Genomic DNA, 134,424 nt, shown 5'->3' on the forward strand with positions numbered 1-134,424 from the left:
TGTGGTAAATTGATCTAATTTGTTGACATTTTGAAAAAGTTGTTGGTGTATATATATATATATACACAAGTAGGAAAGCCTTAAGAGAAATAATCCAGTTGTTTATGGATGAGTGTGTTGTGGGCAATTCGGCAATTCCCCTCCCCCTCCCCTCTTTTATGCACATTTCAAGCGAAGCATTGTCAACAGGAGGCATTTATGTAGTCCATGTATCTGATGCTGTCTGGACAGAAATAATATGACATGTCATTTAAAGAAAAATCCAAACACCATCAGAGGGGCGCTGTTTCGCTTGCTTTATCTGAGATTGATGCATCTTTCTGTCGGGGCGCGTCTCAGTCAAATAAATGATTAATATTTCAATATTTTATTTGGACAAGGTAAGCTACTGACCTATGTGACTGCAGATGTTTTGTGAGCCACAATTTCCTGTCAGTGAGAGGAAACCCCATGCAGGAAACCGGAAAAATGGATCCACTCCCCAACACACGCACACAAGCCTACTTCTTGCACACTCATTGATACACAACAACACTCATGCACACAAACATAATCACATCACTTTATTCCAGTAAAGCCAGGATTCAATCCGATCCGTGTAAGATCCACGTTATAGTGCGCTTGACATTTAATGGTAATTTCCGATTGAGCCGACATCAGCAGCGTTTACCATGAACTTCTGGGGAAATGCCTTTAAAACCGCTGTGAATGGAATCTTGGACTAAAACATGTTGAAGGATTAAAGAGCTCCTCTACTCCCATTTTGACCTCAAGTGAAGCCTGTGAGAATGAAAGTGTGTGTGCACGCGTGTGTCTGTGTGTAGTGCGGCTGATGCAGAATTTTAAGAATAGCCTACTTTTTTACAACTAGCCCAATGCCCTTCCATTATTTGATGTCAAGGAGATGTCACACCCCACACCCCCCACCCAGAGAGAGAGAGAGCGAGAGAGAGAGCAGTCAGTGTGTGTGTGTGTGTGTGTGTGTGTGGAGAAAGGAACACGAACGCCTCCAGGTGTGTGTGTGTGTGTGGAGGAAGGAACACGAACGCCTCCAGGTGCTGGCCAAGAAGAAGTTGACATCAGTTGGGCCCGCAAGTAGTCAGAATTACAATATTACTGTGCGTGCGCAGAGAGGAGGAAAAGCGTGTTTACACAGACGGCCGAGAGCCTGGGGAATAATGCGCGAGAGGAAGTGAGCCGGCTCTCTGTCTGCGCGCTCGGACTTCCTGCTCTGAAGAAGGAGAAAAAAAACTCCGGATCCCCTTACAGTCTCGAGCCCCGCAGCCCAGACGGCATCAGCATGGAAAACCAGCGCATTATACGGAATTCTCTTTAAAAACATATACGGAAGGAAAGCAGACGTCTAACACCAGGGTATGTGGAGGAATGCTTCTCTATGATATTCCTATTCACTTTATTAACACAGTATATTCACTGAGTTTGAGTGATGATGGCTTAGAAGTAAACGGTACCAGAAAATATAGTTTGGATATATGATATAACTCCGTCATCACAATGAACTTGAAATTTAGGGGACGACAGTCGACAGATGCTGGTAGTATATCCCCGATTTGTTATGCTATCTTGGCACACATGTATACATTTGAGTAAAAGGTATGTGTTTCGCTATAAAAAAAAGTTACATTTATTTTCGTTTTGATGTTTGATAACATTTGGCTACTCCGTTATTCACACATTGGACTCAAATCGCTCCGGTCTGTCACGGTTCTCTAGTATGCTTTTCACGCGCAATTTCTTGTTGGTTGTGATGCATTTTGCAACTCAAAGTAGCGATTGGTGTGAAAATGAGCTCATGGCCCTTTAAAAACTCTAGTAGACTTTCTGGTTTGTCTGGACTCTGCAGACTAATTGCCGTGCGCTTCCGGATTGAAACTGGCAGCATACAACATCTTGAAAATGAGTCATGTGGCAAACAAAGAGCCGTTTGAGTGTTCCAGGCTCTCCAACACGGATGGCTCTGCCCAGACCCGAGTCCGGCGGTCCACCAGTGATAACCCATACTTTTTTAGACTTTAGCGCGTCTATATACGACGTTTGGTACGATACAGACACAGAGGCATTATATAGCCTATGACGTCTCATGACATCCCTGTTGGTAGCGCAGTGGCTAGTTGATTTTTCCATTGGCAGTGCGCAGGAAGAGTGCGCATTTAGTCATGCCCCCCCACCCCACACACACAGAGAGAGAGAGAGAGAGCTCATAACGGGTTTCCGTTTGGTCCACACTGTATCATTTCTGGCTCTGTGTCATAACACTGTTATAAGATACTATAAACTCCCCATCAACAAAATAAATTATCCCTACCAGAAGCTAAATGTAGTGTGTGTGGTGTGTGTGTGTGTGTGTGTACCTGTCCAGGTGGAGAGACGCTGTGGCCTATCATCCCATACAGTACAAATAAATAACATGAGGACATATTCAATGCTGCAATAAAACAGATGTAAATCTATGGTAACAGTATTTTCAGTTGCACCAATCCAGTGTTTATCAGGCAATGCGGAGTTGCAGGTTTCCCTACTATTCCTAAGGATATCCGAAAATAAACAGATCCTGCTGCTTTGTCTCTGAGCTCGGCTAGTTACCCCTTGTCACTATGGAATATCAAAGACTAAATCCATCATACATCATGCCAGAGGATGTCCTGGGGGAGACCCAGAGTACATGTATGCAATGCATTCTCCATATGTTGTTGTGGAATAGGAAATGGGTGGTGTGTGTGTGTTGCCGTACCAGAGCGAGGCGAGGAGGAAACCCGTCCATTTGTCCCATCTGTGAGGTCCCTGTGTTTCCGATGGTTCCCGGTGACAGGAATTCCTACCTTTGAGTTGGGACTGGCCTTTCCCTGGGAAGACGCCCTGTAGCAGAATGAGAGGAAGTCCTCATTTAAACAGCTTTATGGTCTCCCATCACACACACACACACACCATACACAAAAACATGCATACACACAGGAGACCTCCTCAGGAAACAGAGACAGAGGGGGTATTCACCTTTTTCCTCTCCTGGATGGTCTCTCTTCACTGAGAGGAATGGAGGTGAAGAGGGGTATGGAGGAGGAGGGAAAGCAGGATTCTGTGTTCAGTATTTTCAAACAGACCAGCTTGTGGCTGGAGAAAATGTGTGTATGGGTGTGAGAGAGAGTTAGAGGGAGGTAGAGACAGAGAGCGAGAGAGAGAGGTGCACAGAAGGTTGTGTGTGTGGAGTGTGAGACAGACAGACAGACAGTGAAGTCAAGGTAAATAGTGTCGTTGGGGTGTGGCCTGTCTTTGGCAGAGGGGCACTGACCACATCCTCTTTTATCACCACAGAAACATCCGTAGCTCCACCCCTGTCTGGCTATAGTTGGCAGCACCAAGTCCCTGAACTCTGACACAAGCACACACTTGAATTCTTTATTTTGACCTATAATGAAACATAATTACTACTAAGAAGCACACAGTCACAAAGCACAGCGAATGAGTGAGAGAGTGCAAGTGACTGAGTGTGCATGCGTGTTAGTGGAGTGGCATAGAGCCCAGAGAGGACAAGCTTCTCTGACTTGTCTGATGTAGTAAAGCTGCCAGGCAGCGCTCATTCACAAAGAGCTGCTGTGTTGACCCGTGTTCTTATCATTTAGGCAGCCAGCCAAGCTCTCCAGTAAGTAGAAGTTTTACATAGCCACTGGTGTGTCTCGTTACATATGCAGTAATGGGCTTTATTCCCCACTTCAACATATTGTAATATGAGATGTATGATGTCGCTGGTTGGCACTTGGCCCCATAGACATACATACAGTATGTTTATATACAGTGGGGAGAACAAGTATTTGATACACTGCTGATTTTGCAGGTTTTCCTACTTACAAAGCATGTAGAGGTCTGTAATTTTTATCATATGTACACTTCAACTGTGAGAGACGTAATCTAAAACAAAAATCCAGAAAATCACATTGTATGATTTTTAAGTAATTAATTTGCATTTTATTGCATGACATAAGTATTTGATCACCTACCAACCAGTAAGAATTCCGGCTCTCACAGACCTGTTAGTTTTTCTTTAAGAAGCCCTCCTGTTCTCCACTCATTACCTGTATTAACTGCACCTGTTTGAACTCATTACCTGTATAAAAGACACCTGTCCACACACTCAATCAAACAGACTCCAACCTCTTCACAATGGCCAAGACCAGAGAGCTGTGTATGGACATCAGGGATAAAATTGTAGACCTGCACAAGGCTGGGATGGGCTACAGGACAATAGGCAAGCAGCTTGGTGAGAAGGCAACAACTGTTGGCGCAATTATTAGAAAATGGAAGAAGTTCAAGATGACGGTCAATCACCCTCGGTCTGGGGCTCCATGCAAGATCTCACCTCGTGGGGCATCAATGATCATGAGGAAGGTGAGGGATCAGCCCAGAACTACACGGCAGGACCTGGTCAATAACCTGAAGAGAGCTGAGACCACAGTCTCAAAGAAAACCATTAGTAACACACTACGCCGTCATGGATTAAAATCCTGCAGCGCACGCAAGGTCCCCCTGCTCAAGCCAGCGCATGTCCAGGCCCGTCTGAAGTTTGCCAATGACCATCTGGATGATCCAGAGGAGGAATGGGAGAAGGTCATGTGGTCTGATGAGACAAAAATAGAGCTTTTTGGTCTAAACTCCACTTGCCGTGTTTGGAGGAAGAAGAAGGATGAGTACAACCCCAAGAACACCATCCCAACCGTGAAGCATGGAGGTGGAAACATCATTCTTTGGGGATGCTTTTCTGCAAAGGGGACAGGACGACTGCACCGTATTGAGGGGAGGATGGATGGGGCCATGTATTGCGAGATCTTGGCCAACAACCTCCTTCCCTCAGTACGAGCATTGAAGATGGGTCGTGGCTGGGTCTTCCAGCATGACAACGACCAGAAACACACAGCTAGGGCAACTAAGGAGTGGCTCCGTAAGAAGCATCTCAAGGTCCTGGAGTGGCCTAGCCAGTCTCCAGACCTGAACCTAATAGAAAATCTTTGGTCCGTATTGCCCAGCGACAGCCCCGAAACCTGAAGGATCTGGAGAAGGTCTGTATGGAGGAGTGGGCCAAAATCCCTGCTGCAGTGTGTGCAAACCTGGTCAAGACCTACAGGAAACGTATGATCTCTGTAATTGCAAACAAAGGTTTCTGTACCAAATATTAAGTTCTGCTTTTCTGATGTATCAAATACTTATGTCATGCAATAAAATGCAAATTAATTACTTACAAATCATACAATGTGATTTTCTGGATTTTTGTTTTAGATTCCGTCTCTCACAGTTGAAGTGTACCTATGATAAAAATTACAGACCTCTACATGCTTTGTAAGTAGGAAAACCAGCAAAATCGGCAGTGTATCAAATACTTGTTCTCCCCACTGTAGATTGGTTGGCACAGGTGCTGGCACATGATGCCAGGAGGAGCATAATACTATGACTCCAGTGTCTGGGGTAGTGATGATCTAAATGTGTTATTGGTGTGTTTTCTGTCTTTATGGGTCGGCTTTTATGGTGCAGGAAATGCCTTCTTGGTTGGGGGCGGGACATGGGGGAGGCTTTTGTACTTGTTGTACTTGAGGGTTAGAATGTGTGTGTTTTTATTTACATGCAGTGCAAGTGTAACTGACCATGATGACCCCTCTCTCTTTCTCCCTCTCTCCCCCCTCTCCAGTCATGGAGAGTGCCATCACGTTGTGGCAGTTCCTGCTGCAGCTGTTATTAGACAAGAGTCACAAGCACCTGATCTGCTGGACATCCAATGACGGGGAGTTTAAACTGCTCAAGTCAGAAGAGGTGGCCAAGCTGTGGGGCCTGAGGAAGAACAAGACCAACATGAACTATGACAAGCTGAGCCGAGCCCTGCGCTACTACTATGACAAGGTACATCTCACACATAGTTGACATTGGCACTACACTAACACCAAACACAAACACACACCTACTGGCATGGATGACAAGGTACACCAACATTGCATAAACCCTTCACAAACATACAGGAAATTGAGAAATCATGTAACTAAACCAAATGAAATGAAGAAGAAACTATACTACGGAACAAAGATAAATGATATAAAGAATGATAGTAAAAAGCTCTGGAGTACTTTAAATGAAATGTTATCCTTCGTTAAGGCAGATGGCTTGTTCATAACAAAACCCTTTGATATTGCCAACCACTTTAATATGTTTTGTTGTTGACAAGATTAGCAAACTTAGGTATGACATGCAAACAACAAATGCTGAGTCTTCATATTCATGCATAATGGACCAAATAATGAAAAGACAAGCACTGTTTTGAGTTCCACAAAGTCGTTATGGAAGAGGTGAAAAAAGGTTGCTATCTATAAATAAGGACAAACCACCTGGTACCGACAACCTGGATGGTAAATTGCTGAGGTTGGTAGCGGAATACATTGTGACTCCTATTTGCCACATCTTCAATTTAAGCCTAGAAGACGGTGTGTGTCCTCAGACATGGAGGGAGGCAAAGGTAATTCCGCTACCCAAGAATAGCAGAGCACCCTTTAAATGGTTCAAACAGCTGACCAAGTGCTTAGCAAACTTTTTGAAAGGTATTTTACAGAAAACAAACTAACGACAGACTTTTAGCATGCTTATAGTGATGGGCACTCAACATGCTCGGCACTGACACAAATGACTGATGGTTGGCTGAAAGTAATTGATAGTAAGAAGATTGTGGGAGCTGTTTTGTTAGACTTCAGTGCAGCTTTTAATGTCATAGATCATAACCAATTCCTGAAAAAAACATAGGTGTTATGGATTTGCATCCTCTGCCTTATTATGGATTGAGAGTTACCTATCTAATAGAACACAGAGGGTTTTCATTAATGGAAGCCTCTCTCATGCAAATTCAGTGGAGTGTGGTGTACCGCAGGGCAGCCGGCTAGGGCCGTTATTGTTTTCTATTTTTACAAATGACCTTCCACTGACCTTGACTAAAGCCTGTGTGTCTATGTACGCTGACGACTCAACAGTATACATGTTGGCTACAACAGTAAAATAAATAACTGACACTTAACATAGAGCTCCAGTCCATTTTAGAAAGGGTAACTAGGAATAGGCTGGTGCTAAATATCTCAAAAACAAAAAGCATAATATTTGGGACAAATCACTCGCTCAATGCTAAACCTAATTTAGATCTATTATTGAATAATGTGGCTATTGAGCAAGTTGAAGAGACTAAATTGCTGGGTGTAACCCTAGATAGCAAGCTGTCATGGTCAAAACATATAGACTCAATGGTTGCTAAAATGGGAAGAGGTCTGTCCATGATAGGTCGTTGCTCTGCCTTCTCAGTCGACCAGACAGATCCTACAGGCCATAGTTTTGTCACACCTGGACTACTGCCCAGCTGTGTGGTCATGTGCGGCAAAGAAGGACATAGGTCAATTTCAGTTGGTCCAGAACAAAGCAGCATGTATCACACTTAGATGTACACGGATGGAAAGTTGAGCAGAGATTGACTGCATCACTATTGGTCTTTGTGCAAGGTATTGATATGTTGAAGGTACCGAACGGTCTGTTCAAGCAGTTGGCACACAGTTCGGACACTCATCAGTACAACACAAGACAGGCAACCAGAGGTCTCTTCACAGCCCCCAAGTCCAGAACAGATGCTGGGAAACACACAGTATTAAATAGGGCCATGACTAGATGGAACTCTGCCACCACATGTAACTCAAACTAGAAATAAACCCAGTTAAAAAACACACATAAATAACACCTTACTGCACAAAGGGGACTGTGACGAGACAGCCATTTTATATATATTTTATTGTAATTTGCACTGTATTATGTGTTAGACCTAGATATTGTGTGTATGTATTGATATGTAGGGTATGTATGACATTTTAAATGTATGTATTTCAGTCCTTGACTAATAATGTTCTGTACTATGTAATGTTTCATGTGGACCCCAGGAAGAGTAGCTGATGCTTTTGCAGTGGCTAATGGGGATCCTAATAAATACCTCTACACAGCATGAACATGTCTGTACCAATTCTACAGGTCAAACCACCATATAACATCATGGCATGCATGTTAACAGTAACACACTGTTATTACTGTATAACATAACAAATTATGCTTAAACTCCTCCTTCCCTCTTCCTCCTCCAGAACATCATCAAGAAGGTGATTGGCCAGAAGTTTGTGTACAAATTTGTGTCCTTCCCGGAGATCTTGAAGATGGACCCCGCGGCGGTGGAGATGGGGGTGCGGGGGAGTGATGAGGCTGGTGGGGCCCTGTCAGAGGGGGAGGGGGATGAGGAGGGTGTGAGGGGCGGCCCCCCAGGGAGGAACGAGTACCTCCACTCAGGCCTCTACTCCTCCTTTACCGTCAGCTCCCTCCAGCATCAACAGGACCTCCTCCGCCCCCCTGATCTGCTCCGGCCAGTCAAGGTAGAGCCTCGACATGATCACCACGACGACAGTGGCACAGTGATTCGCTTTGTTCAGAACCGCAGCCATAAGGGCGGGGCACTGCCGGTGGTGTCTCTGCCTTCATCCCCGCCCCCTTCCTCCAACGAGGGCTACTATTCATCCAAACCTTCCCCAAGGCTAGCCCACTCCTCGTCCTGCTCCTCCTCCCCATCACACAGCCCCACCCACGCACTCTGGAGGGCACGGAGCCCCGCCCCTGAGACTGACGAATCAGAGCAGAGCGCTCAGCCCCTTAACCTATCGTCTGGTCACAGAGACCGTGGCCAGGCCACACCCACGCCAGAGAAGAGGGGCTTAGCCAATAGCGTCCCACCAAAAACCAGGAAGCCTAAAGGCCTGGAGATATCCGCACCCTCCCTGCTCCTGACAGCCAATGACATCGGCTCTATCGCCCTCAACAGTCCTGCGCTGCCCTCAGGGTCCCTAACACCAGCCTTCTTCACTGCACAGGTCAGCACCACCCACACTCAATCTTTTCCCAGGTTAGCCCTGAACACAAACGCATACACTCGCTCCACCCTTGCCCTCTGTATGTACGTGCTGATTTGTGTGTGTAATGACATTGGGGGAAAAGACATGACTTATCCCCGAGTCTCTCTGGAACTGTCTGTCCTTACCATAAAACAGGCAGGGTAGGGAGAGGAGAGGGAGAGAGGGAGGGAGGGAGAGAGAGAGTTATTGAGGAGAGACGGAGAGAGGAAATTAGGGAACGAGTGAAAGAGGTAAGCGGAAAAGAGTGAGAGGGTGGGGATCGAGACTAGTAAGGAAGAGGGAGGAAGAGAGGTAAGCTGAAGAGAGAGTGAAAAGAAGGGAGGGGAGAGAGAGAGAAGGGAGGGTGGGGAGGTCTGTAAGTGAAGCCATATGTTCCTAAAGCTCTTGAATCGCCGGCGTGAGGTAAGGGCTGTCGTAATACCACGGAGAGAGAGAGAGGGAATCTAGAACTCCTCTTTATTGGGCCACTACAAAACAACTCATTAAAATAGCATACATCATTCCTTACCCACATAAACACAACCCCCCCCATATAAACAGATACATTAAGTCAGGGAGAGAGAGCGATAGGGAGGCAAGATGGAGATAAATTGATTTCATATGTAGCTTCTCAGCTGGAACCTAGTGTTCCAAGTTCTGTGACCTCAAGAGTTCCCCAAGTCAGCCTTGAATTCACTCCCCCCCGTCTCCCACTCTGTCCCCCCAAAGCAGGGTATGAAGCCCTCTCTCCCCTCCTAGTTCCAGTGTTTTACTAAAACAAACAGAGCCAGTGCAGCAGGACTGAATAACCACAGGGAGAAATGAAACCTTTGTGCTGTGTGTGTTCATACTCGGCTAGATCATTTTACAGATCACCAACAAAAACACCAACAGAACATAGAAAAATGTACATCTCTCACTCTCCATAAAGTATTTATTCTCTCCCTCTAGACTCCCTCAGGTCTCATCCTCACCCCCAGTCCCCTGCTGTCCAGTATCCATTTCTGGAGCAGCCTGAGTCCCGTAGGACCCCTGAGCCCCGCTCGCCTGCAGGGCCATGGACCCCTGTTCCAGGTAAGACACACACACACACTCTAAAAGAGAATAGAGAGAGAGGAGAAAGGAAAGTAAGCGTGAGGGAGCCGGACACCACCTGGAGTGAAGACTGATGGAAGGGAGTTAAGGAGGAGAGAGGGAGGGACAGAGGGGAAAGTTGTGGGATGGTGACAGAAAGGGTTAGGGGGAGGACAGTTGAGTATTTATGCTTGTTCGTACTGAGCCGAGAGGGAAAGGGCTCCACTCTAACTGGTAAACAAAGGAGGGATAGTTAGAAGTTTGAGCTACGACTAGGGTTGCAAAATTCCGGGAACATTCAATAAATTCCATGTTTCCCGAAATCCTGATTGGAGGATCCTGGAACCAGGGGGGAATAAGTAGGAAATATGTAATCCTCTGTCCAGGACTTCTGTAAAACCAGAAAATGTATTGAAAGTTCCCAGAATTTTGCAACTCTAGCTAAGACAGAAGATTCCCCCAAACAGCCTCATTTTCTCAACAACAACCGAGTCACATGACACCGCCGCTATTTAGTTCTGTGTGTGTGTGAGCGGTTCACTGTGATTGTACGTAAGTGTGTATATGTGTGTGATTCACGGTGTGCATGGGTTTCAAAATAAGCTACAGATGTTTCCTTTCTGGTGTGGACGAGGGGGGGCAGCTTCCTGCTCAGGGGGGGGGGGGGGATTCAGGAGCCCCACCCACTCCCATCTGCCCTCTCACAACAGGAAGTGCCTCTCCTCCCATCGTCAGGAGGGATGGGTGTTAAAATACCTCGGCCACCATTTTAGGGAATTCTTAAACCCAGTCATCAGCTTCTCCAGAGTTTGGGCTAGAGTTCTTTATAAAGAAAGTTCTCATCATTAGTAGTACGCATGTATAACACTAGTCTAGGGATAGAGATGAATGCACTTTACCTCAGTATAATATGGGGGGCATTATTATTATAATTGTGTGGTATTTCCTAATCTGACAGTGGATCTCACCTGTCTTCTCCTCTGTCCATCTGTCTGTAGTTCCCCACCCTGCTGAATGGGCCCATCCCAGTCCCCCTGTCCAGCCTGGACACCTCCTCCCCGCTGCTGCTCTCCCACAGCCCACACAAGTCCTGATCCTCCTGGAAGACAGTAACATACCCTACTGGATTCTACCACCAACTGGACCAAAACAGGCTTAAGCAGGCCCGACCAGACCAAATAGGCCCAGTCCACGCGAGTTCAAATCCTGGACCCCGACATAGCAGGACTCGAGGCAAAATCAGGATAAAATCAGGACACTGCTGCAAACCGACTGGATCAGCCTTCAACTGTGTCAATATCATTATCATCATTGACTTGAAGATGCATTTTCTTTAGCTTAGTTGAAACAGATTTATTTTGGACTTGTTTAGTTTGTATCTCATCTCATCCAGCTTGAAGTTGTCCCACATTTATCCACTTCAGAATGCCAGAGTGCTGTCTATCAGAATGCTGTTCCATGCATTGTACCTTGTCAGCCCTTTATCAATAGACTGGCGTATGGTTATAACGCTTTATAAATGTTTGTATCATTGTATAGTGGTTTTGATATGTTCATTTGAGGCTGTGAACCTGGTTGTATTGTTCTGGCTGAATGTTTTTCTATGGTTTTGTATTGTATTACACTTTATGCATTATTACCTTGTACCGGCTGTGCCTTCTCAAATGTAAGAGTTATGTAAATGTTTTTTTGTTTTTTTATAGACGAAATTCCAATTCAATATTGAACAAAAGCTTATGTGTAACAGCTTTTGGTTCTTTTTCATAAAGGAATTGATACAAATGTATTCTCATAATGATTTGCTATTTTCTTTATGTCCGAGAGTCAAGTAAAAATGTCTTAAACAAGGTTTTAAATAAACATGAAGCATTGAATGCTATACAACTGATTTTATGTCTGGTGTGAGTGTCACCATCTACTTCCATTTCACCCAGAAAACAACAATAAAGACAAGTGTATTTATCAAACAGACTCATTTTACTGTGATGGTTATGAGAAATAAATAGTTCCAGTAAAAGGAGTTACAGGGCCACCAACTGTCAGTGTTCCAGAGATTGAGTTTACACCACAGCAGGCGTTCCATATGTCAGGCACACATACACACGCGCGCACACACACACACACACAGGCACACACCCCCTCAGGTAAGCTCAGGTCATTCTTAAACTTGAAAAAGTACAGTATTACAATCACTGCCAGTTGAAAACAACACACACAGCGGCTTGTTAAGTCTATTTAAAATTTCAATTTGAAATGTGTACAAACGCTGGAAAAAAAGAGACTAGTGGTCCAATGCAGACTGTGAAACAAATATTTTTTTCTCCTTTGAGAGGCGAAGCTGCTGCCCCTTGACATGCCACACTGACACTGTATTCACAAGGAGAGGTCAAAGACCAAAGGTCAAAAGGTCAAACATAGAAAACAAAATCTCTTAATACTGTCAAATCAAGTCAGCCATTTTAAACACCCGTCATCCTAGTAGTGCCCTGAAATCATGGTATACCCCACTCCCATGGCCAGCTACAGAGTAGAGAGCCATTCAAAAAACTAGAAACTGCTTACAGTTATTGATGATGCAGAAAAACAACCGGTATTGCAGACCTCCAAAAGGCAAGAGGAACTTGCATACAAGAACTTAAGTCAAGACCATCCTGGGGGAGGGGGGAAGAAAGAAAGAGGAGAGAGGGAGAGAGAGGGATAGACCGATGGGTTCCTGTGGGAGGTCACATTACTTCCTGCGGCGCGCCGGTGTTTCTCTCTTCCCTAATCCTCGCTTTCCTGTTGTCATGACAACCGGAGAGGGGGACGGGAAATGTCATGGGGAGTCAGAATTCCTCCAAACTCCACCTTCTGCTGTGGTCCCATTAGTTGGCCAAGAGGCTCTGAGGGTCGTTGTGCTCTCCCAATGACTGGACTCTGTGCTTAATGACCCTCGCGACCCCATCTCAACCCCATTTTGACCCCTTCCTAACCCCAGTCTGGCCCCTGAAATGTTCTGGAATGTTCTAGGTCAAGGAGGATGAGAGGGAGGCCGGGAATTGCTTCAGTTCAGAGGAAGATTTCCAGTTGAAGACCAGACACTCCTAGTCCCTCTCTCCCAGTACCCCTCTCCCAGTCTGGACTGGTCTGGTCTCACTTCAGTCAAACACCGCCATCAGAGGAAGCTTAAGAAAGTACTTGGGAAAAAACGCTAAAAAAGGCATTCAGTCTCTGAACACAATGACAAGCACAACAGCAAAGGTAACAGCTATGATAAACAACATCGAGATCATCAGTGGAATCATAATAACCATAATTCATATTTCATAACAATAACAATAGTAACCTTCGCGACTGGTCGGCTGTGCATGGTGTCTGAGTTCACATCATCATATACACAAACTGCGTGTTAAATACAGACAGTAGTAGTTTAGCAGCAAAATATACCCCCCTAATCCCCCTTCCATATCTTCAAATAAATAAACGTAGTTCATCTCTCCCTCCCCAATCAACTCCAGACTCACTCGCTCTCTAGGGGGTGAGGGGGGAGGTCTGTCCAGGGGTGAGGGGCTCATGCGAGAAGGGGGAGGGGGCTCTGTCCCGTTCAGTCTCATCTCAAGCGAGAGCCAGTTACTATAGCAACAGGAACGAGCTCCACCCTGGAGGTCCCAGGAGCAGAGAGTCTAGAAGAGCATGCTCTGTCTTCTGTTCTTGCTGTTGCCTGGAAAGATGGAGTGAATAAAAGAGAGAAGGAGGGAGGGGGAGAGAGAGAGAGAGAGAGGGTTCTATGTATGTCATAACAGTTATGAAGCTCCAGGTAAGAAGAGGAGCGTGTGTGTGTGTTCGTGTTTTACACACCTGACTCTAGGTGTGAGGAGTTCCGATAGCCAGGGTCTCTCTGCAGTTGGATATCCTTCAGAGTGAATATTGATATACCTGAGCGAGAGCGAGAGAGAGGATTGTAATTATGTGTGAGTGTATCTCCTGGCCATTCAGAGGACTAGACCAGTACTGATCATCCCCAGGTTTAGAGACTCACTCTCATGCAGTGTGTGGACCTGTGTCCCCAGGCTCTTGAAGTAGGCCTGCTTCATAGCTTCATCTGCTGAGATCCTCTTCTTGGACTCATACTGGAGAGGAGGGAGACCAACAGTTAACACACTGACAGTACAGCAACAACGAAACAGAATCAGTAAGGCAGAAGTGACTACTGTGCCCCCTGTTGTTCATTATAAGTACTGCATGCCAGTGGTTCAGAGTATAACTGTGTAGGTTACACAGTGTGTGTTAAAAATGTAGACAGAGAAACTCACTTTCAGAAATGATAACAGCAGTTCAATGCCTTCTGTGTCCAACCTGAAAAGGAGAGAGATAGAGAGAGAGGGGAGGGAGAGAGAGTTAGAGAGAGCTCAGGAATCACAGGGTTTACTATCAGTTGGTGGTGACTGATGGGAACTTGGTGGGTCAGAGGAAGGAAGGAGAGTTGCTTCACTAAAGTTCCACAGGATTTCCTGCCTCCTGCACTGACTAAACACACTCACGGATACGCATTCACACACCCACACAGAAACGTGCACACTCACACACACACACACACACTCATTGACGCGCGCGCGCACTAACACACGGTACCTGGGTACGTGGTTGATGAAGGGCTGAGGTTTGTATTTGGGGAAGTTGTAGGATTTGAACTCGTCGACGCCAGAGATCCCTGGCCAGTTGTCCTCTGATGGCGTGCCTGAAGAAATAAGAGAGAGAGGGGCCAGTCTTTAGATAACACTCTATCAACGTTTAGTTAACGCTCAAGTAATGTCCCCATCATCATCACCATGTCTGCTTATTTAGAGAGTTCTGTGGTTGTGTGTTTGTCCCTGTAGCAGACACTAGGTGGCGCTAGGTCAGTGGGTTAGTTAGGCTGTAAAATCCAATCAGGGTGTACTCTGTACTCACCCAGCAGTCTGAATATGAGGTGGAGCTCGTCCTCTACGGTGGAGCCAGGAAACAGGGGCCGACCTGCAGCCATCTCATAAAATATACACCCCACACCCCTACACACACGCAGAGAGAGAGAAAGAGAGAGAGAGCATTACACACATGCACACAGCTTGTTCACAGATACGCATACACACACACACACACACACACACACACACACGAGAATATATCCTAGGAAATAGGATGAAGGGTTTATGATGTATAGCTCTTACTAAAAGTTTATGTGTAAAATACACTGAATGAAGTGGTTGTAGTTCCTAGGGTGTAAGGGTGTAGGGCCCTCAAATCTGGACCTCGAAGCCAGTTCCACTGCAGTTTTTAATCAGGGACTGTTTTAGACCTGGGACACCAGGTGGGTGCAATGAATTATCAGGTTGAACAGAAAACCAGCAGTACTCCGGACCTCCAGTGTAGGATTTGAATCCCCTTGGTGTAGCTTGTTAGGATGTAGTGTTCTTACCACATGTCAATCTGTGTGGAGTACTCGGAGGAGCCTAGCAGGACGTCAGGTGGCCGGTACCACAGAGTCACCACCTCGTTGGAGTACGTCTTAGTGGGGACAGACTTAGCCCGCGCCAGACCAAAGTCGGCCAGTTTGAGTTCCCCTCTCTCGTTGATGAGCAGGTTCTGGGGCTTTAAGTCTCTGTGGAGAACCTTCCGCTTGTGGCAGTACGCCAGCCCCCGCAAGATCTGGAACAAGAAGATCTAGAACCGTACAAACAACACATGCAATGTTAACCACTATTATGCAGGGTTTTTTATCTAAAGTGACTTACAGTACAGTGAGTGCTAGGCCATTAGTCTTGGTCATACTCACCTTGACGTTGTGCATGCTCATGATGTTCCCACAGTCATCCATGTACTGCTTCAGGTCCTTATCCTACACAGGAAGTGAGGTCAACAGTCAGTCAGACAGGAAGTACATGTACAACAGCCTACTTAGGACAACAAACACCTCCGAGAATTGGGGCAGATATTTGACTACAAAGACCAGCATGCAGTGTGAGCAGAGTGAGGAAGTAAGTGATTCTCACCAGGTACTCGAAGACCAGCGTCAGGCTCTTGTCTGTGTGGACGATGTCGTGTAAGGTCACGATGTTGGCATGTTTCAGGTCCTTCAGTAATGACACTGGAGAGAGAGAAGGAAAGGGGTAATATATTGACAAAGAGGAGGAACAATAGTGAATGAGAAAGAGAGTGAAGAGTGAGAAAAAATTGAAGTTAGCATTGAAATCAGTAATGGGGAGAGGAAGATGAAGTGATAGAGGAGGAAAGGTAGTGAGGTATAGATTCACCTTCTCTGATGGCGGTGCAGGGTGCTCCCTCCTCGTGCTCCAGCCTGATCTCCTTTAGCGCCACCAGGTTGTCAGTCAGCTTACTGCGCCCCTTAAACACTGTAGCATAGGTCCCCTATAGAAAGACTAACTGGTTATGACCGGAGTCAAAACGAAATAACGTTTGGGAACCTCTTGTGAAAAACATGTTGTTTTCTGAGTTTATAGGAGTATGTTTGTGTGTGTTCTCTGACCTCTCCCAGTTTGTCCAGTTTGATGTAGGTCTCCAGCTTCCCAAAACCAATCTCCGACTGAAAAACAGAAATAAAGACAGAGAGATCATCTTTCGTGTTGTTTACGTCTTTTTCTCTGTGTTGAATGAAGTCTGTACAGGATACCTTCATTCACTACACAAGATTACATACAGACAGTCCTCTCTCTCTCTCTCTCACACACACACACACACACACACACACACACACACACACACACACACACACACACACACACACACACACACACACACACACACACACACACACACACACACACACGTACCAGTGAGGCCCTGCGGGAGAGTCGGCTCAGGGGCTGGTCGAAGGTAGGGCTGCTCAGCTGCAGCTTCTCCAGGTAACCGTCAGGGATACGGATGTCAGCAGGCAGAGACAGACGCTTGTTCAGGTCCTACACACACACATACACCAAATTGAGTTAGAGATGCAACATACACATATATCATGAGTCCTATCGAATACTGCGTCTGTCTGTGTGTGTGTGTGTGTGTGTGTGTGTGTGTGTGTGTGTGTGTGAGAGAGACATGTAGACAGCAGAAAGCTCCATGACTACACCCACACACTTTGTCCTAGAAATGACTCTCTCCTCTCCTCCCACTCCTCCTCACACAGTCAAGAGAGACAGAAGAATAGAGGTGCTTATACAAAAATAATCCAGACATGAAAACAATCGTTATTGAAGAAGAGAAAACATGGCATCACAGATGCACATCAAATACATGCCTACACACACTCAACACAAAACGGACAAAAACAGACAAACACAACATAGGTAAGCAAACAAGCATCTTCACACACTATTGACACAAAAACACACCCACCATAGATATCATGTAACACACGTGTATACCGCCTGCGATCTCTCCCCCCATAGAAACAGATCAAAAGAGATGTTCTCTCTATAGATAGTGATATGAATCAGTGTATTGTTACAGCCTACTAACCCCAAACACTTGGCTTCAAAGGGAACAAATGGGCAGAATGACATGTACCCACATGAGTGTGTGTGTGTGAATCTGGTTAGATGTAGTAACTGAGATGACGTGTGTGTGTGTGTGATTATTCAGATATGTCTGATGATTACCATCTAAAGCTCAAGCACCTCTTGTGCCTCTGCTTAGACTGCTAAAATAAACACTTGGCATCGAGGAGAAAAAGGTCAATCCGTGTGTGTGTAATACCATAATACTGATATACAGGTAGTCAAGTACTGCTTACACTTCTCCAGACTGACCACCAGGTGGCAGAGTGTCACCAGGCTGAGGAAACAGCATTCCTACCAGTGATTCTAGAGGAACTCAGTCAACAGAACCAGTGAGACTAGCATTAACCTGCACTAAATATATTATCCATAGTATAAATTCGAATAGTCCATGGGACACCAGGAACTAAAGTCAAACTTCACAGCATTCACACACATAGAAAATAGCAAAAAGAACACAGCTTACACATACAGAAAAAAGCAAAAACAAGTCACACAGAGAGGAAAGGAAAAACATCCCCAGTCTTAAAGAGCGACTGAGAACACGCCGATTGGCACTTGTGTTTTTCTGTCGCTCATTAGAAAAACAAGAGATCAGTATTGGAGATGTTTGTCCCCCATGAGACACTGTAGACGAGGAAGCCTATTTCACTTCCTCAAAATCTCCAGAATGAATCTAAGATAACTCAAGAAATCTGTAATTAAAGTTGCTGCGGAGGATGTTTTAATTGTGCAATTTTACATCTAACCAATGTGTGGAGCTGCTGGGCAGGTCTGTCTCACTGTCTGTGGTATTGGATAGAGAGCAATCACCGCAGCTGTTCACCCCATGTTAGTGGTCAAATGCTCATCTTCAAATTAAAACTCAACCTCCATTTACCCGTTGTGACGCACAGATGTTCCAAACTCCGTTTTGGACGAGACTGACTTTATGACCAGAATGATCCTTTTTACACTTTGTAGTAAATTTTGACACTAGAATAACTGTTTCTGACTCATACTGATGCCACATCAGTACGTTTTCAAAGGGATTCCTTACTTTTTAAAGGCAGTCCCTCTTTAAATCCCAGGTTCTTGCTGAGCTAAGTGGAGCAGTCTCTCTCCCTGTCTCCATCCCACTCCCTGTCCGAGGTTCCTCTCAGGATTGTTGACCAGCTATGTGGCGGGGGATCGTCTGGAATCTCAACAGTCAGAGGCCAAGCGTGTCACAGATTACTGTCGCATGACAACATTCCATTAGTCAGTCAGCCAGTCTGTTTAACTGTTAGTGGCCTGAACCAGCTCATACTTTCCACCCTGCCTGCCATCAACCCTCCTCTTCCTCCATCCCTCTTTCTTCCTTTCTCTATCCCACTACCTCCATAACTCCCTTTCCCTCCACATCTCTCCCCCGCTCTTTCCCTCCATCTCTCTACCCTCCTCCTCTCTCTGGTCCTTGGGCAACAGGATTCATATCAGTATTCAGAGTCAGACAGTGAAAGCCTCGTAGAGTGTTCCCTGCTTATCTCTCCTCTCCTACCCACAACACCAAGAGAGAAAGAGAAGAGGACAGAGATGGGGAGCAGGGAGAGGTGTAGTTCCTTTATCGAGAGACAGGGATTGGTGGTGGGGGTTGGGGAGTACTCCGTCATAGAGTGAAGAGTGTGTGTTTGTGTACCTCCATGGAGATGCGTCGTTGCACTCTATTCCTCAGACACACCCCGCTGGGCGACTGCACCTCGTCTGACGACGTCCCAGACGCCTGGTCACTCTCCCCGTCTGAGCCCATCTTCAGGTTCTCATGGACGATGTCTTGGGAGGAAGAGTGGAAGAGGAGAAAGAGGGAGGAAGAGTTAGAGTTTAGAAGCTGAACATGTTCAATTTCAACATTTTGTCTGGCAAATGACACTCATGATCTTCTATGAGATAAACATGGCAAGGAATTGCTATAGCTTGTGTCAAATTGAGTCACTAGTCTGCTGTTTTTAGTAAGAATGGGAGAGAATTAGTTAGAGACAGAAGGAGTGCTCTCTCTCATTCTGTCAACAGTTACAGTTTATGGCCTGGTCCCGACCCTACAACCTCTCTCAAGTTCCCTTCTTTAATCATCCTGCAGTCTCTCTCTCCCTCTCCCCTTCTCTCACCCCTTCCCCCTCTCACCCCACAGGCCAAAGATTAAACAATTTAACCAACTGCTTCCTCCAGAGTCATAAAACTAAAACTACAGCCTCTGGTCTAGATCACGGTGCGTAGTGGGGGGGTGAACTAACGAACACACACAAAGTTAAAGCAGTTCTGCATGGAAGAGTGGGCCAAAATTCCTCCACAGCGACGTGAGAGACTGATCAACAACTACAGGAAGCATTTGGTTGGAGTCATTGCAGCTTAAGGTGGCACAACCAGTTATTGAGTGTAAGGGGGCAATTTCTTTTTCACACAGGGGAATTGGGTTTTGCATAACATTGTTTATTAAATAAATATGTAATTGTTGTGTTATTTGTTCACTTATGTTCCCTTTATCTAATATTAGGTTTTGGTTGAAGATCTGATAACATTCAGTATCACAAATATGAAAAAGTAGAGAAAATTAGAAAGGGGGCAAATACTTTTTCATAACACTGTACATGCATTCACACAAACACACAGTGTTAATGAGTAGCTGTATCTGAGTGTGCTGGCACATATTCTCTCTGTCATCATTGTGTCAACACCTCCAACCCTGCAGCCTGTCATCATATCATCCAGCACACTGTACTACTGTCATCTTCACCTCCCTCTCCCTCCTTTCTGCTTCTCTCTCTATCCGTCTATCTTATTCTCTGTCTACCAAATACCCCTCTGTTCTTTCCAACTCTACTCTCTTCCCTCTCTTTGGCCCTATTTCTTCTCTCCCACTCTGTTCTTTGAGCTAAACAGGCATATAACATAGTGTGACAGTGTGTTCTAATCTAGTTCCATCTTGTCCCAGATAGACTTGCCTGGTTGTCTGTTCCCCCCAATATCCCCAAACCAAATGTAACTCTAACTGGGACAGAGTTCAGTCTGAGGAGAAGCGCTTAATCAAAACTTAGCGACAAGACCGCAGACCATAATAGTTGGCTCACCCTGGAGACCAGAGAACAGCAAGGAACAGCTATCGTCATGGTGATGGCTCAGAGAACATGCAGGGGAGACGTTTGTCCTCAGATACACACAAATGTATGAATCACATACGCACACAAACATCTAACTTTTAGAAGCAAATATAAACCTGCACAAACACACAGTGTAGAATGAGAAAGGTTGACTCATACAACAATACTTTTATTGAGAGGAAGGTTAGAGATAAAGATGGAGAGACAGACGAGTCTGGTGTTGTGTGGGATGAAATGTCACACCATGACCGTGTCAGGACGGAACACTCAGGGTCTATGACACACTTCCTGTTTGTCCCCTGTCGCCATCTGCTCTTTCTCAGTCACTTCCTGGTGCGAGAATGCCTGTCTCCACGGCAACTCACCCTGGCAGCTGGGTGGCGACCGGGTGGCATGGCCATGAACGAGAACAGGCTGCTTATAGTGGTGCTGCTAGTGGGTGTGTCATTAGTGAAAATGCCTGCATCTTTGAATGAGTGTGTGTGCGTGCATACAGTGGGGGAAAAAAGTATTTAGTCAGCCACCAATTGTGCAAGTTCTCCCACTTAAAAAGATGAGAGAGACCTGTAATTTTCATCATAGGTACACGTCAACTATGACAGACAAATTGAGAAAAAAAAAATCACAAAAATCACATTGTAGGATTTTTAATGACTTTATTTGCAAATGATGGTGGAAAATAAGTATTTGGTCACCTACAAACAAGCAAGATTTCTGGCTCTCACAGACCTGTAACTTCTTCTTTAAGAGGCTCCTCTGTCCTCCACTCGTTACCTGTATTAATGGCACCTGTTTGAACTTGTTATCAGTATAAAAGACACCTGTCCACAACCTCAAACAGTCACACTCCAAACTCCACTATGGCCAAGACCAAAGAGCTGTCAAAGGACACCAGAAACAAAATTGTAGACCTGCACCAGGCTGGGAAGACTGAATCTGCAATAGGTAAGCAGCTTGGTTTGAAGAAATCAACTGTGGGAGCAATTATTAGGAAATGGAAGACATACAAGACCACTGATAATCTCCCTCGATCTGGGACTCCACGCAAGATCTCACCCTAGTGAATGACCTGCAGAGAGCTGGGACCAAAGTAACAAAGCCTACCATCAGTAACACACTACGCCGCCAGGGACTCAAATCCTGCAGTGCCAGACGTGTCCCCCTGCTTAAGCCAGTACATGTTCAGGCCCGTCTGAAGTTTGCTAGAGTGCATTTGGATGATCCAGAAGAGGATTGGGAGAATGTAATACGGTCAGATGAAACCAAAATAGAACTTTTTGGTAAAAACTCAACTCGTCGTGTTTGGAGGACAAAGAATGCTGAGTTGCATCCAAAGAACACCATATCTACTGTGAAGCATGGGGGTGGAAACATCATGCTTTGGGGCTGTTTTTCTGCAAAGGGACCAGGACGACTCATCCGTGTAAAGGAAAGAATGAATGGGGCCATGTATCGTGAGATTTTGAGTGAAAACCTCTTTCCATCAGCAAGGGCATTGAAGATGAAACGTGGCTGGGTCTTTCAGCATGACAATGATCCCAAACACACCGCCCGGGCAACTAAGGAGTGGCTTCGTAAGAAGCATTTCAAGGTCCTGGAGTGGCCTAGCCAGTCTCCAGATCTCAACCCCATAGAAAATCTTTGGAGGGAGTTGAAAGTCCGTGTTGCCCAGCGACAGCCCCAAAACATCAGTGCTCTAGAGGAGATCTGCATGGAGGAATGGGCCAAAATACCAGCAACAGTGTGTGAAAACCTTGTGAAGACTTACAGAAAATGTTTGACCTGTGTAATTGCCAACAAAGGGTATATAACAAAGAATTGAGAAACTTTTGTTATTGACCAAATACTTATTTTCCACCATAATTTGCAAATAAATTCATAAAAAATCCTACAATGTGATTTTCTGGATTTTCTTTTCTCATTTTGTCTGTCATAGTTGACGTGTACCTATGATGAAAATTACAGGCCTCTCTCATCTTTTTAAGTGGGAGAACTTGCACAATTGGTGGCTGACTAAATACTTTTTCCCCACTGTATGAGTGTGTGTGTGCAAGCATGTGTGCCGTTAGTGTATACATGCATCTCTGAGTCTGTGTGTGTTTGTTTCTCTCTCTGTGTAACTCACCGAGGCGGCTGCCATTGCTGGGGAAGGTCATGAAGGATCCCAGGCTTCCTCCGATGACACTGTGTGGCCTGCGGAGGGGGGGCTTCTTGAAGGAGCCAGTGTACTGGTGCAGGAACGAGTGCATGCTGTGGGAGGAGGGTGGTCGCCCATTACGCACGATCGGCTCTGCAAGGAGAAACAATATGTCAATCAATTAGCCAATATGTCAATCAATTAGCCCATCTATCGATCCATCTATCCGATTCATCACGCAATCTACCAATCAATCAATCAGTCATTTGTACAAGTAGTTCATATACGGTTCTGTCTTCTGTTGAGCAGAATTCAGTAAACAGAGTGCTTCCTTGTTTCGTTATGTTTTATATAAAAAGGGTAGAAAAGAACACTTATGCAACCTAAAGTAGGTCAGAGGATTTTAGCTTCATACTTCAATAGCTAAAAACGTCTGTTTATGTGTGAGTGTTTTCCTTCTCTGTGTGATGTCTTTTCCACAAACATTGTGGCAGCATCACCTGCCGTCTCCCTGCGTTGTGTGTGTGTGCCCCAGTAGGTGTTTCATCCCACCAGGCTGCTTCTGTTGTTACATAAGGACATAGAGCTCCTCTCTAGGACACGATCATTCACACTGCTGCTCTCTCTCGCTTTCACTGTGTGTCAATTTCCCTCTCTTTCTTCCTCTATGTGTCTCTCACCCGTTCTCTCGGTCTCCCTCAGGCCATTGGCACACCAAACTCTCATTAGCCATCATATTAAAATCACTTCAGAAGGCAAGAAAGGATACTGTTGGCTGCCAGCTACATCAAACATTTCAACTGTATCCTCGGGGCGACCAAAGGGCCCTAATGTGTGTCCACTGGCTGGCTGTATCCTTCTCTACTGGCATTCAGTCAAGACTCACTTCAAAATAGTAACATTATCAGTCTCTAATCACTGGGACTGGCACAGAGCTCTGGAGTGTGTGTGCGCTCTGTTTGTTTACTAATACAATCTATAATACTCACTCACACACACACACACCTACTGACCGTTGTCCTTGTTGCCGCCGTCCTCGATGGTCATCTGTTCGGCCAGTTCAGACAGAGACTCGTCTATGGTGTGGCTGGAGCGCAGAGTCAGGGACAGACGCCGCTTAAACCTCTTCATCTTCTCCATCACACACTCCTCAGGGTTGGCTGGGCTGGGCTGGCAGGGCCTGTAGAGCACAGAGGGCAAAGGTCAGCACTGGACCTACACACACACTCAATTATCTTTAACATTTTAGTCATTTAGCAGACGCTCTTATCCAGAACGACTTACAGTAATGAGTGCATACATTTTCATATTTGTTTGTACTGGTCCCCCGTGGGAATCAAACCCACAATCCTGGCGTTGCAAGTGCCATGTTCCACCAACTGAGCCAGACACACACACACACACACACACACACACTTTAGGTGGCCAGGCATAAACAAATAACTTGTAATTGTCTCGCTAGTCACTTCTAGTCCAATGTTGCTCACATAGCGACATGCTAGCTTCCTTATCTTGAGATTGGTACAGTTGGGTTGGAGTAAGTACGTTGTGTTGTTGTGATGTTATTATTCCAGTATTGTACCAACACATGAACACACCTACACATTGACAGTGAGAAGCCCAATCCTTAAGCTGCAAGAGTATGCATGAGAACGTAAGTGTGTGTGCTAAAATAGCACCCTTCATAAATAAACTACGCCTCCTTTTAATCTAATATTTATGAGGAGTAGAGGAATACTGCAGTCACTGCACCTCTCCTTAGCACTCAGCACTAAGCTAGTGCCTTAATAAAGCATGAATTAAACATGAATTTAACAGCCAAACATGAATACTGCTTTCCTTAATTTCAAGCAAAATACATCAACACACACACATATCCACACAGATGCAGAAGCAGACACACACACAAACACACCGCGCGCAGAAGCTCATCCATAATTTATCAAAGCCATCTCTCCTGTGGCTAAAATGACATAATGAGAGGTGCAATACAGAGGTCAAATTTAAATCCACAGTACCAGCTAAATATAGGAATAGCAGTCACAGTCACAGTCACACACACACACACACACACACACACACACACCTCCCCATCAGTGTCCTCAGACTATCTACACCCTAATTAACAGCAGTGGTCGTCATGTGGTTGTGTCCTGTGGTGTGATTGGTGGGCTGCAGTGACAGATCTGGGCCAGCGGCTGTAATGATTGGCCAAGGCAGACTGGCTGGCTGAGTGTGATGGGAGGTGAAAAGGCCAGCAGACTGGGAGAACTGGCCACATTCCATAGCAACACAAATACCTGCCTGGTCCGATGGTATGGCTGTGTTTTGTGTGCATCCATCCGTGTAGGACCTACTGTATGTGTGTGAATGTATCAATGAATTATGTGTTGTGTGGATATGTTAGTGTTTGATTTATGTGTGTATGGTAAATATGCATAAATGTATGTAGAATACAGTATGTGTGTGTGTGTGTATCTATCTGTGTATGGTTTGTGTGTGTGTGTGTGTGTGTGTGTGTGTGTGTGTGTGTGTGTGTGTGTGTGTGTGTGTGTGTGTGTGTGTGTGTGTGTGTGTGTGTGCATCTATCTGTGTATGGTTTGTGTGTGTGTGTGTGTGTGTGTTCATGCGCATGTGTGTATGCATGGTGTGTGTATCAGTGTATGGTTTGGGTATCAGTGTGTGTGTTTATGTGTATCAGTACGTGCGTGTCTGTGCATGCTGACACAGCAGTAAGCCAGGTCACAGGAAACACCTTGCTCTCTCTGCCTCAGGCCAGTTTCCCTGCCCATTGTGTTGCCGCGGTGACGCCCTCGGGCGAGCGGGACCCCCCCTTCTAACCCCTCCCCCACACCATCCCGTACTGGACACGGCGATAACACACTGCCAGCCAGCAGTGAAGGGTGCGGTGTGTGACACACATGGGATACAGTAAGCCACTACATCATGAAAACATCCCAACACAGCACTAACCTCACAACATCAGACAGAGACACAAGATTATCTAACTATCCATCTCTCCATCCATCGACACTGTATATGCAAAAGTATGTAGACACCCCTTCAAATGAGTGGATTCGGCTATTTCAGCTATACCCGTTGCGGACAGGTGTATAAAATCAAGCACACAGGCACCGCCATAGGATTCCACCTTTCCAACAAGTCAGTTAGTCAAATTTCTGCCCTGCTAGTGCTGTTATTGTGACGTGGAAACGTCTAGGAGCAACAACGGCTCAGCCGTGAAGTGGTAGGCCACACAAGCTCACAGAACGGTGCCGCTGAGTGCTGAAGCGCATAAAGATCGCCTGTCCTCGGTTGCAAACTGCCTCTGGAAGCAACGTCAGCACAAGAACTGTTCATCGGGAGCTTCATGAAATGGGTTTCCATGGCCGAGCAGCCGCACACAAGCCTAAGATCACCATGCGCAATGCCAAGCGTTGGCTGGAGAGGTGTAAAGCTCGCCACCGTTGGACTCTGGAGCAGTGGAAATGCGTTCTCTGGAGTGATGAATCACGCTTCACCATCTGGCAGTCCGACGGACGAATCTGGGTTTGGCGGATGCGAGCAGAACGCTACCTGCCCGAATGCATAGTGCCAACCGTAAAGTTTGGTGGAGGAGGAATAATGGTCTGGGGCTGTTTTCCTTGGTCTGGGCTAGGCCCCTTAGATCCAGTGAAGGGAAATCTTAATGCTACAGCATACAATGACATTCTAGACGATTCTGTGCTTCCAACTTTGTAGCAACAGTTTAGGGAAGGCCATTTCCTGTTCCAGCATGACAATGCCCCCGTGCACAAAGCAAGGTCCATACAGAAATGGTTTGTCAAGATCGGTGTGGAAGAACTTGACTGGCCTGCACAGAGCCCTGGCCTCAACCCCATCGAACACCTTTGGGATGAATTGGAACACCCTGACTGCTAGCCAGGCCTAGTCGCCCAACATGAGTGCCTGACCTCACTAATGCTCGTGGCTGAATGGAAGCAAGTCCCCGCAGCAATGTTCCAACATCTAGTGGAAAGCCTTCCCAGAAGAGTGGAGGCTGTTATAGCAGCAAAGGGGGGACCAACTCCATATTAATTCCCATGATTTTGGAATGAGATGTTCGACGAGCAGGTGTCCACATACTTTTGGTCATGTAGTGTACCTTTCTCCTTCACTCCCTCTGAGATCATTAGCTCAACTGTATACACTTGAGACACCATCTGTCTGTCTAGACACACGCACACACATCTCTGTCATCCTTAAAATTCCTCTGTCATTCCTGATGGCATGTGTGTGCATTGCAGGAATCTCTGAAATCATTAAATCAATGACCGTCTGGATCTGTGGCTGCAGTTTACCATACCCCCACCCTGATACACCCTCACCCTGACACACCCCAACCCTGACATACCCTAACCCTGACACACCCTCACCCTGACACACCCACCATTGCACACACACTCATATGTCCAGCCTAAGCCTATATGCTAAAATGACCTCCAGGCTTGGAGGCAACGGTCAGTAGAGCACAACGTCAAAGAACGATCAGATAGAAATATATAGTGTAGAACAAACATGCCTCACTGTCATGAAGAGTGAGTAATCACATTAGTTCTATACATGACATTTCTATCTGTGCCCTCAAATATGCCCCAGGCCAACGCATATAAAACGCATCTAGCAGCACATCCACCCTCACCAGTCAACCACTAATCTACCAATGAAAATCTATAACACTGTGTGTGTGTTAGGGGATAAAATATTTGTCTCCCCCACCCTTCGCCCCACATGCCCTAACACCCACCATGTACCAGGCAGGGTGAAGGCAGGGACTCTTTGATGTCAGTTTTAAGCGTGTGTGTGTGTGTGTGTGTTGCACAGGTATGACCTGGTTCTCATCTCATCTCGGCTGGAGTCGATCTCATTAAAACAAACATAGTTAATGAAGGAGAGGAGTGTGTGTGTGAGCATGTGTGTGTGTACTGTGTGTGTGGTGAAATGTTGCCGTTCCCCATATGGAATTTTTTTATTTTAGGCTTAGGGGTTAGGTTTAGGGTTACAATTAGTGTTAGGGATTAGGTTTAGAGTTAAGGTTAGGGAAAATAGGATTTTGAATGGGAATCAATTGTTTGGTCTCCACAAGGATAGTAAAACAAACGTGTGTGTGTACGTACATGCGTATGTATGCGTCTGTGGGTGTCTCCATTTGTTTAATCACAACAAACCTGCTGGAAAGAGGAGATGAGATGAGAGAGATAAGGGATTCCCAAACCTTCCATAACAAAGCCATCACCTACAGAGAGATGAACCTGGAGAAGAGTCACCTAAGCAAGCTGGTCCTGGGGCTCTGTTCACGAACACAAACAGACCCCACAGAGCCCCAGGACAACAACAACAACAACACAATTAGACCCAACCAAATCATGAGAAAACAAAAAAGAGAATTACTTGACACATTGGAAAGAACAAACAAAAAAACTGAGCAAACTAGAATGCTATTTGGCCCTAAACAGAGAGTACACAGTGGCAGAATACCTGACCACTGTGACTGACCCAAACTTAAGGAAAGCTTTGACTATGTACAGACTCAGTGAGCATAGCCTTGCTATTGAGAAAGGCCGCCGTAGGCAGACCTGGCTCTCAAGAGAAGACAGGCTATGTGCACACTGCCCACACATGAGGTGGAAACTGAGCTGCACTTCCTAACCTCCTGCCAAATGTATGACCATATTAGAGACACATATTTCCCTCAGATTACAGCGATCCACAAAGAATTAGAAAACAAACCGAGTTTTGATAAACTCCCTTATCTACTGGGTGAAAAACCCCAGTGTGCCATCACAGCTGCAAGATTTGTGACCTGTTGCCACAAGAAAAGGGCAACCAGTGAAGAACAAACACCATTGTAAATACAACCCATATTTATGTTTATTTATTTTCCCATTTGTACTTTAACTATTTGCACATTGTTACAACACTGTATATATACATATGACATTTGAAATGTCTTTATTCTTTTGAACCTTCTGAGTGTAATGTTTACTGTTAATATTTATTGTTTTATCTACTTCACTTGCTTTGGCAATGTTAACATACGTTTCCCATGCCAATAAAGCCCTTAAATTGAATTGAAATTGAATTGATAAGGAAAGGAAAAGAGGAGAGAAGAGAGAGAGGTAAAAACAGAGAGCAGGAGAGAAGAGAGAGAGGTAAAAACAGAGTGAGCAGGAGGGTAAGAGAGAGAGAGAGGTAAAAACATTGAGCAGGAGGGAAAGAGAGCGAGAGGTAAAAACAGAGAGCAGGAGGGTGAGAGAGAGAGAGAGAGAGAGAGAGAGAGAGAGAGAGAGGGGGAAAAACAGAGTGAGCAGGAGGGTGAGAGAGAGAGGGAAAAACAGAGTGAGCAGGAGGGTGAGAGAGAGAGGGAAAAACAGAGTGAGCAGGAGGGTGAGAGAGAGGGAAAAACAGAGTGAGCAGGAGGGTGAGAGAGAGAGGGAAAAACAAAGTGAGCAGGAGGGAAAGAGAGAGAGAGGGAAAAACTAAGTGAGCAGGAGGGGAAGAGAGAGAGAGAGAGAGAGAGAGAGAGAGAGAGAGAGAGAGAGAGAGCAGTAAGGGAAGAGTGTGTGTTCGGAGTTCACTACTGGGATTTTCCAACAGAACATTCTCCATTTATCTTATCAGCCACACTCGTGGTCTTCATCACACACACACACACACACACACACACACACACACACACACACACACACACACACACACACACACACACACACACACACACACACACACACACACACACACACACACACACACACACACACACACACACACACACAGTTTGATGCCAATAAGGCTATGATACTAATGTTACTGACATGTTCTGTTACCATCCCAACAACTCTTTCCTTGGTCTTTCCTTGTGCCAATGAGCAGAGTGCAGGACACAGGCCTGGCCATGTGGCTGAGGCTGAGTATGCCTGTGTCTGCCCCTCAGAGCATCACTGTCCTTGGGCAGACAGGCTAGGAAAGTGAGCAGGCTGTGGAGGATTGGGTTGCTGAGACCAAGGTTGTTTCTGTTGCTGTGGGATGTGATACACACACTCCCTTTCCTGCTGCATAACCTCAGTTGGCAAGGAAATATGAGAAGAATTGAGGGCCAAGGAAGCCACAGCTGTCCTCCAATGTGTGTGTGTGTGTGTGTGTGTGTGTGTTGGGCAGTCTTTAATATCCAACAATAATGCTGCTGGTCCCATCTCCACTAACTAGAGCATTTCCCTCTCTGCCACCATGCAGCGCAGATATAGAGTTACTAGATTAGATGTTCCCATTGGACAGGTTTCAGAACCTGTATCAGCCGCACAGGGAGAAAACTCTTACCCTCGCTATTTTACATAAGAGAACTCTCTCTCCCTCCCTTTCTCTCACTACATCTCATTCTCTAACTCACTCTCTCTGTAGTGGTTGCACTCACTCACACACACACACTGTACAGCAGGGATCATCAACTAGATTCAGCTGCAGTCCGATTTTGTCTTGAGCAGGATGGTCAGGGGGCCGGAACATAATTTCAAATAATTTGTAGACTGCAAATTGACCACAAGAAGCCCAAACAGATATAATATTTGACTAAAACATAATCATTTAAAACCTTGCTTACATTATATAAGATCACATACACTGTGTAGAAAACATTAAGAACACCTTCTCCCTCCCTTTACCTCAGAACAGCCTAAATTTGTCGGGGCATGGACTACAAGGTGTCGAAGCGTTCCACAGGGGATGCTGGCCCATGTCCCACAGTTGTGTCAAGTTAGCTGGATGTCCTTTGGGTGGTGGACCATTCGATGCACACGGGAAACAGTGGAGTGTAAAAAACCCAGCAGCGTTGCAGTTCTTGACACAAACCGGTGTGCCTGGCACCTACTACCATACCCTGTTCAAAGGCACTTACTGTAAACCCATTCTCCCTCTGAATGTCACACATACAACATCCTTGTCTCAATGCTTAAAAATCCTTCTTTATCCTGTCGCCTCCCCTTCATCTATACTGATTGAAGTGTATTTAACAAGTGACATCAATAAGGGTTCATAGCCTTCACCTGGATTCACCTGGTCAGTCTGAAATGGAAAGAGCAGGTGTTCTTAATGTTTTGTACACTCAGTATATAATTTATACATGCGTGGGAATACTTCGGAACAGATTTCCGAAATTAAAATCACTTGGAGTTGATTTGCTGGTGTTTGTACAGTCTTTTATATCCAACAATTAAAAAAGAAACATATCTACCTTTTTATTTTTGCTCAGAAAACTTGGGGGGGCTAAATAAAATCACCCACGGGCCACCAGTTGGGGAAGTCTGCTGTACAGGTAGGGCTGCACGATATGGGCCAAAATAATTTAACCAAATATTGCGATTGTGATTTTACTTGTGATTTAGATCAAAACAATAGGCTGAACTGTTGGAATCATATAAATAAAATGAGTATTCCGACTATGGTTGGTGTTGTTTGGCATGACAACTAATGAAAAAAACCTGTAGAAGTTGTTGCGACAGGGTAGGAACCAAAGTGCTGGTCAGAGTTTTCCAGGGGACCCTTATTAAATTTGAATGTTATATTCATGATGTTTAAAAAACAATAATCAGCCTCGAGATATGGATATTGCACTTGTTTTATTATTATTTTTTATTTCACCTTTATTTAACCAGGTAAGCCAGTTGAGAACAAGTTCTCATTTACAACTGCAACCTGGCCAAGATAAAGCAAAGCAGTGCGATAAAAACAACAACACAGCGTTACATATGGGGTAAAACAAAACATAAAGTCAAAAATACAACAGAAAATGTATATACATTGTGTGCAAATGTAGCAAGTTATGGAGGTAAGGCAATAAATAGGCTATAGTGCAAAATAATTACAATTAGTATTAACACTGGAATGATAGATGTGCAAGAGATGATGTGCAAATAGAGATACTGGGGTGCAAATGAGCAAAATAAATAACAATATGGGGATGAGGTAGTTGGGTGGGCTAATTTCAGATGGGCTGTGTACAGGTGCAGTGATCGGTAAGGTGCTCTGACAACTGATGCTTAAAGTTAGTGAGGGAGATAAGAGTCTCCAGCTTCAGAGATTTTTGCAATTCGTTCCAGTCATTGGCAGCAGAGAACTGGAAGGAATGGCGGCCAAAGGAGGTGTTGGCTTTGGGGATGACCAGTGAGATATACCTGCTGGAGCGCATACTACGGGTGGGTGTTGCTATGGTGACCAATGAGCTAAGATAAGGCGGGGATTTGCCTAGCAGTGATTTATAGATGGCCTGGAGCTAGTGGGTTTGGCGACGAATATGCAGTGAGGACCAGCCAACAAGAGCGTACAGGTCACAGTGGTGGGTAGTATATGGGGCTTTGGTGACAAAACGGATGGCACTGTGATAGACTACATCCAATTTGCTGAATAGAGTGTTGGAGGCTATTTTGTAAATGACATCGCCGAAGTCAAGGATCGGTAGGATAGTCAGTTTTACGAGGGCATGTTTGGCAGCATGAGTGAAGGAGGCTTTGTTTTGCGAAATAGGAAGCCGATTCTAGATTTAACTTTGGATTGGAGATTCTTAATGTGAGTCTGGAAGGAGAGTTTACAGTCTAACCAGACACCTAGGTATTTGTAGTTGTCCACATACTCTAGGTCAGACCCGTCGAGAGTAGTGATTCTAGTCGGGTGGGCGGGTGCCAGCAGCCTTCGATTGAAGAGCATGCATATAGTTTTACTAGTGTTTAAGAGCAGTTGGAGGCTACTGAAGGAGTGTTGTATGGCATTGAAGCTCGTTTGGAGGTTTGTTAACACAGTGTCCAATGAAGGGCCAGATGTATACAAAATGGTGTCGTCTGCGTAGAGGTGGATCTGAGAGTCACCAGCAGCAAGAGCGACATCATTGATATACATGGAGAAAAGAGTCGGCCCAAGAATTGAACCCTGTGGCACCCCCATAGAGACTGCCATAGGTCCAGACAACATGCCCTCCGATTTGACACACTGAACTCTATCTGAGAAGTAGTTGGTGAACCAGGTGAGGCAGTCATTTGAGAAACCAAGGCTATTTAGTCTGCCAATAAGAATGCGGTGGTTGACAGAGTCGAAAGCCTTGGCCAGGTCGATGAAGACGGCTGCACAGTACTGTCTATTATCGATCACGGTTATAATATCGTTTAGGACCTTGAGCGTGGCTGAGGTGCACCCATGACCAGCTCGGAAACCGAATTGCGTAGCGGAGAAGGTACGGTGGGATTCGAAATGGTCGGTGATCTGTTTGTTAACTTGGCTTTCAAATACTTTCGAAAGGCAGGGCAGGATGGATATAGGTCTGTAACCGTTTGGATCTAGAGTGTCACCCCCTTTGAAGAGGGGGATGACCGCGGCAGCTTTCCAATCTCTGGGGATCTCAGACCTTACGAAATAAAGGTTGAACAGGCTAGTAATAGGGGTTGCGACAATTTCGGCGGCTAGTTTTAGAAAGAAAGGGTCCAGATTGTCTAGCCCAGATGATTTGTAGGGGTCCAGATTTTGCAGCTCTTTCAGAACATCAGCTGTCTGAATTTGTGTGAAGGAGAAGCGGGGGGGGGGGGGTCATGGGCAAGTTGCAGCGGAGGGTGCAGAGCTGGTGGCTGGGGTAGTGGTATCCAGGTGGAAAGCATGGCCAGCCGTAGCAAAATGCTTGTTGAAATTCTCGATTATTGTAGATATATCGGTGGTGATTTCCTAGCCTCAGTGAAGTGGGCAGCTGGGAGGAGGTGCTCTTATTCTCCATGGACTTTACAGTGTCCCAAAACTTTTTGGAGTTAGTGCTACAGGATGCAAATTTCTGTTTGAAAAAGTTAGCCTTTGCTTTCCTAACTGCTTGTGTATATTGGTTCCTGACTTCCCTGAAAAGTTGCATATCGCGGGGGCTATTTGATGCTAATGCAGTACGCCACATGATGTTTTTGTGCTGGTCAAGGGCAGTCAAGTCTGAGGAGAACCAGGGGCTATATCTGTTCTTAGTTCTGTATTTTTTGAATGGGGCATGTTTATTTATTTTAAAGAACAACCAGGCATCCTCTACAGACGGAATGAGATCTATATCCATCCAGGATACCTGGGCCAGGTCAATTAGGAAGGCCTGCTCGCTAAAGTGATTTAGGGAGCGTTTGACAGTGATGAGGGGTGGTCGTTTGACCGCGGACCCGTTACGGACGCAGGCAATAAGGCAGTGATCCTGGTTGAAGACAGCGGAGGTGTATTTAGAGCAGGGGTGTCAAACTCATTTTAGCTCAGGGGCCACATGGAGGAAAATCTATTCCCAAGTGGGCCGGACCGGAAAAATCATGGTATATATAACTTAAAAACAACAACTTCAGATTGTTTTCTTTGTTTTAATACGATCAACATACAACATAAAGCTGGAGCCTGAGGACAGTGTGTCCAAAATAGTACAAGCACAACATCACTATTAATCATAAAACACGTCAAGTTTATTTGAAAATTCTAAAGAAAAAGAACACACAAACACACAATGCCTCAGTGATTAACAGAACTGTTTCACAGATCACAGAACTATATCAGGGTGTCATTTCTCAGGCAGAAATGTAGATACAAATAATGAAATCCTGTTCCCCAAACAAGTGCAAGAACCACAGAGTCAAGAATAGGTTAAATATACAAATAAAATAAAATCAATTAAAAACAATAGCACATCAACATAAAAACATATAAACATAAAGCTGGAGCCTGAGGACAGTGTCCAAAAGCACAACATCACTATTAATCATAAAACACCTCAAGTTATTTGAAAGTTCTGAGGACAAAGAACACACAAACACACAATGCCTCAGTGATTCACAGAAGTATATCACAGAACTATATCAGGGTGTCATTTCTCAGGCAGAAATGTAGATAAAAATAATGAAATCCTGTTCCCCAAACAAGTGCAAGAACCACAGAGTCAAGAATAGGTTAAATATACAAATAAAATAAAATCAATTAAAAACAATAGCACATCAACATAAAAACATATAAACATAAAGCTGGAGCCTGAGGACAGTGTCCAAAAGCACAACATCACTATTAATCATAAAACACCTCAAGTTATTTGAAAGTTCTGAGGACAAAGAACACACAAACACACAATGCCTCAGTGATTAACAGAACTGTTTCACAGATCACAGAACTATATCAGGGTGTCATTTCTCAGGCAGAAATGTAGATAAAAATAATGAAATCCTGTTCCCCAAACAAGTGCAAGAACCACAGAGTCAAGAATAGGTTAAATATACAAATAAAATAAAATCAATTAAAAACAATAGCACATCAACATAAAAACATATAAACATAAATCTGAAAGCGTTGCTCAAACTCCCGTAACAGTCCCGTTATTTTATCTTTGAACCGCTTCATGTCTGCCACATGTTGGGTCGCGCACACATTTTTCAGACAGGGGAAGTGAGCTGCATCACCACCGGCAAGTTCCGTCTCCCACAATGACAGCTTCAACTTGAAAGAACGTATGCTGTCATAATACTGCGTGACAACTTTGTTGCGCCCTTGCAGCTGTTTGTTCAAGTTATTCAGGTGCTCTGTAACATCCACCATAAATGCAAGGTCCTGCATCCATTCTGCGGAATGAAATTCTAACACTGGTTTGCCCTTTTCTTCCATGAACTGTTCAATTTCTTCTCGTAAATCAAAGAAACGCCTCAGCACAGCACCTCGGCTTAACCATCTTACCTCAGTGTGGTATGGCAGGCCATAGATGTGGTCTTTCTCTCTGAGAAGGCTGTCAAACTGACGGTGATTCAGGCTTCTGGATCGGATGAAATTAACAGTTTGGATGACCACCTTCATGACGTTATCCATCTTTAATGACTTGCAACACAAAGCCTCCTGGTGCAAAATACAGTGAAAAGTCAAAAAATCACGTCCTCCATTTGCAGATTGCACTTTCTCTCTGAACTTTGTCACAACGCCTGCTTTTTTCCCGATCATTGAGGGCGCACCATCTGTAGCCAGGCTGACAGCGCGGGACCAGTCCACTCCGACCCTGTCCAGCGCGCCGACGAGTGCGGTAAAAATATCAGCTGCTGTCGTTGTATCTGTCATCGGCACCAACTCCACGAACTCCTCGGTGACGGTCAATGTGTCATCAACTCCGCGGATGAAAATGGCCAGTTGGGCAACATCTGTAATGTCCGTGCATTCATCAATTGCAACCGAAAACGCAATAAATGACTTTACTTTTTGCTTCAACTGGCTGTCCAAATCCACTGAAAGATCGGAAATCCTGTCTGCAACTGTGTTTCTTGTCAGGCTGATATTTGCAAAAGCCTGCCGCTTTTCAGGGCACACAATCTCCGCTGCCTTCATCATGCATGTTTTTACAAATTCACCCTCACTAAATGGTTTTGAAGCCACTGCGATTTCATTAGCAATGAGGTAGCTAGCTTTCACTGCAGCGTCACTGATGTCTCGGCTGTGAGTAAACACAGACTGCTGTTTCTTCAGACCCGCCAACAGTTCTTCACCTTCTCTCATCTCCGCTGTCCTTGAAAGTTGCCATATTTGTCGGCATGAAGACTCACATAGTGGCAACGAAGGTTATATTCTTTCAGCACTGCAACATGCTCTGAACACACCAAACATACAGCTTTCCCATTCAATTCTGTGAATAAATAGGATGACCATTTTTCTTGGAACACTCTGCACTCTGCGTCCACTTTTCTCTTTTTTGACAGAGACATATTGGGGCAATGAGGGTGCCAAAGCACATAATGTTAAAAGTAGAAGCCGTAATAAATATTGCGGGCAAAACAAAGTAGCTCATTGGCTGCACGTGCTTGACCTACTTGCTCTGCCCCGGTATAAACAGTTTGCTTGCTTAACACAATTGCTATTGCGCCATCCAGTGGACGCAATTGGAACAGCAGTTTATTTTATTGAAAAATTGCAGCGCATTTTTATACTTTACAAATGTTTTTTATTCTTTATTTTATTTTTTATTTTATTTTTTTGTCTTAAAAAAATATATATATATATATATCATCTCGCGGGCCGGATTAAACCCGTTTGCGGGCCTGATCCGGCCCGCGGGCCGGACGTTTGACACCCCTGATTTAGAGGGTAAGTTAGTCAGGATGATATCTATGAGGGTACCCATGTTTACGGATTTAGGGTTGTACCTGGTAGGTTCGTTGATAATTTGTGTGAGATTGAGGCCATCTAGTTTGGATTGTAGGATGGCCGGGGTGTTAAGCGTATCCCAATTTAGGTCACCAAGCAGTACGAACTCTGAGGATAAATGGGGGGCAATCAATTCACATATGGTATCCAGGGCACAGCTGGGGGCTGAGGGGGGTCTGTAGCAAGCGGCAACAGTGAGAGTCTTATTTCTGGAAAGGTGGATTTTTAGAAGTAGAAACTCAAACTGTTTGGGCACAGACCTGGATAGTATGATAGAGCTCTGCAGGCTCTCTCTACTGTAGATTGCAACTCCGCCCCCTTTGGCAATTCTATCTAGACGGAAAATGTTGTAGTTGGGGAATTTTTGGTGGCCTTCCTAAGCCAGGATTCAGACACTGCTAGAACATCAGGGTTGGCTGAGTGTGCTAACGCAGTGAATAACTCAAACTTAGGAAGTAGACTTCTGATGTTAACGTGCAGAAAACCAAGGCTTTTACGGTTACAGAAGTCAACAAATGATAGCTCCTGGGGAGTAGGAGTGATACTGGGGGCTGCAGGGCCTGGGTTGGCCTCTACATCACCAGAGGAACAGAGGAGTACTAGAATAAGGATATGGCTAAAGGCTTTAAGAACTGGTCTTCTATTGCGTTGGGTACAGAGAATAAAGGGGGCAGATTTCCGGGCGTTGTAGAATAGATTCAGAGCATTATGTACAGACAAGGATATGGAAGGATATGAGTACAGTGGAGATAAACCTAAGCGTTGGGTAACAATGAAAGCGATAGCATCACTGGAGGCACCGATTGAGCCGGTCTCGGCGTGTATGGGGGGTGGAACAAAGGAACTATTTGAGGCAGTTTGAGAGGGACTTGGGGTTCTACAGTGAAATTGTATAATAAGAACTAACTGGAACAGCAATAGGCAAGGCATATTGACATGGGAGAGAGGCATAAAGCAATCACAGGTGTTATTAGAGAGAGCTAAGACAACAACTGGTAATGGCAATAAAGTTTGGGCTGAGGCTAAACAGAATAAACAGGACAGGGTACCGTGTAAAGGAACAGTCCAGCAGGCATCAGCTGTGCAGCTGAGTGATCATAAGTTCCAGTGAACAGCAATATGTGAGTCCGAGAGCAGTTCAAATTGGTGCTTCAGCACAGCGAGCAGGAAGCACGGTTGTAGTGGGCCGGGGATAGCAGATGGATCTTCGGGGTCGTCGCAACGGGAAGCCTGTTGAAACCACAGACGATTACGTCGGCAGACCAGTCGTGATGGATCGGCAGGGCTCCGTGTCGACTCTAGGAGGTCCCGTCCGGTTGACAGAGAGGTAGATAGCCAGGAGATGTGCTTGACTCAAGGCTAGCTCAAGGCTGATTAGCCAACAACAACGTTCATATGGTTGCAGCTAGCTAGTTGCGATTATCCAGTGCTAAAGGTCCAGTGATTCTGGCAGAAAATCCGATAGGTTCTGGGTCGATAACTCGCTGTGCAGACAGTGCAGACTGGCCGATAATAGTCCAGACTAGAGCTGGCTGGTAGGTAGCGCAGGCCACGGACAATGGAGAAAAAGCCGCTAACGGTGGCTAATAGCAAGTAGCTAGTTAGCTGGTTAGCTGGCTACTCCCGTCTGGTAGACAGAGAGGTAGATAGCCGGGGCTAGCTCAAGGCTCAAGGCTAACTGGTGCTACGGGGGCAGTGGTTATTAGCCTACAGCGACATCCATTCGGTTGCGGCTAGCTAGATCCGGTGTTAAGGTCCAGTGATTCAGTTATTCCGGCAGAAAATCTGATGTTCTGACGGTGGCTAATAGCAAGTAGCTAGTTAGCTAGTTAGCTGGCTGGCTAGTTTCAACTGGAGATTTTAGATAAAGGTGAGTAAATAATAGAATCCGTTCCACATTGAGTGAGGCGGGTTGCAGGAAAGTATATTTAGTAGAAGGATGAAAAGTGTGATAGGGAAATATATACGTGAAATACAAAAAAAAATACAAAAAACAGGCTATTTACATGGACACACAAGAGAACACGACCGCACTGCTACGCTATCTTGTCAATATTGCAATTTTGATTAAAATATAATTCATTGTGTAGCCCTATGTACAAGCTATGTGTATGAGATAAGCAGTCTTTGTCTCAGATACAGAGGGGTGTAACAGAGACTGGTATCATCTCTGGGTCACACCAAAACAAAGAGAGCTCATGTGACAGGGCTGGGGGACTGGGTATAGGGAGTGGGGGGGGGGGGGGGGGGGAGTACAGCATCTGGCATATCTGAATGATGTGAAAGGGAACGCACAGAGAACTCCCCATCAAACACAATCCAACACACTGGCTGATGGGCTCTGTGCCGGTGTCCCCCACCATCTCCCTCGTCTCTCCCCCACTCTCTTTCTCTCTCTTATCAGCATCCCTTCAAAAAAGCATACATGCGCAAGCAGGCACACACACACAGTCTATACATTCTTCTGTGAAGTCCTGACCCACATTCCAAACCCAAACCAGGCACTCCCTCAGATCTCCCCTTGTTCCCCTTAGCCTGTCCTTCTGGGGATCCCCCAGTGTATCGTGGGTAGGCCAGAGCTCAGCGAAGAGGAGGAGACTTCAAAGAGCAGGCGGGGGAGAGACGGCAGATGACAAGGCCTAATTAAGACTAATACACACACTCACATCCTTAAATTCCTTAAAATTTGACAACTAAGACAGCTCCCTTGAAGTCATGTCCCTAAAGATACAGTAGTTCCACCCCCATTTAGGGAAATCTGCCTTGAAGTTGAATAAGAACAGCAACTTTTCTCTCTCTCCCTTTTGTCTCTCTCTAGACCCTGAACTCCTCGTCACCATGGTGACCAAGGCCCCAGAGTCTATATTCTACTTCCAAAAGACTACGAGGTCTAGACTATCCCAGAACTCTCTCTGGCTGGCTGCTCTTTTCTCTCCAGTCTCACTCCCACTCTTTGTCAAGTAACTAGGAAATATGATATGGTCAAATTAATATTCAATTGAAAATGGAAAAGAAAAAGAAAAATGGAATGATGTGTGTATTGATGTGTGTGTGTGTGTTGATGTGTGTGTGTGTGTGTGTGTGTGAGAGAGTGTGAAAGTGAGAGCAAGCGAGAGCAAGCGAGGGATAGAGAGAGCGGGGAAAATAGAAAGTTAGCATATTTCGAGTGAGAAGAACAGAATGGTGTCTTTGTGTAAGAGACATGACATCACCAGGGTAACTCCAGGCATGTGCTGTTAGCTGAGGAAGGTACAAACTAGAACAGAGAAAGAAAGAGTGAAAGAGAACAGAGATCAGAGAGAAACAGAGACAGAGCTATACTGTAATTCATTACGAAACCAGGACAAAAAAATACCATGATTTCGAAATGTTCACAAAATGTTATCCATTGAAGGGTCCTTTGGAGGAAGTTGTTGACGTATGTTTGACATTTGTATATAAAAGCATAACTAAGAAATAATTCATCAAAGTTGGCCTACATTAAGACGCCATAATGTTTCATCTGTAGGCGCTACAAAGCAACAATTGGTGTCATATGAAGCTTTACCGCTTGCTCTGTAATATGAATAGTATTTTGATTTCAATAAACACATTTTTACATGAATTTATGAATTTTAAAAAATATAAACATGAATATAGAAAAATACGAATGTATTGTTGAACATAATATACACTACGGGCATATCAAAAGTTCCAGAGTGGGATCTCTATCTACTTTTGTTATGATCCAATTTGTAAGCATTACCAACAGAGTGAATGTGAAAATGGATTCAAAATGGTCGCCTTCTGCTGGTGATGTGCAGGATGTGTAATGATACAAGTAAAAGGAGGGCCGTGATTGGTTACATTGCCTATTGTGCCAATCTCTCTATAAAAATGGGCTATAACTTTAAAACTAGCAGAGATCCCACGCTGAAACTGATATTCCAGTAGAGTATATTATGTTCAACAATAGTTTAAAAAATTGCCAAATCTAAAAGATAGTTTTCAATATTTATATTTATGTACATTTGTGTGAAATAAAAATACTATTCATATTACAGAGCAGCGGTAAAGCTTCATATGACACCAACTTTCGCTTTGTGGCACCTACAGATGAAACATTCTGTTGTCTTAAAGGAGGCATGGGTAAGGCCAAAATTTAATATGCCAACTTTGATTAATTAGTTCTCAATTATGCTTTTAGATACAAATGTCAAATACATGTCAACAATCCTTCCTCCAAAAGGACCATTCTATGGATTACATTTAATAATTTGACCCGAGGCTAAAATGGTTAACACTGTGATAAGCTATTCAACCACACCCCTGAGGCAAAGGCCTACTACCTGTTTTTAGGGCTGGGCGATTTATCAAATTAATTAGAATTTTGGTTTTAGCGCGATGTTCCAAATGCCTGTATTGCAAGAAGGCTATTTTTGTTTGTTTTTATGAGCGTTCTGAGTCTTTTTGGTCTCGTCTCCTTGGTGCCTTCTGTGCTGTGTGCACTGTGCACCTTCCCACTGGCACACAGACACCAAGCCCCTCCCCCTGCCACTCACAACAACAAAGATGAAAGAACTTCTTCCTCTCTGACAACAAGCAGTTTAAACACGCTATTTGCATTTGAGGTTTGGTCCAACAGAAATCGGTCATATGGACACCGAAACGCTTAGACATAATTTTACTGTAATAGACGATAACTTAACCTTTCTAACGATACCATTTTTATGTCTCAGCTCCCAAAATGTTGAACAGAGCAGACCCTACTAAAACGAGAGTATCAATTAACATGATTGTGGAAAATGTATGCTTAGTTTGTCGCGCACGGCATTGCGGTACCACATTCCGCTAGCAGCATTTTAGCCACAGACTTATGTGCAATGAGCATAAAAATACACATTGATATCAGGAATTGGCAACTCGTTCTCATTCTGAGAAATAAGCATATTCCTATCCAGGTAAGATTTCAATATCTAAACAAAGTGAACAGGCTATGTTGTTCAAACAGTTGGAGACAGACAGGAGGGTGTATCCATAACAGTTCAACTGTTCTACTTTGTTAGCAAGCAAATAGATCCAAGTTGGCTAGACTTGAAATATAAAGTTTAGCTGGCTACTCACTAGCACGTGGGCTTGTGCTTGAGAGATTGTTTATTGGGGGATGTGCATTGTAGATGGTTCTGGTAAAAATGTTAACAGAAAAGGCATTTTCATTGACAGACTTGAAAGCCAGATCAGTGATTATTGCAAAAAAAAGCAGGTTAAACTATTTTGATAAAATAATACAATTATTAGTGGGTCTTATGGGTGTGGAAGGCTAACATTTAGCCTAGGTATAATTTTACAATCCCTGAATTGACATTATTGCTGACTGTTTGAAATACAGTGTATTGACCTTTAAATTGTACAACAAAGCTTATTTCAGAGATTATTTTTTGTTGTTGTTGAGATATATATATATATATATATATATATATATATATATATATATATATAGATATAGTGAATCGCCCATTAGTAAAACATTTTTTATAAATAAAATAAAATGGAGATATGATTTTTAGGCCATATCACCCAGCCCTACCTGTTCTATGTGTCTGCTGTGTACAGAGAGGTGAGTGACGGTCTATAGTTACAGGCTTAGCCCTGGGCTAGCTGACATCACTCCTATGAGATAAAGATCACAGACACACACACACACACACACACACACACACACACACACCAGTGCCAGATGGGTTCCCTCATCTTGCAGGTGTGCCTTACTAACCAAAACCACCACTGTCCTCAGATGAATTGGATCAAAAGACATGTAGACTAGAAGATACTTCCCAGCACTCACCCACACACAGCATTACACCCGTTCCTGGACCCTGAGGGAGTTCCATTAAGCTGAACCGCGGTGCACCGGGCTATGGCCTGTCATGTGAACGGGAAAAAGTAGTGAGGGAGGAGGGCCTTTCTAAAAATCAAGCAGTAATCTGCGCCGCTCAGTCATGTTGTCAACAACGCAGCATGATGCATCATTCAGAAACATACATATATTTTCCATAAAATATATGTCAGAATTTTCAAACTAGTTTTCATTGGGAAGGCAGATAAAGGTTTTATATCAAAAGCAATCACTTTTGGACGGGAAAACAGAATCCTACTCATTACTCCACGTGCTTAACCTATGTCAATTTTGTTGAGCCAACTTCACTGGCTAACTCATTGATCCTGCTTTGTAGTCCACCCCTCTGGAGGCAGCCCGGTTCCAAATCGAATACAATCAACGCAACCCGGTTAACCCAGGGAATGCCAGAGGCATTAATCAAATCCCCTCCCTCTCTCATCACTCCCCCTCCACACCCCTAACCCAAACCTTGCCTTATCACACACACACACACACACACACACACACTTCCCTTAACCAAACTCAGCCTTATCTTAGCCAGCCTACCCAAACACACAGATGAGGTAGCAACATAAATAATGGAATACTGCCATTAGAGCTATAACACTGCCTCCCCTCTGATCTTTTGACCTGCAGCCAGACTCAGGGGTGAGAGGTCGGTCATATCACTATGACAACCTGTGACCCCTGACCTCCCAAAACCCACACGAGCCAACTGGCTGAGAGGTAATGACTGCTGCCACCAATAACCATAAACCAGTGCTGCCAGGGAGCAACCATTCACAGTGATGTAATGGGATGTGTTAGCCCAAAACGCTGCTGCAAGACATCCATCATACTGGTTGACTGGAACTGAGCCCTGCCCAACATGCACGCACACACACACCTCTCAGTGTAAGGAGATAAAAAGAGTTTCAGCGTGACTGACCCTGGAGGGATGAGCTGAAAGAACAGCGCTAACGGGTAATAGACGTGTGCGTGTGTGTACATTAAAGGCCCTTGCGCAAACAGAGACAGAAATACCCATGTCCCAAATGCTGTAATATCTCCTTCAGTGTGAGAGTGGAGAGAGGAAGCTGAGAGAGAGGAAGCTGAGAGAGAGGAAGCAGAGAGAGAGAGAGAGCGAGCGCGAGAGAGAGAGAGAGCGTGAGAGAGAGAGAGAGAGAGAGAGCGAGAGAGAGAGAGCGAGAGAGCGAGAGTGAAAGAGAAAGGAGATAAGAAGAGTGGGGAGTTGGGGATAGCGAAGGAAAGAGGGAATGGGTGAAAGGGGGAGGGAGGAGAAGAGGAGGAGAGGGGCAATAAGGGGGGTTATTTTTAGGTCTGGGTACTGCAGACTCTCACAGCTGAATACACAGTGTGTTGTACAGAGGACAGGCCTGCCATTATACACAGACAAGCATAAACACCACACAGGAACGTGCTCCCTCCCTCTCTCCCTTTTTACATTTGACGTTTTAGTCATTTAGTAGATGCTCTTATCCAGAGCGACTTACAGTTAGTGCATTCATCTTAAGATACTGTAGCTAGGTGGGACAACCACATATCTCAGTCATACATTTTTCCTCAATAATGTAGCAATCAGCAAAGTCAGAGCCTTTCTGATCATAAATACAAACAACCCACAGAATAAAGCAGGAAAATGTGTTATCAGAGCCCCATAGTGAGTGGCTTGACACACACACAGGGTTTGAACTGGCGCCCAGACACGACAGTGTCATCTGTGTGCAGCAAGGGGGGTTGGAAAGGGACAAAAAGCACTGTGTGTGTGTGTGTGTGTGTGTGTGTGTGTGTGTGTGTGTGTGTGTGTGTGTGTGTGTGTGTGTGTGTGTGTGAGAGGGGAGATAAGAAGATGTGCACGGACTAGGCTATACATTATCCCTGTGTCAAATGGAGAGATGAACGGGACAGACTCCAACATGATCCAGACCTCACCCCTAAACACACACACATGCTCTTTGCCAGTTAAACACAACCCTTTGGAGTTGCGTAGACCGCTACCCTTTAACCAGCTTTAGCAATCTCTCAGTCTCGCATGACGACCCTTTGAAAAGATAAAAGACTCCTCTTCTCCTCGGTGCTTCGTTGTCTCATCCCTCTGTGTGAGGGAGGAGCAGAAGGCCACACCGGTGCTGTTATTGAACCCTCTGTAGTCTGACAGTCAAGTCAATAACTGTCAGCCCCTCCATCCTCTCTTCCTGTAGCATCATCCTCCCACCAGCCCTCTCAGCCTTACAGTTACCCATCTAGCTGTTTACTTCTCCTTTAAAGCCATACCACACTAACAAGGGCTAACGAGCTGCTTCCGGAAGACTCAGGACAGCCAGTCAGAGGAGCACAACAGGGAATGTGTGACTGTGTCCCCAAAACACGGGCTTCCTCTTCGCAAGGAACAGCTGGAATAGTTCACATTCCACAGGACAGAGATAGGAGAGGGACACGAACTGAGGGGACACACAAACACAGATACAAACGCAAGATGGATGTGAACATTAAAGCAGCAAAATGCCTAAGTTATCTAAAAGTGTATTCCAACAACATAAAGAGCATATCAATTATTTCATCCTCGCAAGCTTCAATGGTTTATCACTTCACTGTCTTTTTTCCCACCGTTATCCATTCCCTCATCTCTCTCTTTCCTATTGATCCTCCCCTTTCTCACAACCCGCCCCAGGCCCCACCTCTAAACCATAAAGCCAGAGAAAACAGGTGTGCCCACCAGGTGCCCCTAGGGGTCATCCCAGATACACCCAGGCCAGCACAGGTGGTTGTTGCATCCCACGGTCCCTGTTCTGTTCCCACTGGGCCAGCCAGCGGTGCTTCCATACCCGGCCGTCGCCGGCCACGGGAGCCTCGAGGGCTACGGCGCGACAAGTAGGAGGGCTGCCGCGGTGAGCACGGAAGCCTAGGGCGCGGGCCCGGATGGAGCCGCCGCGGGTGCAGATCTTGGTGGTAGTAGCAAATATTCAAACGAGAACTTTGAAGGCCGAAGTGGAGATGGGTTCCATGTTAACAGCAGTTGAACATGGGTCAGTCGGTCCTACGAGATGGGCGAACGCCGTTCGGAAGGGAGGGGCGATGGCCTCCGTCGCCCCCGGCCGATCGAAAGGGAGTCGGGTTCAGATCCCTGAATCCGGAGTGGCGGAGACGGGTGCCGCGAGGCGTCCAGTGCGGTAACGCGACCAATCCCGGAGAAGCTGGCGGGAGCCCCAGGGAAGGGCAGGGCGCCCTGGAATGGGTTCGCCCCGAGAGAGGGGCCCAAGCCCTGGAAAGCATTGCGGTTCCGGCGGCCTCCGGTGAGCTCTCGCTGGCCCTTGAAAATCCAGGGGAGAGGGTGTAAATCACGCACCGGGCCGTACCGACCCATGTCCAGGTCGCTCCAGGTGTGACAGGAAGATAAACATTCCCGCCTCCAGCTCAGGCTTCTCAACGCTTTCAGCTAGTCTCCTTTCCTCTCCATTATCTCCATGTCCTCTGATTTGGCTGGAAATTACACGTGAAGGCAGAATTGCTAGGAAATTAGACTAGGAAAGGAAGCCATTCAAGAGAGTCGCCTGCCTCTCAGCCATATTTCCCCTTACCTCACTACCTCCTCCCAATACCACTTTAACCCCACTTGAGGTCAAGACGACCAAGCCTTCACAAGGTTAATAATTTATCTGCACACCAGTGTCATCTTCAACCAGTGCCAGTCAAACAGCTGCTGACACACACTGCCACCCAAGACCCTCCAAAAGAGTCCTGAGACTATCAGCACTAACACACACCAACATACAGCAGCCGACACACACACACACACGTCACATGAGTTCTGCTACTGTACCATAACAGAACAAACCCTCCTTGTGATGTAACTTTACCTGCAGCTAGATCAATCAAATGTATTTATAAAGCCCTTTTTACATCAGCAGATGTAACAAAGTGCTATACAGAAACCCAGCCTAAAACCCCAAACAGCAAGCAATGCAGAAGCACTTTTTTCTTCAGCCTCTTGGCTGTTTGCTAACAAGGTTCCCATGACTTCCTAAAGCTCCAGAGCCCCACAGTGTTAGCTGAACTAGTGAACCAGAGTCAAGACACTGTACTCTACTGTCACTGTGCTGTCACTGTGTGCTACGCGGGTTGAGATATGATGGTCTGTACAGCACTGTGAGGGAATGTAAAGAATGTGCCTGTCAGAACAGTGTGCTCACTCCACTAGGCCCCACTATGTAAAGTTACATTACAAGGTAAAGTTTGTTCTGTTATGGTAGCTGAACTCGTGTTCCTCTGTGTGTGTCTGTGTATAGAGTAGGCTTTGTGGAGTTCAAGGCTCCATGACTTAATCAGCATGGCAGCCAGGAATGACTGTAACGTGACACCATCACTCTGTATTAGACACAGTCAGTCTGTGCAGTTGTGCGTGTGTCTATTTCAGGGAATTTGCCTATGAGTGTGTATAATGAGTAGAGTATGTGAAGTGTGTCTGTGTGTGTACAGTATTTGTGGTGTGCTTAGTGTACGAGTGCTACTGTGTGTGTGTGTGTGTGTGTGTGTGTAATATCTGTGAGTGTGAATAATCCGTCTCGGTCTGCTGCTGCTGCTCGGACAATGCCACCCTCTAATCTCCAGATTACCAGCCAATGTCCCAACCCCCACAGGGCAATGCATGATGGGACAGTTTCCCCAGGGGGAGAGAGAGAGGGGGGGGGGGGGGGGGGCACGGCTGTGACAGAGAGGGATGGAGGGATGGAGGGAGGGAGGGAAAAATGAGAGGACAAAGACAGAATGTGTGAGTGCACACACACACACACACACACAGTGCCGGTCTGTGCATGGTACCCGGGTGGTGTTAATCAGACCCTGGGATCCTTCCAAAAGGGCAGCTCCAGTTCCCACAATGCCCCTCTTCAGACCACGACAGGAGGGCATTGGGCTCGTCTACAGAAACCCCTCAACCCCACCCAGCTTCCCTCCCTCCCTCCATCAAACTCTTTTCAGGGGACAGAATGTTTATCCCTCAGTATAAGAAGTAGTCCCATTCCCACCAGAACACAGACCCACGTACATCGACTCCAGTTCAGAGCCATTCATATAAGATGACATCACAGCCAGATAACAATAGACTGGTATTGTACTGTTGGCCTACACACTCTCATTCTCACAAATTGCAGTCTGATATAAATGGCTGATTACGGTATATATGACCTCAATTCTCTCCATATAACAGCAGGAAGGAAGCTGCGGCTAGGTCGCCAAAGCAGACCAAGGATGTGTGTCTAACACACCTTGAAAGTACAGTCTATTTGTTTGCAGAGCAGCACACCAGACACTGAGACAGTGGTGCCAAAATACCATAATAATAATAATAATAATAATAAATAATATGCCGTTTAGCAGACGCTTTTATCCAAAGCGACTTATAGTCATGTGCGCATACATTTTTACGTATGGGTGGTCTCGGGGATCGAACCCACTACCCTGGCGTTACAAGCGCCATGCTCTACCAATTGAGCTACAGAGGACCACCATGACTAGTCATCACATCATAACACTGTAATCAACTACACTGAATGCCTTTTACAGTTGAGCTGACTACACCACAACTTCCTCAGTTTCACTTTCAAACTATTAATACAGAGAGAGAAAGGGATACAATACAGAAGACCACCCCTCTTCCACATTCCTTACATGGCTGACATAGCTTCCATAATCAGCACGTGTGCATATGTGTCTGTCCCTCTGCCTCCCCTCCCTACTTGTGCTGATTCAGTCACCCATGGTCTAAAGCAGGCCTGGGAAAAAGAGCTGGTCAACTGTTGTCGCACACAGCAGGGGGTGGACACAGGCAGCTGCTACATAAGTGGAGATAGCCAACAAGTCATTAGGTTTTAGGCATGGTCACCCATCAAATGATCTCCCCTAGGGCTGTTGCGGTGACCGTATTACCGCCACACCGGCAGTCACGAGTCAAATTCCATGTGACCGTTTAGTCATGGTAATTAGGCTTCTCCAAGCTCTGATGCAGCTGCTGGTCATTAGTAGCCTACCAAACTTGCTAACTGCCACAAGCTTCCCACAATAAGTTGGGTGAATTTTGGCCCATTTCTCCTGACAGAGCTGGTGTAACGGAGTCAGGTTTGTAGGCCTCCTTGCTCGCACACACTTTTTCAGTTCTGCCCACACATTTTCTATAGGATTGAGGTCAGGGCTTTGTGATGGCCACTCCAATACCTTGACTTTGTTGTCCTTAAGCCATTTTGCCACAACTTTGGAAGTATGCTTGGGGTCATTGTCCATTTGGAAGACCCATTTGCGACCAAGCTTTAACTTCCTGACTGATGTCTTGAGATGTTGCTTCAATATATCCACATAATTTGTGGTCCTCTGTAGCTCAATTGGTAGAGCATGGCGCTTGTAACGCCAGGGTAGTGGGTTCGATCCCCGGGACCACCCATACGTAAAAATGTATGCACACTTGACTGTAAGTAAGTTGCTTTGGATAAAAGCGTCTGCTAAATGGCATATTATTATTATTATTATTATTATAATAATTTTCCTTCCTCATGATGCCATCTATTTTGTGAAGTGCACCAGTCCCTCCTGCAGCAAAGCACCCCCACAGCATGATGCTGCCACCACCGTGCTTCACGGTTGGGATGGTGTTCTTCGGCTTGCAAGCCTTCCCCTTTTTCCTCCAAACATAATGATGGTCATTATGGCCAAACAGTTCTATTTTTGTTTCATCAGACCAGAGGACATTTCCCCCAAAAGTACGATCTTTGTCCCCATGTGCAGTTGCAAACCGTAGTCTGGCTTTTTTATGGTGGTTTTGGAGCAGTGGCTTCTTCCTTGCTGAGCGGCCTTTCAGGTTATGTCGATATAGGACTCGTTTTACTGTGGATATAGATACTTTTGTACCCGTTTCCTCCAGCATCTTCACAAGGTCCTTTGCTGCTGTTCTAGGATTGATTTGCACTTTTCGCACCAAAGTACGTTCATTTCTAGCAGACAGAAAGTGTCTCCTTCCTGAGCGGTATGACGGCTGCATGGTCCCATGGTGTTTATACTTGCGTACTATTGTTCGTACAGATGCCTTCAGGCGTTTGGAAATTGCTCCCAAAGATGAACCAGACGTTAAAAAAAAAGATCTGAGGTCTTGACTGATTTCTTTTGATTTTCCCATGATGTCAAGCAAAGAGGCACTGAGTTTGAAGGTAGGCCTTGAAATATATCCACAGGTACACCTCCAATTGACTCAAATGATGTCAATTAGCGTATCAGAAGCTTCTAAAGCCATGACATCATTTTCTGGAATTTTCCAAGCTGTTTAAAAGGCACAGTCAACTTAGTGTATGTAAACTTCTGACCCACTGGAATTGTGATACAGTGAATTATAAGTGAAATAATCTGTCTGTAAACAATTGTTGGAAAAATTACTTGTGTCTTGCACAAAGTAGATGTCCTAACCGACTTGCCAAAACTATAGTTTGTTAACAAGAAATGTGTGGAGTGGTTGAAAAACAAGTTTTAATGACTCCAACCTAACTGTATGTAAACTGCATTGATGATATGTATTTTTTCCTGCTGCCCCTGTTTTGATACAGGTGCATGATAATGTCCATTCTAAATCAAAACAAAAATGTCACACGTATATTATTTAGTATATGCTACTGGTTATATTAATTTGGGATCTATTGCATCCCACAACTGTCTCAGACTACGTTTGGAATATTTATTTCTCACACAGAACAGAATAGGTCGACTTTCGTACTATGGGGGATAGTAGATTGACATAGGCTAGTGCTTTTGCTGTTCGTTAGGCCTACTCATCTTGTTGGCTGACGAAAAGTAAATGTGGACAGTTCTTCCAATATCTTAAATATGCACCTCGGAATTGGATAAGGACATGCGCAGTTGTGTCCCCGATGTGTCTGTCTTCACTTGTAGCCTGTGAGCCGGCTGATGAAATTTCGTGACTGCCACAGCCCTAATCTCCACTACACTTTAATTGTGTATATTTAAGTAATAAGGCCTGAGGTGGTGTGGTATATGGCCAATATACCACGGCTAAGGGCTGTTCTTATGCACGATGCAACGCGGAGTGCTAGGACACAGCCCTTAGCCGTGGTATATTGGCCATATATCACAAACCCCCGAGGTGCCTTATTTCTATTATAAACTGGTTACCAACGTAATTAGAGCAGTAAAAATTAATGTTTTGTCATACCCATGGTATACGGTCTGATATACCTCGGCTTCCAACCAATCAGCATTCAGGGCTCGAACCACCCAGTTTATAATCAATACTTAATCATGTGCAGTATAGACAACATACATGACTATGAAATTGGGAAAATATCAATGATAAAGTGTTAGAAGTAACACCTCTGAGTTTTCCATCTTACAGAATGCTGTTCTCTGGTTAGTTCTATAGCCGTCTGTACATTCCTTTACCTCTGTTCTAAGACTCTTTAATGTGTCGGTGTGGGAGTGAGGCACACTGAGGCTGCAATAATTACACTCATTATCAAGGCTACAATTAGACTACCCCGGAAAAAACATAATTGCTATGCGACCCAAAATACACCCAATGACAAAGGACCATGTCCCGAATTCACATGGCATCAGATGATAAATAAAGGGGGACTTTATCAGCCTCCTCTTCCTCCCTCTCTTCTCTGTCCTCCTCTCAGGAATCAGGAACTGAGGGAAAGCATCTGATTGACCCTAATGATAATCTGATGTCACATTCCACACGTCCAGCCAAACAGTTGAACCCTTGGCTGACCAGATTGAGGGGCGAGGGGGAGGCAGAGGATTGTGTGAGTTATCCTGCCTCCCCAATCCATCTCTACCTCCACACATAATCATACTAGCAGGAATAGGGACGTGCATGCCTCACAAACACATGAACATTCACACAAGGACTAAAGAGAAATATAGTCATGGAAAATATATGTATATCTTGCTCTCTCGTCCGCACACACATAAAACACACACTTGTTCATCCCTCAGTATGGTGTTAGCTATGTCTTCAGTGCTAGCTACAGTTCTGGTTGTGGGCACTGTGCTTGCTGTTCCTCTCATCCCTACTCAATTAGCTTTCTCAAGACAAAGTTACATAACACAAGATTAAAGGCCTGATGTGATAGTGCATGAGAAAGAAAGAGGAAGAGAGAGAGAGAGAGATATCTTGTAAGTTGGGATGGATAGAAATAGCGTAAGAGATAGCGCCTGGTTCTGTTGTCAATGGCAACAGTGTGTTCTAACCAAGGATGATCATCTGTAAGCCTGTCAGAGGGATATTCCTCTCCCATAGCAGACAGGAACTTTATGAGCATACTGCGTACTTTAGCACATCTGCATTGTGAATGCATGCACTGTCATTGTGGGCATTTGTGGCATTAGTCTGTTAATACTCCCCCCCCCCCACCAGAGTGAACACGTTCATATAGGGAGAATAGTCTGGACCCTATCCTCTCTTTTTCATCCGCTAATCTCCTCTCGTCTCTCCTCTCTCAGACTTGATCTACTGATTTGCATGTGAAGGCAGACAGACAGATACAGTGGGGGGGAAAAAGTATTTAGTCAGCCACCAATTGTGCAAGTTCTCCCACTTAAAAAGATGAGAGAGGCCTGGAATTTTCATCATAGGTACACGTCAACTATGACAGACAAAATGAGGAAAAAAAATCCAGAAAATCACATTGTAGGATTTTTTATGAATTTATTTGCAAATTATGGTGGAAAATAAGTATTTGGTCAATAACAAAAGTTTCTCAATACTTTGTTATATACCCTTTGTTGGCAATGACACAGGTCAAACGTTTTCTGTAAGTCTTCACAAGGTTTTCACACACTGTTGCTGGTATTTTGGCCTATTCCTCCATGCAGATCTCCTCTAGAGCAGTGATGTTTTGGGGCTGTCGCTGGGCAACACAGACTTTCAACTCCCTCCAGAGATTTTCTATGGGGTTGAGATCTGGAGACTGGCTAGGCCACTCCAGGACTTTGAAATGCTTCTTACGAAGCCACTCCTTCGTTGCCCGGGCGGTGTGTTTGGGATCATTGTCATGCTGAAAGACCCAGCCACGTTTCATCTTCAATGCCCTTGCTGATGGAAAGAGGTTTTCACTCAAAATCTCACGATACATGGCCCCATTCATTCTTTCCTTTACACGGATCAGTCGTCCTGGTCCCTTTGCAGAAAAACTGCCCCAAAGCATGATGTTTCCACCCCCATGCTTCACAGTAGGTATGGTGTTCTTTGGATGCAACTCAGCATTCTTTGTCCTCCAAACACGACGAGTTGAGTTTTTATCAAAAAGTTCTATTTTGGTTTCATCTGACCATATGACATTCTCCCAATCCTCTTCTGGATCATCCAAATGCACTCTAGCAAACTTCAGACGGGCCTGGACATGTACTGGCTTAAGCAGGGGGACACGTCTGGCACTGCAGGATTTGAGTCCCTGGCGGCGTAGTGTGTTACTGATGGTAGGCTTTGTTACTTTGGTCCCAGCTCTCTGCAGGTCATTCACTAGGTCCCCCCGTGTGGTTCTGGGATTTTTGCTCACCGTTCTTGTGATCATTTTGACCCCACGGGGTGAGATCTTGCGTGGAGCCCCAGATCGGGGGAGATTATCAGTGGTCTTGTATGTCTTCCATTTCCTAATAATTGCTCCCACAGTTGATTTCTTCAAACCAAGCTGCTTACCTATTGCAGATTCAGTCTTCCCAGCCTGGTGCAGGTCTACAATTTTGTTTCTGGTGTCCTTTGACAGCTCTTTGGTCTTGGCCATAGTGGAGTTTGGAGTGTGACTGTTTGAGGTTGTGGACAGGTGTCTTTTATACTGATAACAAGTTCAAACAGGTGCCATTAATACAGGTAATGAGTGGAGGACAGAGGAGCCTCTTAAAGAAGAAGTTACAGGTCTGTGAGAGCCAGAAATCTTGCTTGTTTGTAGGTGACCAAATACTTATTTTCCACCATAATTTGCAAATAAATTCATAAAAAATCCTACAATGTGATTTTCTGGGGAAAAAAATCTCAATTTGTCTGTCATAGTTGACGTGTACCTATGATGAAAATTACAGGCCTCTCTCATCTTTTTAAGTGGGAGAACTTGCACAATTGGTGGCTGACTAAATACTTTTTTCCCCCACTGTATCTGTCTGTCTGCCTTCACATGCAAATCAGTAGATCTGTATATGGATTGAACATTTGTCGGACAGACAGACAGGCAGACACTGTGGGTTTAGTAGGCAGAGGGTCCCGTGAAAAGAACACTCACAGAGGAACCTTTCCAAAGACAGAGGGAGAGAAAGGACAGCACCGGCTTAGAGAGAGGCTGGTGTCAAAGGAGGAGAGAGGGGAGCTGACACACACAGAGAGACAGAGACAGGCATAGAAAGAGAAAGAGAGAGAGAGAGAGAGAGAGAGAAATTTAAATAAAAAGAGCGAAAGAGAGAGGGGGCTGGCAAAAGACAGACTGTACAGCACGGTATTCTGTGCAACTGCCATGAATAATCGACATGATCATATCCAATCGGACCTGAGAGGATGAGTGTGAGCCCTTTCATGAGTCATGACACAGAGGAAATTCATGGGGCACCAGTACACCATCACTACCGTATATAATCTGATTCTGTCTCTGTTTTCCTTCCATGCACTTTACCTCCCAGCACCGAGACTGATCAATATCAAAGCTATCGTGGCATGGTGTAATCAGCAGGGTTACACTGTAGCACTATAGAGAGATTATAGAGAGAGTTGTGACAGAAAAATGAAGGTTTGGGTCAGTATAATTAGCCTGTCCTGAGGGATTGGTTTCACACAGATAGAACAACCTGGAAAGATTCTCCTGATCTGGGTCATTGTAGCTGCAGGGAACTGCTAGGTCTAACCTGAGTGCATGTACACACACACACCACTGGCCAAGAACTAGCTGACACCAACCAAGATTTGACACACACAGACACACCTCTGGTTGATGAAAAACACCCGCTGGATATATGCAGTACTGGGGGGATAGATGGAGGGGAGGGTGCATGTTTCAGCCCAGGGCCATATTGGCTCCAGAAGCACAGTAAAGGGCTGTTCCAGACAGACATGTAGGCTACACCACCACTTGAAAAACATCACAGGGGTCAGAGTTCAAACAACACAGCTCCAATGAGACGAGTACAGGAGGACGAGCGTCATCACAACCACACACACACCTGTCAAAGTTTGGGACTGCCAATAGGATCGGAAAGAGGGACAATTGGACAGAATGTGTTCCTCAATTCATCTCTGATATGTTGGCCTCTTCCAACTACACTCACAAGGTATGACATTAATGGGGGATGTATACTATGCCAGTCTGCTTGCCTGGTTTCTTTATGGCATCGTTTTCAGAGGGAAATCTGACTGAACTGATCCATTTCCACCAATTATACCATGATATTGTTTCCCTGAGAGGCAGTCACAGCCAAGGGCTGCTACACTGAGATTAGAGTGTGCCAGGTATTACTGTGGTCCAAGGAACCAATTCCTCATCATCACCATCAACACCATTACACACTTACAGTAACCCTGGTTCAGACATCTATATGTGAATTGTAACTTATAGGCTTAACAACCTTACATTCATCGATAACATTGTACACAGTAGCCAATCAGTTTCATATATGCACATTTGACACATCAACTTACAATGTGCGACACTGTTGGGCACCTGTTATGGACCTTTAGGCCTATTTTTTTTATGGTTCAGATAGGCTACAGCAAAACATCATAAAATGGGGAAAAAACGAACTAAGCCAGTGTGGTGCTGAAGGGATTCGTTGTGTATAAAATGTGCTGACATGCATCCAACTGGCACGGGTCATGGCATTGACTATTTACACCATGTATACTGTACTCAACACTTTCAATATAACCTACTGTATGTACATGCTTCAGCTTTTTCTGAGTGTATAGCCTAAAAGGTGTTGACAACATGGTGTTAAAAATCAAATGGTGCGTAGCCTATAGGTTGAAGGCAAATAAACAGAAATGGTATTGCCCATTGTAAACACTCACTACGGTATTAAACCACAAATATAATTGTGTTTGTAAAACTCATAATAGTAGGTGTCCTGTAGCTAGTCCTATTTTGACAAGCAAGCAAAATAGTTGGTCAGCTCAACTAGACCCTTGTGGCGACGCAACATCGTGCGCTGGCAACATTGTTTCTACTCCTTTCAAAGCGGCATAGCAGTAGCCAATTCTGATGGATAGTGTGATTGTAAACCTAAATGAAGCCACAACATTTGGCTACTTACCAGAAACGATGTACGTTGTTTCGACCTGACTTCCAGACCTCGATAGGCGCTTCCTCGGAGGCCGGATTCCCGTCTTTCCACCCACCAGTAAAAACAGTTCGTCTACGTCTTGCTTTCCGCTTGCGCACCTTATTCCGTATAGAATGTTCTCACATGAACACAGTTTTCAAAGTTCAAATGATAAAAATGACAGACCAGATTCTGAAAGCTCACTTCTATGACGAGCAGGGAGCTTATGGGGAGTGAGAACGGATTGTGTCGGTGGATGAACCCGTAGGGCTGCAAGCTGTGGCTGCCCGCATTCTGACGCCTCCGCCTATGCTGCTGCTGACATGAAGAGAGAGAGAGATGGGGGAAATGAAGTGAATGCGATTGGTGGCCGCCTACCAGCAGCACCAATATGGCCCTTCATTCAATGAGTAGTTTTGTAGCGCCTCCTGCAGTAGGGCTACTACACAGATAAATCATAGCCTACATTCCCTGACAACTAGGCCTATTAATCAGTGGTGCAAAGTACCTAAATAAAAATACTTTAAAGTACTACCTAAGTAGTTTTTTGGGGTGTCTATACTTTACTTTACTATTTCTATTTTTGACAACTTTTACTTTTACTTCACTACATTCCTAAAGGAAGTAATGTACTTTTTACTCCATACATTTTCTCTGACACCAAAAAGTATTCGTTACATTTTGAATGCTTAGCAGGACAGAAAAATTGTCCAATTCACGCACTTATCAAGAGAACATCCCTGGTCATCCCTACTGCCTCTGATCTGGAGGACTCACTAAACATACATGCTTCGTTTGTAAATTATGTCTGAGTGTTGGTGTGCCCCTGGCTATCCATAAATTAAAAATACAAGAAAATGGTGCCATCTGGTTTGCTTAATATAAGGAATTTGAAATGATTTATACTTTTACTTTTGATACTTAAATATATTTAAAACAAAATACTTTTAGACTTTTACTCAATAAGTATTTTACCGGGGGACTTTCAGTTTTACTTGAGTCATTTTCTATTAAGATATCTTTACTTTTACTAAAGTATGACAATTGTGTACTTTTTCCATTACTGCTATTAATTTATAACTCTCTTGGAATTGGATTGGGCCCTTTGATTTTGGAAGCATGCATGGATCGATCTACTTAGGCTAAATTAATTATTACATATACATTTACATTTTAGTCATTTAGCAGACACTCTTATCCAGAGCGACTTACAGGAGCAATTAGGGTTAAGTGCCTTGCTCAAGGGCACATCGACAGATTTTTTCACCTAGTCGGCAATTATCACTTGAGTCTGCGTCTGTTTATCTCTGTCTTCTACTTGTTCATTCAAGGCTATATATGTTGCATGTTTTGTAAGTTTGTCACAAAGATGCTCTGTTTTCTTTTCTTCTCTCACGCAGATGGTTGTCATCGGACTGGGTTGGGGAGTGGTATTTAGTGTTTAGTGTCCAATTATTTGTTTGCTTGTTTGTTGTTGTTGTTGTTGTTGTTGTTGTTGACCATGAATGAAATTAGCTCTGAGACCAGGCTGAAATAGTGGAAAGCTTCCATTCAATTAATAGTGTGTGTGTGTGTGTGTGTGTGTGTGTGTGTGTGTGTGTGTTTGGTTTTACTATCCTTGTGGGGACCAAAAGTCCTCACAAGGATAGTAAATCAAGGAAAATTGTGGGGTTATTTTGCCGGTCTAGGCTTGGGGTGTAGGGTTAGGGTTACAATTAGGGTTAGCTTTAGGGTTATGGGTTAGGTTTAGGGTTAGGTTTAGGGGGTTTTAGGGTTAAGGTAAGGGTTAGGATTAAGGTTAAGGTTAGGATAATGGTTAGGTGTAAGGGAAAATAGGATTTTGAATGGGACTCAATTGTTTGTACCCCACAAGAATAGTAAAACAAACGAGTGTGTGTGTGTGCGCGCGCGTGTGTCAATGTCCTTCTCACTTGTGGACTTTGACCTAGTTGGAGAGTAGTCTACACCAGCAGCATAGGCCTACATAACAGTGGCCATAGGACTGTCTGTCACTGTGTAGATTGAAGACGCATCGGCATACAAAATAAAGGAATAGAGAATAAAACATATATTCTTGCAAAATGTCTCGAGCGGCAGACAGACTGAAAGTGGTCTTGAATCATCTAGATCGACCATCTTCTTTTGTTGTATCCTTTTCAACTGTTTTACTGAAAATGTCGTGTGTTTCTCCATGGCTGAGCCGTGCTGGAATTTCTGACCGACTTTCAGGGACTGTGTGTCGGTACAGCTTCGCAGGACAGGCCGGGGCATGAGTAAATTGTCAGGCCTTTTCAGAGCGAACTGAACATTGGGAGTGGAACTATAATATTGCAAAATGTATTTATTTTCTGTAGGCTAAATGTGTTTATTTATCCATATAAGACTACAATATCTTATTGGCTATGTATGCGTAAAAGGCGCGCTTGTGTAGTCTAACTATTAGGCTATAGCTATTCACAATTTAATTTGTTGACAATAATTAACATAGTTTACATAAATGTGTAATAGCTACAAATAAAATATGATCTTAACTCATTGCATAAAGCAAGCATCTTCTACCTCTGGCCAAAACGTTGCCTACTATCAACCACAAGCACTGAGGTAAGTGACACCTCAATCTCATATTTGGGCTGTTTTTGACTATGTCAATGGCCTTATATTATGACAGTCTAAAAGTATAGGTACTGACCCATGCCCTACTTACTGAACACATTACACAATGCTGAAATCATCTCAGTAGTTCATTCAACTTTGAGTTACGATCACACTGTATCTAAACACTGTAACACAGGCACAGGGTCTAATAAGCGTTTATCACACTGTCATTCACTTGCTGTATCCAGGTATTCCTTTGACAATGATCTGCTGAGCACTGAGCAGAGAATCTCCTATGAGGAGAATGGCTTCCTCCTTATCAAGGGCCTGGTGTCTGGGGAGGACATTGACAGATTCAGGTAAGACCACAACACCATGAGAGAGACAACAGAACGGTCTCAGATGAGACTGAAAGGAAAACACTAGATAAACAAAAAACAGGCAGCTAACATAGCATGCTCAATGATAAAAGTACTAAAAGACCACATAAGAGAAAAATGGCTGAACATCACTTGACTTGACTTTCTCCACCAGCGCTTCAATATGTCCCGTCTTTGACCCAACATGTAGCATGGTTCACCAGTAGAACACTAGAACACTGCTCCTCTGTACCAGAGACACATGGCTTTACCTGCTGGGCTTAATTAGTGATGCTACAATGAACAAAACTGCTGTTCCTCTAAGGACTGAGTTGGTGTGTCTGCTTATGTGTGTGTGTCTGTGCCCGTGTGTGTGGCAGGGGGGCGTTTGAGCGGATATGCCGTCGGGAGGTGCAGGTCCCGGGGCTGGTGGTGATGAGGGACGTGTCCATCGCCAAGTCAGAGTTCGTCCCTGACCAGAAGGCCATCTCCAAGCTGCAGGACTTCCAGGAAGACCCTGAGCTATTCCGCTACTGTAGACTGCCTCAGGTGCACACACTGCATGGACACACACACATGGACCCACGTGCGCGTACTGCATCAAGATCTCATCGTTTCCCTTCAAAATTCGACGTATTATGGATGAACATCTATTTTTGATCCATTAATTCTTCATGGTTACAGGGTTAATTCGCGTGGTTACAGGGTTAAAACAGAAACAACTGAAAGGTTAAAAGCTTAGGCATTAATTACGAGTGGTTAAGGCAAACAAATTAAAATGCGCTATTACCATTAGGTATCATCTGTATTGTTAATGTTCTCGCAGCTTGCTATATTTTGTGCGCAGTGGTCTGAGCAGCGCGCTTCGGCTCTGAGCATCACGAGTTTGCGTCGGTCAATCGTTGTTCTTTTTTTTTGGTGAGCGCTGAGGAAGGCATATACAGTGCATTCGGAAAGTATTCAAACCCCTTTACTTTTTCCCAAATTTTGTTACATTTTAGCCTTATTCTAAAATTGATTAAATAATTTTCCCCCTCATCAATTTACACACAATACCCCATATTGACAAAGCAAAAACTGGTTTTTAGAAATGTTTGCAAAATAATAAAAGAAAACTGAAATGTCACATTTACATAAGTATTCAGACCCTTTACTCCAGGGGTGTCAAACTCATTTTAGCTCAGGGGCCACATGGAGGAAAATCTATTCCCAAGTGGGCCGGACCGGAAAAATCATGGTATATATAACTTAAAAACAACAACTTCAGATTGTTTTCTTTGTTTTAATACGATCAACATACAACATAAAGCTGGAGCCTGAGGACAGTGTGTCCAAAATAGTACAAGCACAACATCACTATTAATCATAAAACACGTCAAGTTTATTTGAAAATTCTAAAGAAAAAGAACACACAAACACACAATGCCTCAGTGATTAACAGAACTGTTTCACAGATCACAGCACTATATCAGGGTGTCATTTCTCAGGCAGAAATGTAGATAAAAATAATGAAATCCTGTTCCCCAAACAAGTGCAAGAACCACAGAGTCAAGAATAGGTTAAATATACAAATAAAATAAAATCAATTAAAAACAATAGCACATCAACATAAAAACATATAAACATAAAGCTGGAGCCTGAGGACAGTGTCCAAAAGCACAACATCACTATTAATCATAAAACACCTCAAGTTATTTGAAAGTTCTGAGGACAAAGAACACACAAACACACAATGCCTCAGTGATTCACAGAAGTATATCACAGATCACAGAACTATATCAGGGTGTCATTTCTCAGGCAGAAATGTAGATAAAAATAATGAAATCCTGTTCCCCAAACAAGTGCAAGAACCACAGAGTCAAGAATAGGTTAAATATACAAATAAAATAAAATCAATTAAAAACAATAGCACATCAACATAAAAACATATAAACATAAATCTGAAAGCGTTGCTCAAACTCCCGTAACAGTCCCGTTATTTTATCTTTGAACCGCTTCATGTCTGCCACATGTTGGGTCGTGCACACATTTTTCAGACAGGGGAAGTGAGCTGCATCACCACCGGCAAGTTGCGTCTCCCACAATGACAGCTTCAACTTGAAAGAACGTATGCTGTCATAATACTGCGTGACAACTTTGTTGCGCCCTTGCAGCTGTTTGTTCAAGTTATTCAGGTGCTCTGTAACATCCACCATAAATGCAAGGTCCTGCATCCATTCTGCGGAATGAAATTCTAACACTGGTTTGCCCTTTTCTTCCATGACCTGTTCAATTTCTTCTCGTAAATCAAAGAAATGCCTCAGCACAGCACCTCGGCTTAACCATCTTACCTCAGTGTGGTATGGCAGGCCATAGATGTGGTCTTTCTCTCTGAGAAGGCTGTCAAACTGACGGTGATTCAGGCTTCTGGATCGGATGAAATTAACAGTTTGGATGACCACCTTCATGACGTTATCCATCTTTAATGACTTGCAACACAAAGCCTCCTGGTGCAAAATACAGTGAAAAGTCAAAAAATCACGTCCTCCATTTGCAGATTGCACTTTCTCTCTGAACTTTGTCACAACGCCTGCTTTTTTCCCGATCATTGAGGGCGCACCATCTGTAGCCAGGCTGACAGCGCGGGACCAGTCCACTCCGACCCTGTCCAGCGCGCCGACGAGTGCGGTAAAAATATCAGCTGCTGTCGTTGTATCTGTCATCGGCACCAACTCCACGAACTCCTCGGTGACGGTCAATGTGTCATCAACTCCGCGGATGAAAATGGCCAGTTGTGCAACATCTGTAATGTCCGTGCTTTCATCAATTGCAACCGAAAACGCAATAAATGACTTTACTTTTTGCTTCAACTGGCTGTCCAAATCCACTGAAAGATCGGAAATCCTGTCTGCATCTGTGTTTCTTGTCAGGCTGATATTTGCAAAAGCCTGCCGCTTTTCAGGGCACACAATCTCCGCTGCCTTCATCATGCATGTTTTTACAAATTCACCCTCACTAAATGGTTTTGAAGCCACTGCGATTTCATTAGCAATGAGGTAGCTAGCTTTCACTGCAGCGTCACTGATGTCTCGGCTGTGAGTAAACACAGACTGCTGTTTCTTCAGACACGCCAACAGTTCATTCACCTTCTCTCATCTCCGCTGTCCTTGAAAGTTGTCATATTTGTCGGCATGAAGACTCACATAGTGGCGACGAAGGTTATATTCTTTCAGCACTGCAACATGCTCTGAACACACCAAACATACAGCTTTCCCATTCAATTCTGTGAATAAATAGGATTACCATTTTTCTTGGAACACTCTGCACTCTGCGTCCACTTTTCTCTTTTTTGACAGAGACATATTGGGGCAATGAGGGTGCCAAAGCACATAATGTTAAAAGTAGAAGCCGTAATAAATATCGCGGGCAAAACAAAGTAGCTCATTGGCTGCACGTGCTTGACCTACTTGCTCTGCCCCGGTATAAACAGTTTGCTTGCTTAACACAATTGCTATTGCGCCATCCAGTGGACGCAATTGGAACAATCGTTTTTTTATTTTTTTATTTTTTATTTTTTTTATCATCTCGCGGGCCGGATTAAACCCGTTTGCGGGCCTGATCCGGCCCACGGGCCGGACGTTTGACACCCCTGCTTTACTCAGTACTTTGTTGAAGCACCTTTGTCAGTGATTACAGCCTTGAGTATTCTTGGCTATGATGCTGCAAGCTTGGCACACCTGTATTTGGGGAGTTTCTCCCAATCTTTTCTGCAGATCCTCTCAAGCTTTGTCAGGTTGGATGGGGAGCGTTGCTGCACAGCTATTTTCAGGTCTTTCCAGAGATCGGGTTCAAGTCCGGGCTCTGGCTGGGCCACTTAAGGACATTCAGAGACTTCTCCCGAAGCCACTACTGCATTGTCTTGGCTGAGTGCTTAGGGTCATTGTCCTGTTGGAAGGTGAACCTTCGCCCCGGTGTGAGGTCCTGAGCGCTCTGGAGCAGGTTTTCATCAAGGATCTCTCTGTACTTTGCTCCGTTAATCTTTCCCTTGATCCAGACTAGTCTCCCAGTCCCTGCCGCTGAAAAACATCCCAACGGCAAGATGCTGCCACCACCATGCTTCACCTTAGGGATGGTGCCAGGTTTCATCCAGACGTGGCGCTTGGCATTCAGGCCAAAGAGTTCAATCTTGGTTTCATCAGACCAGAGAATCTTGTTTCTCATGGTCTGAGAGTCCTTTAGGTGCCTTTTGGCAAACTCCAAGCGGGCTGTCATGTGCTTTGTACTGAGGAGTTGCTTCTGTCTGACCACTCTACCATAAAGGCCTGATTGGTGGAGTGCTGCAGAGATGGTTGTCCTTCTGGAAGGTTCTCCCATCTCCACAGAGAAACTCTAGAGCTCTGTCAGAGTGACCATTGGGTTCTTGGTCACCTCCCTGACCAAGGCCCTTCTCCCCCTATTGTTCAGTTTGGCTTGGCAGCCAGCTCTAGGAAGAGTCTTGGTGGTTCCAAACTTCTTCCATTTAAAAATGATGGAGGCCACTGTGTTCTTGGGGACCTTCAATGTTGCATTATTTGGTACCCTTCCCCAGATCTGTGCCTTGACATAATCCTGTCTCAGAGCTCTATGGACAATTCCTTCGACCTTATGGCTTGGTTTTTTCTCTGACATGCACTGTCAACTGTGGGACCTTATATAGACAGGTGTGTGCCTTTCTAAATCATGTCCAATCAATTGAATTTACTACAGGTGGACTCTAATCAAGTTGTAGAAACATCTCAAGGATGATCAGTGGAAACAGGATGCACCTGAGCTCAATTTCTAGTCTCATAGCAAAGGGTATGAATACTTATGTAAATAAGGTATTTCAGTTTTTTCAATTTGTCATTGAGGGGTATTGTGTGTAGATTGATGAAAAAAATACATATTTAATTCATTTTAGAATAAGGCTGTAACGTAACAAAATGTGGAAAAAGTCAAGGGTCTGAATACTTTCCGAATGCACTGTATATCGACGTTCTTCAAACGTCCAAAATCGAAGTCTATTTCTAGTGATCAGGCAGCACACACACACACACACACACGCACACACACACACACACACACACACACACACAGTGTGTCTGTCTTTCTTTCCATTTTTTCTTTCTTTTTTCCACATCAAGTTTTTATTATTTCAATTGTCTTTGTCTTTCTCAGATCCTGAATTATGTGGAGTGTTTCACTGGTCCCAACATCATGGCCATGCACACCATGCTGATCAACAAGCCCCCAGACACAGGTACAGAATAGTGTGACCCTTATCTAACCTTATCTAACCCCTGACCCTCAACCCCTAACACTGACCCTTATCCAGAAAGACACACATAGACACACCTTCTTGAGAGTGAAAACAAAGAGCCTGCCTATTTAATCCAATGTATGTTTATGTTTCTCAGGTAATAAGACGTCTCGCCACCCCATGCACCAGGACCTGCACTATTTTCCATTCCGTCCGGCGGACCGCATTGTGTGTTCCTGGACCGCCATGGAGAAAGTTCACCGCCAGAACGGCTGCCTGGTGGTCCTGCCTGGTTCTCACCACGGCACCCTCAAAGAACACGACTACCCAGAGTGGGAGGTGATACACACATACACACCTGCATCCTCAACAAGCACGACTACCCCCACTAGATCTTGTGACATCACTTCCCTTTCCTCTTCCTCAGGGCGGGATCAATAAGATGTACCACGGTGTCCGTGACTATGACCCCAATCATCCCAGGTTGCACCTGGAGATGGAGAAAGGAGACACAGTGTTCTTCCACCCTCTATTGATCCACGGATCTGGAATGAACCAGACGCAGGGCTTCCGCAAGGTAACACACTCACCCCTGAAAAACACTCTGGAAGCCATAGATACATAACCATTCTAGGATCCTTAAATCATGGAAGAGTGTGTGTGTGTGTGTGTGTGTGTGTGTGTGTAGGCCATCTCCTGCCACTATGCCAGTGCTGACTGCTACTACATTGACGTGAGGGGAACCACCCAGGAGAACATAGGGCAGGAGGTGAAAGAGATCGCAGCAAGGAAATATGCTGTTGATGATGTCACATTTGAGGTACATCTCTGCAGGAGTGATACAGTACACATCAAACACATGTTAATAAACTGTGTATAACAGTGTGCTGTGTCTAAAACTGTCTGTTTTGTGTGTGTTATAGGATACCTGGGCTGTAAGGGGCCGTCTGGTGCAAGGGGATAGGACCAATCTGTGAGAGAGCCCGCCCACCGCAGTGTGACGGTCACTCACCACTAACAACCTGCCAATCAAAGGAGATTGAAAAGAGTTGACAAATCTACCAGCCAATAAACTGAGACTCAGTGACGGGAGTAATGTATTCATTAGGTGAGAGAGATTGTCCAAGAGTCCAGTCAGGGATGTTTGCTGGGTGTGTTTAACATATTAAACTAAAGGGACGTTAATTGCAGTTAAATATTGATTGAAGTGATCATCTTCTGCCTAACAATAAAGCACTTACTGTGTGGTGGACTGGAGTGAGAGGAGCAGAGGTAGAATGTGTGAGAGATAGAGAGAGAGAGAGAGAGAGAGAGACTGGGAGTGTGTACGAGAGAGGTGAGTGGATGAAGGTGAATAGGAGGCTATTTCTGTTATGAATATGAGTATGTTTTAGTACACTTTGGAAACCAGGTACTCAGGGTGTCACTTTGTAGACCAGTCCGCCATGAAATACCAGTAACCTTGATGCCTTAATATAACAGAATCCTAGTTGTATTTTACATCACCTCCTTAACAATCAAATCTATGCTGCTTTTAATGAGTGTAATGAGTACTTATGTTTAAAAACGGTTTGTAAATTAGTTTATATGTGATTTCCTTTCATTATTGTCGATGTGACTGGCAATAAACGGACTCAGAATCAATTGCTTCACTCTCTTTATTGTCTGTTCATTGGAGTTCTAGTGAGGATGGTGAGGTACTCTCTTGGTTTCCTCACTCCTTTGTGCCGCATCCCAGACACACACTCACCACCTCAGAGACCATTTTTGATCCCCTTAATCTGATGTATTTTACCTAAACCTTCCCCTTCCCCCTCGACCCAATCTGCTTTCCAGACACGCTCCCAGCCAGCTCCTCCCCCCAGCCCAAAGCCTTATGAATATTCAGCAGTTAAAGCTTTTTGAAATCTCTATCACCGTGGAGATCAGGGATAGGGGGATGGGACAATAAGGACAATTTAAAGAGCATTACAATTAAGATGGATAGCATCCACCTTCAATTTCCATATACAGCACCAGTCTGGATACCTGACGTGATAGGATGTACGTATGTGTGAGGGAAAGAGAGTTTGTGTGTGTGAGGGAGCGTTTTCCCTGTGTTTACAAATGGAGGCTGAGATGTTTCCTGACTAGGGCTGGTGCCTCTCCTGTGGAACCAAAGAAAACACCTGAGGGCTGTGTGTGTGCCATGTCACGCGCGTCTGTGTGTCATGGAAAGGAGAACAGCCATTCCATTCAGAGTAAAGCGGAAAACCTTAAGTCTATCAGTTAATCAGACAGACACCATACATTAAATCCTACCAACACTAAACATGTAATTCAGTGTCAAAATCCAGACCCACAAACCTCATACTCTTTTTATGATCACACACACACACATGCGGTCTCTAAGCCAGGATACTGTCCTGCACTCACTCGCTCGCTCACTCACTCATTCACTCAGAAAAACAGGAGCCAAGGACAGACTCCCCTGCCTAGTTTCCTACTGAGAGACTCTTAAAGAGAGGAGTTCAGTCTCAACACCATCTTCTTTTCTTGATTTGTCCAATACATAGTCACCTGCATGTGTTTATGTAAATGCATAAGCAGTCCTTAAGGTGGCGTCATCGAGTTACTGCATGAGTAAACTGCATGATGTCTTTTGCAGTATTTATGGAGGTGGTCTGGCTGTTTGTCATTATTGTAGCTACATACATACTGAAGGTAGATTCCTTTTAGAGGAAAGAAGAAAAAAAGCTGAACTCAGGAGGCTGAAAAGATTTGGCATGGGCCCTCAGATCCTCAAAAAGTTATACAGCTGCACCACTGAGAGCATCTTGACTGGCTGCATCACAACTTGCCCATATGGAAATGATATAGAAGAATTTAACAAGAGTCTTATATGTTCTACCTGGAACTTGTCAGTAATACATACGGCAGCAAATACCCTTACAAGATTCATAGAAGATTCTTATAATATCTGACTTATATGGGTGGTTAACATTTAGACAACAGAAATGTTGCATGTGTTATATAAAAAACATACAAGAGACATGTAAGCTAAGCCTTCTAAGATCTCACATACATGGGACATACACGTTTCAAAGCACTTGCATAACACTGTCTGACGTCATTGACGCATGCAATGTGACACTTGTTGAAAAGGAGGAGAGCAGGAGAGTAAGAAGAGCAGAAGGGGGAGGAGAGGAGGAGGAGGAAGAGAAGTGAAGGAGGACAAGAGGAGGAGGGGGAGGAGGAGGGGATAGAAGAGGAGGAAGAGGATAGAAGGACCGGAGGAGGAGAGGAGGAGGGTGTGGAGGAGGAGGACAGGGAAAGGATAAGGAAAAGGAGGAGGAGGAGGAGGAGGAGAGGGAGAGGAAGAGGATGGGAAGGAGGAGAGGAGGAGGAGGAGGAGGAGGAGGATAGAAGAGGAGGAGGAGAGGAGAGAAGAGGAAGAGGAGGACAGGGAAAGGATAAGGAAGTGGAGGAGGAGGAGGAGGAGGAGAGGGAGAGGAAGAGGAGAGAAGAGAAGAGGAGGAGAATGACAGGGAAAGGATAAGGAGGAGGAGGAGGAGGAGGAGGAGGAGGAATTACTTTAATAGCAGCAGTGAATCTATTTAGTTATTAAGTGGAGATCTCTCAACAATCATTCTCACGATAGCACATTGGTAGTAGTCAGTGACAAATATCAAAACTATGCAGGGCTGGGCTTGGTTAAAACCGCTGGATGGGAGACCAAAGGCATAGCTGTAGATAGATCAGCTGTCCAGTAGGAGGTGCTGCCCAGCCCTAACCATGGAAACTCATACCTGAAAATATATATACAAATATTGTATTTATCTTATAGTAATTGTCATGACTTGTGAAGCCTACAGTATAAGGAAAGCATTTATTTTGTAGAGGTTACATTCTCAGAACATTCAATATTCATAGATGACGTATAATGTTGTCTCAAATATGTCATACCTTATCTTTGTAGAAAATTCACCACAATCATGTATTCAATTGTGTATGTCACATAAGGTATATAAGTTAACGCAAAATGTGACTTTTTCCACATTTTGTTACGTTACAGCCTAATTCTAAAATGGATTAAAATAAAAAATTATCCTCAGCAATCCACACACAATACCCCATAATGACAAAGCGAAAACAGGTTTTTAGAAATGTTACCTAATTTATTAAAACTTAAAAACAAAAAGTATTCAGACCCTTTGCTATGAGACTCGAAATTGAGCTCAGGTGCATCCTGTTTCCATTCATCATCCTTGAGATGTTTCTACAACTTGATTGGAGTCCACCTGTGGTATATTCAACTGATTGGACATGATTTGGAAAGGCACACAAACACCAAGCCATGAGGTCGAAGGAATTGTCCGTAGAGCTCCGAGACAAGATTGTGTCGAGGCACAGATCTGGGGAAGGGTACCAAAACATGTCTGCAGCATTGAAGGTCCCCAAGAACACAGTGGCCTCCGTCATTCTTAAAAGGAAGAGGTTTGGAACCAAGACTCTTCCTAGAGCTGGCCACACGGCCAAACTGAGCAATCAGGAGAGAAGGGCCTTGGTCAGGGAGGTGACCAAGAACCCAATGGTCACTCTGACAGAGCTCTAGAGTTCCTCTGTGGAGATGGGAGAACCTTCCAGAAGGACAACCATCACTGCAGCACTCCACCAATCAGGCCTTTATGGTAGAGTGGCCAGACGGAAGCCACTCCTCAGTAAAAGGCACATGACAGCCTGGTTGGAGTTTGCCAAAAGGCACCTAAAGACTCTCAGACCATGAGAAACAAGATTCTCTGGTCTGATGAAACCAAGATTGAACTCTTTGGCCTGAATGCCAAGTGTCACGTCTGGAGGAAACCTGGCACTATCCCTACGGTGAAGCATGGTGGTGGCAGAATCATGCTGTGGGGATGTTTTTCAGAGGCAAGGACTGGGAGACTAGTCAGGATCGAGGCAAAGATGAACGGAGCAAAGTACAGAGAGATCCTTGATGAAAACCTGCTCCAGAGCTCTCAGGACCTCAGACTGGGGTGAAGGTTCACCTTCCAACAGGACAACGACCCTAAGCACACAGCCAAGACAACGCAGGAGTGGCTTTGGGACAAGTCTCTGAATGTCCTTGAGTGGCCCAGCCAGAGCCCGGACTTAAACCTGATCGAACATCTCTGGAGAGACCTGAAAATAGCTGTGCAGCAACGCTCCCCATCCAACCTGACAGAGCTTGAGAGGATCTGCAGAGAAGAATGGGGGAAACTCCCCAAATACAGGTGTACCAAGCTAGTAGCATCATACCCAAGAAGATTCAAGGCTTTAATCTCTGCCAAAGTTGCTTCAACAAAGTACTGAGTAAAGGGTCTGAATACTTATGTAAATGTAATATTTCCGGTTTTTATTTTTATATAAATGAGCAAAAATTAAGGCTGTAACCTAACAAAATGTGGGAAAAAGTCAAGGGGTCTGAATACTTTCCGAAGGCACTGTACAAATACACCACTGACATGTAAGGAAAAACATACAAAATCTTACCAGACCCTTATTAGATTACTTATTAGATTTTTTATCAAATAATCTTCATGATTCTTTTCCATATGGGTGGCATGGCAACCAGTGGTGTAAAGTACTTAAGTTAAAATACTTTAAAGTACTACTTAAGTCGTTTTTTGGGGGTATCTGTACTTTAATTTACTTCACTATATTCCTAATGAAAATATTGTACTTTTTACTACATACATTTTCCCTGACACACTAAAGTAGTTGTTACATTTTGAATGCTTAGCAGCACAGGAAAATGGTCCAATTCACACACTTATCAACAGAACATCCCTGGTCATCCCTACTGCCTCTGATCTGGTGGACTCATTAAACACACATGCTTCGTTTGTAAATTATGTCTAAATGTTGGAGTGTGCCCCTGGCTATCCGTACATTTAAAAAACAAGATAATGGTGCCGTCTGGTTTGCTTAATATAAGGAATTTGAAGTCATTTATACTTTAACTTTAACTTTTGATACTTAAGTACATTTTAGCGATTACATTTACTTTTGATACTTAAGTATATTTAAAACCAAATACTTTTAGACTTTTAGTGAAGTAGTATTTTACTGGGTGACTTTCACTTTTACTTGAGTCATTTTCTATTAAGGTATCTTTACTTTTACTCAAGTATGACAATTGCGTACTTTTTTCACCACTGATGACAACAGCTTGGCATCCGACTGCGATGCGCTACAGAGGGTAGTGCGTACGGCCCAGTACATCACTGGGGCTGAGCTGCCTGCCATCCAGGACCTCTATACCAGGCGGTGTCAGAGGAAGGCCCTAAAAATTGTCAAAGACTCCAGCCACCGAAGTCATAGACTGTTCTCTCTGCTACTGCACGGCAAGCGGTACCGATGCACCAAGTCTGGAACCAACAGGACCCTGAACAGCTAAATAGTTAACCAAATAGCTACCTGGACTATCTACAGTACACTGACCCTTTTTGCACTAACTCTTTTGACTCATCACGTACAGTGGGGAAAAAAGGTATTTAGTCAGCCACCAATTGTGCAAGTTCTCCCACTTAAAAATATGAGAGAGGCCTGTAATTTTCATCATAGGTACACGTCAACTATGACAGACAAATTGAGATTTTTTTTCTCCAGAAAATCACATTGTAGGATTTTTAATGAATTTATTTGCAAATTATGGTGAAAAATAAGTATTTGGTCACCTACAAACAAGCAAGATTTCTGGCTCTCACAGACCTGTAACTTCTTCTTTAAGAGGCTCCTCTGTCCTCCACTCGTTACCTGTATTAATGGCACCTGTTTGAACTTGTTATCAGTATAAAAGACACCTGTCCACAACCTCAAACAGTCACACTCCAAACTCCACTATGGCCAAGACCAAAGAGCTGTCAAAGGACACCAGAAACAAAATTGTAGACCTGCACCAGGCTGGGAAGACTGAATCTGCAATAGGTAAGCAGCTTGGTTTGAAGAAATCAACTGTGGGAGTAATTATTAGGAAATGGAAGACATACAAGACCACTGATAATCTCCCTCGATCTGGGGCTCCACGCAAGATCTCACCCCATGGGGTCAAAATGATCACAAGAACGGTGAGCAAAAATCCCAGAACCACACGGGGGGACCTAGTGAATGACCTGCAGAGAGCTGGGACCAAAGTAACAAAGCCTACCATCAGTAACACACTACGCCGCCAGGGACTCAAATCCTGCAGTGCCAGACGTGTCCCCCTGCTTAAGCCAGTACATGTCCAGGCCCGTCTGAAGTTTGCTAGAGTGCATTTGGATGATCCAGAAGAGGATTGGGAGAATGTCATATGGTCAGATGAAACCAAAATAGAACTTTTTGGTAAAAACTCAACTCGTCGTGTTTGGAGGACAAAGAATGCTGAGTTGCATCCAAAGAACACCATACCTACTGTGAAGCATGGGGGTGGAAACATCATGCTTTGGGGCTGTTTTTCTGCAAAGGGACCAGGACGACTGATCCGTGTAAAGGAAAGAACGAATGGGGCCATGTATCGTGAGATTTTGAGTGAAAACCTCCTTCCATCAGCAAGGGCATTGAAGATGAAACGTGGCTGGGTCTTTCAGCATGACAATGATCCCAAACACCGCCCGGGCAACGAAGGAGTGGCTTCGTAAGAAGCATTTCAAGGTCCTGGAGTGGCCTAGCCAGTCTCCAGATCTCAACCCCATAGAAAATCTTTGGAGGGAGTTGAAAGTCCGTGTTGCCCTGCGACAGCCCCAAAACATCACTGCTCTAGAGGAGATCTGCATGGAGGAATGGGCCAAAATACCAGCAACAGTGTGTGAAAACCTTGTGAAGACTTACAGAAAACGTTTGACCTGTGTCATTGCCAACAAAGGGTATATAACAAAGTATTGAGAAACTTTTGTTATTGACCAAATACTTATTTTCCACCATAATTTGCAAATAACTTCATTAAAAATCCTACAATGTGATTTTCTGGATTTGTTTTTCTCATTTTGTCTGTCATAGTTGACGTGTACCTATGATGAAAATTACAGGCCTCTCTCATCTTTTTAAGTGGGAGAACTTGCACAATTGGTGGCTGACTAAATACTTTTTTCCCCCACTGTACGCTGCTGCTACTGTTTGTTATCTATCCTGTTGCCTAGTCACTTTTCCCCTACCTACAGTATATGAACATAGCTACCTCAATTACCTCGTACCCCTGCACATCGACTCAGTACTGGCACCCTGTGTATACAGTATAGCCAAAATATTGTTTTTTTATTTATTTATTTTATTTTATTTTCCCTTCATTACTTTCCAACCCCACCACTCATTCCCCAATTGGAGTAAACTAGTGAACAACAACGCTTAGGCCTCTACTTCCAGCCCATACATACTATATACATTTTATGGACAGTCAAATTCTACAATAATTATATTTTGTTTGTTTTTACTCCTGAACTTCCTGCGATCATTTTCATGATGTCCATCTGGTTTGCTTCTATATGCCATATTTTTCTAACTGTGCTCTTTCACAAAAGCTCTTAACCTATAACCTATATACTTATTATGGACACAGTATGCTTTACATTAGTTATCTTGTTGTTATTAGTTGTTGTTATTAGTCCCATCCTTCAACTCCATTCAACACCTCCCATCTATCTCTTAACACCATCCATATTGGATTTCTATTTGCCATATATTTTTCAACTGTACTGTGATGTTTTACAAAAGTTCTGAACCTTTCTATTCTCATTGTTTCTACATATCGTAAATTGAAAATATTTTTTTTTGCTAAAAGTATTATTATATTATTGATCGATTGACTATGACTTTTCAGATCACCCAGTAGTGCTATCTGCAGGGTTAGCTCCAGGTAAATATTGCAATCCTTTAGCCATTCCTGGACCTGTGTCCAAAAACAAGCTACAAATGGACAGTACCAAAACAAATGATCTAATGATTCTGTTTCTTCGCAGGAAAATCTGCAGAGCTGGGAAGATTGTATCCCCCATATAAATAACATTCTATTGGTAGCAAGAATTTTATATTATAATTGAAATTGAAAAATTAGAAGTTTTGAATCCGGCGTCGTTTTGCGTATCAATTCATAAACATTATGCCATGGAATCGGTACGTCAAAAATCTCTTCCCAACTATTTTGCAATCTATATGGGACGGCTGTCAATCCTTTGGTCCTTAAATGAAACTGTTACGAGAATTTTGTTATCTCAATGGTTGAAGTCAACTACTTCTTAAGTCTTTGAATAATTCCCATAAGGTTGTAAATCTCTTAGTTTGAATAAATTAAACAAAGACTCAATCCTGCAATGGTCAGCCTTTATTCATTGAGAGCGCTCTGCAACAAAATGGTAGTACAATCCTTTTATACACACACGTCATACAAAAATCCCACCCCGCTTTAGGCGGACTGTATTTTTCCCCTGTACACATCTTGTCCTGGGTTTAGCTCATGTGATTTTCCTCTGCTCTCCTGACCATCAGGTCACACACACACACACACACACACACACACACACACACACACACACACACACACACACATGTTCTTATCATAGTCTACTCCTTGCTCGGGCAGGCTGCATTCCTCAGTTATCGCCGTCCTCACAATATTCTGAAATGTTTTCACTCCCCTTTCCCTGTGTGTTTTGGGAACCAGTCTCCTGTTATTCGGTTTCAATCATTTTGCACCTCTGCTTGCCTAATTACAAGACACAAATACTCTGTTGCTGTGATATAAACACATTTGATTAACTCCCTAAGCTCTAGTCTACTAATTAGTCATACATTATTAGTTTAACTGAGGGTGTGACATTTTAGTCATATCTTACTCATACATTTCTTTATCAGAAACTGGTATACTTTTTTATTTATCACAATTTTCTTTAACAAATTATATTATTTAATGCAAGGCCGACAGACAAGTTCCTTACTTTTTCCCCCTTCCACTTTCCTCTTCCATTTTTGCGGTAATGCTGCAATTATTTGGTTGTAATTTTGGGTAGGTTTTTGTTAGCTGCATGTGCGACATAACTCCACCAGTCCAAGTTATTGTTACTCATTGTGTATTTATTCCTTGTGTTATTATTTTTCTATAGTTGTAAAAAATAAAAAAAGTCTCTCTGCATTATTGGGAAGGGCCCGTAAGTAAGCATTTCACTGTTAGTCTACACCTGTTGTTTACGAAGCTTGTGACAAATAACATTTGATTTGAGATTTCCTGCTTGCCAATCATACTTGTTTGTGTCAGTGTGTGTGTGTATGTGTGTGTGTGTGTGTGTGTGTGTGAGAGAGAGGTACAACAAAAACACTCACCTTCTCCTATGCATCACACTCACCGCAAGGGTCACACACCATCACACACCTGGGGTGAAAGGTCTGCGCTAATAGAATGGCATCAAACACAAGGAAATCATGTGTTTGATGTATTTGATACCATTCCACAGATTCCTCTCCAGCCATTACCACGAGCCCATCCTCCCCAATTAAGGTGCCACCAACCTTGTGCGGAGGGTATATGATAAAGGAATTTGTTAATGTGACTAAAAGTATTACACCCTGAAAATTATAGGAATGTGATAGAATCATAAAACTATAGTTTATTTAGTTAGAAGAAAAACGAGGGCTTTGGCTTATTTTCATATCTATGCTAGCAGGAAACAGGATGTAAAACTAGACACTGAAGAACATGTCCCCATCTTAGGTGTCTGTGTAGGATGCATGTTTGCTCAGCAACAGACTATTTGGGTCTTGTCACGGTTTCGGCCGAGGCAGCTCCTCCTCCTTGTTCGGGCGGGTTTCGCCGGTCGTCGTCTCCGGAGTACTAGCTGCCACCGCTCCATGTTTCCTGTTTGATTAGTTTTGTCTGTTAGCCACACCTGTCTTGTGTTATGTCTCATTAAGCACCCTATTTAGTTTCCTTGTTGTTAGTGTAGTGTTGTGTGTAATTGTTTTGTGTCAGGTGTTTGTGCGTTACCCGTGTTTCGGTACGCCATTGCTATTTAGCTTCCTCCTCGGTTGAGGAGAGTTTTGCGCCCTGTGTTGTGCGCTCGTGTTTTGACGCCTGTGTGCGTCTTTTGGCCTCTGGCTGTTTTTGGATTTATTTTGCACTCGCCAGTAAAGTCTTGTTGGACTGTCTATCTGCTTCTGCGCCTGATTCCACACCACACCACTTCTAACATCGTGACAGAATTACACACCTTGATATGGAATCAGCAGGAGCACACGTCGACAGCGTGGAGGAACGTCTCCTGGGACAAGAGCATCGCATCAATCGGATCGGGCACGCTTTGGAGGGCGTCATGGACACACTTCGGCGATGGGAGACCAGCGGTGTTCCCACAGCCCCACCTGTCGCTCCTTCACCACCAGACAACCAGCCCACCCCTCTACCGGAACCCAGTGGAATTCGGCTCTCGCTCCCGAGGGCGTACGACGGCTCCGCTGCCGGGTGTCAGGGGTTCCTTTTGCAAGTGGAGCTCTACCTGGCCACCATACACCCGGCGCCCTCGGGATACGAGAGCGTTTCCGCCCTCATCTCCTGTCTCACCGGCAAGGCGTTGGAGTGGGCCAACGCCGAATGGAGGGGAATAGACTCCGCCACAGTCACCTATGCGGAGTTCTCCCGCCGTTTCCGTGCGGTCTTTGACCATCCACCAGAGGGAAGAGCGGCGGGGGAACGTCTATTCCACCTCCGACAGGGGATGAGGAGCGTTCAAGAGTTTGCGCTGGAGTTCCGGACTCTAGCGGCTGATGCGGGGTGGAATGAGAAGGCCCTCATAGACCACTTTAGGTGTAGCCTTAGAGAGGACGTCCGCAGGGAGTTAGCTTGTAGGGACGCTACATTAACGTTCGACCAGCTTGTGGACATGGCTATTCGTCTGGACAACCTACTCACGACTCGCGGACGTCCCAGATGGGGGCCTCCCATTCCACCCTCCAGCGCCTCCGAGCAGAGTCCGATGGAGCTTGGAGGGGCTGGCGCTAGAGGGAGAAGAGGTAGGAACCCGAGGGGGGCAGTCTCCTGCACCAGGTGTGGCCGCGGAGGGCACACCGCGGCTAGGTGCTGGGGAGGGTCCTCTGAGGAGGGAGATGGCAGGCCATACAGTGGGGAGTCCTCCCAGGTGAGTAGGCGCCCTACTTACCCAGAGCTTTCTGTCGTCCACTTTACATTACCTGTTTGTTTTCCACAGGTTGCACCTCGTTCCCAGCATAAGGCGCTAGTCGATTCAGGCGCAGCTGGGAATTTTATAGATCGTAAATTCTGTGTTAAGTTAGGGATTCCCCTCCTTCCAGTCGATAAGCCTTTCCCCGTACATGCCTTAGATAGTCGTCCGTTAGGATCTGGGTGGATTGGGGAGCTCACAGCGCCACTTAGGATGATGACGCAGGGGGGTCATGAGGAGATGATTCAACTCTATCTGATTGACTCTCCTGCGTATCCGGTGGTACTGGGGCTTCCCTGGTTGACTACCCATGATCCTACTATTTCGTGGCGAGAGAAGGCTCTTAAAGGGTGGTCTGCTCAGTGTGAGGGGTTATGTCTGGGTGTTTCCGTAGGGGCGACCTCGGTGGAAAGTCCGAACCAGATGTCAGCACTGCACATTCCTCCTGAGTATGAGGATTTGGCACTCGTGTTTAGTAAGACCCGAGCGGCACGATTGCCACCTCATAGACAGGGGGATTGTGCGATAGACCTCCAGACAGGAGCCGCGCTTCCGCGGAGCCATGTGTATCCTTTGTCACAGGAGGAGAAAAGGGCAATGGAAACTTACATTGCCGAGTCTCTGAGACAGGGATACATACGGCCCTCTACTTCTCCCGCGTCCTCAAGCTTCTTTTTTGTGAAGAAGAAGGATGGAGGTCTGCGTCCGTGTATTGACTACCGCGGTCTCAATCAGGTGACTGTTAAATATAGTTATCCACTTCCGCTGATTGGGACTATGACGGAGTCATTACACGGGGCACGGTTCTTCACAAAATTGGACCTCAGGAGCGCATATAATTTGGTGCGCATTAGGGAGGGCGATGAGTGGAAGACAGCATTTAGTACTACCTCCGGCCATTACGAGTATCTCGTCATGCCATATGGGTTAATGAATGCTCCATCAGTCTTCCAATCGTTTGTAGATGAAATTTTCCGGGACATGCAGGCTCAGGGAGTGGTGGTGTACATCGATGATATTCTGGTGTACAGTCCTACTCGGGCCGAGCATGTAGCCCTGGTGCGCAGGGTATTGAGGAGACTGTTGGAGCATGACCTGTATGTCAAGGCTGAGAAATGTCTGTTCTTTCAGGAGTCAGTTTCCTTTTTGGGTTACCAGTTGTCTGCGTCAGGGGTGAGAATGGAGGTGGACCGAGTGTCCGCCGTGCGTAATTGGCAAACCCCAACGACGGTTAAAGAGGTGCAGCGGTTTTTGGGTTTTGCGAATTAATACCGGAGGTTTATCCGGGGTTTTGGACAGGTGGCAGCTCCCATTACGTCTCTTCTGAAGGGGGGTCCGGTGCGCTTGCAGTGGTCGGCTGAGGCGGACAGGGCTTTTGGGAGACTGAAGGACCTGTTTACCTCGGCTCCGGTGTTGGCGCACCCGGATCCCACTTTACCTTTCCAAATTGAGGTGGACGCGTCTGAGGCCGGTATTGGGGCCGTTCTATCTCAACGCTCGGGTACACCACCTAAGCTCCGCCCCTGTGCTTTTTATTCTAAGAAGCTCAGTCCGGCGGAGCGGAATTATGACGTAGGGGACAGGGAGCTGTTAGCCGTAGTACAGGCCCTAAAGGTGTGGAGGCATTGGCTTGAGGGGGCTCAGCACCCTTTTCTCATTCTGACCGATCACCGTAACCTGGAATACATTCGGGCAGCTAGGAGACTGAATCCTCGCCAGGCTCGATGGACTATGTTTCTCGCCCGGTTTGTGTTTAAGATCACTTACATCCCTGGGTCCCAGAACGGGAAGGCAGATGCTCTGTCCCGCCGGTATGACGCGGAGGAGAGGTGCGTGGAGTCCATTCCCATACTACCGGAGTCTTGTCTGGTGGCACCGGTGGTGTGGGAGGTCGATGCGGAGATCGAGCGGGCGTTACGTACCGACCCTAGTCCTCCACAGTGTCCGGTGGGTCGGACGTACGTCCCGCTCGAGGTCCGGGATCGGTTGATTTATTGGGCTCACACGTCTCCCTCCTCTGGACATCCGGGTATTGGTCGGACAGTGCACTGCCTTAGTACGAAGTACTGGTGGCCAACGTTAGCCAGGGATGTGAGGGTTTATGTCTCCTCCTGCTCAGTGTGTGCCCAGTGTAAGGCACCCAGACACTTGCCCAGGGGTAAATTACAGCCCCTGCCCGTTCCACGACGACCCTGGTCTCACCTATCGGTGGATTTTGTTACCGATCTTCCCTCCTCACAGGGGAATACCACCATCCTGGTCGTTGTGGATCGGTTCTCTAAGGCCTGTCGTCTCCTTCCCATGCCGGGTCTTCCTACTGCCCTACAGACCGCTGAGGCTCTATTCACTCACGTCTTCCGGCATTACGGGGTACCCGATGATATAGTGTCCGATCGAGGCCCCCAGTTTACCTCCAGAGTCTGGAGAGCATTTATGGAACGTTTGGGGGTCTCGGTGAGCCTTACCTCGGGTTACCACCCGGAAAGCAATGGGCAGGTCGAAAGAGTCAACCAGGATGTGGGTAGGTTTCTGAGGTCATATTGTCAGGGCCGGCCGGAGGAGTGGGCGAGATATGTGCCCTGGGCCGAGATGGCACAGAACTCTCTCCGCCACTCCTCCACTAGACTAACCCCTTTTAAGTGTGTATTAGGGTACCAGCCGGTTCTGGCACCGTGGCATGAGAGCCAGATCGAGGCCCCCGCTGTGGATGAGTGGGTACGGCGCTCGGAGGAGACGTGGAACGCTGCTCACGTCCATCTGCAGCGTGCCATACGTCGACAAAAGACGAGCGCCGACCTACACCGCAGTGAGGGGCCAGTGTACGCACCTGGAGATCGAGTCTGGCTCTCAACCAGAAACCTACCCCTCCGCCTGCCCTGCCGGAAGCTGGGTCGGCGGTTTGTGGGGCCTTTTAAAGTCCTGAGGAGATTGAATGAGGTGTGTTACAGGTTAGAACTACCTATTGATTACAAGAATATTAACCCCTCATTCCATGTGTCTCTCCTCAGGCCGGTGGTAGCTGGTCCACTCCAGGACTTCGAGATTGAGGAGACTCCTCCGCCCCCGTTGGAGATCGAGGGGGCTCCGGCGTACACTGTTCGGACCATCCTGGATTCGAGACGCCGGATGGGGGGTCTCCAATATCTCGTGGAGTGGGAGGGGTACGGTCCGGAGGAGCGGTGCTGGGTGCCGAGGAGGGACATTCTGGATCCGTCCCTGATGACCGAATTCCATCGTGGTCATCCTACGCGCCCTGCTCCGCGTCCTCCTGGGCGTCCCCGAGGCCGGAGGTGGCGCGCGGCTGGGGCCGCGCGTCAAGGGGGGGGTACTGTCACGGTTTCGGCCGAGGCAGCTCCTCCTCCTTGTTCGGGCGGGTTTCGCCGGTCGTCGTCTCCGGAGTACTAGCTGCCACCGCTCCATGTTTCCTGTTTGATTAGTTTTGTCTGTTAGCCACACCTGTCTTGTGTTATGTCTCATTAAGCACCCTATTTAGTTTCCTTGTTGTTAGTGTAGTGTTGTGTGTAATTGTTTTGTGTCAGGTGTTTGTGCGTTACCCGTGTTTCGGTACGCCATTGCTATTTAGCTTCCTCCTCGGTTGAGGAGAGTTTTGCGCCCTGTGTTGTGCGCTCGTGTTTTGACGCCTGTGTGCGTCTTTTGGCCTCTGGCTGTTTTTGGATTTATTTTGCACTCGCCAGTAAAGTCTTGTTGGACTGTCTATCTGCTTCTGCGCCTGATTCCACACCACACCACTTCTAACATCGTGACAGGTCTTAAAAAAAGAAGTGTGCTTCTTCAAGCTTATAGAGAAATGTGATAGTTGCCTAAATATGGGCTAGGAGCCTTTTCATTGGCCCATTTAGGGGCATAGTAAAGGTATAAAAACATTGTGCATTGTATGATTTTCAGAGCGCTCTCAATGAATAAAGGCTGACCATTGCAGAATTGTGTCTTTGCTTATTTTATTTAAACTAAGAGATTTACAACCTCTTGGGAAATATTCAAAGATTTAAGAAGTAGTTGACTTCAACCATTGAGATAACAAAATTCTTGTGACAGTATAGCACATTGTTTGTAACTTATGGGAGCTGTGCCCATCGGGGCAATGCACAGTACTGAGATCATCCATACCAGAGTGGCTAATGGGCTCTGTTGCTTTGCATTTGCCCAGGCCTGGCAAGGCTGGCATACATCAACACGAAACACACACACCTGCTTCTCCTCAGGGAGAAAACATATGCACACACACAGTAAAACAGATGGACACACACAGGAAGTTAACACACAGACAAACACATTTGAATCCCCATCTGTATCTTCTCATTAAGAGTCTCCTGGTCTACAAGTCTTCCAAGCAGCAAAAACATCAGAGTTGAAAACATGAAACACTACATCTTCACATGTACAATCTAAGGGATACAAAAGCAGCTTTGGCATCTCCAGTGAGACCCTGGTCACTGATTGGACAGTGATGAAAGATGTGTCCTCATTGGCCTGAACTGACCCCAGATCAGTAACCCGGAGAAAACCACACACACACACTACCCTCCACTCCCTATGCTGTGTGGCTCTTATACGATGATTTAGATCAGTGACACCCTTATGATTTGGGAGGTATAATGAAAGACAATCTCTGCCTCTGCTCCTTCTCACTCGCTCTCTCCTTCTCCTTTATGTCTCTCATCCTTCTCTCTCTCTCCTTCATCCCTTCTCGCTATCTTCTGCATGAAACATTTTGTTTAGAAGTTCAAATTATCTTTAGTGCATCAAGGTTATTGTTCAAATGATCTTTAAAGTGCATCAAGTTTATTGCACTGCAGATTTTTCTTGTGTGTTCTTAAATGTCTCTCAGTAACGACAACACCGATTCTGGCTCAGGTTATACACTACCGGTCAAAAGCTTTAGAACACCTACTCATTCAATGATTTATCTTTATTTTTACTATTTTCTACATTGTAGAATAATAGTGAAGACATCAAACTATGAAATAACACATGTGGAATCATGTAGTAACCAAAAAAGTATATTTGAGATTCTTCAAATAGCCACCCTTTGCCTTGATGACAGCTTTGCACACTCTTGGCATTCTCTCAACCAGCTTCACCTGGAATGCTTTTCTAACCATCTTGAAGGAGTTCGCACATATGATGAGCACTTTGTTGGCTGCTTTTCCTTCACTCTGCGGTCTGACTCATCCCAAACCCTCTCAATTGGGTTGAGGTCGGGGGATTGTGGAGGCCAGGTCATCTGATGGAGCACTCCATCACTCTCCTTCTTGGTAAAATAGCCCTTACACAGCCTGGAGGTGTGTTGGGTCATTGTCCTGTTGAAAAACAAATGATAGTCCCACTAAGCCCAAACCAGATGGGATGGCGTATCGCTGCAGAATGCTGTGGTAGCCATGCTGGTTAAGTGTGTCACAGACAGTGTCACCAGCAAAGCACCCCCACACCATAACACCTCCTCCTTCATGCTTCACGGTGGGAAATACACATGTGGAGATCATCCGTTCACCCACACCACGTCTCACAAAGACACAGCGGTTGGAACCAAAAATCTCCAATTTGGACTCCAGACCAAAGGACAAATTTCCACAAGTCTAATGTCCATTGCTCGTGTTTCTTGGCCCAATCAAGTCTATTCTTCTTATTGGTGTCCTTTAGTAGTGGTTTCTTTGCAGAAATTCGACCATGAAGGACTGATTCACACAGTCTCCTCTGAACAGTTGATGTTGAGATGTGTCTGTAACTTGAACTCTGTGAAGCATTTATTTGGGCTGCAATTTCTGAGGCTGGTAACTCCAATGAACTTATCCTCTGCAGCAGAGGTAACTCTGGGTCTTCCATTCCTGTGGCGGTCTTCATGACAGACAGTTTCATCATAGCGCTTGATGGTTTTAGCAACTGCACTTGAAGAAACTTCCAAAGTTCTTGAAATTTTCCGAATTGACTGTAGTTTCTGTAGTTAATGATGGACTGTAGTTTCTCTTTGCTTATTTGAGCTGTTCTTGCCATAATATGGACTTGGTCTTTTACCAAATAGGGCTATATTCTGTATACACCCCCCCCCCCCCCCCCCCCCCCCCCACACACACACACACACACACACACACCTTGTCACAACACAACTGATTGGGTGAAATCATTCACTAAACCCTAAACCTCAACTACATCTCGTAATGAATAATGTGGAAATTGAGCAAGTTGAGGTGACTAAACTGCTTGGAGTAACACTGGATTGTAGACTGTCATGGTCAAAGCATATTGATACAACAGTAGCTAAGATGGGGAGAAGTATGTCCATAGTTAAGCGCTGCTCTGCCTTCTTAACAACACTATCAACAAGGCAGGTCCTACAGGCCCTAGTTTTGGACTACTGTTCAGTTGTGTGGTCAGGTGCCACAAAGAGGGACTTGGGAAAATTCCAGTTGGCTCAGAACAGGGCAGCACGGCTGGCCCTTAAAAGTACATGGAGAGCATTGATGACATGAGGAGAGATTGACTTCATCACTGCTTGTTTTTGTGAGAGGTGTCGACGAGCTGAATGTACAGAGCTGTCTGTTTGGAATACTGGCACACAGCTCGGACACCCATGCATACCCCACAAGACATGCCACCAGAGGTCTCTTCACAGTCCCCAAGTCCAGTACTACATAGAGCCATGACTACATGGAACTCTATTCCACATCAGGTAAATGATGCAAGCAGTAGAATCAGATTTTAAAAAAACAGGTAAAAATACAGCTTGTGGAACAGCGGGGACTGTGAAGAGACACATACACAGGTACATACACATATACATATAGACACTCACTCTACACACACGTACACATGGATGTTGTATTGTAAATATGTGATAGTGGAGTAGTGGCCTGAGGGAACACACTAAATGTATTGGGTAAAGTGTTATGAAATATAATGTCATGTAATATTTTAAATTGTATGTAACTGCCTTAATGTTGCAGGACCCCAGGAAGAGTAGCTGCTGCCTTTTCAGCAGCTAATGGGGATCCTTAATAAATAAAAATACAGAGATTGGCTCAAACGCACTAAGAAGGAAAGAAATTCCTAAATTAACTTTTAAGAAGGAACACCTGTTAATTGAAATGCATTCCAGGTGACTACCTCATGAAGCTGGTTGAGAGAATGCCAAGAGTGTGCAAAGCTGTCATCAAGGCAAGGGTGGCTATTTTGAAGAATCTCAAATCTCAAATATATTTAGATTTGTTGAACACTTTTTTGATTACTACATGATTCCATGTGTTATTTCATAGTTTTGAGGTCTTCACTGTTATTCTACAATGTAGAAAATAGTAAAAATAAAGAAAACCCTTGAATGGTAGTGTATGTCACGCTCCCCTCTTCACCCCTCCTCTGGGCGAATGAAATTCCAGCTGTCCCCCCTCCCCAAAACTCCCTCTCTTTCTCTTTCTCTTCACACCCACTCTCTCCTTCCCTCCCCTCTCTCTCCCTCGCCTCTCCTTCTCTCTCTCTCTCCTTCCCTCCCCTCTCTCTCCCTCGCCTCTCCTTCTCTCTCTCTCTCCTTCCCTCCCCTCTCTCTCCCTCGCCTCTCCTTCTCTCTCTCTCTCCTTCCCTCCCCTCTCTCTCCCTCGCCTCTCCTTCTCTCTCTCAGTTCATAACTTCACTGCTTGCAGCGCTGCTTCACTGTATTCTTCATCATGTCCTGGACTCATCTGGTCTTTCTCTCTCTGCTCGCCACCCTCCTCATCCTCACACGTAAGTACCCCGATAGGGGGTTGACATGCTGGGGATGGGGTCGGGGGTCAAGGAAAGGTGTGGGAGAGGAAATGGTGGGTGACATTTTTTACTTTTCTATGGTGAAGGTTTGATGTTTATGGTGAGACCTTTTTTGAAAGGTGCATGTTCAGAAGTTCTAAAAAGAGGCCTTCCTGATCAACTCAAGTGTAAAATTGACAAAAACCTCCCTCTCTCTTCTCCAGTCTTCACCGGGGTGGAGAGTGCATCGGTGAGAGACGAAAAAGATGGAAGAGACGGAAAAGCTGCAGAGCCCAAAGGTGAGTGTCGTATGTTCCATACCCCCTCCCAATCTGAGTGACCCCAATGACCCTCTTTGACCCTTACCTGCTACCCTCTGCCCCCAGGGTCAGCGCGGCGAGTCTTCATGCCCGAAGCGGACGCAACAAACTTCTTCAAAAAGCGCAGTCGGCGCTCGGCCAAACATGAGGCGGAGGTCCTCGGTGAGGCTGTTTACCATTAATATGGGGTGTTACCATGGAGACGGAGCCAGGGCAGGACAGGGCAGGGCAGGACAGGGGGCATGGGGGTTGATGATGGTAGTGTTTGTATGTGGTTGAAGTTGCTGGTGCCATTATGGCCAGTTTGTTTTGGGAGGTTTCCAGCACTCTGTAGAGGCTGGTGGTGTGTGTGGGTGTGTGTACTCAAAGTCTATTAATTTGATGGTCTGTGGATTAAAATGTTGGGTGGTGTGGTTTGAGGTCATGGCTGTGAACTCTGAGGGCAGACTGAAGACTCCAAATCTCCCACAGGTGTATCGCTAGCAGCTGCTCCCAAAGCTTATAAGCATTTGAAGCCATCTGCTTCACACAAATATACACACACACACACACACACACACACACACACACACACACACACACTGGCTGGAGGCAGCAAAAGGAGTCACAGGGTAGTATGGAGCAGCCTCTCTCCCTATCTCCCTCTCTCCCTCTCTCCCTCTCTCTCTCTCGCTCTCTCTTGCTCTCTCTCCCTCTCTCCCTCTCTCCCTCTCCCTCTCTCCCTCTCTCTGTCCCTCTCAGCCAGTCCCAGAGACAGACAGGCTGTCGTCTGCTCCAGCTCTCCCCCTGTCAGTGCACCTCTCTGGGCCACCGCTCAGAGAAAACAAGCCCACACTCCTGGAAAGCGTCAGTTACAAAAGACCGTTTATATCGCCTGCCAGCCAGTCACCGAGGCGCTGGGTGTGCACGAGAGAGAAGGGGGGAGAAGTGTGTGCGTGCATGAGGGTATGTGTGAATGTGTGTATGTGTGTGTGTGCGCACATGAGGGTGTGTGTGTGTGTGTGTGTGTATACGACTTTGATGTGACCGTGTTAGGGGAGTGATGCGCAGGTAGCAGGAAAGGCACTGCAGGAGCTGAGACAGGAATGTGTGGACCAATTAACCATTATAGTGCAGAGAGAGAGAGAGAGAATAAGATGAAATGAGAGAGAGAAAAGAAAGCAAAGAAACCTGAGGAGGATAATGGAAAGGTCTGTTGACTTGGCCATTGGGTTAGAGTAAGACACGTGAGCAGGTCTGCAGCCACGACGACAGAGAGAGAGAGAGAGAGAGAGAGAGAGAGAGGGAGAGAGAGAGAGAGAGAGAGAGAGAGAGAGAGAGAGAGAGAGAGAGAGAGAGGGAGGGAGAGATTTGTGACCTGTTGCCACACGAAAAGGGCAACCAGTGAAGAACAAACACCATTGTAAATACAATCCATATTTATGTTGATTTATTTTCCATTTTGTACTTTAACTATTTGCACATCATTAAAACACTGTACATAGCCATAATATGACATTTGAAATGTGTCTATCCCTTTGAAACTTGTGAGTGTAATGTTTACAGTTTTGATTGTGTATTTCACTTTTGCTTTGGCAAGGTGAACATGTTTCCCATGCCAATAAAACCCTTTGAATTGAGTTGAATCAGACAGAGAGAGAGATAGCAAACACAGCCAGTAAGCCTAGTACCTGAGAAAGTTTCCATTCTGCAAAGCCTCATTCCAACAGACCGTTTCGTAAGAAAACAACCTACTATTCAGAGTGTTTGTTCTTGTTGTGTGTGTACTCAAGACATTGTGATGTAACCTTAACACTTCTGTGAGTACCCCAATGAGGGTTAGTGTCCAATGTACACAGCACCTGTCTGTGTGTCTGTGTGTCTGTGTGTGTGTGTGTGTGTGTGTGTGTGTGTGTGTGTGTGTGTGTGTGTGTGTGTGTGTGTGTGTGTGTGTGTGTGTGTGTGTGTGTGTGTGTGTGTGTGTGTGTGTGTGTGCGTGTATGTTTGTGTGTGTGCGTGTGTATAAAGCAACAGGTACAGTATCTCTCCCAAAAACTGTATGATAGAGTTGGACTGCCTGCAGGGGAGTGTGTGACCTGAGGAAAGTGTGAGGTGAGGACAGGTTGGAAGTTTGGCGGCAAACATGATCGAGGTTCATTACGTAACTAAGACAAGACCTGTCACTCTACCTCAGTGACCATAACACCTTATTCCATCTCTCCTTCTTTCCCTCTCTTTTCCCCCTCCTCCCTCCCTCTCTCCCCCCGTAGCTGAGCAGAGGGTGAGGCTGTCGGCTGATGAGAGGAGGAGGGAGTACTATGACGAACAGAGGAATGAGTTTGAGAACTATGTGGAAGAGGAGCGCGATGGTAAGACCGACTAACTCTGTTCCAAATATGAGGTTTAAACCATAACTGACCATTTGGTTCAACTCAGGCCCTTATACCGCTTAGTGGTAAATGCCACAGCTTGATTTGTCTGCAGTAATCACAGTCTAATCACAGTTATCACACAGTGTGCTGCACTGAACACTTTGACCACACGACTGTATAGGGATTTGTTGGGTTTGTGGTTGTTCTTGTGCCTATTATGTATCTGGAAAGGGTTTTCTCCCACATAAGTAAACCGAAGTGTTTCACATGAAGGACAGAAATACACTTTCTTAGTCCTCCGCGTTCTACACTCTGAAGGTTGCCACAAACAGAAAACCTTTCCTTTCCCCTCTCTCTGCTCCCTTCCTCTGCTCTCCTCTCTCCATCCACAGAGCAGGATGAGAGGACACGGGAGAAGACAGAGCAGTGGCGTGAGTTCAACTATGATGGACTCTACCCCCGTTATCCACGCGGTTGGTGAGCATGCTCCATAGGCCAAGGGGTTCAGAACATAGTGCACCAGCCTGTGATTGGTAGGACCCTGTGTCACTTAAGACACCTAGCCTATCAGACGGACATTACAAGACCATGGGAAATGGCCAAACCATCACTCACCTAGGAGTAAAAAGGTTTACGTACAAAACTATTACACTCAATCATTTAAAATGGTAATATTATGTAGATAAAATGCAGTTTTGTAGCGTTTATATTAAAGACTTTGGGTGGGGCAGGTCAAGTTCGAAAAAGGAGGCTGTTGTGATTGTGTGTGTATTTCTATGCATGCTTATTTCAGTCTCTATCTTTGTACATGTATCTGGGTGGTAAACTGTTGGGTGTGGTCTGTGTATCTTCCACATCTGTCTGTGTATCAAACTGTATTGTCCTTTCTGTATTGTAACCAAACTGTAATCACATATGAAACCTGTACTGTAATTCAGAACCACAGAGACCAATAAAGACAATACTAAAATCTAAAATGTACCTTTTTGGCGTATAGAATTTCTGTTATTATTACAGTAAGTGTCGATAAATCAGAGGTGATTTCCTAAGCAAATGTGTGTGTGAGAGAGAGTGAGAGAAAGAGAGAGTTGAAGGAGGGTGGAGAAAGAGTGAGAGGGTGAAAAGAGAGAGGGGAAGCTGGAGAAAGAAGGGATGATTAAATGAATGTGTGTGAGTGAGTCCTGGGGAACTCATCAGACTGAGATAAATGTTGGGATTCCATGCGAGACTACCAACATTCCACAGCTGCAACTTTAGACAGCACTGGGCAGAGGAGAGACAGAGAGAGGGAGAGAGAAAGGAGAAAACTGGAGAGGAAAGGAGAGAAGTCTAACTAAAAGGACACTGACAGACAGGTCTCTACCTCAGGAGTTTAACTAGTGCCCGTTTGTTCCTAAGCCTTTATTCCATCCATAACCTGGTCACATGGTGTGGTTGACAGAGGATGTGTTCTATACCACCTGCTTAGATCAATACAACCGACTGTTAATCATTTTGATGAGGCAGACTATCACTTCAAGCTCGATTAAATCACCACATTTGGGAGAAGCAAAACAGTGAGCAGACATTCCTTTTTTGGGGGGGGACGTACTTGATCCTCTCTTTATCCAGCTCATGTTACTATTTTGGATGTGTCTAAAAACTCCCTCAAACTGTAAGGACACAATATAGCACAGGACACCATTTCTTCCAGGGAGCCCAAGTCAGAAAAAGGAGCAGATTGTTGGTAAATCACTCAGCACGATTTAATCAGCACATTCCCATGAAACCCAGCAGGAGAGAACAACAACTCACTCAGAAATACAATTGAATCCATTCAAAACCCAGCAATTTAAAATCCATAATCAACTTAAAATTACATCCACCGTAAAAAACATTAAAAGGACATTTAAAAAGCACTCTACAACATGCAAATAAATATACACAAGACACTCCAATGGCACCAGCAGCAGTCGTTTCAAATGATGAAGACAATGATGAAGGTGATTGTCAGTGACTGAGGGCTACAGCATGCTGTTGAGGAACTTGGGCTGTTCGTCACCTCGAGGCTGCAGCAGCTCCCCTGCTATCTTTGGCCCCGACTTCTCCTGTGGACAGGAACAGGAAACAGTTAGGGAACAGGAAGTAGAAGTCAAACCAAGAACCAATCAGCTGGGAGAAGGAAGTGCTTTGGGTCCATCTGAACTTCAAGCCTACTATAATGCGACACTTACCTTCAACATGCCGTCTCTCTCCCATTTGAACAGGCCACAGTTACTGCAATAGAGAACGCAGCATTATCATACCTGATGAACGCAGTAGTACGTGACCTGCATTGTGTTTGAGAGTGTGCTTCTCAACTGTAGTGTGTGTGTCTCACCTGCAGTGTTTGTGTGGCAGGCGGTCCAGTGCGATGGCTCTCTGTCCACAGGGGCACTTGAAGAAGCGTTTGGTGGCATCGTGCCACTGCAGCTCATGCTTCTCCTCCACACAGCGATCAGCAGGCTTGAAGTATGTGTACTTACACTGGAGACAAGACATAGATAAACACAGATAAATATGTATCTGTTCTAAGCCGTAAAGACGCAATTACAGTTGAAGTCGGACGTTTACATACACTTAGGTTGGAGTCATTAAAACTTGTTTTTCAACCACTCCACAAATGTCTTGTTAATAAACTATAGTTTTGGCAAGTCGGTTAGGACATCTACTTTGTGCATGACACAAGTAATTTTTCCAACAATTGTTTACAGACAGATTATTTCACTTATAATTCACTGTATCACAATTCCAGTGGGTCAGAAGTTTACATACACTAAGTTGACTGTGCCTTTAAACAGCTTGGAAAATTCCAGAAAATGATGTCATGGCTTTAGAAGTTTCTAATAGGCTAATTGACATAATTTGAGTCAATTGGAGGTGTACCTGTGGATGTATTTCAAGGCCTACCTTCAAACTCAGTGCCTCTTTGCTTGACATCATGGGAAAATCAAAAGAAATCAGCCAAGACCTCAGAAAAAAAGGGGAGACCTCCACAAGTCTGGTTCATCCTTGGGAGCAATTTCCAAACGCCTGAAGGTACCATGTTCATCTGTACAAACAATAGTACGCAAGTATAAACACCATGGGACCACACAGCTGTCATACAGCTCAGGAAAGAGACGCGTTCTGTCTCCTAGAGATGAACGTACTTTGGTGCGAAAAGTGCAAATCAATCCCAGAACAACAGCAAAGGACCTTGTGAAGATGCTGGAGGAAACAGGTACAAAAGTATCTATATCCACAGTAAAACAAGTCCTATATCGACATAACCTGAAAGGCCGCTCAGCAAGGAAGAAGCCACTGCTCCAAAACCGCCATAAAAAAGCCAGACTACGGTTTGCAACTGCACATGGGGACAAAGATCGTACTTTTTGGAGAAATGTCCTCTGGTCTGATGAAACAAAAATGGAACTGTTTGGCCATAATGACCATCGTTATGTTTGGAGGAAAAAGGGGAAGCTTGCAAGCCGAAGAACACCATTCCAACCGTGAAGCACGGGGGTGGCAGCATCATGCTGTGGGGTTTCTTTGCTGCAGGAGGGACTGGTGCACTTCACAAAATAGAAGGCATCATGAGGAAGGAAGATTATGTGGATATATTGAAGCAACATCTCAAGACATCATTCAGGAAGTTAAAGCTTGGTCGCAAATGGGTCTTCCAAATGGACAATAACCCCAAGCATACTTCCAAAGTTGTGGCAAAATGGCTTAAGGACAACAAAGTCAAGGTATTGGAGTGGCCATCACAAAGCCCTGACCTCAAGCCTATAGAAAATGTGTGGGCAGAACTCAAAAAGCGTGTGCGAGCAAGGAGGCCTACAAACCTGACTCAGTTACACAAGCTCTGTCAGGAGGAATGGGCCAAAATTCACCCAACTTATTGTGGGAAGCTTGTGGAAGGCTACCCGACACGTTTGACCCAAGTTAAACAATTTAAAGGCAATGCTACCAAATACTAATTGAGTGTATGTCAACTTCTGACCCACTGGGAATGTGATGAAAGAAATAAAAGCTGAAATAAATCATTCTCTCTACTATTATTCGGACATTTCAGATTCTTAAAATAAAGTGGTAATCCTAACTGACCTAAAACAGGCAATTTTTACTAGGATTAAATGTCAGGGATTGTGAAAAACTGAGTTTAAATGTATTTGGCTAAGGTGTATGTAAACTTCCGACTTCAACTGTATATTGGTCTGATAGGACGATTAAATAATGTTGTTAGTAGGTGAATTAGAATTCTGAGCAGTCTGGCCCGTCTGCCCGATCTGCTATCATGCTAGTTGTACGCACGCCATTGGGACCGTTAATCGTACCAGTCTAAATTGCTAGTTGGCCCATGGGGGAAATTATGAGGTGTTGGGAGTTGTGGCTTTTATCCGACTACCATAAAGGAAAGCTGATGGTTCAAATCCCAGATAAAGTAGATTTTGACTCAACAGAATAAAACCGTTGGTTTGGTTTGGTGGTTACCTGGTGATTTAAACTGCAGGATAGCTAATGACAGTAGTGAATAAGACCTCTGATTGGACACTGACCTTTTTACAGCTGACGGCTCGACACTTCTGCTCTCTGATGTTCCTCATCTTCTCCTCCATCGCCTCCTTCTTCACCAGGGGCTCAAAGTAGCGCTCCTGCTGCTGGTACTCTGCCTAAAGAGAGAGATAGGAACTATTTACCCTGGACTAGGGAAAGGGGGAATCATTACATTGTTACACCAGGCGGTCAAAGTAGCTCTCCTGCAGCTGGTACTCTGCCTAACCTAAGGAGAGAGGAACTATTATAACACTAGCCTAGAGATAAGGGGGATTTATTACACTGTTACTCAGAAAAGGGAGCAGTTACACTAGGCTGCTATGTTTACGGAATTGCTGACTCACCGCCTGTAGCTCGGCCCCGTGGCGGGACTTGGTGTTGAGGATCTTCTTGAACTCCTCTGATTGGACGTAGTCCATTTGTTCCCGCCTCTTCTTCTGGGCTGGCTCCTCCTCCGTGGCCCCAGACTGTTCACCTGTACAGAGGCAGATCACAGAGGATGGGTAAGAACAGGGACTCTCTTTGTGTGTGTGTGTGTGTGTGTGTGTGTGTGTGTGTGTATGTGTGTGTGTGTGCTAAGGTGTGTACCGTCGGGCGAGGACAGGTTCTTCTGCACCCTGGTGGTGATGTCAGTGCTGTTTCTCCTCTTCCTTTTCACAGCGTTGGGGTCTTCTTTGGCCAGCCCAGCCCCCTTCACTCTCAGCTTCTTCAGAGCAGCCAACTAGCGAGAAGGAGACATCACATTCTACAGTCAAATCAACAGCGCAACAGTGTACGCTAAGCATGAAAGCATGTGATAGGACGAGCACCACTTACCTTGGCAGCTGATAGGCTGTGTGCCGCCAGGGGTGGAGGAGGGGTGTGGTCAAAGAACAAGATATCATCTCCCTCGTTGAAACCCCTCCCCAGTGTTGGAGTGTGGGGGGCGGCGGGGCTCTGGGTGGCGTTGGGGACCTCTGAGGCAGATTTGGGGGACAGGAGGGCCCCCCTAGATGGGGGAGAGGCCCCGGGGACCCCCGCCCTGCCTGAGTTCTGGAGGACCCTCTGCTGGATCTCTTCTGCCCGGCGTCTGCGGTTCTCTAAGAGCTGCTTCTGCTGCTGTTTCTGCTGCTTCAGGAGGTCAGAGGCAGAGATGGACTGGACCCCTGCACCGGCCGAGCCCTTGGAACCTGGGGGAGTGAGGGAGGAAGGGAGAGAAGGTGGAAGAAGAGAGAAAAGGGGGGGGGGGGGGGGGTAAAGAGAGAGAAAGATGATATACAGTAATTCTAATGCACTGACAAGCAGGGAGAATACACACCAAGTTTGTCCTTTTAAAAGATCTCCTGTCTTTCTCTAGTCTCCAGATCGCCCATCTGATGTGTTCATGGGTTTGGTCTGGTCTGCTTGAGTGAGCCAGTTACCTGGGGGTTTGGTGAGGTGTCTCTTTAGTTGGAGGGCTCCCGGGGTAGGCATGGATAACAGGTCCTTGAAGTCGTCTGAGCAGCCAGACACCTCGTTAGACTTCATGGCTAAAAAACAATCAAACACATTAAGAAAGAGCACCAGTCTTAAACCTCTCTCGCCCCCGCTCAGTCCCTCCGTTACAGTCCCTCCATCTCCCCCAGTCTTACCCAGTCTCTTGGCCTGGTTGGCCAGCTGGTTTGATCCCTTCACAAACAGGTTCCCTAGAGTGGTCTGGGTGGGCTTCTTAGGGCCAGACGCAGACCTAGACAGGAATGGAGATGTACATACGTGAACACAATACAACAACACACATACTGACTCACAGTGCAGACAAAGACTTAGAGCAGTGTTTTCCACAACTACATAGAGTAGCCAGCCAAATAGAAAAAGTAACCATCCAGGGTTCTACATGTTTTGCCGAAGGAGCTCTATTTTGGTGGACTCTGGTACAGTCTAATGCCTTGATTCCACCTGAAATACACAGCCAAATGATCGAATACATTATTGAGTTTACCTCCCAGATTAGAAAAATGTGTTGTGGTATTGCATTCTGTTCATGTATTATGATCAACATGGGCAAATTAATACATGTTCAATACATTTAGATGATTCCATACTATGGTCAATACATTTTAAAATATTGTTGAATTCCGTTTTAATGCCTCAATTCCGTGAGGGCCCTAGTTATCATATGTGGACCAGAATGAGGCTCTCCACTACCTTACGTTCTTGCAGTGATGATTCACCATCTTCATCAAATGTTTTCATAAATGATCTGCAGATAATCGCCAAAAAGCCTAGGCATACCAGTAGTCTATGCAAATAAGGGAGCCAAATGAACAACTCTCTCACCGATGCCATTGGGCAGGCTACACTGACTGACGAGATGAGACTCACTCACTTTAGCCTCACTGTCTGGCAAGCCCCGACATCCTAGCAAAGGAAACCCTTTGGTTTACTTGTCCGATGCGATACCATGGACATATAACCACATTGCATGATATAGGAGATCTACTTTATTCAATCAGTTCGACACCTTTTATAAACTAGTCAACACTTGCTGTTCAGTTGTCAATCAAAGCACAGTAAATAGCCTATGCGCCCAGACTCCGCGTGGCTGGCTATGTGAAACACGCAAAAGAAAATAAATGAATGTGCCAGAAAACAATATTTTGGCTAAGTGGATTTCAACTCATCGTTACCACTTACACATTACATGGGACGTGCAAATTCACGAGCATCATGCTCTCTCCCTCCTCTGTGTAAAGAAATGTGACTGCAACCAACCACAGTGAGCACATATTGTACCAGGAGGCGGGACAGAAAGCAGACTGCATTTCCCTGTCGTCGCTCGCTTTGTGACTGACAGGCGCCTATCCTATCAATAGATCACTAGAAGATGCATATCGTTAATTCTAGCGGGAGATGGCTCGATGGACTAGCGAATTGAAACGTTTAAATGAAAAATATCCTACATAGGCAAACACACTGAACAACCAACACACACATGCACACAATATTCACTCTGACACACACACACACTCACAGTGCGGCAGCGCAGGCTGGTGAGGACATGCCTCCGTAGTGGAAGCCGGTCTGACAGAGTCGTTCCTTCAGGCTGTTGACCTTCCCCTTGACCTTCCCCGTGGCCTTCCCTGAGAAAGAGGACTGCAGCTCGGCCCGCTGGGCACTCATCTTCTTATACTGGGCCTTGACATGATACTGGCAGTACTGGCACTCATACTGTAGAGAGAGAGATAGCACATGAGAACAGTCCTACACTCCTACTCCTACTCTCTATTTGGTGATAGTATATGACTGATACAGTAGATATGAATGACACCGATCAGCCTTTAGGTCGGTTCTGAGGGTCAGTGTGTGTTAGCAAGTGGATGGAGGAGCTGTTGAGGGGTTCAGGTTGTGTGTGTTTCTGGATGTAAAGGCAAACCCACCAGGTTGACAATCTGAGAGCAGGGGTCTCCGTTCTTCTTGGCTGCCTTACAGGTGCCATAGTCCTGAGCTTCCCCCATCAGCAACACCTTCTGATGGTGGTCCACTGACAGAGACACCTGGGAGAGAGAAAGACAGAGAAGGGGTGGGAGAAGAGAGGAGAGAGATGGTGCGAACGCCTTGGATGTCACTTACACACACACACACACACTACAGAGAAAGTAAACACACAGACACACACACTCACCCCGTCATATCCGTCTTTGGCCTTCATGGGGTTGGGGTTGAGGATGCCCATGACGGTGCCTGGCTCAGTCTTCCAGTGCTCCTTATGCACCTCCCCAAACAGAAAGAGAGACACGTACACTTCCAGGTCATGGAGGTCAGACAGCTTCCAGATGCTGAACGTCTTACCCTGTGAGGGGAGGGAGGGAGACAAGTCTTAGTGCTGCTATCTCTGACCAATATGAAATGAATACAGGTAGGCCCACTTCTTGTCAAGTCAATGACTTTTTTTAATAAACATTGGTCAACCTTACATACTTCTGGAGTACTGCGTGTCCATGTCTATAAAACCAAATGATCATTGACCTACTGTAGATGTTGTATGTTGGTATACAGTATAGCGGGGGTAATTCTGGTCTTACACTGCTGTTGCTCTGCGGTGTGGCTTTGTTGACCAGCACAGCGAAGGTGACCCAGTCACTCTCCTCCAGCTTCTCCCGGGCCAGGCGCTCAGGCAACTGGGAGAGCCGAATCAGCTTGCGGTCGGCCATCTTACGATCCATCTCCGTGGAGGACACGCGTGGTCGCCTGAAACCAATGAACCAATCAGAATCCAGATCTGAGCTTCAGACAAGAAACCTTGTAGCGCTTATGCGTGTTATAGGTAGATGAGTGTGTGTGCGAAAGAGGTGTGTGTGCGCGCTCTGACCTCAGCCGCAGTCCAGAGTACTTCTCGATGGCGACGTCTTTAGGGAGAGATGGAAGGGGATTGGCGTGTCGTACGGCGGACAGGGCTGCAGCCGCATTGGACTGGGAAGGTAGTGAAGAACGTACAGTACTGTTGGTCTTACTACTGCTTGCAATTGGCTGGAAGGAGCTGTGAGTCTTAATCTCCACCAATGGACCTCTGCTGTCTGTAGCAGCTGCTGTAGTGCTGGGTTGGACCTGGTGAGCTGTCCTTTGACCTTTGCGCTTGAACAGGTCAGCGTTGTTGAGTTGAGTGGTGAAGTCGGAGGACTCCTGTAGCTTGGTACTGTCTCCTCTGTCTGGGGCAGACGAGGGCTTTCCTACTGTCAAAAACAACAGATGAAGAGATGCCTCAAAACACACATACACAGGCACCACCCTCGCCTATTACACTTTACACACAGATGCTCCTTACATGACATAGTAAGTCACTACTGTGTTCCTGTATGGTGTTCCTGTATGGTCAGCTTTGACTTAAGGATTGTGTAATATGTAGCAGTCTAGGATGATTTGATTTGAATACATTCTGAAACTCAATGGAACTACCTAGGCTAAAAAACGTATGAAAGCAATACCTGCTTGGGGCTTGGTCTTCTGTGTGGGACGAACTGGCTTGGAGGAGCTCTGCTTGGGGGGACCCTGTGAGGGAGTGTTAGGTTTAGAAGGTGTCTTTGTTCCTGGGACCCTGTTTGGGGTAGAGGTGGCTGCAGAGCTCTTCTGGGAGGCCTCTAGCTGCTGCTGCAGCCTCTGCATCTGCTCCTGCATACGCCTCAGCTCCTCTGAGAACACACAGAAACACAACCAAATAAGATTAGAACCAGAAAGCTGCCATGAATTAAAAAGCAAAGGAGACAGCGTGTGAAGCTGCCATACTTTAAGAATAGGTATCTGCATTTTAGAAAAATGTACTGTATACATACTATAGGAGTTAATGCTATGCTGTAGCGCTATCAAAATCATTTTAAGGTACTGAACTCCTTGTGGACAAACCTTGTAAATCTTCTTGGGATTTATTGAGGTTGTCAGGAGCTTTCCCTCCAGACGGCTGTGTTTTAACTTCTTCCTCCTCTTCAATGCCATCCACATCTCCAAAGAGAGCAACGGCTCCATCCTCTTCCTCCCTCTCCCCCTCTTCTTCAAGTCCCTCCCTGTACTCTTCATCATCATCGTTGTCAAACAGGTCATCTAGGTTGTCCTCTGCTTCCTGGCTAGCCTGCTGCTCCTCTCCAGCCTCGTTCTCAGCCAGCAGCGCTGTTAGAAGGTCCAGGTCATCGTCGCCTGACACACACACACAGTGTTATAGAGTTTTGTTTTGATCAAGCCATATATTGATTATGCCCCCCCAACACAGACACACGAGTTGTATCCCTTACCATCCATTTCCTGGAATTGTAAGATCAAGCCTTCCCCGATTAAAAAGAAGTTCTAGGAATGAAAAATACAGGTATTTTAACAGTTATATCCCGAAGACACAATTGTTTATTGACATGTCATGAACTGTTATTTATGGACACGGCTAGCTAAAGCTTCACAATTCCCATTCTGTATATTCTCTCCCATGATCTGTTTCCTGCTGACATCGAAACAAGTAAGCTATCCGATTTTTCACAATGCTTATACTAGCAACAAAACGTAGAGCAAGCTAGAAAACAAATGGAGAATATGATCTCCACTCCGCACAGTGCGAAAGCCGGGATAGCAACAATGTAGCAAGCAGTGACAGTGTGTATCACACGGCCAGCAACAATGTCACTTTGGGGTATAATTACGTTGTCGATTGTATACTTTTTGTGTAGTGACCAAGAAAACATTTTCTTGCAAATAACTATATTTTTCACCTTATTCGATCGTTTCAGGGACTTCTCTAGCTAGCTATCTTCGTTTCTTCAAAATACTGCTGAGAAAGAACTGAAATCTGGCGCTAAACGAAGGACCCCTATCAAATATAATAGTACATACTATTTTGCCTGTCCATAAAAATAGTGGTATATGTTTACACTCACATATCGCCAATAAAATCATAGAAAAGTGTATACCTAGTTGACTAAAGAAAGCAAAATTGAAATAATTATACACATGATTTGATACGTTTATTTCATTTTATTGACTGGTGCCCCTAAAGTAGGCATGGCTCCTTTAAATATAGGCTACAGCCGCTGTGCTAATATATAAACAAATTTGGTGAATGTTGACAAACATGGTCTGTGCTATCGCAAATCCTTGGGACGTCCCTACCATATTGAAGTCGAATGGCTTAGATAAGGGTAAGAGATTAGGGTAGGGACGTCCCAAGGATCCCAGATAGCACTGACTGAACAAACATCTGCAGGTAGTGGGTACCATAGATATAAAGCAGATTCTGTTCTCTCTCTCTCATATATATATATATATATATGGTGGGTACTCTCATGTTACATTTTTTCAGGTGCTATCAGAGTTTTATATTCTAGATGTGTGTGCAACAACATAACGAAAGAAACAGCATACTGTACCAGTAACACCTTTAATACATATTTTCATAACTATTTTACAGAATCAACACAGGATTTGTAAATACATCTGTATACAGAAGTTAGTAGTTAGCTAATACAGTACACACTCCCTTGTATAGTCATACTTCCTGCAAGCTACATGAGCTGTAAATAGGTTTAATTATAAATGTACAAACCATCACGATGATGGATAAAATGTATGTGCAATATACATTTACAACAAAACTAAAACATTAAAAGTGTCTTGGGCATCCTTCCCTCTGTTGAAGCAATTTATCTTGTAATTTTTCTAAACAAAATGTCTATGCTGTAATTATTATCTATTCATTACCTTCTTCATCGAAACAGAATTACAGCTTGATTAAATTGAACAACCACCCAAAAATCCAGAATAAGTATTTAATAAACCAAATAGTTTAGAATTAAGTCTTTAGCAAGAAACAAAGTGACAGACAGCTGTCATAAGGAAAAAAAAGTTAAACAAACTTAAACAAAATTATAAAAATTCCAGTTCGCCATTTATCACCTAACAGCATAATAAACGTTATACATTTTACTGGATCTTTTACGCCCCTCTAACAAAAACAAATGTGTCTCTAGTTGTGCACTGTAAGAATACATTTTATATTATAGTTATATGTTCTAAAACATAGACCAGAGCAACATAGTCCTGAACTTCAAAATAAATGCATGTTTTAGAGCATAAAGGCTGCATTTTACTCTGCCATAATCAGATGATGAAGAAGAGGAGGTAGAATCAGATTAAGGTGCATCTGCTGCGGTTGTCTTTGTTGTTGCTGATGACGATGATGAAGGCTCAGATGATGCAGTCCATGATGTGAATCTGTAGGCTGTCCAGGTCTGGTAGGATCTCATTACACTTGGGGCAGACGTGCTCCGGTATATTCCCCTGCTGCTGCCAGTCCCCGGCATCACCACCTATCAGACACAGTGGTATGATAATGGTATTGCCTTATGTACAGCATAATTGCATGATTTATCATTGTTGTAAATAAATGTGAGATGGGATGGGGAGGAGCAGAGTGTTTTCTTAATAAAATAAATATGAGATAACATTTCATTGGCAGAAAACAGTATGATGTGCCCTGGCTTGAGCCCTTCTCTCTCAGCAAGGTGAATGACTTATAGCAATGTCCAGTCCTGTACCTCTGTCTCCCTGCATGTTTTGTGGACCAGCGCCCTCATGTGGATTGCCTCCACGTGGCATGTGTCTCCTCCGCATATCGCTCAGAGATTGCCTACAGAAACCAGTTGTAGTCAAGTGGTGGATCCAAAATGGCAGTGAACGTGACCTAATATGACCAGTCTGTGATCATATGACCAATATGTAATCTGATGCGTACCTGCCCAGTGAGTCCATCTCGTCCTGTAGCTGAGTGTTCTGTTTCTTGACAAACTCCAGCTGAGCAGACAGACGTTCCTTCTCCTCGTGAATCTTCTCCCGAGCTGCTCGCTCCGCATAGAAGTCAGAGGAGTACACCTCCGCCTGGACAAAAAATAAAACAATAAAACAATGTTATATATATATATATATATATATACACACACACACATACATAACAAATAAAAAACACAAAAACAAACAAATAAATTGCACACATTATTAAAATGACACGTACACACATAATCACGGATGGCCACACACAAAACATTTGTCTATACGTATCAATGATTACAAGACGTGATTGTATTGTTGTACAGATATAATGCGAATGCCGTCAACAGAATGTAGTGTATTGGTTATAAAATTGAATTTCGCCCAAATATATATTTTTTATATTCAATGATCTTGTACATTTTGTAAAATAGCCAACCAATGAGCCCCTGGGGAAAAATAATCTTGAATTGCTTATCCCGTAAACCATAACTCTGAGTTAAGAGGGATAGTTCATGAAAAATGTGTTTAACTTGGAATGATTCCAGCAATACAAACACTTAATGCAACCACTAAAATTCCCCAAATGCATGGTCCAAGGACACCGCTTGTGTCTGGTTCTATAAGTGGATCATTAACCTTGTTTGTGCTGTTATGTTAAGACCATACGCCTCAGAGAAGCCATGAACAGACCCAATTTCTATATTCTGCTTCTTGCTGGTGTATAGAGATATATATACAGTGGGGAGAACAAGTATTTGATACACTGCCGATTTTGCAGGTTTTCCTACTTACAAAGCATGTAGAGGTCTGTCATTTTTATCATAGGTACACTGCAACTGTGAGAGACGGAATCTAAAACAAAAATCCAGAAAATCACATTGTATGATTTTTAAGTAATTAATTTGCATTTTATTGCATGACATAAGTATTTGATCACCTACCAACCAGTAAGAATTCCGGCTCTCACAGACCTGTTAGTTTTTCTTTAAGAAGCCCTCCTGTTCTCCACTCATTACCTGTATTAACTGCACCTGTTTGAACTCGTTACCTGTATAAAAGACACCTGTCCATACACTCAATCAAACAGACTCCAACCTCTCCACAATGGCCAAGACCAGAGAGCTGTGTAAGGACATCAGGGATAAAATTGTACACCTGCACAAGGCTGGGATGGGCTACAGGACAATAGGCAAGCAGCTTGGTGAGAAGGCAACAACTGTTGGCGCAATTATTAGAAAATGGAAGAAGTTCAAGATGACGGTCAATCACCCTCGGTCTGGGGCTCCATGCAAGATCTCACCTCGTGGGGCATCAATGATCATGAGGAAGGTGAGGGATCAGCCCAGAACTACACGGCAGGACCTGGTCAATGACCTGAAGAGAGCTGGGACCACAGTCTCAAAGAAAACCATTAGTAACACACTACGCCGTCATGGATTAAAATCCTGCAGTGCACGCAAGGTCCCCCTGCTCAAGCCAGCGCATGTCCAGGCCCGTCTGAAGTTTGCCAATGACCATCTGGATGATCCAGAGGAGGAATGGGAGATGGTCATGTGGTCTGATGAGACAAAAATAGAGCTTTCTGGTCTAAACTCCACTCGCCGTGTTTGGAGGAAGAAGAAGGATGAGTACAACCCCAAGAACACCATCCCAACCGTGAAGCATGGAGGTGGAAACATCATTCTTTGGGGATGCTTTTCTGCAAAGGGGACAGGACGACTGCACCGTATTGAGGGGAGGATGGATAGGGCCATGTATCGCAAGATCTTGGCCAACAACCTCCTTCCCTCAGTAAGAGCATTGAAGATGGGTCGTGGCTGGGTCTTCCAGCATGACAACAACCCGAAACACACAGCCAGGGCAACTAAGGAGTGGCTCCATAAGAAGCATCTCAAGGTCCTGGAGTGGCCTAGCCAGTCTCCAGACCTGAACCCAATAGAAAATCTTTGGAGGGAGCTGAAAGTCCGTATTGCCCAGCGACAGCCCCGAAACCTGAAGGATCTGGAGAAGGTCTGTATGGAGGAGTGGGCCAAAATCCCTGCTGCAGTGTGTGCAAACCTGGTCAAGACCTACAGGAAACGTATGATCTCTGTAATTGCAAACAAAGGTTTCTGTACCAAATATTAAGTTCTGCTTTTATGATGTATCAAATACTTATGTCATGCAATAAAATAAAATGCAAATTAATTACTTAAAAATCATACAATGTGAGTAGGAAAACCTGCAAAATCGTCAGTGTATCAAATACTTGTTCTCCCCACTGTGTGTGTGTGTGTGTGTTTGTATATATATATATATACACACACACACACACACACACACACACACACACACACACACACACACTTAAAAAACAAACACAAAACATAAATAAATAGCACACATTATTAAAATGACACATACAGTGAGGGAAAAAAGTATTTGATTCCCTGCTGATTCTGTACGTTTGCCCACTGACAAAGACATGATCAGTCTATAATTTTAATGGTAGGTTTATTTGAACAGTGGGAGACAGAATAACAACAACAAAAATCCAGTAAAACCCATGTCAAAAATGTTATAAATTGATTTGCATTTTAATGAGGGAAATAAGTACACTGCTCAAAAAAATAAAGGGAATACTTAAACAACACAATATAACTCCAAGTCAATCACACTTCTGTGAAATCAAACTGTCCACTTAGGAAGCAACACTGATTGACAATAAATTTCACATGCTGTTGTGCAAATGGAATAGACAACAGGTGGAAATTATAGGCAATTAGCAAGACACCCCCAATAAAGAAGTGGTTCTGCAGGTGGTGACCACGGACACTTCTCAGTTCCTATGCTTCCTGGCTGATGTTTTGGTCACTTTTGAATGCTGGCGGTGCTTTCACTCTAGTGGTAGCATGAGACGGAGTCTACAACCCACACAAGTGGCTCAGGTAGTGCAGCTCATCCAGGATGGCACATCAATGCGAGCTGTGGCAAGAAGGTTTGCTGTGTCTGTCAGCATAGTGTCCAGAGCATGGAGGCGTTACCAGGAGACAGGCCAGTACATCAGGAGACGTGGAGGAGGCCGTAGGAGGGCAACAACCCAGCAGCAGGACCGCTACCTCCGCCTTTGTGCAAGGAGGAGCAGGAGGAGCACTGCCAGAGCCCTGCAAAATGACCTCCAGCAGGCCACAAATGTGCATGTGTCTGCTCAAACGGTCAGAAACAGACTCCATGAGGGTGGTATGAGGGCCCGACGTCCACAGGTGGGGGTTGTGCTTACAGCCCAACACCGTGCAGGACGTTTGGCATTTGCCAGAGAACACCAAGATTGGCAAATTCGCCACTGGCGCCCTGTGCTCTTCACAGATGAAAGCAGGTTCACACTGAGCACGTGACAGACGTGACAGAGTCTGGAGACGCCGTTGAGAACGTTCTGCTGCCTGCAACATCCTCCAGCATGACCGGTTTGGCGGTGGGTCAGTCATGGTGTGGGTTGGCATTTCTTTGGGGGGGCCGCACAGCCCTCCATGTGCTCGCCAGAGGTAGCCTGACTGCCATTAGGTACCGAGATGAGATCCTCAGACCCCTTGTGAGACCATATTCTGGTGCGGTTGGCCCTGGGTTCCTCCTAATGCAAGACAATGCTAGACCTCATGTGGCTGGAGTGTGTCAGCAGTTCCTGCAAGAGGAAGGCATTGATGCTATGGACCGCCCGTTCCCCAGACCTGAATCCAATTGAGCACATCTGGGACATCATGTCTCGCTCCATCCACCAACGCCACGTTGCACCACAGACTGTCCAGGAGTCGGCGGATGCTTTAGTCCAGGTCTGGGAGGAGATCCCTCAGGAGACCATCCGCCACCTCATCAGGAGCATGCCCAGGCGTTGTAGGGAGGTCATACAGGCACGTGGAGGCCACACACACTACTGAGCCTCATTTTGACTTGTTTTAAGAACATTACATCAAAGTTGGATCAGCCTGTAGTGTGGTTTTCCACTTTAATTTTGAGGGTGACTCCAAATCCAGACCTCCATGGGTTGATAAATTTGATTTCCATTGATAATTTGTGTGATTTTGTTGTCAGCACATTCAACGAAAAAAGAAAAAAGTACTTAATAAGATTATTTCATTCATTCAGATCTAGGATGTGTTGTTTAAGTGTTCCCTTTATTTTTTTGAGCAGTGTATTTGACCCCTCTGCAAAACATGACTTAGTACTTGGTGGCAAAACCCTTGTTGGCAATCACAGAGGTAAGACGTTTCTTGTAGTTGGCCACCAGGTTTGCACACATCTCAGGAGGGATTTTGTCCCACTCCTCTTTGCAGATCTTCTCCAAGTCATTAAGGTTTCGAGCCTGACGTTTGGTAACTCGAACCTTCAGCTCCCTCCACAGATTTTCTATGGGATTAAGGTCTGGAGACTGGCTAGGCCACTCCAGGACCTTAATGTGCTTCTTCTTGAGCCACTCCTTTGTTGCCTTGGCCGTGTGTTTTGGGTCATTGTCATGCTGGAATACCCATCCACGACCCATTTTCAATGCCCTGGCTGAGGGAAGGAGGTTCTCACCCAAGATTTGACGGTACATGGCCCCGTCCATCGTCCCTTTGATGCGGTGAAGTTGTCCTGTCCCCTTAGCAGAAAAACACCCCCAAAGCAGAATGTTTCCACCTCCATGTTTGACGGTGGGGATGGTGTTCTTGGGGTCATAGGCAGCATTCCTCCTCCTCCAAATACGGTGAGTTGAGTTGATGCCAAAGAGCTCGATTTTGGTCTCATCTGACCACAACACTTTCACCCAGTTCTCCTCTGAATCATTCAGATGTTCATTGGCTAACTTCAGACGGGCCTGTATATGTGCTTTCTTGAGCAGGGGGACCTTGCGGGCGCTGCATAATTTCAGTCCTTCACAGCGTAGTGTTACCAATTGTTTTCTTGGTGACTATGGTCCCAGCTGCCTTGAGATCATTGACAAGATCCTCCCGTGTAGTTCTGGGCTGATTCCTCACCGTTCTCATGATCATTGCAACTCCACGAGGTGAGATCTTGCATGGAACCCCAGGCCGAGGGAGATTGACAGTTATTTTGTGTTTCTTCCATTTGCGAATAATCGCACCAACTGTTGTCACCTTCTCACCAAGCTGCTTGGCGATGGTCTTGTAGCCCATTCCAGCCTTATGTAGGTCTACAATCTTGTCCCTGACATCCTTGGAGAGCTCTTTGGTCTTGGCCATGGTGCAGAGTTTGGAATCTGATTGATTGATTGCTTCTGTGGACAGGTGTCTTTTATATAGGTAACAAGCTGAGATTAGGAGCACTCCCTTTAAGAGTGTGCTCCTAATCTCAGCTCGTTACCTGTTTAAAAGACACCTGGTAGCCAGAAATCTTTGATGCAAATCAATTTATAACATTTTTGAAATGCGTTTTTCTGGATTTTGTTGTTGTTATTCTGTCTCTCACTGTTCAAATAAACCTACCATTAAAATTATAGACTGATCATTTCTTTGTCAGTGGGCAAACGTACAAAATCAGCAGGGGATCAAATACTTTTTTCCCCCTCACTGTACACACATAATCACGGATGGCCACACACAAAACATTTGTCTATACGTATCAATGATTACAAGACGTGATTGTATTGTTGTACAGATATAATGCGAATGCCATCACCAGAATGTAGTGTATTGGTTATAAATTGAATTTCACCCAAATATATTTTTTTATATTCAATGATCTTGTACATTTTCTAAAATAGCCAACCAAATGAGCCCCTGGGGGAAAAATAATCTTAATTGCTTATCCCGTAAACCATAACTGAGTTGAAAGGGATAGTTCATGAAAAATGTGTTTCTAACTTGGAATGATTCCAGCAATACAAACACTTAATGCAACCACTAAAATTCCCCAAATACATGGTCCAAGGACACCGCTTGTGTCTGGTTCTATAAGTGGATCATTAACCTTGCTTGTGCTGTTATGTTAAGACCACACGCCTCAGAGAAGCCATGAACAGACCCAATTTCTATATTCTGCTTCTTGCTGGTGTCTTGGTCAACGGGCAAGGTAGGCTGTTGTTTTAAGTTGTAGGCTGAATGAAGTGTTCATTTCTTTGTGTAAGAGGTTTGTCATCAGGAAAACATTTCTAATTGGCTTACAGCACACATACATGAAGAGTGAGTAACCAAAATGTCTAGGAGGTGCAGACTACCATTGCCATAATTGTTTTTACTATTTTTTAACACTTCCTTTAGGCAATGATGCTGTATTACAGTATATGGATTCAGTTTTTATCGTTCCCTTGCTTGTGTGTTGCAGCCCTCCGATGGCAAAACGAATTAGACCTGCCCTTACAGTTTAACTGCCCTTCAAGACAATCCATCTCTCACATAAAAAGGTGAGAAAAGTCATAGGCACTTATTTGCCTACTACAAATCTTCTACCAACGTGCAAAACCTCATCTTTCTGCTTGCATCTGCACTTTCACTGACTAGCACTGAATCCCAAAATGAAGCGTGTTCTCTAATCGTTAATGCGGTTGTACTTTTCATCACCAATTATGAACGAAATTATCTAATTGTGCTGCATAGACCAGTAAGTGCCAGTGTTGTGTTCGAGACCACCTAAAGCGAGACCGATTCAAGATCGAGACTGGATCAAATCGAGACCGAGTCAAGACAGACAGGGAAAAGGGGTCTCTCTCAAACCTTTTCAGCTAGTTGGCCATCAAAATTGCACTGATGAACGATGGGGAATTGTAGCCTCCTCGTCCTTCTGCAGCTTGCCTGCCAATGCATGCTGCCCCAACCAAGGACCCAAGCTAACTGGCTAAAGTTGGCTAGCTTGCTACTTCCAGACACAAATGAGAGAACAACTCACTGACCATTTTACTCACCGTTGCAGAGCTGGTTAGGCGGTTTACATGTTATCTAGAACGTTCTTGACTAAATATTACTTTTTTTGCCTACGTTTACTGACACCGGTCATATTCAGCAGGTGTTGCGTGTTCGTAAAGTCAGTTGTTCTGCGCTCTGGCACACTCAGACGAGAGTGCTCTGAAATTGGAGTAGATAGCCAGAATACATTTGCGAACACAAGATATATGCAAACTGTATAACAGTTCTTGCTTGCTAACCAAATGAGACCTGCATCTCTAGCTGTGTATAGCGACCAAAAAAACAGGGGGAGTCTGTCACTCACCCACTCCTCCAATGGCATGACATCCTCCTAGCAGATAGCTAAGCTAGCTAACATTAGGCTCTGTGTTAGCGTTCTACATAAATATAATTATATGCTAGCCTATTAGCTATGTTATGACTGACTTGTTATCATTGCCCTTGCTAGTTTGATTGTATTGACATTCCCAGCCTTAGTTACATTAGTCCGTTTTTGTCCAGAATATTGAGTCATTGAAACTGAAACAGTGAATCCCGAATAGAGGCAGCAAGGAATGTACCAGGCCAGCTGTGATTTACAACCTGATAGCAATACTTTCTGGACTACCAAGAAATGTATTGGTGAATTATATTAGATGGATGCAGTTCAATGCATGATTTATTCTGCCAACAATGCCTTACTGTACGTCATGGAACATTGAGTCAAATATAACCTATTTTTAAAACCTCTTATAAAGTTGGTTTTGTAAAATAAACTGGGAATTTGACTGATTATGATTGTTTGTTTGTTTCATATCTGCAAAGTAGTTAAAACGCTGTCAGTTCCACTTTAAACTTTAGGTCACCGGTTACTTTGTGTGCTTAAACGTGCAATGATCTTTGCAATGGGAAGTAATAGTTGTACATTTCGATTGGGAAATGCTTAATGGTTGTGTTTTGGTATTCTTATGATTGAGATCTACTGGCTTATTATGTCAGAGTTTATGGACTGCTTATCCTTTATCATCATGCTGTGTGTGACTGCTGTCTTTCCATCGGCCCTATGAAGTGGTGTAGTGGTGCCTGGAGAAGTGGGTATACTCAAATTTTGCCCATAAGTTCCCAAACGGCCCACCCAGCGAAGGAAAGGCACCCTGTGTGAGTTTTCCTATAGCTTTTTAACATTTTCACTCTCAAAATCACATTTATTTATTTGTTTTAATAGAAAAAAGACACAAATGTGATGGTCTAAGTCCACATCAATCTGATTGGGTGGGCCTGTCAGTGCCTGGCTCCCCAGTTGGTGGCCTTCTGTCCACCCAGGCCCATCCATGTCTACGCCCCTGATGCAAACATCACATGATGACAATTGCGCATTACAAATAGCCTACTAACCAACACGTCAGAAGTAAACTTGTTCAATTCCTGGTTTGCATGCCCATCGTTGCCTTAGTATTTACTGGTAGATATCATTAATTGAAACGTCTTTCCTACCCTACCGGCTACCGATGTCATTCTTCTGTGAGCTGCTCCATGAGTGGTCCTCTGTAGCTCAGCTGGTAGAGCACGGCGCTTGTAACGCTAAGGTAGTGGGTTCGATCCCCGGGACCACCCATACACAAAAAAATAAATATGTATGCACGCATGACTGTAAGTCGCTTTGGATAAAAGCGTCTGCTAAATGGCATATTATTATTATTATTATTATGAGAACTGCACACTTGCTGCCTGCAGATGATATTCTGCTGCAACAAGGCTGTGTGGGCACGCATGTGAATATATATAAAGCCTGTTAAGATATTCATGTTTCAAGAAAGGAGTATATATATATATATATATATATATATTTGGCCTGGCAATGACTGAATGGAAGCTGATAAGTATGAGTGTTTTACTTCGCTGGTCTCGGGCAGAAATTACTAGTCCTCACTGTTTGAGACAGAATCAAGACAGAGTACAAATGTATTCGACACAAGACCGAGACACTCAATGATTTATTGAGACCGCACTGCAGTGTTGATATTGGACATATTAACAAATTAAACCTTAAATGCATTTACAGTGCATTCGGAAAGTCTTCAGACCCCTTGACTTTTTCCAAATTTTGTTACGTTACAGCTTTTTGTAAAATTGATTAAATAGTTTGCAAATGTATAAAAAAAAAGAAAAAAAAGGAAATATCACATTTACATAAGTATTCAGACCCTTTACTCAGTACTTTGTTGAAGCACCATTGGCAGCGATTACAGTCTTCTTTGGTATGACGCTACAAGCTTGGCACACCTGGATTTGGGGAGTTTCTCCCATTCTTCTCTGCAGATCCTCTCAAGCTCTGTCTGGTTGGATGGGGAGTGTCGCTGCACAGCTATTTTCAAGTCTCTCCAGAGATGTTAGATCGGGTTCGAGTCCGGCCTCTGGCTGGGCCACTCAAGGACATTCAGATACTTGTCCCGAAACCACCCCTGCGTTGTCTTGGCTGTGTGCTTAGGGTTGTTGTCCTGTTGGAAGGTGAACCTTCGCCCCAGTCTGAGGTCCTGACCGTTCTGGAGCAGGTTTTCATCAAGGATCTCTGTACTTTGCTCTGTTCATCTTTCCCTCGGTCCTGACTAGTCCCAGTCCCTGCCGCTGAAACACATCCCCACAGCATGATGCTGTCACCACCATGCTTCACCGTTGGGATGGTGCCAGATGTGACACTTGGCATTCAGGCCAAATAGTTCAATCTTGGTTTCATCAGACCAAAGAATGCTCTCATGGTCTGAGAGTCTTTAGGTGCCTTTTGGCAAACTCCAAAACGGGCTGTCATGTGCCCTTTACTGAGGGGTGGCTTCAGTCTGGCCACTCTACCATAAAGGCCTGATTGTTGGAGTGCTGCAGAGATGGTTGTCCTTCTGGAAGGTTCTCCCATCTCCACAGAGTAACTCTGGAGCTCAGAGTGACCATTGGGTTCTTGGTCACCTCCCTGACCAAGGCCCTTCTCCCCCGATTGCTCAGTTTGGCCGGGCGGCCAGCTCTAGGAAGAGTCTTGGTGGTTCCAAACTTCTTCCATTTAAGAATCATGGAGGCCACTGAGTTCTTAGGGACCTTCAATGCTGCAGAAATGTTTTGGTACCCTTCCCCAGATCTGTGCCTCGACACAATCTTGTCTCGGAGCTCTACAGACACTTCTTTCGACCTCATGGCTTGGTTTTTGCTCTGACAACTGTGGGACCTTATAAATCATGTCCAATCAATTGAATTTACCACAGGTGGACTCCAATGAAGTTGTAGAAACATCAAGGTTGATCAATGGAAACAGGATGCACCTGAGCTCAATTTCAAGTCTCATAGTAAAGGGTCTGAATAGTTATTTAAATAAAGGTATTTTTTACTTTTTTTTATAAATTTGCAAAAATGTCTAGAAACCTGTTTTCACTTTGTCATCATGGGGTATTGTGTGTGGATTGATGAGGAAAAATTTAATTAATCAATTTTAGAATAAGGCTGTAATGTAACAAAATGTGGAAAGAGTCAAGGAGTCTGAATACTTTCCGAATGCACTGTATGTTTGTTTTCAAATCAATTCAACCATTAATATGTGCATTGTCATGTATCTAATTTCAGTCAGCATGACAACAACCATGAAGACCGTGTGTGGGACTTTGAGTGCAAAGACACGTTTGTCTATGAGCCCGAGTGCCACTGGTCTCCTTACGTAAATGACTTTGACCAGGAGTTTGCCTTTGAATGCCCCAGAAACTATGTCCTCAATGGGATGATCAGCTATCATTCCAACCCCCATGAGGACAGAAGGTGAGTAGACCTCAACGTTCAACAGAGCCAAAATGTTGAAATAGTATTCGTTTAATTTTTCAAATACTTTGAGCGGTTGATTTAGCCTGCTTGGAGTGCCATATGAGCAGCATTTGCACTTTTGGGACTAGTCTATTGGTTCCAGCAAATGCAGCTGAAGTATTTGAAAGAAAACCAATATTTGAATCCAGGTTTGACATAATCCTGACTGTGAAAAAGGTCTTATACTATACCGCACATGTGTGATTTCCATCACTGTATCACAGGTGGAGGTTCTTTTGCTGTAGAGTCAACAGCTACTGTAACCAGGACTGTCAGTGGACCCCCTACGTCAACTACTTTGATGAGTTAATCTCTTGGAAAGTCCCAAGCCTGAACTACCTAGTTGGGGCCGGAAGCTACCATTCCAATCCTCATGAGTGAGTACAATATGTGTGTGATTTTGGTCAGGGGAGCGATGTTTCAACAACAAGAATGTTTACCTCAAAATGTATTGTGTATTTTCAGAGACCGTCGCTGGAGATACCAGTACTGCACACGGACGAAAAACTGCTGATATTACGGCTGATTATTGCATTCTTGAGTAAAGATTGCCTACTGCCTACTTTCTTGTGTTGTGTTTCATTTAATTATTTTTTTCATTGCATATTCATAAATCAAGCCACTGAGTCTGACTAGAAGTAAACAAAAATGTTGTTTTTTTAAAGAATAAAAAAAAGTGCTGTGCCTATTTCGCTTTATGCAAATATAAACTGTTTGACTGCTAAACCGGTTTAACAAAGAAGCTGCCTTCACTGATGGTCACTTTTAAGTTGATGCTGTACAACTCCAAATGTTCACAAAGAGTTCAGTGCAAGTAAATAAGAATGTTTCAACCTTTTTCAAAGTGTGAGCACACACACACACACCTCTAGCTCAACGCAGAATAATTTACGACACACAGAAACACACAACTAAATGGAGAACACACACAAAAAACCTACCTGAGCCTGGAACACAGAGATGGTCTCCAGCTCCTTCTCCTTCTGATATATCTCTTGCTTCATGACATCTATCTGCTGTTGCTTAGCAGCCAGGGCCTTCTCTGCTGCGCCCAGTCTGGTCTGCAGGTCTCCCACCTCCTTAGTGACCAGTGGCTGAAGGCCACACAGAGGGCAAGGGTCAGATTCATCCCATTCACCATGCCATACCATTTTGACAAACGACAAAACAGTGCAAAGCGCCAAACTAGACTGATTTCTGTTTAACAGAGGCTAAGTAGTGTGGTCACCTCTCTGTTCTTGCTCTCTTGCTTCAACTCGTTGTAGTCCTCGAATAGCTTGGTGTAGGCATCCTTCAGCTGGGTCAGGTTAGTCCTGAGGAGGGGAGGAGGGGCAACTGACTCATGATGACTAAGGAGTATTTAGATATAGAAACTAATGGCACTGACCAGTGGAAACTGATAGGGGACAGGGGGCGTGGGAGGATTTCAAAAGAGGAGCAGGGAATTTCCATCCCAAGACCCCACCCAAGGGACTGGCCCAATAGTGTAAGAGGGAGTAGGCAGTGTGTGTGTGTGTGTGTGTGTGTGTGTGTGTGCGTGCGTGCTTGACTGTCGTCCCACCTCTCCTCTCCTGCTTTCCTCTGCTCTAGCTGGCCCTGGGCCTTCATGCTGTCCACCTGCAGCTTCAATCTGTCATTCTCACTCTGAACCTCCTGCTTCTCTACCAGCTGGGCTTTCAGAGTCACCACATCCTGCTCCACATCCCTGCATCTACACAGACGGAGAGAGAAAGGGGGAATGGGGAGAGAGAGAAAGACAGAGAGCAGGATAGAGGCAAAGTGAAAGGGTGGAAAGGGGGAAAGGGAAAGAGCAAAGGTTAGTATAGTTTACACATTTTCATTGCATCTCTTCTCCTCTGCCTCTCTTTCCTCTGTCTCTCACCTGTCCTGCAGGTTCTTCTTCATGCCCTCTGCGTCGTCCAGTTTGCGCTGAGCCTGTTGTAGCTCATTAAACAGGGTCATCATCTGAGCCTTCAGATGCTCCACCTCTGACGCAGCCTGACACAGAACAGACACAACAGTCCATCAACAAACTGACAGTTCTGATCGAGAAGCTAAGGGTTAGGACATTGTAATGGGGACATTTAAGATGAATAAAGTTAAGAGTAATTAACACAATGCTTAGCATATTTATATGTTTTCCCTTTTCTGTAATACACATGATTTCCAGTGTTTTATTTGGGACACTCATTTGTGTACTGGTTGATGGTCACTAGACTTGATACTGAATGTTCTGGATTGTTCTCATATCTGTTGATTGTGATTGACGCCAGACTGGAGGTGCAAGGACCGAGGACACTGATTGTTATTGTATTCTGGGACACTGTCATTCTATAGCAGCTGATGTTGTGACTTCCTACAAGCTTCTCGGCGGGTGTTTCCAGAACATTGGTGCTGTGAGATTAGAAAATAAGGCCATGCTTCTCTGCTTTTGTGCTGGAGGTGTCTCCCTGTTGCAACTTGTATTAAACCAGATTAATTTACTTTATATGAGACTTATTTTATTCACCTGGAAAATCCCTATTACATACTGTACATTAATACAGTTCAATCTCAATAACTTCCCTGTTCTTACAGGGTGAGAGACAAGCTCTTACCCAGCCTATCTGTGTATCTACCTTCTCCTTCCCAGAGTTCTGTTGGGGCTCCTCCTCTGGTTCAGGCTCAGTACCACATGCTGTGGTGGCTAGCGCTGGGGAAACCACCTCTGGCAGTAGTGAGGTCTGTGTGGAGCTCTCCGTGTTAGTTTCCTTCTCCTCCAGCTCTGTGATTCTGAAAGACATAGGAACATCAGTCTTTGGTTCCACCCAAACATAAGCCCAGGCAGAAATGCGGCCTACCTGGATCTAGCAGCCTCGAGCTCGATTTGTAGCCTCTCCACCCTCTGGGTCTCCTTCCTCAGGGACTGGAGCAGCTGGCTGACAGTCAGCTCCTCAGACTCCTGCCTGGACGCACTCATGTCATACCTGGAGTCCTTTTCATTATGATACAGGTCCTTTCCAGTATCCTCTCTCTACACACACACACACACACACAGCAGTGCTAAAGTAAGAACACACCCTTATAATATGGATGGCTGGATGGAGAGAGTGAGTGCTACTCACAGCAATCCTGATCTCTATGAAGGAGTCATCCTCTGACCCCTGACCTGTCTTGAGCTGGAGTTCAGAGTTCATGGCCACCAGGTCACTTTTCTCCGCCTGCAGACGCACCAGTTGGGCACGCAGTGCCTCCAGTTCTGCATTATGATTGGCTGTCCCGTCCTGGAGGTGACACAGCACAGATAGGACAAAACAGTCTGCCCAGCAGTATATATATTTATCAATATTCTACTAAAACACTCCATCTTTATTTTCCAAGCCTCTTCTTTTGTTATACAAAATCTAGCTAAATCTACAGACAATCCTCCATACATGATTTTCTCTATTAATAAGCTGAATATGTGGTCTAGCCAGAGAACTAACATTTGGAACATTTGCCTTCCCTTTCTCTCACCTGTCCCTTCCCCTCTGCACCTCCTCCTCCCTCCTGCTCCTCCACCTTCCTGCTGAGCTCCTGGTTGTGTAAGGAGAGGGCCTCCATGCGGCCGCGAGCCTCATCCAGCCTCCCCTCCAGGAACTCCTTCTCCTCCCTCTGCTTCTCCCTCCACACAGAAAGACCCTCGAAGCGCTCCTTCATCGACATGTTGGTCTGCTTCAGCGCCTCTACAGGGGAAGATACACAGGGAGTACATTACTGTAGAATACACAAAAACACACACACTGACAGAGCAGTCAATACATAATCAGCCAATGCAAGACAATCATAACCTCATATGCCATAACATCCCAATGTCCCTGCCCCATACAGTAGATTCTCAATAAGCTTTAATAAGGCTGAACCACATTCTGGTCCCCTCTCCATGTAATAATATGCCATTTAGCAGACGCTTTTATCCAAAGCGACTTACAGTCATGCGTGCATAAATGTTTGTGTATGGGTGGTCCCGGGGATCGAACCCACTACCTTGGTGTTACAAGCGCCGTGCTCTACCAGCTGAGCTACAGAGGACCATGTCTCACCCTTCAGCTCTCGGTTCTCCTGGATGAGGCGGTTCATCTGCTGCAGCGTTTCCTCCAGGGTGCCTGTGGTGGGGCTGTGGCCGGGGTGGGAGCTAGGACCCCGGGAGATGTCCCCGTTCACCACGGGGGAGCTGGACGCCATCACTCTACAGCAAGGTGAGATGGTGTGGAGCCATGCAAGTGGACAATACATTTTTCAGACTATGGAATACACTAGATTGATAATAGGGACTCTGATTCTAGGGAAGGCCCGTGCTAGGACAATCAAATGTTTATATATTCTCTAGATCTGCATGCATCAAAACAACAAACAGCACACGCCTTGTCAGAGGTGTGAAGGAATACTATTGCACAATGACTCATGTACACTGGGCAATATCCGTTATTGAATAATCTTATCAGCAGTTGTCACGTGGTAGGCAGCTCCTCACAGTGCCCACCAGAGAGAAGCCAGCAGCCTGCTTGAGTGTGCTGGCCACTTGTCATGTAATTTAATAAACCCCCACAGGTCTGGGATTGATTGTATATTGTAGCGACCTTAAAGAAACACCTAGCGACCTCCTCAAAAGGTTTGAACCTTTTGGCATAACAGACTTCTTAGTGTAACTCAGTGTTTCCCAAACTCAGTCCTCGGGACCCCAAAGTGTGCACGTTTTGGTTTTTGCCCTAGAACTACACAGCTGATTCAAATAATCAACTAATCATCCAGCTTTGGGCAAAAACTAAAACGTGCACCCCTTGGTGTCCCAAGGACCGAGTTTGGGAACCATTGGTTAACTGTTAAGGCATGTGTCAAACTCATTCCATAGAGGGTAGTGTCTGCTGGTTTTCACTCCTCCCTTGTACTTGATTGATGAATTAAGGTCACTGATTAGTTAGGAACTCCCCTCGTTTGGTTGTAGGTCTTAATTGGACACAAATTGAAAGGAGAAACCAAAAACCAGCAGTCACTCGGCCCTCCATGGAATGAGTTTGACACCACTGGGTTTATGGTGCTTTCAAGACAACTGGGAACTAGGAAAAAAACCAGGTCGAATCATGACGTCAGTGATCTTAAGGTTCGGAAAGTCGGCGTTCTAGAAAGAGGCCCGAGTTCCCTACTTTGTTCCCGAGTTGGATGACCATTCAAAACACATTTTCCCAGTCAGAACTAGTTTATTTCCTTATTCCCAGTTGTCATGAACACACTGAAGTCGGAAATTTCCCAGTTCGGAGTTCCCAGTTGGTTTGAACGTGGCATAAGGTGTTGGCTTTCGCTGGACCTGGGTTCCAGCCCCAGTCTGGGCTAGCCCCTAAATTCAGTAAAATAACGTGACACATCATAACACATAAAAAAAAGAATAGACTACCGACTCAAAACATGGGTTGACTGACAGCTGTCAAGGCTGCCGTCTTTTCTCCTACTCCTTTCACTTTCACTTCCTCATTTGAAATTCTACCTACCTTTGACAATTAAACAACAATAACACAATGTACCATATTTGACAGCTTCTTTAGCTAGCTTGGGTAAAAACAATGTGAGAACGAAATTGTAGTTCCCAAACTGTTAGTGCGTCACATAACAACTAGGCCTAACAAATCAATTGCAATACTCACACGTGATTAAAGTACACCTTGAAAGAACTGAACTTAAACAAACTCGGATACTTCTTGATGAAGATCAAACCTTAACACTGCTGTTTCGTCTTCTTCGGACTTGTTATGGGTTTACAGCATTTCCTTGTCTTAACGTCACGTCACAATGAAGGGTTTGTAAACGTTGTATCAGCTGTGGTACTGATCAAACCTTCAACCAGATGGATGAGCTTACGCTCGTTTACCTTCATATGCCGTATCTTTTGCAAATCAGTGATTATGCTGCGTTAGTGACACCCTCGAACTGGCCCACGGAGCGCACAGAGCAGCTGACGGTGACGTCATGGACTGCAATTCTAGCGGGTTTTCCCTTTAGGAGTGACCTTGCACTTTTGGGAAAGGAGTGACATTTGCTTGGTAAACCAATTACATATGAGATCAGAAAGCCGACTCCTCAATCATTTATTGGACAATTTCATTGGAGGATTGAGAATTTATTCAGCCTATATTATAGACTATTTCCACATCAGTCTAATCAAACAGGAAAGCCTTTTGCCTAATTTCCCCACTATCCGCCTACTGCACTATGGCACTGTATAATAATTTAAAAAATGGAACCTGAGTAGTAAAATGAGTATGACTATGAAGGATGAGAGGCTATATGGGCACTCCTGTATGAATAATACAGTGGGGTATAATTGGCTTGCCTTGGACCACAAACAAATGTTGTTGGTTTGCAGGTCATTCAAATGTCCACTAGATGGCAACGTTCACTTGGAGAAGAAAGGTGCATGAACTATCCCTGCAGCAAAGTAGGCTCTTGTCTCGTGAAGGCAGTTGTTCAACCATATGAAATGTGTGTAAGTCAGAGGAGGCTGGTGGGAGAAGCTATAGGAGGACGGGCTCATTTTATGGCTGGAAGGGAATCAATGGGATGTATCAAACATATGGAAACCACATGTTTTACTCCGTTCAATTTATTCCATTCCAGCCATTTCAATGAGCCCGTCCTCCTTTAGCTCCTCTCACCAGTCTCCACTGGGTATGTGTGTATCACCACATGATATTAAAAAGTAGGCCTACATTATGTAATTGGCTATTTATTAACAATCACATATTGTCCTACTAATAAATGCTTACACATATTTGGCCAAGCAAGCATGCCTACTGTTCCTTGACAAAGACTTTAATGCACAACATAGACAAGACTACATGCATTTGATTTGCCTAAGAAAGCACACAATGCTTGACTTATCAAAATGAATAAATAAGCAAGCAACCACAACAAAAGGAAGAGAAGGCTTTACGCACACTCGAGCGCATGTCTGCATTACTCCTATCCATTACAAATATTTATTTAATAATCTCATAAAAACGTTTTTGTAGTAAAACAGGGGCGATTCAATGATTGGCTGTGTAGACCTTGGGGCAGTCTGATTGGTCGGAGAGATCTTTGAGAATGAAGGGGCTTTGAGGAGCCTTGAGGAATGTGTTTGAATGGGACTGGACTTGCGCTGCATCGGGCTCAAAAAATGCGCACTTAAACACTGGGTCATAACATTGGATTATCTGTCTGTGGATATCCTTGAAGCTCTCTGTCTTTAACGGAATGAACAGCTGACAAACGGACTCCACTGCTCAAGGGGACCCAGATTAAAAACCGGGAGCAGGTCTATTTCTCTCTGTGTGTGATCTGTCAAATAGTTTTCACCCAACTTTTTACTGGAACCAGTTACATTTTAACTGACTATAATTCAACTGTACGATCACAGTGCCGTTATTATATGCCCCTATCACTGGATATAAAGGAACTTAACTTTATATTGCAAAAAAGTCGGATTTAATTACAGAAAAAGCTTTATCGGATTTGTGCCCGAGTGGAGTAACGAATAACAGGAGTACCCAAAGTGAGAGACAGGAATTACATGCACACCAGACATGATCTTTGCGCACTTGCTTCTCGCTCTTGGCTATATGGCGAGCATTGCGCAAGGGTGCCAACTGCCCACCGAGTGGCGTCCACTGAGTGAGAGCTGCCGTGCGGAATTGGCGGAGATCATTGTGTACGCCAAGGTGCTGGCCATTCACCGGGAGCAGTATGGCGGAGCAGAGGGCCTCTACAACTCCCTGCCATTCCCGTACGGGTATGGTTATCAGGGCGCAGAGGAAGGGTTGCTCTACTCCGCAGAGGTGGAGCTCATGTGCGACCAGGCGTGGGGCAGCATGCTGGAGGTGCCGGCGGGCTCGCGCCTCAACCTGACAGGGCTGGGGTACCTGTCGTGCCAGTCTCACACCGTGATGGAGAACTACTCCTACATTTTCTTCCTCAGGTGAGTCAGGATGACCTGGTGACCGGGAACCTGTGTGCATTGCACAGAATCACTAATACATTTAAAAGAGTGTGATGCATCATAAACACACACAAAAACATGACATTGACTTTACAGCATAATGGCCTACAATATTTAGCTCCTCTATCCTCTCTTTTCTGGATGCACTTTGTGATATAATACAGACTTGAGCCCTTTTAGGGGTCACGTTTTGACCCTATAGGAAGCATGCACTCAGTCACTCACAGTGTTTGTTTGTTTACCTTCTACAGGATGGATGAGAACTACAACATCCTGCCCCACGGGGTCAACTTCCAGGACGCCATCTTCCCAGACACCTTAGAGAACCGCCATACGTTCTCCAGCCTGTTCCAGTTCTCCAACTGCTCCCACGGCCAACCCCTCCAGACCTTCAGCCCCGAGTGGGACCCCCAGGAGGACAGCAGGGTAAGACCAATCAACACACTGCATACACTGTACATAGGAGGAGGGGGGAAGGGGGGGTAGACAAAGAGAGAGGGGGGGAGGGAGAGAAAGGGAGATGGAGGGGAATATGGGTTGGAGAGGGAGAAAGAGAGAGAAAGGGAGAAAAATTTAGAAAAAGGTAGATGAATGGAGTGGGCGAAATAGAGAGAGATGCAGAGAGAGATAAAGAAGGGAGATGAATAGAGAGATAACGAGAGAAAGGGTCAGGAAGAGAGAGATGGGAAGGCAGGGTATTGTCCTCTGGGCCTGAACAGCTGGAAATATCAATTCTACCTGCTTGTAAAACGCCAACAGACATCCACATGTGCACACACATGCATGCACGCTGGCACACACCTACTGTAGACACACACACACACACAGTTGTGCAGCAGAGCAGGGTTGTAGCTAAGGCCGGCCATGGAAAATATTAAACTCTATGCTTTACAACCTTGTTGCCCCTGGATACAGAAGGTGCTCACATGTAGCTCCCCGCTCTCCAGATGTGTGTACATCTGCAGCAATGATCTCACTGACCTTCACAGAGTAACACACACACAGTCAGACATTCACCTCTGAGCCACCAACATCCTCAGACACTACTCTGTTGTATGAAATGGATTTAGCTATAGAGACACAGTCAAAGATCCCCCACACAGTTTAAGAGTCAGATACAGAGAATACACAAACACACAGACTGCCCACCCAGCTAACTGTGTGTTTGTGTGTGTCTAGGTCACTCTGCTTAGACTTTAACCTCACTCTTAGATCAAAGCAGTCATTGATTAAGTCATGTGACTTCCTGTCTCCTCTGATTCCCTAGGCATGATATTCATGTCTACTGAGGTCAAAGGTCAAAACAATACAGAAGCACACCCAGCACTCAGCCATGCCCAAGGTTCACTGGACCAAAGACTGTCGCTGACGTGGTCACATGCTCATAGTCATACCCCTTCGGTGTTCACAGATCTGCACACCTGAAAGGACTGGATAGATGTTAGCAACATGCTAGAAGCTTCACTTGACCATATGGCTTACACCTACCTACCCATTGTTTTCAGACCTGCAGACACTGAAATGGAACGGGGTCTCAGGGAGACTGGAGAGGAGTGATGATGTCATGTGAAACCTCAGAGGTACAGTGGTCAGGTCTTCTCCTCTTCCTGTCTCTATCCCAGAGAGCCTGTAATACATTGACGGAAGACTTGTGACACACAGGGTGTCGGTTTCTGATGGGTTAACGGGTTGAGAGGTTAGAGGTTAGGGGTTAAAGACACTATGCGTGGCATGAGCCCATGTGCTGACATGCAGGGGTCGCAACCTTAGGAGTGGGGTTGGACGTGAAACAGGTGTGTTCATGTGGAGGAGCCGATGTGTGTGTTGTCGGAGTGTGTCAGAGTTTACGCTATGGAAATATAGACAAAGTTAATAGGAGAGAAACAGGCTTAAAAATGATACTACAAACCCGTGGGAACCAATCAATGGAACCACAGCTCACACACACATGCAGTGGTGTAGTGGAGGGTAAATGCAACTGAACGCAGTTTACCCACTTTTTGCCGGAAAATGCATTGAAAGTATAAGGAGCGTTACTTTTTTCACTGCGACCGGTGATCAGAGTTTACCCACCTATTTTATTACCATTACATCACTGCATGCACGCACGCACGCACGCACGCACACACACACAGGTGTAGAGGTTAACGTGTGACTGAGGCTCTGTTCAGCGATGTGTTGGGCAGATGGAGGTGGTTAGTTAGGGAATGGCTGGGAGAGGCTAGGATAATGAGTCTGGCTCTGTCTGCTCTGTAGTTTTCCTGTGGGAACGCTGACGTTCCAGACGGACATCCCATGCAGGCTGGCCCTGCCCGAGGGGAAGGAAAGATGAGAGTGCCTCCATTTTCACCCAAACCCCCAATTAGCACTCGTTTAAACCCCTTCTTATCCACTCCAGAGCGGTTCCGGAGCGCCAAAACGAATCCATGGACACTTTGTCCTCAGAATTCCTTCTAAGAGTTCTCTCTTAAGACTTCCTCTCCTTTATTATAGAGAAAAGCCTGCAGGAGTTGATAAATGAGAGATAAAGAGAGACCGGTAAGAGAGAGAAAGAGAGAGGGAGGGAGGAAGAGATAAAGACAGAATGGGGAGAGAGAAAAGAGAGGGAGGGAGAGATAAAGAGACTGGAGTTATAGGGAGATGGAGGACAGATCTGGGTCTCTCCTATGAACAAATGCCCTGTACCTCAATGCTTCTCCAGCCTAAATGCCGGATCACCTCTAAGCATCTTTATTACAGTGTGTTCTGTGAGTCAGTCCTACCTGATGTCCAGAACTGTAGTAATAATAGTGTAATAACCCTCCCTTTCAAACCCCTTTTAATGGACGTTTAAATTAGTTGTATTCAGTCACAGCAAGGGTAAATACTTTGTCATCTAATGCACCCTAGCTTTCTTCCCTAGGGCATGGAAATCTCAAATTAGACCCCCACCCATACACCCATACACGCACTCACTGGAGTAATCACAGTGTGTACTCTGCCAAACAGAAGGACAGTGTATGTTCCATACTGTGGCTGCCAAACTAACTCAAGCAGACCTGGGTGCATACATACCAACAAAGATCCAATGCGAAATTCGACGTCCGTCCAGGTAGCCAGGAAGTCGGGAGATTACTTAAAAACCTGCCACTAGGGGGCAAAGGTGAGCGCCGTTACCATCAAGTATTCTTGCGATTTGCTAGGGCGTTGTGGATGGGTGTAAACTGCGAGCTCTTGCTCCAAGGGTCGTGTGTTCAATCCCAGTGCTAGGGACCTTTTTATAAAAATTAATATTTGTTTTAATCCTATCCCAAACCTTAACCCTTAAATTAACCATTCAGAGTTAATGCCTAAACGTAACTGTCATTGTTTATGTTGTAACTGTAACCCTATCCCAAACTTAACTGCCAAAATGTGACGTTTGGAGAAATTTTATGTTAGGAGAAACGGAAACAAACATCGGAATCTGAAGTCAAATTGGTAAAACAGTGAGATCTTATTGCACATACAGTCACACACACACACACACACAGTTGGATTACTCACACACACAGACGGTGTTTAGATTAAGGTTTTACAGCTGCTCAGAGGCTGTAAGAAGGAGGACCTCAGTTCAGGTCAGGAGGGTACACTGCTGTGTGTGTTTAGGGGTTTGTGTGTTGTTCGGTGTGTGTGTCTGTGAGCGGCTGTGCCTGTTTACACAGATGATCCTCCACAGCAGGCAGGTAACACCCGGATGTTTTGACAGGTGATGCTGGGGATAGATGGACGGTTGGGAGTTAGCTTTGGATAAAGCGAGGGAGAGCCGTGACACACTGGTCTGGACAAGAATCTGTTTGTTGGTGCAATATTCGCACAAAAATTGTTTTGAGCTTTGATTGTTTTTTTTTTCCTGGGGGGTTGAGACCTCTCATGGTTTGGATTTGAAAATCCAATAGTTGTATTGGAAAGGGGTGGCACTCTGGGACTGTGTGTGGCTGTCCATGTGGGTGTTTGAGTAAGAAAGACAGAGGAGAACCGATCAGTCAAAAAACATAGCCCCCTTCATTATCGACACATCATGCAGACAACATCAAAACAGCCTTTCCAGACTCTGAAGTCAGAAAGACTGAGTTTGGTTTTGGGCAGACTACCAGGTCCCTGGATTGGGTGCATTGTTCCCTCTAAACTGTGCGTGTGCGCGGCCGTGCACCTCCTCCAGGACTGCCGCGCAGAAGAAATGCCAGGCTGCACAGAGAAGCAAGAGATTGAACTTCACACCATTAGTTTGCACTATATAGATCAACGTTTTTTCTGTGATCGAATCAACATTATATCAGCCCCTTTTCAATGCAACAAACCTAACTTTGTAAGATTGAGTCTGTTATTTTGTTGTAGGCAGAGCCAGAGCGCAACAGAGTAAAATTCTACTGGCAGGGGTAGTCCATAAGCGATCAGAGCGCAGAACCGCGGAGTGCACATTTGTTGATATTCTTTGCTAGTTAGTGAGTTACTTGCCCAGTTATAGATCATTATAGGTCAGCAATGTTTAGTTACTGCTTCCTACAAGAGCACAAAACGTGTAGGCTACATTTCAAGCGGTCTTTGAAAAGCCAGTCAGGTAAAAAGCTTATGTCTTAATTAAAGTGGTAGTGTTGTATTTTGAGACAGGCTTGAATATACAAATAAGCCAATATGCAGAGGGTTAGCCGACATTGTCTAATTCTCTGTATGGTAATAATGAATTTTATGTTGTAAAGTGGTTTCTTGCATCATACAACACAGTACAATGCAATTTGCAGCCACCTATTTGCCCCATGGTGTTACAGACCAAGTAGAGAAAAAATAAGAAACCCGCACACTGCTCTTGCTAGTATCACTGCTCTTTATTAAGCTTTACGTATCGGCCTCAAGGCCTTCGTCAGAGCTTTTGTGAGTGTTTTTAATTTGCACCCTTATGTAGACATTGCTCCACCCACATCCGTTCAATGCATCGAATGGAGTTGGAGTCGAGGGAAAATAAACATGAAAACTTACTTGATAGGATGATGTCCTCATTGTGGTTTTACAGACGTGTTTAATAAGTTATGTGCACACTTTATTAGAATACTTATGAAATGCACATTATTATAGTTGGTCAAACGTTTATTTTCCCTCGACTCCAACCCCATTCGATGCATTGCACGGATGTTGTAAGGGTTGGTGTGAGGTGTGACCCAGGTGCGGTACAGGTTAGACAGTATGCAGAGATGATGAAACAAGGAACTTTACTGATGGTCCCGAAGCCAGGATACAAAATAACAGACTTTACACGAAAAAGAAAGGCGGAGCAAATAAGACTCCAAAAAACAGGCAGAGAGCCAAAAATACAAAATAACTAACTATGACTGAAATAATAAATAAACAGGGAGAACACTTCTCACGTACCTGTCCACACGTCCCACGATCAGACACTGATTAGTACTGCTTGGCATAGTGAAACTAGCAGAGAAAACTGAGCAAAGGAACACAGGGAAGTGAGGGCATAAATACACAGGTGAATCAGGTAGACACAGGTGACACCAATAGGAAGATGATTAGTCCCGACTGTGAGTGAGGAGGTGCCTAAGGTTGTCGGAGGATGACACCTAGTGGGTCGCTCCGGAACTGCGACCCACTCCTGTAACAGGATGTGAGTGGAGCAATGTCTACATAAGGGTGCAAATTATAAACACTCACAAAAGCTCTGACGAAGGCCTTGAGGCCGATAGGTAAAGCTTAATAAAGAGCAGTGATACTAGCAAGAGCAGTGTGCGGGTTTCTTATTTTTTCTCTCGTGTTATTCACTTGTTACCATGCACCTGCAAAAAAGATAGCTCGGAATTGCGAGTGCCTTTTGAATTTTGAGTTACAGAGAAGTAAAACATCATTAATTAATGTCAAGCCCTTTATAATGTAAAAACGTTTTTAAAAGTCTATTTCAATGTAGGCCTGCATTTAACACCACATATAGGCTACTGTAGGCTATATCATATAAATCTAAAGCTATTTCCATGTGAAAATGTTATGGGATTTGCTCCATTGGTTTTGTTGGTAGGCCTACATTATAATCAAGTAGCCACAATAACCTATTGGCTACTGTCAAAAACTGTAAGGGTACAGGCTTAGTGTTCACTGTAAATGTACATCAGAAGTTGCACAGAATTCTCACAACGTTCAAGTTTCCGCTCACAAGACCAAACATTTGCTCAGTACCCAAACATGGGTTAATTTAACCATCGGTTGGGTTTTTATTCAGTTTTATGCTGGGTTGACACAGCAGTTGGGTATTTTTAAAATGTAATCCATAGGTTATTTTCAGGAGGCGTGGCCTATTAGGGGTGTGTCGTTCAGGGTTATTTTTTGGCCCCCCGTGAGAGTAATTGTCATTCCTGTTCATTATGTTAAGTTTGTACACTGCAAATTTCAATGTTCCTTGAATATTTTTGCACATTACATTCTAATATACAATTAATAATATTGTTATTTACATATTGTAAATATCCAAATATATAACTCATACACTTGTGTTAGCCTCATTAAAGCTACAAAAGTGTCAGTGTTCAACCTTAACGTGTGATGACAATACAACAGATGAACCGGAATTACATTTACCCTCACAGGTGGCCAAAAACAAATTCCTGAAAGCCACGTCCCTACTAAGCCACGCCTCCAGTCTTCTGATCTGACCCGGTGGGTCATATCTCAATAACCCAACATCAATAACCCAGCATCAACAATCCAACCTTGCTCTTTTTATAGAAAACAACCCAACTAAGCGACCCAATACCTGCAACCCAACAGTTGGGTCATCCAAACAACACAACATTTTTTAGAGTGCACACTGTCCTCACATTTAACAGTCAGGACTCTAGTGCTGGACTTTAGGAGTTACAGTATAGAGCTAAATTATTTTAACTATTCTGTTTTTCCTCCCAGATACCACTCTTTGTTTAAAGGGAGATGGGATGCTTGTTAGAGCAGAATGTTTTGAGAGCCAGCCATTGGACAAACACACATGTCAACACACACCCCCCTCTGGGGCTATATTAGGGGCCCGGGGCCCTCCGCCATGCCGACCTGTAGCCTAACGTAGCATTAGAAGGGGAAACCCCATAGAGAGGTCTCGCCCCGCCAATGAGCTAGAAAATTGGGGCCTCTCAGAACCGTCATAACTCCGGGAGAGATGACAGGGTACTGTACTCTACAGAGGCTCCAATGCACCTTGACTCACTGGAGGGAGAGAGAGGGGGGAGGGAGGGAGAGACATGGGTGAGTGTGTCTGGGGCCTGTCGTATGGACTAGCTACAGTACTGTACCTCAGAGCTTCTTCCATCTAAACTCATGATGAGTGAGCCCTTGAAGAGTCAGGGCCCCTACTCCCTGTGGTCTCTCACACAATCCCTGTGTTCATCAGCACTGAGCATGTAACACACACACACGCACACACACAGAGTGTAATGTCTGTCAGAAACCCTCAGCAGAAGAAAAGCACCAGCCAAGGAGAAGTAACTAAGGCGGTGGAGTTAAAAGAACAAAAGGAGCACACACTGATGGGAAGACGATGTCACTGGGGCTCTCACGCTCTCCTCCTGATGCCAACCGACAACATACTAACTGGCATGCTGTATTCTGCCCCATGTTTACTGAAGACCCTCAGCTCAACTTCCCTGTTGCACTATGCTCAGATAAATACTCAGAGACTGATCTCACAAATTGAGTGTCATGCCCTTTGAAAATGGCGGGGCACAAGTATCATCGAGTTGTACACTAAAAAGTTCACCAGTTAGTGCACCCCCTTTAAAATGATTAGGTGAATGACACTTCTGCTAATAGATATTAAAATCCCTCCTACGTGTTGATTTCATCTCTCTTCTTTCTCTCTCCCCCCCCCCCCCAGCTCCTGTGCTCCTCGGTGCAAGGGGCTCTGTTCGAGGAGGAGGAGAAGAGCAGGAAGCAGCAGGAGCGCCTGGGCCAGCTGGAGAGGAGGAACAGGCAGCTGAAGGAGCGCGTCCGGAAGGTGAAGCGCTCCCTCCGGAACGCCAGGAAGAGCCAGCGCCGGGCGGAGCAGGAGAGGCAAGGGCTGGAGGAGAGGCTGAGGTCAGCGGAGAGACGCGCTGGGCATCACCTCAATAGCATCACACAGGAGGCTACGCCCAACAGATACCAGGAGGCTGTGTTACACCGTACGCCCCACACACCGCTTTAGCCTCTGGACTGGATGTTGTTAAAGACTGCTGGGCAGTCTCTAATTCCTGTTGTTCACACGCACGCACGCACCCACACATGCACACATGCAAAGGCGATACTCATTTAGTGCCATATTCAGACATATATGCTGTAGTTCCTACACACATTACATAGAGAGGGCATCCAGTAGCTCTCGAATAGCAGACAGAGGGAATTTGTATTAGTGAATGACTAGAGAGAATGAGAGAGATATTGTGTATAGCTCCTATTAATACACAGCACTGTCATACAGCTGATGGATAGACAGATGAAATGAACTTAGAGTGAGTATATGATGAGTGAATGACTGGAGTGAATGAAGAAAGTGAGATTGCTTTCTGGTAGATGTGTCCGTGGGCATTTGTGCCATGTATTGTCTGTTGCTGCCTAGTGTCAATACCACCAATGACAATGTCGATGAGGCATTTTTCTTTTTTTATATGAATGTATTACTGAAGCTGCAAATAAACTCTAATGAGGCGTTAATAACGCTTGGGTGTTTTATTTCCAGATTACACAATCTGTTGTTTTTGGCCAAACAAACTAAACACACCAACTCAAATTCCATTCTAGGTAAAGAGAGAGAGGTAAAGAAAAGAGAGTGTGGAGGAAGAGAAAAAGAGAGAGTTGTGGGTTGCTGTTATGGGCTCTTCTTAATGGGTTGCCCTCTCTCCTCCAGGCACTGCGGGATAAAGCCAGATGTGCCACCCCCACAGAGACACACACGCACGCACGCACACATGAGTGCACACACACACACACACACACGCACGCACGCACACATGAGTGCATACACACACACACACACTTCGCTCCCCTCCTCCTTTGCTGGAGTTTGTGTCCTAAAACTTGAACCTTATCACGAAGACCCCTACAGCCTCAATCTTCATCTGGGTCTATGAGCACAGGAAAACAAATACCTGCAACTGTATGGGACAACACACATACTCGACACGCATACACACACAGATCCTCCACTCTTCTGTCTGTGCTAGGGACACAGAGCAGAATGGAATGTGCTTATGTGCTTTTCTGGGCAGGAAAGAAGGAGAGACAGCAGGACTTTATTTAAATATGTATTTATTTCTGTCTCCAAAATAACCCCTGAATCACTGTTGTTCTTATTGGATGCTTTATTAATCTCTGCACTGGCCCTGAGAAAATCACCAATACCTCAGAGACAGAGAAAATGGAGAGGGGAGAGAGTGACAGAGTGAAATTGATTAATACGTTTGACAGATATTCACCTACATACCAGCTCAGATCCATCTACAGTTAATCAGATGGACCCAACCTGCTGCCTGCCATTTTCTAGAAACCAGAGATGAGGAAAGTGACAGAGAAGAATGAGGGAAAGGATGAGGAGGTGAAGAAGCAAGACAGGAAGACGTGATGATGGAGTAGGAGAAGGAGGATGAGGAAGGAGAGAAGGATAGTTCTGGCTGCCGTTTCAGTACATCCCATCCACTGTAGGCCCCTTATGGAGACTACGTAGGAGAGAGTGTGAGGGATGAGGGGGCTGGTTATCTGGGCACAGAGGAGAGAGAGGGAAACACTTTAAAAGGCAAAAAGATCAGTGAACCCCAAACCTCTCTCAGACGCACCATGACCACTCGTCCAACAATAGCAGCCCCCCACCCACACTTGCTCCCACTGAGTGGCTCAACTCGCTCTGAGAATGTCATATTCTGCGTGTGTGTCTAAGTGGCTTTGAGTTTGTTAACGTGTATGAGAGAATGATCTCCCTGAGCTTCTCTGAGCATTCCTCTGGCCAGCCCTGAGCACAGGAGAGCAAGAAGACGGTGTAAACAAGAAGAATGGGGAGGAATGTGCACACTGCTCAGAGTCCAGATCCATTGAACGGGTTCAAAGGTCAATAACTGTGAGAGAGGACAGAGGCTTACGTGCTGGGAGTGAGTGTGAGGGGTGCTTAATGTGGCTGCAGTTTGAATTGGCCCCCAGCACCAGAAGAACTACAGGGCAATCTCAGACCGCTTTCACCAATTAAGTCCCAACAGCACTTATCTGTAATCACTATCATACCTTAACCCAGGAGCAGCTCAACAATGGAAAAAACGATTACAATCACACTTGGCTATAAGTGGCTAGTTCTAACTATATTAGTGAATTAACATCAATTTGCTATACAATTATAAATAATGTGTACTGGGAAAACACAACCTTGATGCCTGAGGCAATTGTTTGAGGTATGTTTTGTTTGTTTTGTGAGCATGTAAATCAGCGTCTTCACATTCACTCAGACACAGGGTAATAGCTGGACCTGAAGTGGATCTGTGAGAGAAACATCTGTGAAACGTCGGAGCAACATCTGCCCCTACGTCTGCTAAACGTCCGTCAGATATGTCTGTTGAGCATCCGTGGTGTGTGTCGTCTGTTTGAAGTCAGGGGGTGTGTGCGTGTCTGTATGGAGGGGTTATGGAGGGACACGACTACTTCTCTAATCTTTCTCTGGTCTAAAGGCAAAGGTCAGGGGTCAACAAACAAGCCAATTAGAAGAGGAGATCAATCTAAATGCAAAAACTAACTTTGAATGGCTTAAAGTGTAGTAATCCCTGCACACACACACACAGAGACGGTTGCTTTATGATCGTTCAGGATTTATTTCAGGAGAGAGAAAAAAACAATCAGTCATTCTGGCCTCTGTCATCGTAATGGTAACTGATATGTGCACATGATTGTCGAAGGCATCGAATATACAAGCCCCATAACAGAAGGTCATCACAGCACAGTAAGTGGCAGGGCAACTCACTCTGCCACACAAAATGGAAGGAGGTGTCTGCTTAACGAAGTAGGAAGAAAGTTGCCCCTTACCACTGATACAGGGTCAGATATTTTCTCATCCCCCTAATGGTCTAGGTTCAGATCGAAGGAGGGTATTCTGATCCTAGATCTATGGTTGTTAGTATCTATTGGTTAAGGTTCAGATTGAGGGAGGATATTCTGATCCTAAATCTATGTTTAAGTTAGCATCTAATGGTTAAGGTTCAGATTGAGGGAGGGTATTCTGATCCTAGATCTGTGGTTAAGGGGAACATCTACCAGGAGTCGTCAGTGAGACACCACACAAGATGGAGGTTTGTCTTGGTCACATGCAGAGTAAATATGGCCCATTCCCCGTGCTCTAGACCTCACAGGAACCCACAGGGAGATGCAGTGGTCCCCAACAATACTCTGCTCTTTATGGACACATGGGTCTTCTTCTTTAGATATAGATACACACATCATACAATGGCATATAAGGTTAATGCAAACACTTGTGGAGTTGGATTTCTTTAAGCACTTTTCAACATGCTTTGCATTTCATCTTTAGAAACGTTGTGATGCATTGTGGGATTTTTTTTCTCATGACAGTTGATCATGGGCATGTGTTTAGGTGTGTTGTGATGCCGGTTGCGGTAGTGTCAGTGAGCAATCGGGTAAAGTGGACGACCGATGACTTAGGCAGATGTACAGTACATGTGTAAAAACAGCACAGCTTCATAACAGTGGATGTCGTATTAGTCAAAGCTTCAACGTTTACACACATTGCAAACTAAAGCCTGAGTTGGTTTACTTTTACATTTAAAATGTTCTTTATTTTATTTTGTCAGATATTGTTTAGAATACTGATGGCGTTATCTCCATGGTAACTCTGTAGATGGCAGTTACTGAGGGTGGGTTGCACCAACATAGATTAACTCTTAAACTGGGTTAAATCAAGGTTTATCTATTAATCTTGTTGCACCAAATTTTAAACCTAGTTTTAAATTAATCCTAGTTAAATTAAATCCTTCCTCTAATCTAAATTTAGTTTTCACTTTAACCCTAGATTAATTTTAAGCCTGAATATAAATTTAGATTGGAGATGAATTCTAAACTGCCACTTGAGGTGGTTTAACTGATAAAATGGCAGCATATCTACTGTGGAAGACCAAAACGACAGAGTTCCTCAGAGAATAATTATGGTGTAACATGTCACTAATCATTGTTTAAAACCGTTAATCATAGATTTACTGATCCAGATTTAAAATAAATTAAGTGGTGTAACACATCTCTGATTAATTATAAACCTAGATTTACAAAACCTAGATTAGCTCTAATCCTAGATTCATTTAAACCATGTTGGTGCAACCCACCCTGAGTGTTCAGCACAGTATGCTCTGAATATCGTGGTATCAAAGCCCAGTATGGTGTGGGATGGAGGGGTGTGGGGGGCTGTAGCTCATTTAGACACATATTAAACATTCCAAAGAGAACACAATCAACACCCCCCCCCCCCACCACACACACGCCCGCACTGCACAACATTTGCAAAGGTTATCTTAAAAATTATCATTCATATTCACAATTTATTTACAAGACCTTTCCAACAAATATATTCATTCATATCAGAAAACTATAAATGCTTGCCTTGCTATAAAAAGAAATAAACAAAACAAAATGGAGCCCTAAAGTAAAGTCTACCCACCCCATAAAATAATCCAGTCGATGACATCACACTTCATGATGGTTGACCCAGCACCACGAAGCCAGGTAATAACACTGCACTATGACCTCTATATGTAGGCTATATGTAGGCTGTATGCAGGCTGTGTCTGGCCATAGTCTGGTTATGGGACCCTGGTGTCGTGAGCGTAACAGTCCCAGTGTTGGGTGAAACTTCTACAGTATACAGTGAACTGGTCTTAAAGAAAAAGAGAGGAGGGAGGGGAGGGACAGAGAGGAAAGGAGAAGGCAAGGGGGAGAGACATAGAAAACATATTCTGTCATCTTTCTGAAGATCAGCCCTTAGTTTCAAAACAATCCATTTCTCAGTGGGGATCGGCCAGGGTTATAGGTCTAGCTCATAGCTGACCATCAGTGTTTAATTAGGTATAATCAGTGTGTCCACATATTCTCTGTTTCAACACTGCTTTGGCTACACATTACAATGACAAAGGGATAGTTGGACTTGCATCTGACAGAGGCAGACCACTGGACACTGTGTGGACAAATCTATGCTCGCAAGCGGTTTCTACAGCAACAAGGGTCACCACGGCGCCCAGTCCAATTCCCTGAGAACTTGTGTACTGGGTGCCGGTTGATGATGTCATCATGATGATGGCTCTTGTGGTGAGGTCATGGCTTTGTTAAAGGGAGGGGGGTAGAGACAACAGCTCCACCATCTTGGATCCTGGGAAACTGATACTGTACGTCAGGGGTTCCCAAACTTACACTACACAACAGAGATGGCTGCTCTTTTACATGGGCTTTTTCTGAGGCCCATTTGGAACTGCCTGGTTTCCCACCTGTAGCCCCTGATCTTTAGGATGGGAAACCCCATAGATGGTTAAAACTTTAACAGGGGACATCCCTGTCCAGCACTCTCCAACTCTATCCTAAACGTACAGTGTGTTTCATAATAACTATATATGCGTCCCCTATAGGGTGGTAGTTATAAAAGTCTTATAAAGTAAGAAAATAATGAAACATAGTGCATGTTTCCCTTAACAAAGAAGTTGTACAATGCTCTGACCCCATTTTGGGTATTTGAAAACGGTTTACAATCTCTATTCTCTGTTTGATAAATTCACATGGATGAGGAGTCTAACTCGGTAGCTGTACACACATGATCTACGTCTAAAACCGCGTCCAAACCTCATGTGCAAATAGATAAAGCATTACTCATGAAACATCACTCAACAGTCTTATGGTACTTTTAAAGCACTTCTTAAACATGCGCGCAAACAAAGAAAAATCAACATGAACATGGAAAAAAGCGCAAGAAAATACAAAATGAAAAATAATCCAGTTGGTAACTGTTAACCCAGAGAGGGGAGGATAAAATACAGAAAAGAAACAGAATTCAAACTCATAAGTAGGACCTTATAGAAGATGTAGGAAAGATTACAGGGAAATTGAGTTTGACTGACATAGACAACGCCAAATCCGACGGCAGCTTCTGAAAACACACCCACTTCACTCACCATGGTCTCTGACAGAAACAAACACTCAAAGGTAAACCAATCAATGATCCTCTGGGAGTGGGTGTGGTTCCACAGAGTCGACACAATAGGCTTGTCCAAGGTGAGTATGGCGTGTTGTGATTGGTGGGATGGGTTTAGAGTCCTCTGCTCTCCCAGTCCTCCCAGATGCAGCATGGGGGAGGGGCAGGGCGGGGGGCAGGCTGGGTGGGGGTAGTAGGGGCACGGTAAGGAAGGGGGGGTACGGTTTTCGCCCCTCTCTCTCTCACAGCGCCGTGGCCTCCCAGCTGGTCCCCCGCGGGACCTGGCGTCACTTAGTCTCTGTTAGTACCGTGGCAACAGTGGAGGGGTGGGGCCGGGCGAGCTCCGCCCCCACGGAGGGGGCAGAGGAGGTTGCAGACACCAGGCTGCAGGGGGTGGGAGGGGCTGGGGCACCTGGGGGGAGAACAGAGACTATGAACACACAGTCAGAACTAACAAACTTTACTAGTCCATGGTTTATATGTGTGTGGATGCATACATGTCCACTTACAGTCCTTGTGAGGTGAGTCCACAGAAAAGCTCTTCATAATGGCTGCATTAGGGTTCTGGCTCTGGCTCCGAGTCTGGCTTGGACTCGGAGAGGGTTGAGTAGAGCTCTGGCTAGGGGTCTGGTTGGCCTGGTTCTGGTTGGCCTGGTTCTGGTTGGCCTGGTTCTGTTGGTTCTGCATCTGTGCTGCCCGGCTGTTAGGAGGGTGAGGGCGAGAGCTGTCCATGCTGTGGCCCATACTACTGCTCAACTGCAGTCTCCTCATGTGTCGCACCACTGCGGTGGCATTGAAGGCTTGCTGGAGAGGGAGAAGGGGGAGGGGGGGGGGGAGAGGGAGAGAGAGAGAGAGAGAGAGAGAGAGAGAGAGAGAGAGAGAGAGAGAGAGAGAGAGAGAGCGAGAGAGAGAGAGACCCTTGTATGATTTATAAACACTACATTAAATAAGCAATCACTCAGAAACACTCAGACATTTATTAACATACACTACCAGTCAAAAGTTTGGACACACCTGCTCATTCAAGGGTTTTTCTTTATTTTTTACTATTTTCTACATTGTAGAATAATGGTGAAGACATCAAAACTATGAAATAACACATATGGAATCATGTAGTAACCAAAAAAGTGTTAAACAAATCCAAATATATTTTATATTTGAGATTCTTCAAATAGCCACCCTTTGCCTTGATGACAGCTTTGCACACTCTTGGCATTCTCTCAACCAGCTTCATGAGGTAGTCACCTGGAATGCATTTTAATTAACAGGTGTACCTTCTTAAAAGTTATTTTCTGGAATTTCTTTCCTTCTTAATGCGTTTGAGCCAATCAGTTGTGTTGTGACAAGGTAGGGGGGGTATACAGAAGATAGCCCTATTTGGTAAAAGACCAAGTCCATATTATGGCAAGAACAGCTCAAACAAGCAAAGAGAAACGACAGTCCATCATTACTTTAAGACATGAAGGTCAGTCAATACGGAAAATGTCAAGAACTTTCAAGAAAGTTTCTTCAAGTGCAGTCGCAAAAACCATCAAGCGGTATGATGAAACTGGCTCTCATGAGGACCGTCACAGGAATGGAAGACCCAGAGTTACCTCTGCTACAGAGGATAAGTTCATTAGAGTTACCAGCCTCAGAAATTGCAGCCCAAATAAATGCTTCACAGAGTTCAAGTCACAGACACATCTCAACATCAACTGTTCAGAGAGGACTGTATGAATCAGGCCTTCATGGTGGAATTGCTGCAAAGAAACCACTACTAAAGGACACCAATAAGAAGAAGAGACCTGCTTGGGCCAAGAAACACGA

General features: G+C 44.9%; 9 protein-coding genes across 13 annotated transcripts in view; 5 read left to right on the forward strand and 4 right to left on the reverse strand.

The window, feature by feature from the left end:
- The first annotated feature begins 956 nt into the window (after nucleotides 1–956).
- LOC311140534 (ETS domain-containing protein Elk-3-like) lies at nucleotides 957–11,996 on the forward strand. The gene is made up of 5 exons (XM_084175623.1): nucleotides 957–1,374; nucleotides 5,693–5,901; nucleotides 8,157–8,930; nucleotides 9,903–10,025; nucleotides 11,024–11,996. The coding sequence occupies exons 2-5, from the start codon at nucleotides 5,695–5,697 to the stop codon at nucleotides 11,117–11,119; spliced, it is 1,200 nt and encodes a 399-aa protein (XP_084031749.1). The 5' UTR covers nucleotides 957–1,374; nucleotides 5,693–5,694; the 3' UTR covers nucleotides 11,120–11,996.
- Nucleotides 11,980–56,491, reverse strand: LOC311140532 (cyclin-dependent kinase 17-like). The gene is made up of 16 exons (XM_084175621.1): nucleotides 56,154–56,491; nucleotides 23,812–23,978; nucleotides 22,787–22,951; nucleotides 19,206–19,339; nucleotides 16,832–16,957; nucleotides 16,528–16,584; nucleotides 16,295–16,409; nucleotides 16,034–16,128; nucleotides 15,817–15,879; nucleotides 15,460–15,704; nucleotides 14,955–15,052; nucleotides 14,637–14,742; nucleotides 14,318–14,360; nucleotides 14,044–14,134; nucleotides 13,863–13,940; nucleotides 11,980–13,725 (listed from the first exon to the last, which is right to left on the reverse strand). Exons 2-16 carry the CDS (start codon nucleotides 23,936–23,938, stop codon nucleotides 13,688–13,690), a joined length of 1,581 nt encoding a protein of 526 aa, XP_084031747.1. The 5' UTR covers nucleotides 23,939–23,978; nucleotides 56,154–56,491; the 3' UTR covers nucleotides 11,980–13,687.
- Nucleotides 56,492–57,986: 1,495 nt separating this feature from the next.
- Nucleotides 57,987–66,017, forward strand: LOC311140575 (phytanoyl-CoA dioxygenase, peroxisomal-like). The gene is made up of 9 exons (XM_084175693.1): nucleotides 57,987–58,309; nucleotides 58,708–58,763; nucleotides 59,006–59,116; nucleotides 59,497–59,665; nucleotides 64,292–64,373; nucleotides 64,531–64,712; nucleotides 64,801–64,950; nucleotides 65,062–65,193; nucleotides 65,297–66,017. The coding sequence occupies exons 1-9, from the start codon at nucleotides 58,244–58,246 to the stop codon at nucleotides 65,348–65,350; spliced, it is 1,002 nt and encodes a 333-aa protein (XP_084031819.1). The 5' UTR covers nucleotides 57,987–58,243; the 3' UTR covers nucleotides 65,351–66,017.
- Nucleotides 66,018–84,210: 18,193 nt separating this feature from the next.
- On the forward strand, nucleotides 84,211–87,420 carry LOC311139930 (putative cartilage matrix-associated protein; the record flags this gene model as incomplete). The annotated part of the gene is made up of 5 exons (XM_084174928.1): nucleotides 84,211–84,268; nucleotides 84,493–84,567; nucleotides 84,655–84,750; nucleotides 86,838–86,936; nucleotides 87,332–87,420. The coding sequence occupies 5 exons, from the start codon at nucleotides 84,211–84,213 to the stop codon at nucleotides 87,418–87,420; spliced, it is 417 nt and encodes a 138-aa protein (XP_084031054.1).
- A 1,244-nt stretch (nucleotides 87,421–88,664) lies between these two features.
- LOC311140143 (protein MCM10 homolog) lies at nucleotides 88,665–97,766 on the reverse strand. Its single transcript, XM_084175085.1, has 18 exons — nucleotides 97,700–97,766; nucleotides 97,235–97,286; nucleotides 96,852–97,139; nucleotides 96,437–96,640; nucleotides 95,824–96,184; nucleotides 95,537–95,702; nucleotides 95,137–95,304; nucleotides 94,892–95,008; nucleotides 94,486–94,682; nucleotides 93,107–93,201; nucleotides 92,897–93,004; nucleotides 92,313–92,665; nucleotides 92,085–92,217; nucleotides 91,841–91,971; nucleotides 91,499–91,612; nucleotides 89,299–89,444; nucleotides 89,153–89,195; nucleotides 88,665–89,026 (listed from the first exon to the last, which is right to left on the reverse strand). The coding sequence occupies exons 2-18, from the start codon at nucleotides 97,239–97,241 to the stop codon at nucleotides 88,943–88,945; spliced, it is 2,715 nt and encodes a 904-aa protein (XP_084031211.1). The 5' UTR covers nucleotides 97,242–97,286; nucleotides 97,700–97,766; the 3' UTR covers nucleotides 88,665–88,942.
- Nucleotides 97,767–98,345: 579 nt separating this feature from the next.
- LOC311139410 (optineurin-like) lies at nucleotides 98,346–116,259 on the reverse strand. 5 transcript variants are annotated; one of them, XM_084174282.1, is made up of 13 exons: nucleotides 116,095–116,258; nucleotides 114,499–114,644; nucleotides 113,933–114,141; nucleotides 113,542–113,700; nucleotides 113,278–113,450; nucleotides 113,035–113,209; nucleotides 112,320–112,435; nucleotides 111,999–112,148; nucleotides 111,666–111,750; nucleotides 111,379–111,531; nucleotides 99,718–99,860; nucleotides 99,521–99,612; nucleotides 98,346–99,292 (listed from the first exon to the last, which is right to left on the reverse strand). In XM_084174282.1, the coding sequence occupies exons 2-13, from the start codon at nucleotides 114,638–114,640 to the stop codon at nucleotides 99,171–99,173; spliced, it is 1,719 nt and encodes a 572-aa protein (XP_084030408.1). In that variant the 5' UTR covers nucleotides 114,641–114,644; nucleotides 116,095–116,258; the 3' UTR covers nucleotides 98,346–99,170. The 5 variants fall into 5 exon arrangements, with proteins under 5 accessions (XP_084030408.1, XP_084030409.1, XP_084030410.1 ...); XM_084174283.1 differs by having other exon boundaries at nucleotides 113,056–113,209; nucleotides 116,095–116,253; XM_084174284.1 differs by lacking the exon at nucleotides 99,521–99,612 and having other exon boundaries at nucleotides 116,095–116,259.
- LOC311139411 (hemagglutinin/amebocyte aggregation factor-like) lies at nucleotides 105,686–110,999 on the forward strand. Its single transcript, XM_084174286.1, has 5 exons — nucleotides 105,686–105,794; nucleotides 106,047–106,125; nucleotides 110,207–110,395; nucleotides 110,662–110,814; nucleotides 110,903–110,999. The coding sequence occupies exons 1-5, from the start codon at nucleotides 105,737–105,739 to the stop codon at nucleotides 110,949–110,951; spliced, it is 528 nt and encodes a 175-aa protein (XP_084030412.1). The 5' UTR covers nucleotides 105,686–105,736; the 3' UTR covers nucleotides 110,952–110,999.
- Nucleotides 116,260–117,151: 892 nt separating the features above from the next.
- LOC311140764 (coiled-coil domain-containing protein 3-like) lies at nucleotides 117,152–127,113 on the forward strand. The gene is made up of 3 exons (XM_084175982.1): nucleotides 117,152–118,403; nucleotides 118,676–118,850; nucleotides 126,301–127,113. Exons 1-3 carry the CDS (start codon nucleotides 118,012–118,014, stop codon nucleotides 126,607–126,609), a joined length of 876 nt encoding a protein of 291 aa, XP_084032108.1. The 5' UTR covers nucleotides 117,152–118,011; the 3' UTR covers nucleotides 126,610–127,113.
- A 5,789-nt stretch (nucleotides 127,114–132,902) lies between these two features.
- Nucleotides 132,903–134,424, reverse strand: part of LOC311140765 (calcium/calmodulin-dependent protein kinase type 1D-like) — a gene marked incomplete at its 3' end in the record, with an annotated part of 71,007 nt that continues 69,485 nt past the window's right edge. The window contains exons 10-11 of the mRNA XM_084175983.1: nucleotides 133,125–133,419; nucleotides 132,903–133,027 (exon numbers count right to left, since the gene is read on the reverse strand). Of these exons, the coding sequence (XP_084032109.1) occupies nucleotides 132,903–133,027; nucleotides 133,125–133,419 (420 nt within the window). The remainder of the gene's footprint in view (nucleotides 133,028–133,124; nucleotides 133,420–134,424) is intronic.

Source organism: Coregonus lavaretus, assembly GCF_964263955.1.
Source record: "Coregonus lavaretus genome assembly, chromosome: 13".
NCBI classification, from domain to species: domain Eukaryota; kingdom Metazoa; phylum Chordata; class Actinopteri; order Salmoniformes; family Salmonidae; genus Coregonus; species Coregonus lavaretus.

Excerpts from the sequence above, each read along its gene's own strand:
- LOC311140534 (XM_084175623.1), top strand. The coding sequence starts at position 5,695 with ATGGAGAGTGCCATCACGTTGTGGCAGTTCCTGCTGCAGCTGTTATTA. Across the intron at positions 8,931-9,902 it reads CAGCCTTCTTCACTGCACAG|ACTCCCTCAGGTCTCATCCT; the intron begins GTCAGCACCACC and ends CTCTCCCTCTAG. Across the intron at positions 10,026-11,023 it reads GCCATGGACCCCTGTTCCAG|TTCCCCACCCTGCTGAATGG; the intron begins GTAAGACACACA and ends ATCTGTCTGTAG.
- LOC311140532 (XM_084175621.1), bottom strand. The coding sequence starts at position 23,938 with ATGGAGAAGATGAAGAGGTTTAAGCGGCGTCTGTCCCTGACTCTGCGC. Across the intron at positions 16,129-16,294 it reads CTGCACCGCCATCAGAGAAG|TGTCATTACTGAAGGACCTG; the intron begins GTGAATCTATAC and ends CTCTCTCTCCAG. Across the intron at positions 14,135-14,317 it reads TGCTGTTATCATTTCTGAAA|TATGAGTCCAAGAAGAGGAT; the intron begins GTGAGTTTCTCT and ends CCTCCTCTCCAG.
- LOC311140575 (XM_084175693.1), top strand. The coding sequence starts at position 58,244 with ATGTCTCGAGCGGCAGACAGACTGAAAGTGGTCTTGAATCATCTAGAT. Across the intron at positions 64,374-64,530 it reads CAACAAGCCCCCAGACACAG|GTAATAAGACGTCTCGCCAC; the intron begins GTACAGAATAGT and ends TATGTTTCTCAG. Across the intron at positions 65,194-65,296 it reads TTGATGATGTCACATTTGAG|GATACCTGGGCTGTAAGGGG; the intron begins GTACATCTCTGC and ends TGTGTGTTATAG.
- LOC311140143 (XM_084175085.1), bottom strand. Across the intron at positions 96,185-96,436 it reads GAAGACCAAGCCCCAAGCAG|TAGGAAAGCCCTCGTCTGCC; the intron begins GTATTGCTTTCA and ends TGTTTTTGACAG. Across the intron at positions 94,683-94,891 it reads GCTCTCAGATTGTCAACCTG|TATGAGTGCCAGTACTGCCA; the intron begins GTGGGTTTGCCT and ends CTCTCTCTACAG.
- LOC311139411 (XM_084174286.1), top strand. The coding sequence starts at position 105,737 with ATGAACAGACCCAATTTCTATATTCTGCTTCTTGCTGGTGTCTTGGTC. Across the intron at positions 110,396-110,661 it reads AACCCCCATGAGGACAGAAG|GTGGAGGTTCTTTTGCTGTA; the intron begins GTGAGTAGACCT and ends ACTGTATCACAG. Across the intron at positions 110,815-110,902 it reads TACCATTCCAATCCTCATGA|AGACCGTCGCTGGAGATACC; the intron begins GTGAGTACAATA and ends GTGTATTTTCAG.
- LOC311139410 (XM_084174281.1), bottom strand. The coding sequence starts at position 114,691 with ATGTATTGTCCACTTGCATGGCTCCACACCATCTCACCTTGCTGTAGA. Across the intron at positions 112,149-112,319 it reads AAGAAGAACCTGCAGGACAG|ATGCAGGGATGTGGAGCAGG; the intron begins GTGAGAGACAGA and ends CCGTCTGTGTAG. Across the intron at positions 99,861-111,378 it reads TCTCTGTGTTCCAGGCTCAG|GCGGAGGTGTACTCCTCTGA; the intron begins GTAGGTTTTTTG and ends TTTTTTGTCCAG.
- LOC311140764 (XM_084175982.1), top strand. The coding sequence starts at position 118,012 with ATGATCTTTGCGCACTTGCTTCTCGCTCTTGGCTATATGGCGAGCATT. Across the intron at positions 118,404-118,675 it reads TCCTACATTTTCTTCCTCAG|GATGGATGAGAACTACAACA; the intron begins GTGAGTCAGGAT and ends TACCTTCTACAG. Across the intron at positions 118,851-126,300 it reads ACCCCCAGGAGGACAGCAGG|CTCCTGTGCTCCTCGGTGCA; the intron begins GTAAGACCAATC and ends CCCCCCCCCCAG.